The sequence below is a fragment of the Megalops cyprinoides genome, chromosome 3, assembly GCF_013368585.1.
Source record: "Megalops cyprinoides isolate fMegCyp1 chromosome 3, fMegCyp1.pri, whole genome shotgun sequence".
Taxonomy (NCBI): domain Eukaryota; kingdom Metazoa; phylum Chordata; class Actinopteri; order Elopiformes; family Megalopidae; genus Megalops; species Megalops cyprinoides.
In genome coordinates, this window is record NC_050585.1 from 10,333,221 (window position 1) to 10,454,645 (window position 121,425).

Here is a 121,425-nt window from a genome sequence, read left to right on the forward strand (position 1 = left end):
AGGGAAACAGTTTCACTGCATGCTAATGTGACTCCAAACTAATTACTAAAATTTAAATACTGTATGCAGTAACAATATTCTGTGTCCCCTAAATGTCAAAAGACTGAGATGACAAAAATGTGATGGGTTCTGCATTTTCTCCTATTGTAGGTGCCTAGTTTCAAAATGGTCTGTCAGTCAGGGGTAAAAAAGTCTAATCTGTTTAATTGTTACTACCTATATCTACTATACCCATTTGTACTCTTCATATCTCAGTCACTCAGTCAAGGAAAACACAGCACAAACCATAATTCAAACAAGAGGATTATAGTGTGAATATTTCTTGTTTGGACTAGAAACATGAATGAAAGACCACTTCCAAACACTGTTTACCCACTCTTGAAGTATCTAAAATTGAGTTTCTAATTACAGTTGTAAGAGGCAATTCAATTAGTGCGACACCATTCCTCACTCCTTGCTCAATCCCCCAGAACACATTCTTTTAAAGCAAAATCATTTGTCTCTCTCCTCTCTCTGAATTGCTATAAAGGATATTGGTCATTAGAGGAAAAGCCTTTGCGGACACCTGGCCATTGCAACTCCTCTGCATCATCAGCACTGTGAATAGGGAGAGACCCACTGAATATGTTGCCTTGCTCTTCAGGAGAGGATGTCAAAAACAGCCCAGCTAATACACAGATCTCTTCAGCGACAGAGCCCTCCTCGACTCAAGGCCAACAGGGTAAGAGTCTTGAACAGTTGCTTGGTCTGTCCAACTGTGACTACCATGACAACAGGGAAGCTGTGAGATGGAAAAGCAGGCAACTGAATGAGCAAATAATTGAAGAAAACCCATAGATGCACATTCCATCCAGCAAACAGCATTATTGTGACTAAATGAACTAGTATATTGCACCTGTATTGCAATAATTGTTATGGTACACACTTCATCTAATCATATTGGAAAGAATGGAAAAAGACAGTAATTACTTCACGAATGTTTTTGTTTTAAATTAAGATAATGACAGATGGAGAGATCAGCGTTTCACATCACAACATGTACTTAATTTTCATGTCATTTACATGAGACTCCGCTAACAATAATGCACTGTACTTTTTAGGTCTTTACTTTTAAGTCAAACTCCAATGAATCATGACAGTATTTGCCTACGTAATGGCACAGGCTGCAATTAAAATAAATACACAAAACTGGCAGGACCAATTCCTCATTCCCATTAGCAAATGTCTGTGCATTTTTTTCCCTAACAGGAGTGCTTTCAATTTGAAGGCCTGCCTAAAAAAAATACTTTCCGATAGATTTTCTGTAAGTCAGTGAAAGGGTTAAACAGGAAATTGACCAGGATTGAGGGGTGTGGGTGCGTTAAAACAAGGATCATCTCAGAGTGGACACTTGTGAGAGAAAAATAGAGAAAAACCGCACCACTCTCAGGGTGTTACCCCAGCACATCACCAATCTGGATGACCCTTCAAGCTGTTTGCTAAAGGAGACCCACACAGCACAGATCGATGAGATAAAGAGACCAGCTACTGTGTCCGTCATTACATTATGTATTGCCAAACACGCTTATCCAGGCGATTTACAGTACATACCTTAATCCTTTTTTTAAAAGTATTATACATTTCTATAGTATCAATTTCTATCATTTCTATGTAGGATTATATGCTTGTGTAGCTTGACTGCAATGAAGTGATTAAAGTTAAGCAGAGAGCAATGGCAGTGGATTCAAACCTACAAACTTCTGGTTAAAATCCCAGCCCAGTGACTGTTATGCCACACTGATGCCATGTCGTCGGTTCCAGGGGAATTTTCTCCGGGTGGTGGGTAGACCTCAAAGCACATTGTCGCTGGTGTCCCAGGGAGCTCCCTGCAGATGCTCCTGATAAGACCAGCTCAGACCGGAAGCTTCTTATTCTGAGCCTGAGCAGGTGAGGGGGGGGCGGGGGATGTGCGGAAGCGGGAGAGGAGAGGAGGAACAGAAGGTGTCCAGCGGTGCGAGATAGTGGGATTACGGCGGAGCAAGGTCATAGGTGACGCCACTCGCGGAGGAAAAGGGAGGGGGGAGGAGAGCGCAGATGCCATGGAGCAGGTGGCTTTGATGCTGGCAGAGTGACGTCGCACTGCTCGTGTGTCAAACGATGATAAACCTCTTACTAAGGGGGCAGATGCACAAACGGGCACAGACGGGAAATGAGAATTCCTCACATTTTTATAAAATGCAGAACGACACTTTCTCTCAGGCCTCTCTTGGAAGCCATCACCTGCGACAGCGCAAGATTTCTCTCCGCTTTCAAAAAATCCCCCCCCCCACAGACACAGACGGCAGCATTAAAATAGGACAGATGATTAAAGGTACACATGCTCCTTTAACAGACCACTTTTGTGGGACGGTCTGACCAGATCCTAACCTTCTGTGGTCGATTACAGAGAGAACATTACATGGGCGTATAGAACAAAATCCCAATTTAAGTGGGAATGTTAGTCAAAGTAAGTGGTGTGTATAATGGCAGCCATTTAAAGAGCCTTGTCACAAAGGACATTAACTCCTCTTTAAACCTGCCAGGAGCAGCGCTGCTTTAATGAGACGCCCTCCGCGGTAAACGCACATGTACGGTTTTAATGAGGGACACACTTCTCTGCGTGCTCATGCCAGACCGGGATTTGCTGCAGCCATTCAGAGAGGCGCTCTGCATCTGGGTGGCTTTTCAGCGGACACGCTCGGCCGCTTAAAGGAGCTGCTCCCCGGCACGTGGCTGTCAAACCGAAGGCATCCTGGTTTTCGAGACGCGGGTCCAGGTTAAGTCACTCTCTGGCCTCCTTCAGTCGCTGAGACTCGCCTCGGGGGATGATAATTGGATGCCCAAACGATACATCCGTGACCTGAGAGAACGGTCATTTTAATTTGCTTCCTTGTTGTATGAGGTTTGCATACCGCTAAATCCAAGGCCTCAGCACTGGATTTCCTTGAGAGGATTGGTCCTGTGCCATTTCACTCCCGGCATTACAGATCTCCATATCACCCTTTACATGTAAACTGGCAGCCATCCAAACATGAGAAAAGCATGGGTGTTTATAAAAGGAAAATACATTTGGCATTACATATGCTTGACATGTCTAAAGGCATGTCAGGACTCCAAGATTACACCCTAAATGCCAGGTTATTTAACTGCTGGCCACTTTGATTTGAAGGGTCACTTGTGACGCAAAGGAGGGAGATGTGCACCGATACAAATGAGACCTTTAACCGGCTTTAGAATTTAAGACCTCGGCAAACCAGGGGCTACACATCGGGGCTTTACGTAACCCTGACTGCCATGCATTTAAAATTGAACAGGCTCCAAAAGAGGATTTTGGAGAGTGAATGGAAAACAAAGGATTGGAAATGACACGCTGCAAAGCAGCTAATGGCATGCTTTACAAAGAGCAGGTCCCTGAATACCAATGCGCTGGATAATGACAGCGCAAAGCAGAACGGGGGTGTGTGCACTCAGCGTCAATCTCCTTACAGCGACAGGTCTTGATGGGACATTCTTGGCTGGGCATTGAGTGTGTGATGGGACCTTGGCAGGAATGCTGAGGAGATCATCGTGGTGATAACTCTCCTGTACGTGACATGTAGGAGGTGTAAGGCATGTGACGGTGGGGTCAGTGGTGACTTCCTGCTTTAAAAAAAAAGGAAAAAAAGGGAAGAGTTTGTCTTCCTTGCATTGCTATGTTTTTGGCTGTAATCAAACATCTCCACACACAGGGACTGGGGGCGTGGGCGTGGGGAGGATTTGGGCCCTGTGGCTATGGTGGAGAAATCAGTGCTTTAGCACTGCTGAGTAACAGGAGGCACTTGTTGCTGCCTCACACAGTGCCACAAGGGGCTATGCTCTCAGCACAGGCTAGCAAAACATCAGGGGAACAGACGACTGGAGCTTCCCTTCACTCACACTCGGTCACACAATGAATTTTTCTGCATTCATTTCAATGTGCATAAATCAGTGCCAGTAATTAGCACTGCATGATTGCCACAGACTAGAAAGACAGAATCCGTTATTAAAAGTTATTAGATCCATTTGCAGCACTGAGAATACATTCAAAATGCCTGCAGTACAGTGTTGAATTTAATCAAAAAACTTTGAGAAGTGTGCAAAATATAAGCAATTCAGGGAAATATTCTGTTTTATGTAATGCTTTCTGTGCAGGGATTAAATGAATTATATGACTTATTTGAGGTTTAACATGGTACAAATCAGCAGCCTGTGGGATGCTTCAGGGTGTCTCTCTAACACAGCTGAGTGCCGCAGAATGCGCTCTATCTGACTCCCACTCTACCTCACAGCACAGAGAGAGGAGCAGGAATGGCACTGGAGGAGCTGTGATCATTAAGCAGCACACTCCACAGACTCCACACACACTCCTAGACAGCGGCTCATCCTTCCATGCAACACCCATGGCTTTGTCGCGTACAACAGCCCTGCTCCACCATCAGGAGGTGGACCAAAACGACCTATCAAACACGGTGCCAAGCCATCAGCATCTCTGCGGCTTTCCCTGCCGACCAGATGAGAGCAGCCTGAACCCTGCTCCCGCAAGGCAGCCCTTCACAAACTGGCGATATGACGGCACAGTCATTTCAGCGTGCGTTCTCTGAATGGCGTGAAGGTCCTAGCTGATTTCAAACCTGCAGGAGCATCGATGTCGGAATTCAAGAGCATCTAATCAGCATCCAGTGAAAATCACAAGAGATGCAGAATCCCTCTCGTAATCAGTCCTGTGTTAATGACCACTGGGTAAATAAACGAACGTCTGTCACTGTGCAACACAAACACTGGCGCTCAGTTCAACAGTGTAATTCATGTTAAAAACACGCACAGGGACTGTATATATACTGGTATCATCAGTATAACAATGCTGTCGAAGCAAAGATCATTTGTGCTTTATAAGTAATGGGAGTGTTTACATTGCATGTGAGCATATAGAATTTGTGTATATATATATATATATATATATATATATATATATATATATATATATATGATGAACCTATAAAACACATCCACAGATACCACAGATACATACTGAGTACATACATGTCTTATGTACAATGCAGCTATATATATTATATATATATGTATATATATATGCATCATTAACAGTGTATTTTAAAAATGTACAGCTTGCTGTAGCGCCACTCGCTAAAGGGCTGTGATCTTCCCGCTGAGAGATCATTACGTTCCGGGGTCTGGCGGGGTCCCCCGGGAGCAGCCAAAAACCTGCTGTTGCCTGGGCACAGCGGCGTGCACCATGGCGACGGCAGCGAATCGACCTTAACCCCGTCAGTCAATGCAGCTGTCGCCGATGCAGAGAGAGCCAACCAGCCGTCCCACGGCAGCCAGGCATTACCGAGGCACGCGAGGCAAATGCGGCGCGTCCTCACTGACGGTGTGCAGACGGCCAGCTCTCCTTCTGCCTTCTGTCGTGTCTTGTATCAATTCAATGCGCTATGGGAGTCAAGGATCACGACTAACTCATGGTTTAAATCGCACATCATTTAAAGTCAAATAGCTAAAATGTCTGTATTAACATCCATCAAAAGCAAGTCAGATGTTTGCAAAACGTGATCGTTGTGTTATACTATCACAATATCAAAACACCTTCGCTGGTCATACAGTATGTTGGCACCATGGTTGTCCTCGCAGGTGGAGTAATTTATTCAGAACATGTAAATTGTAATGATTAGATAAAGGTTACAACATCAAGCATTGATGTGTTCTAAAACAATAACTAACTGGATATCCTCTCACATAGTCAGAAAAAGAAAAAAATACATACAACTAAGACTTTACAAAAATGTAATACTATTCATGCAGCAAAGTGGACCAGTTTGTTGTCAGATACATCTTTCATCATTTGGAGACTGATCTATCATGTCGTTAGTCCATTTAAATAAATCAGCAAAAAATACATCCATATAAATGCCAACTTTTACGCACAAAAGGGTCCTGTAGAATACAAATTATTTCTAAACAGAGACTGAATATGAAAGAAGCTGCAATCCATTGCTTACTATCTAAATGCTGAGCGAAAGACTGATTGACTTTTTACACCAAATATATAATAAGCATTTGTATATAATTACAGTGTTCTGCATAAAGACAATTATTGTCATCTATAGTGTGTCAAGAGTAGAACAAGGCCTGGATTTAGTCTTACCAAACTGTGCTTAATTTTATTATTCTGAATTAAAGAAAGATTGGACTACAGTCAAATTGAATTTGGATACTTTTTTTTTTTACTAATATTACTGCAGTATATTTACAACCAATCTCAATGAACATAAGCTGAGCTCGGAAAAAAATGCTTGATTACAATTGGAGAGTACAAGACTCAAGCAAATTAAAGGCTTCAAATGAGGTGTGAAGGGACCCAACAAAAGCAGTTACCATAGACAAACACATTAGCCTAAATGACTTGACAATACAGTGTATTCTCTAGCTGTACACACAGGTAGTGCAGGATAGTTAGAGTATATGTAAATGAATGAATACATGAATACATCGATTGTGTGGCCCTACATTCAAATCCCACCCCACAGTGGGGGTGTCACCCCCACTCTCCATTGTCACCTCCAACAGCACAAAAAATTCACATAAGACTTAAGGGCGCAGGTAGGAGGCAGAGGCAGCTAATTGGTGTATTCAAGCTTTGCAGTAGGGATTCAAGATGGTATTCAAAACAGAGGCAATCCCTGGCTGTGCACAGAAAAAAATACAGTCAAGAAAACACCACATCAACACCAATAGTGAGGAATGCTGACGGATTCCTGATTAGTGTTAGTATTTCCTGAATTTTAGTTGGATACAGTGCTCCCTATCAAGGAAAAAAATGAAAGTGCAGCAAATCCCAGATCCATTTCCTTTGGCACCGTGAGTTAAAGACTCTCTGAGGTTAGCTCTCCCATACAACAAATAAGACCAGACAAGGCATTAATCTTTAATTTGCTTAATGTTTGGAAGCGAGGCAGAAAACCTGACACTAAACCGAAAACCATGGGCGTAAAAAACAATTCTGATTGAAATTCATTATCTGTCTTTTTGGAAAGCCCATGACTCTGTTGTTGGCCAACTCTACAGCATGTCAGCAGCCAATTACACTAGAAGAGACCTAACACTGGCACCCCCTCAATACTTCACTCTGAAGCAATTTTGGGGGATTTAAGTACCTCTGTTGAAAATAAATAGCCAGTGTTATGAACAACCAAAACAAGGCTGAGTAATTGAAGATATGAATTAAAGAGGTAAATAAATGCAAAAATAAATCTGGATGATTATGACTACTGCTTGTAACTAAGTTATTAATTATTTGCTTGAGCGATCAAGCAGAGAGCTGTTGTGGAAATACACTAAACGGCATGCAAGCCGACACATTGCTCCATTACCACGTACACAGTGAAGAGACGGGAGCTGTTGTGGTGCTGGACTCTAATCCAAAGGTTGTAGGTCCAATTTCCTGGAGGGGGACTGCTGTCAGAGGCTTTAACAAGCAACTCAACCAGTATTGTGTCAGTAAATACCCAGATATACAATCGTTTTCCATTTAACAAGGTACTCAAAGAGTTTCTTCAGTATATAACAATGTGCACTGCCATTTGCCCTTTCATAAGGTTCTCAACCAGTGTTTCTTCAGTAAATAACTAGCTGTGCTGCCATTAGCCCCTCTAACAAGGTTATCAACCAGTACTGCCTTCAGTAAATGTCTAAATGGTTATTATGAAAAATGTGAGATACCCAACTTGCCAGGGAGTAAGGCATCTAGTAAGTTCAACGGGACAAATAGAAAATGAAAGGGTGGCTTTAGAAATAGAACAATAGAAATAGAAGAAAGTTGACGCTCAGGTGGTAACATGGTGAATTAAATAAACTTCTAGCTCCCTGGTGGGACACTGCCATTATGGCCTTTAGCAGGGTACTCTGGCGGTGCTGCCTTTGTAAATAACCAGCTGCATAAATATATAGAATGTAAAATGTAAGCCATACAACTCGGCCTGGATTATGACGTCTGCTAAGCAATGCAGCACAATGTCAGAGTGTGTACACTGATGGGAAAAGCACGTCGGAGATATGCTAGGGATCCTAGGAGACTCTCGGAAATGTACACAAAAACCAGCGACACATGATGCAAGTTCTCATTGGAGAATCAAAGGCAGCGGCACTGGCAGTGAAGTCCAAGGCTTCACAGTTCTAAAGTAAGCGATGGGTTTTAATGATGTGTTAAATCAATCAAACTCGTAAGGAATTAACAAGGCTTGTAATTAGAGTGCTTGATAATATGTGATTATCACGTCTATTCATGCGTCATAAATTGGTTCCCATCAAGGGTTGTTTAGACAGGTTTAAGATCGTTAACTGCCCTTCAGAGCATTCAGGGTATTCTGCACAGTATTTCACATTCACCATCAATGCAATGCCGCCGCATACCTTAAAATGATGCATTCAACCTACGGCTGAAAGCAGAGGGAGGAAACCTTCCTGGCAATTAAATCAAGCATTGACAGTGCTGAGGGGAAAGGAATGTTCTTGTACTTCTTGTACTTCTGGGTGTGGTTCTGTTGACTAATTAGGAGAGAGGACTGGATGGTACTGAGTCCTGTTAGCATACTGTTTGTAAGTTTTGCCCTCCATTTTCTGAATGAGATGGTAGTCAATATACCAGAATCTTCCTCACTGAGTGGTAAATGTCAGCGTGATGGGGGCAGAGGAAGTTTGTAATTCAAACTGCGGCATGATGCTGAGATGCTGATGCTGTTTACTGGATGGTGATGAGCTGGAGACTACAGTCAAAGCCACGCATCTGTGTCAGCCAATCGGAACATTCTGGGCCTCCGGCAGAGGGGAGAGACCTTCAGCCAAACACACTGCCTAAACTGGTCTGGGGCCTGTGGGGGGATCCACTCCACAACAGATGTTCATCTAAATTCAGCCACAGCTCCAGAGTCAGTGTATTGTTAAGAGAGAAAGTCACCAGCACACAGAACCAGTGGCTGCGGTGGTTAGGTGCGATCATTCGAGCTATAGCCCCGAATATTTTAAGCCTAGCCCTGAATATATTCGCCCTGAAAAAGGAGGTGTTTATAGCAAAACAACAGACAGACTGTGTGACAGAGCGGACCTTGGCTTGCAGCGTCCAAAGGTGTGATAATATTTAATTATTATAAAGGTAGATATAACCTCCCCAATATGATCTCTCTTCAGAAAAAAAAGACAAGCCCCAGGCAAACTTGACTTAGCCCCTGATCTTTTCAATAGCTAGAAACGCCCCTGCACAGAACCATTCCTACAGTTGCTGTTTGTTTTTGTTATATTTTTCTTTCTGGCAGATATATGGGTGGGCAAAACATCATACAAAATAAATCAAATAAAACAATACTTTCTTTAGTTCCCAGATCCTGACCCTGATTTGCATTGGGGTGAGGGTAAAACACAAACCATGACTCCATGCGGAAAAACGCTGCGCCTTCCATCTCTAGCAATTATGCTTCATTTTAGAAGCTGTGACCACAGTCTTGCTGTCTCTGGTCTCCATCATGTAACCTCAGTGCAGAGCTGCAGAAGTGATTTTCATCTGATTTCATGATGTGGTGGCTGATTTAAATAGCTTTTCAAGATGGAGTGCAAGCAGTGTCTCCTAGTGCTCAGTAATAAGGCTCTGTTGGCCCTTCAGCAGGCACTTTATTGCACCGTATTAGAGAATCTAGTTCCATTATGGTGTCATGCTGTGCAAAACATGGTCCATAATGATCAATCTGTATGGGGGTGGCGTCTTCATGTGACTGCAACAATACCGCTCTGCAGGGTCCCTTATTTACTTACTGCAACTGTATATATCCATGTGGAAACTGAACTTTCCTGAAAAAGAGCTGGAACATTTGACAAAAAAATTACATTAATTTAAAACTTTCCATTCTGTCTCTCTGTTTTGTGGGTGCGAAGGTGAATGTGCAACAAAGTTACCTGTCAAAGTAAAAGTTGTTTTAGATTTTTTTTTTTATTATTGTTATATTTTTCTCCCCCAGAAACTCAGACCTTTCCAGTTAATATGTAGCAGTCCCTGTGTATTTAGAAATCAGATGAAGCAGATGAAGCCATTCTCATAGGCTGCAACATTGATCGGTTTTGTTGTATGACAGAGGGCTGTTTTTAAATGGCTGCATCAGTGAATCCCATCCCTGAGACATCTGTGATGGTCACTCAGTGGGAAGCACACGCTGGAATGCCCTCAGACGTACACCCCCAGCCCTGGCCTCAGATATGTGTGCATAAATTAACTTTTTTTAGAAAAAGGCTCTGACTGACGGGAGCATCAAAATCCCTGTTAAAGGTTGTGACATCAGAAAATTATTGACAGCGTGTTTGCCCTCATACATTCATACTGCATAAGTGAAAACAAATGCAGCATTTCCACTGAGTTTTTCTTCCCCCATAACATTTTCACTGCAAGCATTCTGGACATAATGACGCAGGAGCCAGATGAGGCATACAGCTTGAAAACGAAGAGATGACTCTTCTAAAAAACAACTGACGTGCAGGCAATAACTTGGTGGATTAAACAAGTTTCCAGCTCGAAGCACAGGGAGTGGGAGTGTGGAGAACTGGGACTGCGTCAGCTCTGACTGTTGAAAAGAAGTGAAACATCCAGAGGTCACTGATCCCTCAGTCCAAAGCATACAATTCAGAAGGTTTCACAAAAACTCAAGGTAAACTAGTGCATGTCATTGCCATACAAGCATCCAGTGGCTTGCACACAGAACTCAGAGATTAATGCACTCCAATGACAACCATTTTAAAGACACATCAGTCATGTATTTGATCAATGTAGAGTATGACACTTTGAATCACACAGAGACAGACAGAGAAAAAGAGAGATGAGAAGACAGTGACCTATGAATGTAGAGCAAAGCCATTTAAAATTGTGGTATGCGGGCATAGTTGTACTCAGTGGTGGGCCGTCAGGGCCAGCAGGGCCTTCTCTGCTGGCCCTATAAAAAATAAAATCAAGTGTGTGTAAAATGTATTTCTTGAGCATTTAGTTATCAGTTTCATTAGTGTAAAGTCCACAAAATTGCTTATGGTTAGTTTTTTTGAGGTTGAACTGGAATATTCTACATCAAAAAAGTCACTTAAACACCTCACAGTGATTTCAGCTTGCTGGGGCCAGCACTACAGATACTGCTAGCCTTTTGTTGAAAGACCACACATCTGATTTATAACAAGCATTAGTGACAGAATCATCAGCCAATCAAATTTTGATGTTCAAGGACAGGACGCCCTCTGGGCCCAGCAACGTGCCCAGTGCTACCCCCAATTTTCGACATGAATTTCCAACGTATGAACCAATCATATTTGGATTTGTAGCCAATGGGCATATTCTTTCAGATTTTCCCACAGCTCCAGGGTATTCTAGAAGACCCACTCATTCGCTCAGACAAGAGACCTAGCTCAGTACTAACTAGCGATTGATAGCCGACGTCAAAAATGGCAACAGCTGGAGGTGATACTGTCGCGGATTTTTTATCAGTACCCTTTTCAAGACGACTGTTCAATGAAAAGAAGGACATTGTTTAAAAAGGCCGCCCAACCTGCAAAAGCAGGCTATGTTCGCCATTTTCAGGCTAGCAAGTGGGACCGATACGCTTGGCTTACAGGCTGAGTTTGACACAAGAGGCTCTACTGCTGGGAGTGCTTGTTGTTTGGAATTGGAAAGGCTATGAGAATCTTAGCTGTTAAACTGCTGCACAAAAACACCAAAACACAGCAGGTCAGCTTAACCCTTTCGCACTTTCGAACTTATTTTATGCTATACACCGCGTGTTAGTCTACGTTACATGGTTCGTTATGTTTTCTTTAGCGTTATTAAGCTTCTTGTAGTTTTCACCGCCCCATTTGCTATATATTTAAATATTAAATCGCTGTTTCCTCAAAGATAAAATTAGCTAGAATTTTTTCCAATCTAGTGTTCTAATCGCAAATTATATTTTGCCTAAAGCGCAAAAATGGGCAGGGACACCCCGTATTTTTCGTTAGTGTTTTTTTTTTGTGTTGTTGCTTTTTTGGGAGGTACAGAAGGCCCAGTTCTGATAGGCACAGTTCGCCACTGGTTGTACTACTATTCATTCATTCTCTTTATCCAACAGACAGAACATCAGCAGCTGAAGGGTTCCAAAACTGTCATTTTTATTCACTTTGTTTGGGAATTGGATACTGCTCCTTATTCAGTCTTTCCAAAAAGCTTTTTTTGGGCAAAACACCAGGAAATCCGACAATACAATGACATATGTAGTTACATATGGGGCACTTCACACTGGATGTCATTCTTTTAGCCAGACTTGGTAATTACTGAGTGGCTGTAAACTGAAAATGGCAACAAAACTGACAGCAAGACACAACAAAAACAGCACCATTTCAGACCCGCCATTTCAAGATTAAAAACAAAATAATCATCAAAAGCTGAGTAGTTTCTGAGTAGCCATTATCATCAGCTCCCAAACTGTGTGTCTATCATATCAAACAGTGACATGCTAAGAGTCCTACAGCCTTAGTTAGTGCCCAGGTGAAAGTGTGTGGCAAAAACTGTCCCCTGGACAGAGCTCAGGCATCACAGCAATCAGCCTTAGTTGAGCCTGTGTCCAGCTGTGCAGACACTTTCCCCACCCACTCCCTTCCCCCATGCACCAAGCAGTTGCTATGGAAACACTGACTTGATGGGAAGGTGTCTTTTGACCTGTGCTATCAGCCCTATCGGTTCAGACTGACCGTACGGAAAACCCCTCCCCCCCAGGCCTATTACCTTTCTCCAGCAATCTCATTTCAAACTCCACTTCTTTCACCCAGTTTTTTCAGGTTAATTGTTCAGATAAAAATGTGCTCCACGTTGTAGCAAAATGAAGACTTTTAGCTCATTTATCACAGGACAATCCAGGTCTGGAATTCTGGAGAAAAAAAACAGCTTTCTGGTTGCCGAAAGCTTTCTGTCATAACTGGTGCGTGAAATGGTGTTTGCTATGTATCTGAGAGCACTGAAATATGTTTCTTTGAAAAGCAGGATGAGCAACAATGCAGCACTGTAGCGCACACACAGAGGATTCTGGGACATCAGCACTTCAGACGAATGCGCTGACAAATGAGAATGATGATTACAGCTACTGCTGACAATTGGGGCAACTTTTTGAAGAAACTTTTTTCCCTATGTAAATTATATATTTACATATTTACCATATCAAGCTTAGTGCATTTCGGGTTATCCAGTGATCCCTTATTTTGGTCTTGCAGATCAAAAAGATATGATCTGTGTTATCTGTGTAGCATCTGCTATACTACTTTTTAAAAGAAATGCGAAACTATTTCTGAGAATTATTTCTCTAGCACCTTAAGAGCCTAGCTTTTCAGTTCAAATATGTATTTAATTTAAATACAATTAAAGGAGTGAGTTCTGGGACATTCAGCTTATTGGGTCTGGGGATGGTTTAAGCCTTCAGGGATGAGTCATTTGTATGTGACAGAAACCTCAGAAGAAATGAGATTTGGAACCAATAAAACACTATATGGCTCAATATTGGGGGGAAAAAAAGCCTGCTTTGTCATTTCTCATTTTTCAGCAAGTCGTGCATGTTGTAATGCACCACTCTGAATCTAGAGAACAATGTCACCCATCCATTATTTAACAGCAATGATGCTAAATTACATCTGCAGTCTAATTTACCATCTGGTTGTCATAGAAGGGATTTTCTATGGCTCCTAATAAATCAATCTCCGATATGTGTGTCTCTCTATACATACTGACTCACACACACACACACACACATATGCAAATATCAGATTAAAAAGACTGAGTAATGAGTAAACTAATTGCTATGAAAAGCCCAAATAACAAATAAATACATGAATAACACCTACACACAACTATATTCTGAATTACAGGCATAGCAAAGCAAGTGTTTTCAGCACTTTAACCAGAAAAAGTTTGTTTGTTTTCTGTATGATTTTGTGTGATATATGTGGAATATGTGGGCCAGGCAGCAGAGTCCAGATGTCCACATTCTCCTGCTGGAACTGAGATGCTGGTACTGAGCAGGGGAGCAGCTGTGATCCTCTTGCAACCCCCTACCCCAAAAGTGTGCCCTTCCCTGTGGGACAGCCCACCTGCTGTTAACTTCTGGTGCCCGCTCATTTCATGGGACTCCACCATAGCCCTTATAATCAGGCAATACGTTCCAGTTGCACTTTAGAGGGCTCCTAGAACATGAGACATGAAGTCAAGAGTCTCATTCCAAACACCTGTCAATAATGCCTGTTATTGGACAGGCTTTTTCCTGGCAAAACAAATCAGAAATGTAGCCCAGGCCTCTGCAGAATGGGGCAAGAAAAAAGGAACTGTGAGTCCGTGGTTGAATACAGTGTCTTTTCATTAAAATGGAAAACAATGCAACTCTGATTTAAATTCAGAAACAGTGGAAATCTAATGCACGCAACTAGTCAGAAGGGACAGGAGAGAGGGAACTGGGGCTCTGAACAGATGATACTAATACAAGCTGTCAGTGAATAACAAAAACAGCATTGCTGGAAAAGAAGCTACAAATATGCCATCAGTGAAGTGGAAATCAAATGTTTCTCTGAGATAAAACACCCCCTACATACATGTATTTTCTGTTAAAAGTGACTTACAATCAATATATTCACCAGTGACAGACTACACGGACAGCACACCTCCTATTTGTAAAGGGTGGTATAGAGCAGAAACAGTATTGAGCAGATTTTCATCATTTTTTCACACAGAAAACTGACAAAAGTTAAAACAACTTCATAGATATTCCAGTATATAGGGTGGGCATTCAGTCTGTGAGTCTACTCATGCTGTGCAGACTGTTGAGGCTTTAACAGCATTTGAGAAAACTGCACTAGCACCATATACCCATTAGTTTCACACTGTGCTCACAGGCTAAACACAGATTCACTGTTCCTGCAATCCTCAGTTGAGCAACGTTTTCAACCACTCCAGGATTTCCAAACTAAAGAGACTAAAATCCTAGTGTGTTTAACGTAAGTGCATAGGAATGCTTTCAAATCACTGAGCTCTCTTAGATGATCGAGTCGGGCAATACTGACCAGAGGCTACCTGGTTTCCATGCCTCTGTGAAGTAAGCATGTCAGAATGCAATCATTAACAGAAGCAGAGTAATGGCATTGAACAATGCAGTTTCCAAAACCTCATTGCCAGACAACTCAGGAACCTCAAAAGGCACACCAAAGGTCCTCCTTGAGTTAGAACACCTACATTAACTCTACCTGTGCGTGTTGGGAGTCGTTCCTGATACCAGTCTGCAGGGGTCCTTGTGAGTGATGGTGAGTGGACTTTATCTGAGTGGGAGGTAATTATTCCGAGAATGTTCTCTCACAGTGTGCTGTCATGGGGCGCAAGAAGTTAAATGACTTTTAAAATAAGCTGGAGGAGACGTCAGCTGCCGCTAGGAATACAGCGCCGTCCGTGAACTTACATATCATAAATGGCAGGAGTAAACCAAAATACCTGGAGGGGAGATTTTATACAGAGAAAGGGACTTTCTGGAAAATTAATTACACTGTGGGAGAGAAGATATGACAAAGATGATTTTCCAAGAGGAAAGGATTTTTCATGATATTGCACCCAGAACACAGGCTATTTTTTATTCTGTCCGAAAAAGAATTACCCCCATGGGACAAAGTATTCTGATTCACAGTGATGGCAGTGGTACTTTTAGAAATGTTTAATTATAAAGCTATCTATTAATCAGTACAGTGTAACTGACACATTTTCAGTGCAATGCATGTAGAAAGGTCTTTCTCCATGGCTTTTTTGATGAATAAATGTTCCTATCTGTGGGAAAAAAAATAAGTGTCACAAAATTCCGGCAGTGACTGAATAGGATTAAGATGACAAAACAGAACTAATATTAAACAAATGACTAAGAGAATTAATATGATATTTAATATCAGCTTCTTCATAAGTTATTTATGTCAACTTTGTTGAGAGGAATTGTCAAGAGACAGGGCTAGACCCCCACCTTTTTTGGAATTATTAACATTTATTTTGGCTTACTCTCTAATCCATAACTATATGGAAGGTGTGAGAAATAAGCAAAGAACAAACAAAATATCAAACAGATATTAGAACAGAACATTGTGTTTGGGAAAAAATGTCAGATATAAAGCATCACATGTATTAAAAATGAATTCTTGCAATGAACAACTAAATGATTTTAAATTGTCTGGGTTAAAAAAAAGAGAGAAACTTTGACAGGAGTTGATCAGCTGGATAGAAGCAACTGGACTGAGAAGTGACTGACAGATACAGATGGGCTTACAGTCATTGGGGAGCAACTATGTGACTAGTGAAGAGTGATGGGATGTGCAAATTGGACAGACTTAATGGTGCAGTGGTTTGCGTTTCACTTTAATTACTGAATCGCATCTTACTGTGCATCAGCATTGTAAAATGGTGGTACAACCATGACTGAGTCAATGCTATGACCACCCCCCGAATCATTATGAGATACCTCGTAGGTTCCTGGTATTATAGCTTCATAAAAGCCAGGTGTTTAATGAATTAATGCTTGGTATTGTTTTTTCTGTGTGTGCGTGTGCATATGTGCAGGTTTGGGAGTGCAGGTGTTCACTGGAATGTGTGGGACTCTATGTATGGGAGGGTTCTTTCTTCTTTTTTTTTTCCCCCCAAGTTGTTTTCCTTTGGGGGCTTGCCATCTGGACATCAATAAATCTTAATGTGTTGTCTTGTCTTGAAACAAAAAATGCCAACCTTATGTTATGCAGTGTTATAAAAATGTTATGCAACATTGAATGTGCTGCCTTTTTCATTCTTTGCTATCGTCCTTCATTGGTGAAGATGACCATGACAACTTTAGTCGGTGATCGATGTACCAATGTAGATGACCTACAAAAGGATTCTGTCAAGGGAGTTCCTTCCGCATATGACATACATGAGTAGATGTTGTAATGGAGGTTCTGAGAGCGTTGGGTTTGCGTTGGTTGCATTTCTTCTCTACCTCATTCTTCAAAATGTCATATACTGCACTATATATATATATATATATATATATATATATATATGTTTTTCCATTTTTTTTTTGAGTTTATATAAAAGTGCCCGTTAAACAACCCTCCATCCAAGGCTGCGCCCCCAGAACACAATGACCACCAAGCAATCGGCTCCTCTGGGAAATGAATATGAACCTACCCACATTTATGAAACCAACCAACTGTGAACGGGAAGGCAAATTGAACTTGCCCTTCATTTGAGCCACGGGGGTCTACAAAGTAAATATCCACATCAATCCCATTACCCTGCCTGCAAGTCCATTCCTATTTACCCCATCGTTTGCATTCCACTGCCTCCCAGTGAATGTTGACCCATGTATGTATCAGTAAACACCGCAGACCAAACAATGGGCCCCGCGGAGTGGACCGCGGTGACTCATATGAGCGATCCAGGCTTGCAGGGGACGGCACTTTGTGTCCGTGTGTTTTTCTGCAGACCGGAGGAGGCCGTAGATCCTGCGGTGTGGGCAGGAGACTGAGTCGCACTTCCCAGCTGGCACTGAAAACACACACAGTGTTCTGCGGATGGCTCTCTCTCTTCCAAGCAAACACTCCTCCAAACACCACCTAATGCAGAGTTTCAAACAACCCAACATATGTACGCAAGCGTGATTCCTTTTGACCACTGCCAAGTCATGTTTGATTGTGACACAAAAGTCTTTTGACAGTAAATTTGATGAGCCTCTTGATGAGCCTCTGAGCCTCTTATCTCAAAAGATCTTTTGCTTGTATTGCTTTCTGACTTGGATGAATATGTAAACACATGTCCAAATGATGAATATCAGAATAAGGGCTTTACTCAATTATTTCAATATATGATGAAAATGATATTTTAGACTTGAAGATAGATTTGAACACTTACAATAATTAAGAGAATCCATTTATTAGGTGTGTTCACCTTTTTAAAAATGATTTTTCACAACTCTGGTCATAACAAAATAAAAGCCCACTATGCCTACCAAGTCCATTTTTACTCATTTAAAAACTGTCAAGGGGCTGCAATCAACAGAGAGTAGGAATGAAGAATGAAAAAAAGAGGCATAAATTACAACAGAAGCCGTTATCAACAGGTGGTGCACAACAGGTTTCTGTGTTCCCAGTCCAACAAATTATAAGCTTTGAAACTGTTCATGTGAAACGTAGGAAAAATAGTCAGAGCCTATTATTTACTCCTCACTCTCAGAGCAAATCATGGCAAAAACAAAGCTGTACACTGAAATAAAAGACCTAATCACAATAGAACTGTATAAGTGTATAAATGGTAAAAAGAAGGCGGACTGGGTACACAAACAAGTGAAAAAAATGAATTGGACCAGGAGCTTTTACATGGCACCGCCTCTGACGTTACCCTGGGTGTGAACTGTGGAGAGGTGAGAAGAGGGTGACAGGTGGGCTTGGCTCTCGTGTGTACTCGCTCTCGGTGCTGTCTAAGGCTGAGAAAGTGTGTCAGAAGTACCAGCAAGCTGCTGGGAGGGGGGGGGCGCACCACTAACCTGGCTCTGGCTTGCTGGCTCTCACTGGTATGTAGCGCGGGGCAAGAAGCGACTGCAGCCCAGATTGCCGGGCGCTCGCCTGGAGCCCAGGGAGCATGACAGAGACACCCAAGTGCATCGAAAGACCAGCGGATGCACACAGACTCTGCCAGGCCATCTGTGGGAATCAGGGGCAGAGGTGGGCCCTCTCTGTTTGGTTTGCGGCTGGTTTATCAGAGCCCAAGATAAGCCTGAGGGAGTCAGCTCTCATTTTTTCCAGCAGAACCACAACAGTGAGAGTATGTGAGTGGAGGGAAAAACTGCCATCTTTGGCCTTCCAGAATGCCTCTGAGCCAGTGACTATGCGAAAAGCACCAGAACAAGGCTCTCCATCTTAAAAGCTCCACACTGCTGCCACAAGCACCCTCCCCTCTGGACCAAAACTGAATGCTACAACAAACTCCACAACCGAAATAATCAAGAGAGCATGGAGATGTTTCTGCCACATTACCCTGCATTTAGAAAAAACAAACACTCAATGTCATATTGCACATGCACACGTGCAAACATGCAAACAGAAATGGATGGATGGACAAATATAAAGACTGATCACTTCTCCCACCTGTAAAAAGGCACTGGAGTCTTAGAGTTTGGGACAACATTTATAATAACAATTTTAGACATCTGGCACAAACCCAGAGCTCTTATTTGTATTAATCCACTCCATTTCACAGCATGACCTGACTCTGTGAATAAAACACAGTCAGCATTTTGGAGTGTTTTCACAGTAACGTGGGTAAGCTGAGTGAATGAGGGAAAGGCCGGTGTGCTCCTCTGCCACCATTCTGTCACACAGCGAGGGTCATGGAGATAGGAAGATGAGAGGGTTTCGATAAGGTAATAACATCCTTGCTGGCTCATTTAAGGTGTCATGGACTGAGGTGACTGCACAGGTACTCTTTTTACACCCATTTGGTTTCATGCTGTCTTCAGGTGTCTAGCTGTGAAACCTGCCATGCACAGCCCATTTCACTACAGCCTACCATGAGTTCTATGTTACTTTTTTTGCTAGTCAAGGGAATACATTTGCCACTTCCTTGAATCATTTACAGATCTTTTTTTCATATATTATTTCATCCAACATATTGATCTGTCAGAAAATACTGGCTAAAATAAATACATTATGAAAAAAAAAAAATCAATTAATCAAAGCAGGTTATGAAAGGCAACTGACCTTTAATGCAAAAGCGCAAGCAAAACAATCTTCTGCTTGAGTTTTTGCCATCAGTGTTGCTTTGTGAAATTACAAAATTATCCTTTAGCGTGGTGCCAGCAAGTTGGAAGATATTGCTTTTAAATAGGCAATATACTGTGAAGTTTCTCTGAACAATTTTGAAACAGCATTTATTGGCAGAAGATTAATGTCATCATAAATGATATCACCTGTCTCTTAAACCAAAGAACAAAATCAAATAAAATGAAGCTCCGGCATAATTGTATTAAATAAGCACCCTAGAATGAGATTTTGAATCATTAAAAAATGTCAAGGAAAAACAAAAAAATCGGGCGGTAACAAAAGCAGCCCTTGGCAAACGGGCCCATGCGCATTAGCGTCAGAGAGAGATTTCTCAATGAGATGTGTCATTGAGACTTCCCCCATTTCTCCTTACCGAGGTGTTCACAAAAGCAATAACGTCCTCCCACTAAACCACATGGGGAAATTTACAGTGTGTTTAAATGATGCACATCACGCTGAATAATTTGCACACTCTTTATACCGCCCCCACATAACTCTGCTCGCCGGGGCATGGCGGCGTGACTCGAGCTATGGATCGAGGGAATGTGTATCGCCAATATGCACCTCTCCCTGCAGCGCGACACCACAAATCCACTTAAGCCAACTGCATGTAGGTTATCAAACAACAGTCATTGCACAGCCTCGCCATGCTTCTAAACAGCTTCATCAATGCCCATATTGATCTTCAGGCATCTTACTCCAGCGAACCCAATGCTGCTTCAACAGCGTCGGTACAGATCAATGGAGGAGCGTGCTTGTTTGACTCTCCCAGTCAGACATGGGAAGATCTGATTACTGAATCAAGCCAGTTTTACTGCCGAGAAGGCCATTAGAGACAACAGCAGTCATACGAGTCAAAGCCAACAAATTTACTCAAAATCACAGCAAGAGCCTATGAAATTTTAATTTTGCATAAATCGCCATGATCATGATAAAAACACTAACTATAACAACAATACCTACATACTATAGTATTTTCCTACAATAAAACAGACATACATATTAGGGAAATGCCACTGTTCCTCATTTGTAGCTTTGCCTTTCTTTTCTGTCAGTAAAGAGGCCCTTCTGCATGTTTCTGCAGACGAGATTAGATTGACCTTTCTGTGCAAACTCTACAGGTTGGCTGTGGAATCTTATTAGACATCAATAAAAGTAACAAAAATGTCCAGAGGGATGCATGACAAGGATGAAAGATGTGCTCGCTTCACTGTTCAGTATGTGGCATTCCAGTTGTTTTTCAAATGATTCCTTGGGCAAAATTTTAGGATTACAAACATTCAACATGACTCATTTGATAACGTGAAGTTAATTACATTCTCAGCAAAATCAACAGCACAATTGCTATACATATACATAAGTCAGACTCTGTACTGGCAGGGTTTTTTTTGCAAGTGATAGCACTTTACTTGACTTCTTTGGTTGCTCTGGCCTCAGCTCCCCCCCCAAAAAAAAAAAAAAAAAAATCATCTAACATAATTCAGAGGAAGGTGCCTATAAATCCAGACATGACAGGTAGGCTGTGATCAACTGGTATGCCTGCACCTAGGCAGTTTCATGGACTCTCAGGGGCGCTAATGGACTTTTTTTCCAAGACAGACATATAAAAACAGGACACAGTTTCACAGTAAATGTCAAGGCTGCTGCAGCTAATGTTATGAGGAGCAAGAGCCTCTGGGATTATCTATGTGCTGTACCATTCAGAGACACTGTACTTTGGTCTCCTTTGCAAGGAATACCATGGTGGGTATTTAAAATTTCCCATGTTGGAAAATGTCTATGACAGACGTTCATTTCCTTCACTGTCTTTTAAACACAAAACAAGTTTGACATAGGCCTTCATTTGTTAAAATACACAGATAAACTATGCTCCCTTTCTCGGGCTTCACAACACGATGTCTGTAGAGCTGCAATCGATATTTCTGAGTAGAGCTCCCTCCCTTCAGCGCACTGAGGCAATACAGTAGATGATTACTGCACATTCTTTTTCATAAATAATCAAGTGCAGTTGTCTGACACAATGAAGGAAAATATTACACAAGGGGGTGCAAATAACTAACAAAACCCACTTTAACAATGTTCAACTACATAAAAATCATATTTGTGTTTAATAACGTCTTAAATGTCTCAATACAACTTAATGATTCTACTGACAGCCTAGCTGGCAAGTAACAGCAGAACAAAATGTCGGGTTTACAAGCAAAGGTGTGGGTTCACTACAGGATAAGCCATCCTCTAAGAAAGGAGGATCTGAGAGAGTGACAGGCATTCACAGCGTCGTCAGGGTCGCAGCATCACGTACTATTTGCTGGCAGAGCGGAGCAGCCTCGCGTTCGCGGCAGTCGCTCCAGGAGCGGAGAGCAGCGGCTGAGAGATCAGCTTTAATAAGGCTGGAGAGCAGCTCCCCAAGCAGACAGTCTGACTCACCGTGACGCACTCGCGGCCCTGCCACCCTGGCCCCTCTCGCTCTCTGGGCTCCGCAAATCAGCTCCGTGCCTGAGCGAGAGAGGGGTGCGATGCTGCATGAACACCCCGGGCTCTGCCGAGGCACAATTACACCAGTTCCCTGCACCCTCGCAACCATGCACATTCACCCCCTCTGTGTAAACAATGAGTTCAGGGACACAAACAAGCCCCAGGACATAGCGTCTGGGGAAGGGGGGTGACATATGTCATTACATGCTATTAACACCAGCTGAGTACAGAAACCGCTTAATGTGGCCTATTCCATCATTAAGAACTACACCACACACGGGATCAACGGTGACCACAGCACTAAATGGGTCATATGGCATGTGATGAATAGATTTGAATGGGTAGCATGTGCAAGCTGCCCATGCGAGGTGTCTCATCACATGATACAGTAACACACTGCAGAATAATAATGTGTTTCCTATGGGCACGGTCTCATCAATTCATGGAGAGGAACTTTAAGCAGCTCAACCAGAGTGAGCTGAAATATAGAATAAATCTGCTAAAATAAACCCAGGATGAGCACGCAGGCAGGGCTCAGCCTGATGGAATGATGGTGCTGGTGCACGAGGCAACCCTGGCCCCTCTGTGAGACGCTCACCTCGGCCTCCGACACCACCCCCCGCACTCAGAAATAGACCCATAAATAAACATGGAAGCACAACCCAGGTAAAAGCAGCAAACCCTCCCCCAGAGCATGTTAGCCAAAAGGACCCGTGTCCCAGAGCAGTGAACCGCTGCATCCGAGAGTGGAGAACAGACGAACAGAGCGCGGAGGGAGGGCTAGATGATTGGGGGAGGGGGCAGCAGGGAGCTGTGGTGTAGTAGGGTCGGAGACAGCACCTGAAAAATCGCATTAAGTCTTCACACTTAATGCATTCCTGTCTGAAGCTCTGACTGTAAATCAGAGACCGTGGAAAGTAAGCCTTAGACAGGCAGTGAACCGCAGCACTGGCCCTGACTCCTGCCACTCAGGTGCTGGCTGCAGATGTGTCTCACAGGGACGCACAAATCACAGGTGCTCCCACAGCGCCTCCGTCCTGTTCAGACTGGAGGAATGTACATCATTCACACAGCATCTGTTACCACATCACCTCAGAGCTGAACCAGAGCTTTAACCCTCTTTTAACATAATTCCCTCAGTAGTTGTTGTAGTTATTGCTACTGTACTCACATAATATTGCGATGTTTGCTCTCCCTTTTGTAAGACACACACATCACTAAGGGAAATTTGTCTCTTTTTTTTTTTTTTTACTCGTTTCTGAAATTACAAAAAATGTCTCTCTAAAAATCCAGAAACCTAATCCTCTTAATTGGGTGTGTAATTACCTTCCACCTAAAATAACTGCACATTCTGAAATGTTCATGATGTGTGCTGTGGAGCCACATGAAGAACACAGCAATATCACGGCTAATGAGCCCTCACACGACAATTAAGATATCGTTGCCTTACCCAATAATGTGCCATCTTCATCCCAAATTAAGGAGAAGTACAGCGGGGCGGCAGTGTTGCACAGTGGTTAAGGAGCAGGACTCGTAACTGCAAGGTTGCCGGTTCGGTTCCCTGCTGGGTCTTGCTGCTGTACCCTTGAGCAAGGTACTAAACCCACAATTGGGATATTTACCCCCTCAGTAAATATCCTGTATAAATGGATAACACTGTAAAAAACTAACCGATGTAAGGTGCTCTAGATAAGAGTGTCTGCTAAATGCCAATAACACAACGTAACGTACAGTAGACTGATGCCGCACTACTCAGATTACTAAAAGCAAAATTAGCGACAAACAGTACTGGGTGCTGAAACCATAACTGATACTGTATTAGTACCTGAGCTAAACTCATGTTTTGCTAAACAGGAGCAGGACAACTCTGTGGGAGTGGAATGAGTCACAGCAGCCCATAATAACACACTGATCTGAGGGTGATGGAGAGGCTCGTGTCACCAAAGGCATGATAGCCTGTGTGTGGTTCCTCTATTTCGACAGGAGCAGTTTGAAAAGGTCAGCCTGATTGTTTGAATACCTTCACCCTAATTTGCACACTGGCTCACACATTACTAATCATCTCCCAGGAGAAAACTCACCCCCTCCACCTGTTATTGTCCAGCTAGTATAAATACAGAAACCATAAAGAAACTGCCAAATTAAATCATTCAATTTATTTCTAATGAAAAAGACATAAAAACTAAATACCATATAAAACAGCAATAGCAGACCTAAGCACTCTACAGCTGCATATGCCTATATGGGCCAGCTGATATTGTTAAGGAAACATTGATCAATACATAGCTACCTGCAAGTAGCTGACAAACAGAGATTGAGCAGGTAGTTTAAAAATCATAAATGCCTCATTTTAGAGTGTGAGATAATTCAGAAATCAACATTTTAATGTACTCTTGATACAGCATTTTCAGATTTGTTATGAATTAAACATTAAAGGTTTTAATATGGATATTTACAATTAAATAAAGTGCTGTTCCTAATTGAAGTGGTATACTATACAAACAACTACGATGGAAATCACACTACCTCTTTACTTTGCCCTTCTCTGTTTATTAAGGTTATAACATGAGTGATAGTTAATGAGCTTGCACAAATAATGTTCTCTAACAGTATAAGCAGGCCTTAAAAATATGGTGTGAACGCCTATGTCCTAACAGCTATTTTGTTGGTCAAGAAGTGGAATAATTCTTTTGTGTCAGGGGTTAACCTGTTTAGCATTTGGTGACAATGACTTGGTGAATTTATCAGTGATAACAGAGCTGGGAAAATTACATTTTTAATATAATTCATCCTTCTCTCCTCAATCAACTCAGATAAGATGCATTGAGATGTGAATATCTGATAGAATGCTCACTGCACATGAGCTGGGGTGAAGTAGAAAGAAGTTAGCCTAATTAGCCAGTTAGACTGTGGGGAGAGGATCTCTGGTGAGCAGACTGAGATCCAGAATGGGAAGTGAGCCCAGACATGAGGCTTAATGCCCCTACTGGATGCTGTAACTACTTCTGGTTGTTTCAGTACAACAGGGTCAGAGTCAGGACCTTGGTTTCACATCTAATGTTAAAGATGGCTTCTTGTATGGTACAGCATTCCCAACACTTTACCTGTGGTACTGCTTTTCAATTGGTCGAGAGAGAAGAAATAACAACCATGAAGAAGAGGATCAGTGGTAAGCAAGAACATGGGTGTTGAAGCCAATTTGAGCAAACTGGAGAAACTGAGCATGTGAATAACCAGAGAGAAACATGAAAGACAGACAGCAGCCATGGCGACAACACTTGTCATAACACTGAAATTCAATTGATATGAAAAAGGCAGGAGAGAACAACAGAGTGACACAAAGGGGAGAAATGTCATTTTATCTTTTCAAATTAGGATTTCACAACCTTGAAGCCATGTTCTGTGTTGTGCAACAGTGTTGTGAAGGTTGTGCAGTGAAGCCATGGCACGACAGTGACAATGGCACTTGCAGTTTAGAGATGAAAAAGCTTTTGAAAAGACTGACAAAAAGATTATATATCTGAAAGAATTAGCATGTGCAGCCTAATTTCTGCTTGCACAGAATACTGGGGTACATCACAGTCAGTCACATACATGAACAAAATTTTAGTTTAGTTTTTAGTGGCTCAAAAATAGCTATCTAACAATATATAAACTATGACAATATATTGCAGTTTACTTAACAACTAGACAGGCATGCACACCTTTTGAGGGTATTTTCCATGCTTCAAAGGAAAACAAACCCTCTGAATAACACAAAGAGCTGCCCAGCAAGTGTGTCCTGCATGTTGAAATATTCAGCGCAACTGCACTAGAATTGCATGCAACCATAAAAACTACACTAGGAAAGGATGGGGGAGTGAGTGTTGAGAGCAGCAGTAACAGAATCTGAAAGAAAGTTTTACACATTGGTATGAGGGCACTGATGTTGAACACATACTGGTCTAGGGTGGACATGAAGCATAAAAGGACCACTGTTCAATCCAGAACACATCAAACTGGTTCTCAGAGACAGCAAAGTAAAAATGGAGTATGTCTATGGGGGAACAAAAGAGAAAGGAGAGGAGGCACAAAAGCCAGTGAATTGAGTCATTGCTTGCCTGCCAACTGCTCTTGAAAATGTCCTGCCACGCTTCACTGCAGAACACTGAAAACTGGCTCCCTTTTTTTGTGACCTCACTCCAAGTGTAAAATACTCTGTTCCAACTACTTACGGAAGCCCATGGGAATGTGGGACAGTACACAGATAATAATGAGGTAAATGCCGGGATCTGCTCTACACTGGCCTTCAAGGTGGAGCAGCAGCGGCAAAGAGATCCTGCATCACACAACATCAGCGGACACCTCCCCCAGATCCTGACATCCCACGCCCCCAGACCAAACCCCCCCGAACCCCAAGTCTTCAGTGCACCTCAGTGGGCCGTCGCCATCATTACTGCCTCCAGAAAGATTAATCGCTCGTCTCAATTTCATTTGTCTAATTCCACAAAGTACAAGCAATTAAGCATACAGTGCCAATGTGATGAATTCCTTGTCTCCTGCTGCCCGCCCAGCCCTTCAAGCTTACACGGACCTGGAACCAGAGGACTGTTTACTTTCATTTTGGGGGACTGTCTCTGAAGGAGAGTCATGAGGCTGGGGAACAACTCAACTTTAAAACCCCTGAACAGTGATGGAAGACAGTAAATAAATATACCCTGTCCAACCTCTTGACAGTATTATGGAGAGCTCTCCAAAGATGAGAAAATAAATATCCTTAAACACTACATTATCAGATGCAATGGAGCAAAATGGACTGCATGGATCAATTGTAATTAAGGACTGAGAGAGCCCAGACTGTAGCTTCAGCAAATTGCATTTTTTACAGCTTTCTTTATCAGCAGCCAAAAATGAGGTTAACATGCATCGCATCTAATAGAGTCCTAAAGGGAATCAGAGGTGGCAACAGGACCAGTTGTTAAATATCAAGAGGGACCACAGAAATCAATAAGTCAACAAGACAGTAGTGACCTAATTAGTTATCACTGAGTTTCACTTTTTTATTAGAATTACAGTGGGGGTGCTGTGAAGGAAAGGTTTAATGACCCTGGGGTGTCTCTGGGGTCAGTGCTGTTGATTGTTGGATCAGTGTCTGGATTATCCTCTATGAGTGAAGCCACTCTCCTGGGCCTGGGTACTAGGGCCACAAAAAATGAAGCCTAAATCTTGGAAAAGAAAGCAAAATATAGGCCTGTTTTTCCACTTTGAATCATATACAGTATGTTATTATGATAATTCGGGATCAACAGACGTTAGCATTGGTTGGTCACATTATTAGTGCCAATGTTACAGAAAGTACTGGTTTCAACATTCAGCAGTTAGCTGAGATACATATATTTACAGTCATCTTCCATTATCTAGAAATAAAGTGTTTTGTACATTTTGTTTTATCCCTGTTTAGTTCCAAAGTTGTGATTGAGATCAATCTGAAATCTGAAAGGATTGTGAAAATGGGGAGCTATATCTCTCGAATTAAACAGAATACCAAGTACCAAGTTGCTATCATTTCAATATATATTAGGATTGTGGATGAAGAGTTACTGGGATTTGATCATGAGTGCAGCTACTCTTTGCTGATAACAGTCAAAGAAGCATATGAATATGGTATCCTGCTGGTTAGCTCAATACCGTATCAAAATGACACAAAACCTCATCATTTAAATCTTAAATCCCAACTTATCCACACTGGATAACAAACCAAGAGAATAAATTCTTTGTCATAATTAAAGATCTACATGTGTATGCCAAGTTCATGCTAAACACTTCAACTAAATATCATGCCTCCAACACTTAATACACTGTTTCCAACTGCTATTTCAGTGGTTTGACAAGTTTTTAGAGGGTTTTTATTTTTTTTACGAATCCAGTGAAGACACCGGCTCACGCAAAAACCCAAAAACCTTTTCTGCAACTTAACAGTATATCCAGGCAATTCTGCTAAAAATGTATATATTTACATGGCCACGGTGGGTATGGTGATCCTACAGGAGAAATTATTAGCAGATTGGAGCAGCACATTTTCTGGGTAATGAGAAAAAAGGTGTTATCTAATAGTAGGCACACCTATACAACCACATATCTGTTTCCTTTTCAGAAGAAAATCTGTGTAGAGAAATTAAATATTGATGTGGTATTGAGCCTGTTATTCACGCCCTTGTAGGTTTTTTATACTCCTGTGAATGTCATGATGCATTCTAGAGAAAAGAGAGCAAGCAGGTGAGAAACTTTCAAGCAAGCTGCTAGTGGTGTAGCTCTGTCAGGCATTGTATGCAATGTCTCAGAATAGTGGCAAGAAAGTAAATGCAGCCTTATCACCTTGGATTCCTGCAGTCTCTGTCTCGCTGCTGTCTGCTGGTTACCATGGAAATAGAGGCCAGCTTCCATAGACAGCGAAGGAGACCATTATAGCAAAAACACACTGAAAAAAACGAAAGGATTTACTTTTATCAGTGTCTCCATCAAATATGTTTAATCTAAGCAAAGCCATCCACACCCACACCTCAAAGCCAGGTCTGAGCGAGGGAAGACTGTTCTCCACATCTGCTGGAAAATTTCACAACCACCAACAAACTTGCCTGCTAAATGGATTTTTGATCCTACAAAATGAGTTTCATCTCAGGCCACTTTTTTCTGTCAAACCAATATATGAAAGAAAAATCTGTTAGGTTTACCTACTGTAGAAAGCAAAACAAAACATATGTTCAGTTTTCATATGTTCTGGCCAGTATGGAATCATTTCCTCCACAGTCACCTGACCTCAACCCCACTGAACATTTATGGGGGCACTTGAAGACTGAGAAAGCCAAGCAGTCTGTGACATCACCAGAAGCTCTTTGGAATATTGTCAAATCATGCTGGGATAACATGGGTCATCAGGTTTTGCACAAACTTGTGGAGTCCATGCCATCTCGAGTGCATGCTGTCATTAAAGCAAAAGGGGGACATACCAAATACTAAGATATTCTGAAATTCATGTACATTTTTCAAAGATTCAACTTTTTACTCAAACTGTTAAGCTGATATTATCATTTGTAATGAAAAAAATAGTATTACATTTGAAACAAATGCAAAATAGAAGTATTTTGACTAGTGGTCTCAGACCTTTGGACCCCACTGTACCTAACTGAAAAATTTATGGTCTCTACAGACCATAGACCATAGTATATAGTTTTTTGGACATTGAAATATGAAGTATAAATTCACCAAATCCTACTCTTGAGTGTGTACTAGCTCTCAGCTTATTTCTAACCTGAAGTATTTTAAATGATTCACTTTTAACATTTTATGTTGTTCCTTAACTTTAATGCAAATGTAATATTTTATTTTATATTAAAGATTGTGGTTGATGTTATACTGATACTGTATTACAGTAATTCATGTTAATACACTGGTAGTTGTCCTATATATGAGTATTTTCTCCAAGTATATGTATTTCCTTCATCCGCTTCTTATTTATTTATTTTATTTATTTTTTTTCTCAGTGTTTCCAGTAGTTTGATGACCCAGTCTGATGGGGTTTGGTAAATGTCTTTGCTGTCATGATGAAGATGGTTTCATGTCTTGTTCAAGGGCAGGGTCAATGCCACTTTACCTATAAGGTCACATGACCAAGATCTACAAATTTATTAAAGAAAAACGTATTTCTTAAATTTATTTAAGTGTTTCCTGGTTGAAATATGGCACAGCAATACACTGTGGTTTTAATTTCCCTACAGAGTGCAACAGTGCTTGCAGTCTGGGTGAAAAATGTGCGTTAGGTAGGAATAGGGGAATTTGTCACTATAATTGAAAGAAAAAAAGCAGTTTTCTTTGAATTGACTGCTGTTATGAATTACAGTTTAGCTGGCAACAAAAAACAAAGTAATGAAATACTATAACTCACTGAGCAGTCTCCTAAATGACACACTAAAATGACCAGTTGATGCAGTCCCAAACGCCTCATTAGGCAAGAAAAAACTGACAATTAAAATCAGTGAAGTACTCCCACCATTTATTAAACTGTCCTCAGACAGAGGCATTCAGAATATCAAAGCTTTTATCACAAGCATGCGCACATGCATGCACGCACACACTCACAAACTACCCCAACCTATCTATTGTGCAAACACTAACGTCAAAGAAAGGAAGGATTATATTACTTGCGGTATGGGTAGTTCATTCTATGGTTAGAATGTTAGTGTGGAAGAAATGTCCACATTGTCGTCCACAGAAAGAGTCGTCTGTGAACTGGCCAGTATGGAATGCAAAAACTTGGAGGTCTGCTCTGAATCATATGTATGAGCTGTACAGCTGTATCCAGAGGGCTCTGCTTCACCGAGGAGTGAACAAGCTGTATCCGAGTCTGGGTGGTTAATAGTGCCAGGGCTCTGAGTGCTCAGCAGAGAGGCAGCAGGTACCATGCGACTTTTGAATGGGGATTGAACTTGAAACCTTTCAGAGGAGACATTCTCCTGCCCATGTGAAATGAGCACTGTATGGAACAAAGAAAAATAAAATAAATTAAGTAATGCATTAGTATTGTAAGTACTTTATTAATAAAAAGTAAGCACCAATTAATACGTACTGGACTGAAGGTTCTTACAGGAAATCGATCCAATTTGCATAGAGTTTATATAGAACAAAACCTAGAATTTGATTTTCCACCTCACAGTACCCTAAATTATATGAAGGTTGTTCATTTATTTGGATGCTATTTGAGACATTATTTTTTCATCCTCTACTTGAGATGCACTTGAGATCTTTGAATGTGTAATTTACTTAATGTTGATGTTTATGCTCATTATCAAATGTTCTGTGCTTTGTAAATCACTCTGGATCAGAGCCTGGATTCAGTCTGCTAAATGAGTAAAGGTTATATTTCTTTAAAGAGTCAACAGAAAACTTGCATAAAGTTTGCTTCACTACCTTGATAAATTGGCCACATTATATTACATTCTGAATGGTTATTTTTATTTTCTGTATGTATGCATGCTCATTGGTATATGTTGATGTACTTCGGTTTTATCATAATTATAGTGTTCGGAGTACTTGCTTTGGTATCTTTGGTATCTTTAAGCACCCTTCTGTGGTCTAGAAGCAATAAGTATATTTTTTTGAAAGATGACTGTACAAAATAGGAAGAGGCTGCACAACTTCCAACTCTTTCTCTTTATGTATATTTGTGAAATCTCCTTATGTGTGTTTGTAAAATTACTACTGTCCAGACATAAACATTAGCAAACATGGATGTGTAAAACTTACAACTATAACCACAATCAGTCCACCTATCTGGCCATTTCAAACTGTTTAAACACCTTTAATCGTCTATACATCAAAACATTGAACTTGTTTGAGATTTGTCAAAAAAAAAAATGTAACAATACCCGAATCAGCAGAAGAAAAGTGAGGAGGAGCACTTTTCAATGGCTCTGGTGCTCAAGCCAGATTTGATAAGCAGTAACACATAAATTACAATGGCAACTGTTAAAACACGATAGCAAGCTGTTTAATCCCCTCCCTGACGCAGAAACAGCACCATACAATGTCATCCTGCAAAACATTCATTCTTATCTCTTCGCTTCAGTGCACATGAATTCCAAAGCTACATTTGCTTTCCTTGTTAGAAAGCCATATTCCTTTTAAATCCTTGTCAATAGCAAAAGCAGTTAAGTTCCTAAGTCTTCCAAACCTTAAACATGATATTCAAGTGAGTTGTACCTTACTTGTTTTTTTTTTCTTTCTTTCTTTCTTTTTGAACAAATACAGGGAACAATGGCACTGCACCATCTTAATCTGAAATATTTTTGAAATAATATGACTGGTGTCAACAAATGTCCAAGATTTACCTTGCTACTGAAGTAGTCAAATTGTCAAAACTAACACACCAAGAGATGTAATTTTATTCTAAATATCAGTTTAATGAACAGCTGAAAGTTTCATGGCTAAAGTCCTAAGAGCTTATTTACTGGGGAACACAATTTCAGACCCTAAACAAGTCTACTGTGAATGCCAACAACCACCAAACACTATCACTTTGGGCCTAGATTGTGAAGAGAATGTTATTTCAGGCAAGTCAACTGAGAGGAACAGCATACATGATAATCACAATCATGATGAGCTTTGAGATTGTCTTTGCTGTATTATGAATCAGTTTTTTTGTCATATCCACCAATGAGGATCAGATACTTCAAAGTACTCAAAGGACTTCAGCTTTTTCTCATTTTGTTCAATGAAAGTACATTTACTGACTTGAAATTAAAATTAAGCAAACCAGTTAGCCAATATGAAAAGTGTTCAGTCAGCACAGGGCCATAAAATGTATTCTCACTGTAATTACATTACACAACTGCAGCAAAGCAATGTGAGGTCATCACTCAGTAAATTACTTCTATAAACCATGCAAGATGAGAACCAGAATTTTTCCTCTGCTGAATGAACTGCTTTCCACGTTATTTCAGGCTGGTTGCAAGTTCTACTAAGCTGCCTGCTTATGTAAAAAAAGAAGCCCTCTTTCACAGAACCTGACCCGTTTCTCCATTTATCTCCCATTTCCTTGATGGTTTACAGTGACTCAGAGATACGAACCCCTAGCAGTGATACATTTCGGAGGCACGGGCGTCACACAGCGCTTTCTGGCGGCCCTCCTCTTTTCAGCGCGTAAAGCCTCCACGCCGGCTGTGAGTGAGGGATGCGGAACCCGCCGCAGGCGCGCTAATCCAGTGACTCATCCGCAGCACTGGAGCCGTCACTGGAAAGAGCAACGTGAAATAAGCAAAGCCTCCAGGATCCAAGGCCTATAAATCGTGCGTGCTGTAGTTAATTGCGCTAGCTTCCGCTGTTTATGATCTGGCCGGTCGCAGTCTGTGTCCTTCAGATAACTTGTCCTCTCAGGGCTGCGCTGGCAGATACAGGCCACGTTGCAGATCTGTGCTGATGTGAGCTTTCCAAATCGGCGGACTGCCATGCTAACTTAGACGTTTTTCACTCATAACGCAAGTTTTGGGGATAATGCGAATGCATTTTTGTTTCTTCTCAGCTTCATATTTGAAAGCCTGCTCCCATTCTGCTGCTTTCCCAAATCTGCTTTCCTAAAATGACCTCCTCCCCAAGACTGGCATTTTCCACTGCATTCTCCAACTTCATATTCAAGGCTTTGATCTCAAAAAAAAAAAAAAACACTTCTATACCTGTGCCTTTTTGACATTTTACAACTGCTGATCCAGCATGTGAACACCTTCCAGCAATGTTATCTCAAACACCTTTCTCCACACATACACACACGCACACACACACACACACACGCGCACACACACACACACACACACACACACACACACACGAGTGCAAATATTTTTCACAATATAATTTTCACTGCACACCACAAAGCAGACACTGTTCTGAGCACAGGTGCTTCTTCCTGATGTCATCTGAGTAACTCACAGGCATCCCAGTGAGTTGCAGGGTACCAAGAGAGGTACAACAAGGAACCCCTGACCAACCTACCTACTCCTACCTTCAATGGCAAGCAATGAAGTTGTTCCGCTGCTGTAGGTTACTGGTCATGCTGTAGGACATGGGCCAGTTTCAAACCCAAGCCATATAACTCAATGTTTACAATAACATACTGGAACTCTACATGTGTGTATAAGTTAAGAGGATGAGCCACCTCTTTACAGGCAGCAGGTTGCTGCTTTCCTCAGCAAATATGACAAAAAAAAACCCTTGGCTAGATGCAGTTAAAATCAATTTGTGGCACCTTGCCAGATTTCTCCAGAACATACACATTGTAATAAAAAGAGATTGGTTTGATTACATTTCTTAGGAGGTGCTCTTACCCAGAATGACTCATATGCTGTGTGCTTGTTTTATTTATTTATTTTTCAATTTGTATAGTTGGATATTTACTGAGACAATTTACAATAAGCACTGTGCACAAGTGTAGCCTACAACAGTAGTGTTGCCACACAAAGTACTGTCATATCTGGTTTCTGCTGGTCGATGTTTGCATTTTCTAACTAGTTAGTTGCTACGCTAGCTATGTTTCTGTGTGCAAATACAATTTTTACCATCAAAACAGGAGGGGGTTTTAAAATTCTGCTCCCTCATTGGTGTACTGCGGTAGCCAATACTTTAGTAGTGTACAAGGCCTTTACGTAATTTCCATAATTCCATAAGTTCTGTATCTAAAGTAGTCAAACATCATGACACATGGCACTGAAATAATGCCACAGGTGACTCAGGGTCATGATTTGTTATAGTACTCTTCATATTGCCAATCCTAGTCGTGTGCCCATATTTAACATTTTTATAATATAGTTAAGAAGGATCTCTCTAAGAGGCAAGTCAGTTATTTGCATGCTGCACATTAGAATGGAATGTTAAATTTAAAACTGTTCAATCGTTAAACTGTTAAATTAGGTTTGTTACGATATATGCTTAACAAAATGTGCATGTATGATAGCTTTATTGATTTCCCTCTGCTATTTCTAAATTAAATGCATGAGACATTGTTTTTCACACCATGGCGTTCAACGGTTTGTAAATGACCAAAGTCCCAACCCTAATTAAAAGTCATAAAATAGAACTCCTGGGTGCTTCAATTACAATACCGTAACATGACTCTCAGCCAGCAAGACCCAGCCCTCTCATCTCAGGAAGTGTGTCAGCTCATGTAAAAATCAACACAGACCCTCTTTCCATAGACGGCATGCCCCTTATGACTTGCTGCAGCGGTCACAGGTTTACAGTAGCGTCAGTGCAGAAAAGTTAGCCGTGCACTCGGGTGACCTTGATGCTCGTGATGTGAATGCTGTGTGAATGGTGTGCTGGAACAGAGTGTCATGTCTCCAGAATACAGAGGAGGCGCGGGAAGTGCATTGAGCTGCTGAGCACCAACAATACATGCCCCTCTTTGTCTGATGTAGAGATGCAAGGCCACATCACTGCCTGCAGGCCAAACACCCAGCGCATACCTTTGTCTAGCACTACCCACACCAATCAGGCTTTTCAGATGAAAATTTTCATGACTTTTCCTTTTAATTGAATAAAGTGGGAGAACTTTTACCTAAGACTTATTTCAAAAGCAACGAGATATATTAGTATATGACTGTGCAAAGTATATTCAAAGCTTATTGAAAAGCTAATCAAGTACTTCAAACTCACACTATTTCCAATGTCATTAGCTGCATTAAATCAGTCTAGAGAATTTCCAAGCAACAGATTTTGTCCTTGACTGCTTAAGCTCCAAATTATTACTTTTATATGTCTTTTATCAAAGTTTCACTGAAAATTCTAACATGGTATGGAGCATCCTCAATTCTTGTGTCAGAATAAGCACATTAACTATGTTTTGGAAAAGAAATGATTTCCACCCCATCTTAGAATCATAAAGAATGTGGCTTCTTTTTCATCGAGTGGTCTTTCACTCTCATCTGCTTTGTTTTCACCCTGAAACACAAGGGGTGGAAAGGTGTCCAGCAGGACTTTCATAACGTTTATACTTATGTGAGAGGATACAACTACGCATGATGGCTGAAAAGCACACTGGAGCACCAGAAACATCTGGAATAAACAACGACAAATTAATGAGAAAACACAGTTTGAATCTATCCAGTGTGGTAGATGTGGTTATGTGTGTTTTGCAGGTATGATTAAAAACAATATTACTGAAGTATCAGTACGATATACATTTTCTAAAATTTAGTAGTTTTGGGAGTTAAGAGCTTTGAGAGGGACTCTGGCTTTAGCTCTTTATGAATACCACAACATATTATATATATATATTGGTGAAGTAAATTTAACTAGGCTAAGAGCCAGATTAACTAAAGGATTGCGTAGAAAAACATGTGTGAGATTGGCAGGACTAACCAGTCCTAATGGGTGAAGTTCACATTAACAACTGTCTCATGAGGATAGTGTCATTGTGTGCCTTTGCCCTAGATACATGTGCAAGTATTCATATGCATATGTATAACCGGGATAAACGGGGATGGGGATTTTGCAAATTGGTTTCATTAAATTTTCCGTCAAATTTACTAAAGCCTTTAAAAAGAAGGCTTTAATTCTTGTATTTTGGGTATCATCCATGTTGGTATGAGCTGAGCATCGTGAAGAAGCTCAATAACTCTGCAGTTTAGTAGTGACTGCTCTGTATTTTCAATCGTTTCTGCTATCTGTAAATTGCATCACATGATAAACAGACAAATAAGCCATCTGTCAGCAGTTGTTTTAATAAAACCCATTGTTTGTGTTATTGTGTAACCTGGGCCTGATTCCCTCGAATATCAAAAGTTTAAAAAGCTGCCTAATAGTATATAAATGTCCATTAAAAAGCTACATTACAGCACAAGAATTACTGTACAAACCTGTGCTGCTTGTTGTAATGGCTGTTTTGATGGGTTCATTCTTCCAAAACTGATGTCACCAACCAACTTTTTGATATCTATTTCATCTGTGTAAACCACAATCAGTTTGTGCAACTTCTATTAGAAGCATTGTCTATTAGTATGACAAATAACTCAATATCAATAACAAAAAATTTTACTTGCATTAGTGGAATTTTAAACTTCTTAAAGCGTAATGAAATGCAACAAAAACAATCATGGCATGATGTTATGCTGGTAGATAAAATAATCAGCCACAAATCGTGTAAAACAATGGAATGCCCTTACCTTCACATGCTTTGTCGAGTTTCACATTACCAACAGCAAGTAAATTACCTCCCATGTGTTCTGCTAGACTGTTCAAGATATGCTATTTCTTTAGCTGGATTTCCATCTGTGCTTGAGACATGCACCACATTTACAGTAAAATACTTTATTTACCATTGGTTTGCCTCATGCTAACATGTCATTTTAATTTCTTCAACTGTTTAGTTTTTTAATAGAGCCACTACTTTGTGCATGATTGGATTCAAAGTTCTACTCTCATATTTCATATTGCAGTGGTGTCACAGACAACATTCTGATTCTAATTACTATCTGAAAATATGCTATCATAACTTGTAATATATAATGTGCTGCACATTGTGGTTTGTGATGTGTGTGCTAATACCAATGAGAGTAAGGGGTTCCTTTGTATGATTACTTGCATTTCATATGTAGTATAAATAAAATCATCATTAATTTCACATTGATTGCGACCACAATGTACCCTGATGTGATTGTGTGGCGCCTGTAACCTTTTTTGTGGAAATATTTTTATTTGGCGTTTACCAAAACATTCAACGTAACAAAACAGAAAAACTACACAAGGACAGATTCACACAAAAATTAGAGGGGGTTGCGTGATGTCACATGTCACCTTTGAAAATCTGGTTCTAGGATTCCACTCCAAAATAGATCCTATCAACAACAGCGATTTCATCATTTGCTAATGGATAGTGAGTCAATATTTTCATTTAATCTGGACGTGAGAGCAAAAGCAGTAAATGGAACTCAAGTTCAAATAAGCAATATGCAATATTGTCCTCAAAAAACTCAAACTAAAGTAGCAAATATACCAAAAAAGAAAAGCGCAAAAACACAGACACACATACCTGAACAACACACACACACACACACACACACACACACATAGACACACACTGCGAAAGACAACCCAAACAGACACAATGCTCGCAGATCAGAGTAAACGCTCATCTGTGCTGAACATTTTGCCAGTGATTGTGACACTAATGCCGAAAACAAAGAGAGTGTAGCCTGAAAGACTCGTTACGTGTGGAGTGTGATGGGTTTGGAGTGGGGTCCCCATTTGAACATGCCTCGGGGTGCCACACAGAGGGCATAACAACGGTGCTGAGGCCAGAGACCGCAGACAAGGGCTCTGCGAAGTGCTCGCCTTTTAATGAGATCGAAAGCTGCTATTATCCACTTGATTGATGTTTTTTTTTTTCCCACCGCACCTGAAGCTCTCAGCAGTACTGTAAGCCACGGACTAGAAAGGAACATGGGTGATTCTGACCTCAGAAGCATCACTATAAAATGAGCTGAAAGGGGAACATGCAAATAAATCAAAAAGAGGAATGCGCAAACCTACATGTAAGGACAGCAACAACTGTCACGGTACTCCAATTTGAAAAAGCACTACAGCGAAGTAGTTCAGTCTGTGTGAAAATTCAGATACAGTATTATATACTCAACTTTCAATATGCATGAATATGCAATACGTGCACATATTATTACTGCATGTGCATTTGTGCAGTAGCTATTTTCTGACATTTTACATTGATATGTGGTCTTTCACCTGTATTTCTTTCTTGTGCTGCAACTGAAAATAATTTCTGCTTGCAAGGATTTGAAAAATATAACACATTCAATATATTCAGTGTCATATATCAATGCTTATTTTGCTGAAGCTATAGGTCCATGCTTTGAGATTTTTACCCTGTTATCTGCATTTACAGTAAGCCACAAATAAATTGTTCTGTCAGAAGCTATTTGCAGTGCCAAACTGACAAATAAGAAGAGAAAACTACCAAATTAAAATGGAAATACCATCTCTCATGGGCACATTATTTCTCTATCACATTGAAGTGCAGTGCTGCTGCTTCAGAGGAGATGAGAGTCCTTTTCTGTAAGACACACTAAAATGCATGTGTATACACATGAACGGCTGGGTGCCACAGATCCTGTGAATCATTCTGCATACACCAATCGTCCTTTCTTTTGACTCTCACCCAAACTGGATGAGTTATTCAGTATGGGGCAGTTTATCTGCAAATGGCTTTGCAAAATGACAAATTCACCGGTTTCCTTGCTTTTGCATCCCTCAGGATACTATTTTGCTCATTCCCATAACATGCTTAAAAATCTTTTCTTTAATACATATGGTTAAGGATATGGCAGCCTACAACAGCCAGCAAAGCATAGTCCTCAGGGTAATCTTCCTGCCTCAGGCTGTAATCATCGTGTATGGAGTATGACAGAGGGGTCAGCCACTTGGTTTTCTTTCTCGAATTCAACTCGTACAACGTCTCGGTAGCTAGCTAACTTCCGGCTACATTGGGACCTGTTCACCATCCACCAGAGAGGAAGGCAAAAGGTCTTGCAGTTGACAATTCAATTGAATCTGACCTGCTCATCATACCAGTGCTTTGCTATTTGTCTCAGTGGCTAGATAGCTGGCTCAGTCATCGAGCTACCTTGCAGAAACAGCAGGCCATTTTATTCAGTTTTATCTGGTCAATGGTGGCAGGCGTAATGACTGGCAATTTAAAATAAACGCACTATCCCTTTTGTTAGCTTCTCTATATCTTCATCACATTCAATTGATACTTTGCTAGCTTGCTAACTAATTTAGTTTTCATTAGGTTACCTTGGTTTTGTTCAAGTATAATAGAGGTTGTATTATACTAAGGACTGGCCTACCTCACCAATCCTTGTACTAGACGTCTCTATCATCTAATCCCTCTCCTAAATTGATACAATAGCTCTTGCTGGTTGTGGGGGTGCAGGTGCATCTGGCCAAGTGTATTAACTGTGGGATGGGCTGTGCCTTCCATCTGGTCAACCAGAAGGTACCTTTGGCTGGCTTCGTTCAGGCTAACTCATAGGCTTGTAAGGCTACCACCGATTAGCCAACCTGATGAATCTCTCCATAGCTCCAACTAATACACAGCCTCTTGCCTTCTAAGAACACAGTTATTCAGTGCACGCAGTGTATCTCTTGGTTTATCTGGGTACAGCAGACTTGTTGAGCAGCCTCTGAGCTCCAGCCTTGGACAGCACCTGTATGAGTCAGCCAGTCATGACTGCAGTACTTTGTGGAACTCAATTTATTGAACCCTGCTGAGGTTTGGTCTCTGGCTGCATTGTGAGTGCTGCACTACAGTGTGCATTTCAGAGCTTGTTATGATTTGTTCGCTCCTAGATGTAGCATCTGCTGCCACTTGAGTGTGTGGTTCAGGGAACTAGCTTAAATCCTCATAACCCAATCATCTGTTCCTGTACCTTTCCCCATCAAACCCTGACATTTTAACTCAGCCGGTGAATAGTGTGTTGACATCATCTTTCCATCTTACAGTGATGACTGCATTGCACTGTTATGCATCCTAGTATACACCCCAATTAAGAAAGCTTATTCTTTGAATAACCTGATGGTCAGTTGAGGTGCTCCAATGGAATGGTCAGTCAGGGTGCCACTGGAAAAGCAGGCATCAACAGTGGGCATCTCTACACTACATGGGATGGCTGTCCACCAACAGCTTTGGACCGACTGACAGGTGTGAGTATCCCCAACTCAAAAAAAAAAAAAATGAGGAAGATTTGTGTGCAAGTCTTTTACTGGGAGCATGACATACAGCTGTGCATCTCACTGCATAAGCATGTTTTTTCATCCTCAGCAACATCTCAGGGTGTTTTACAATTAATTGGCTCTTTCACCAGGAGAGCAATGTTGCTGAAATAACCTTATGTCTAATTAGTTATTTTCATAAAAGACATGCCATTTCTCATTTTGAGAAAACCTACTACCTTAAGTGACTTTGAATACAAAGCAACAGCAAATTAACCTGTCCACATTCCAAATAAAGCAGAGACTGCATTAATAATTACAATGAACATTTTACTAAGTCTAAAAGGAAATGAAAAAAAAGCAGAAACAACAAATTAATCCCTGACTTTAGGCTGCCACTGGAACATATTCCACAGAGTTAAAATGTCAAAATTATTCAACATAGTCTTGTTTAATACCATTACTGGACAATAAAACAAACTACCAGTTATGGTCGTGTCATCCATACAAATATTCCCTTTAAACTGTGTAAAGTAAAATGGACTCATCTTTTATTCATGTGCCTAGGCATTCAAGTCTGTCATCACAAACTGAAAGAACATGCCATTTTCAATGGGAACACTTTGAATATATAAAAGTGCAATAACTCAAATCAACGTATTCAGTCAAGTGGTAGTTGATTGACTATACCTCTGTTAAGAAGTCCTACAGCTTTAAAATAAAAGGGAAAACTGCACATTTGCAGTATATATATTGGCGAATGAAAGGAAATTAGTCTTTGAAAATTAAACTACCGTAAAAAGAGTTGACAGCATTTTAAAGTTTCAGAAATGTGCACATTTTATTAAGCTTATCAAACACTTTCAGCAAGAGCATGTCTAAAATAAATGGCTTAAGCTATTGTCATGGGAGCCACTGATGTGCACAATTCAACATCAGGAGAGATTGGAGCATTTATTTCCCCAGACACTGATGGACAGAGGAGAAAAAGAAAAAAAAAACCCCAAACTCAATAAATCTACAGGGAGCATTATCAAAAGTGAAGCAACAAGAAACAGAAAGAGGCATGAAATGTAGGCACTGAGAAGAACATGACCGTGCCCTCCAGCTGTTGCGATAAAATGATTGGATGAAAATATTTCCCGAACACAGCCATCAAAGTTAAATATGTCTAACATCATCTGAACAACATCATCAGAATCTCTACAGAACATTGGCTGTGTGCCTTATGCATGTGTTCCTTACAGTGAAAAATCTATGTACTGTATGTGCTTCTTTTAGAGGGAATTTGAATTCTACAGTTTGAATGCCAAGGCGAGTTATAATATAGGAACACCATCATTTACAAATTTGGGTTGAAAGATTGTTCAGTATGATGTTCTTGCCATTTTGTTATTTGAGGGAAGTATTCTCTGAGCACTGGTTTCTTTTTTTTAAATAAAGCATTTTAATTAAGGGTAGGCTGCATTAAAATACAGACTTGATGCTGCATGGCTGATTAATAATCATGTCTCAGCTTTAACAATTTCAACAGCAATAAAGACACAAGAGGAAAAGAGAAAAAAAATCATTAGTTGCATAATCAGTGTGCTGAATCCTCTTGAATATAAAAATTACTTAAGCAGTGTGGTACTATGTGAAAAGGCATGCATACATACATAAAAGAAGAAAGAAGAAAAACATCTAAAAGATTTCAGGATCTTCACCACATTTGAAAAGGTGATGAAGATGTAGTGCTTCTTTCTCTGAACTGACTAAACAATTCAGTTTAAAACAATTACTTTCAACTGTACATACTTTGAATATTTCTTATGTTTTTTGTTACATTAAATGTCACTGAATTTGGCAGATACTGAAATTAATGAGAAATGTAATTGCAACAATATGCTGCTCAAAATGACAGACAAAGGACATTATATTTAGAATGGTCCCAGGCCTTAGAGTTTATGTTGTATCCTAGGAAGAATATTTGAGGAGTACACAACTCCAATAGCTGTAAAGACATACATAGACAGGAAGTAATCAAACACAAAGTAAGACTTCAGACTGAATGGATTATGTTTAAGGCTTGTGCAATATACAGTGACAAATCAATTTGTCTCTTAAAGCTAAAGGTGTTGTCTTTGTAATGGGTACATGAATTGTACTAAACTCTGTCTTACTGTCCAGATTGTCTAATGTGATGTAAAGAACACTACATCATACATGAGACATATGAGGGAAATAAGCTCCAAGGTAAGATTTTTGAAACATTTTTTGAGTGAATCTATTGCCACTGTACATACTTCATGGCAGATCCTGCTTCCATAGTCTTGCAATCAGAGTGCTAGATGCTCAAACTGCATATTCTTAAGCAAGTTACTTATTACTATTACTACTAATAATAGTTACTATTATTATCATTACTTATTACTATTACTTATTATATACTATATATATATATATATATATATATATATATATATATATACACACACACACACACACACACACGCACACACCAGGGTCCAAAATTATTGGGACACCTGGGCATTTCGTGGTTAAGTGTGGATGTGTCCATGTAGCTATTAGTTTTATCACTTGAACCTAATTTATGGTGTGGCGAAAACAGTTACATGTTTTGGCAGCTATTAACATTTTCAAAACATCTCTTTATGTGGTTGGCACACGATTGCCTGATGACCACCCTTATTTCCAACATTTTAATAATATGTATGACATTAATTCTGCCAAACAAACTGACAATTCCATGACATTAACTTGATTTTAAAAGGTACCTACATACTTATTGAGTGCAGACAAGTGAACAAAAATGACCATCACTTCAATTAGGCCTGATTGAACATTGCCCTGCCCCCTAATTGAACACTCATACTGAAGCCTATATAAACCTAACAAGGTTGGAACATGGTCACAGAAGATGAAGCTGAAATTGACATTGACATAAATATGACTTTCCCAATGTCTGATGGAATATGCAGCAAAAATATTGTGGGTTTTCAGAAAAAAAGTGAGTGTCCCAATAATTTTGGACCCCAGTGTTATTATCATTTAAATTAATTCATTTCACTACAGCTGTTTGCCAAGTAAGATGCAACTGTGATGGAAAATACTATCTGCAATGTAAATATGAATGTAACGCACTCCCAGGGTCCAAACCTGTCCTTTCATCATCCCCTACGCCTGGAGTAAGTGTCACAAAAACACAGTGAGAAGTATGGAAAGAGACTTCCGCGCAGCGAGCTCGACACATCAAAGAATAAAAGAGACCAACAGGGTGCGAGGCGCACAGGCGAAGCGAGATAGCCAGAGTCAGCACACAGCGACCCAGGCTGTGAGAGGTGCTGCTGCCAGCGCGGCGGCAGACACAGCAGCATCAAAGGAGGCGGCTTGCGTAATATGCAACTTTTAAGCACCAGGCAGAGCTTTGTAGCACTTTAATCTTTACCAGAAGGTTGAAACCGGGGGTTACTCTGCCTCCCTGGAACTCCTACATGTCCCCCTGTGATTCTAGTTAAAAGCAGAAGAGGAATATGCTGAGAGTTCTGTTGTCAAAGTTCAGGGAGCACGCTGACAGAAAATAAAATAACAACACCAAGGGACATGTCGCAAAAGTACACCCCAAATAAACACCATCTGATCACTTGTGCACTTTGGCCAATACTGCATGTATGCAAGTAAACACAAATTGCTAAAAGGAGCCAAAGACAGTAAGACATTTATCAGGTTAGGTCACATTTTTATAAGATTCTGTCTGACACCCTTCCTAAACAAAGAATGCCCCCCCTCCACTTTGATTAACCATTTATGCTTCCATGAAGTTTTTGTTTAGATGTTCAATTGACATGTGTATTTAATTTACGCAAATTAGCTATTAATGTGCTCTTGGCTGGGGCATCTTCCATGTAACCTGGGGGCCAAATCCAGCCTTAGGACTTGGTCAGATACTTGGTACATAGCTAAAATGTAGCTTGTGCTTAGCTCTGTGTGCCATCTACCGTTTGGTGCGCCATGGTTTTCATTCAACCTCAAAGGTCACAACACATTTCTGCTTATGCATGTCAATTAGCTCACAGCATATGATGGGCCTCCCCATTAGCTGATAACATCTGAGACCAAGTCCCTTTTTGACATCCTTCCACCAGTCCTTATCCCAACACCACAGATGAAACAAATTGAGTTTTAATGATACTATTACAATGCACAGTAAATCAGCTTATGACATGTGCAAAATCCCCAGCATATGTTTGAGTATAAGTTTAACAGCATTTCACAATAACCGACTATTACTCTACTAAATCACATATTCAGCAATTCTGACTGTAAATCATATGTATTTTCATGCATGACTTGTGTTTTGCCCACACAAAGCTAAAAATAGCTGATCTGTTCTTACTAGTAACATGAAATGTGTGAAAATAGTATGAGCACTCTACATGCTTAAGGGATTAATTCACACCCACAAAGTGTTTAGACAGAATCAGCCCCTTGATAACAGAAACAATGACAGATAATCACAAATTCAGAAATGCCCACACTTACTTAGTTGAAAACAAGTATAACCAATCAGCAAATCAGGATCATCCATCAAAATTAACATTTACATGAATTACAAAATACTAATCAACAGCATGATGGAGGTGCTCAGCTTTGCATGGAATGAAATAACTTTCTGGTAATGTGGCATCTCTAAATGCATTTCAGATGCAATGGGCAATAAATACATGCATACATAAATAAAATGCTTGCCAATCAGTGATAGCCATTTGGCTAGGGAGGTACTGCTGGACTGGACTTATTGGCTAGATTGCAGCCTGAGTGTGTGTGTGTGTAAAATATATTTATGCAATGTGTGTGTAAGTCTTTTCATTTAGTCTTCATTTAGCCTTTTCATTTAGCTTACTGCAATTTATTTACAGCTTTACTATTACTACATTTACAACAAATGTGTAGAAAGAACGTTCAAATACCTTTATTAGCCGCTGGTTTTTGGAACAGAATAAAAAGAACAACACAGTAATCTTTGATACTGTGATTGATAAATTTTGATAAAGAAATCAGGTTTAATGGCTTGCATATATATTATAACATCATATTTCCTGCACTTGCTACAATAGGTATGGGAATAATTTGAACTGATTGCTAGCCAACAAAACAAATTTAGTATATTTAGTCAACTAGCTAAATGAATTGATGTTTAGGTTACTAAGACTAGTTAACTGAGGTAGCTAACTGAATAACCTTGGCACTGACAGCCAGCTAGTCAGTTTGCAAAACAGATGGCTGGTACACCCATCCACAAAAGCCATCTATAAGTTAGCTACATGCTTTTTAACCTGACGTAGAGTAACTAAACTTTGCATTCAATCACAAAGTTTCATGACAGCCAAATAATCTTCCTAGGTTAATTTTCTAAAGACAGGGAACTCGTTAGTCAATGAGCTCTGTAGCTCCCACCCCAGTTACAAGCTCGCAATAGCTAGCTGGCTAGCCAGTGAAGCAATCTCCCATCCAGCAGGCCAAAATACATGTCACAATTAGTTCTTTATATATAGTACTTTTTAATTATTGTCTTTTAGCGGTGGCACACCGTCTGAATTCATTGTTTAGCCATTCTGCTCAGCCGTTGCTACCTCTACCACCAGTGTTACTGAGTTCCATTCCACTCTTACCTTGACAAGACGATAACCCATCAAACACATTGCATAAAACATAAGCAGGCAATTTAGTAGAGACCATGTAAACAGTAAAACCCTTTCCAGTCAAGAGATGCCTTGACACATGGCACCAGCTGGGCAGGCTAGGACTGACAGACGTGTTTTTAATGGATACCTGGGAAAACAGAGAACATGCAGTACCAAGAGGCAAAAGAGAGTCAGACCTACACCACGTTCTGCAACCTGTGTAAATGTGGGCCTTAGTTTGAGAGGAATGAGGCCTCAGAGTTAGGGAAAAACAATTAAAGGGCTACTCTGGGCTCAGTGACTTCTTCTGAGGGGGAGGTCAAGTGCTGGTGTGAAATAAATCAGTGCAACAAGGTCTACCAGCAGTCTTCACTTCCCATCAGTGTAACATGGGCAGAGCTCTGGGCACACACTTTGGCAACCCACAGAGTCACACTAGGTGAATCTAGACCACCAAGAGCTTGCACTCAAAACCTATCAGCCTCATTATCGACATGCATGTGCGTGCACAATAAGACAATGACTCATCAGAAAGAAAACATAATTTATAGATAATCCCATAACAGAATGTGCATTCTGAAAATAAGAATGACCTTGTGTGCACCTCCAAAATAATAACAAGGTGCATAGATAACACCGGTTGTTTTGAATTAAAGAAGAGATGATTTCTTGCATGCATGTAACTACTTTTTAAAATGCAGATGAAGCGATAGCAAAGAAAAAAATGCTATGACAGTTTAGTGTCTGAGGTTAAAACTTCATCTCAGATCCAAATGTTTGAACGTTTGCCATAAACAAGCAGTAATTGAATTACGTAAAAATGACAACAGTTGCTGTTATTTTTTTATGTTCATTGGAGCTGTCGAAATGCCAAAGTAAATGTCATGCTCCGTAAATATTATTTCAATTGTAATAAACAACAAAAACTTAGTATGGTAGCAATCGCACTATGTTGCCGAGACTGAATCTGTTGCACAATTGAGACAATTCTCTGTTTTAAACAGCATTTAGGTTCTGAATCACAATAATTGTTTCAATAAGTAAAGGCTTCAGAATTTCCATGGACTAACACAGATTGCAGTACCCATATATCAGTTCTAAAACTTCATATTAAAGTGAAGCAACTTACAAGATATCAGTTTAATTATTCCATTGCATTACATAATACTAAACCATGCAATATTAGTAATTTGTAACCTGTTTGTAATTTGCCACCTGTTATGTGTTATGTATTTCAGACATGGCATTTTTCATACCAGTGCCTGAGTCAAATTGGTATTTCTTCAAAAATAGCCAGCATTAATTGACTGGTGGCTTCATCTTGAAAATCATTAGCAAGACACTGTGTTCCACAGGGAACCAAGCAGTCAGTCCGAAAAAAAGGCATAGTACAAAGCTTGCCATTACTGACTCACCTCAGATCCTCAACTGCCCCTCACCCCCCCACACTTACTGCCATCAATACAATTTCAGTGCAGCTCTGGTGGTGAGAGTGCTGATAAAGTACATGATGAAATTAATATTGCCATCTACGCGGTAATGTAATTTTTATTAAGGGAACCCGCTCATGAAAAAAAGTGGATCCTGAGGTAAGATCCTGACACCTGTCTCTAAGCAACCAGACCTCTCACATCCCACTCAGTGTTGCTGAACATGACCAGGAATAATTTGAAAAGCATTGGGGTGGGTGTGGCACACTCATCACTGTCAAAACATAATGAATGTCGGGAACCTATCTGAGAGGCACAAAAATGTGTTAGTCAACATCTAAAAGCGAAGAACCTTTTCAGGGACACTGTGTTATGCTCACAACTGTGGACTACACACAACATTCCCCTGCAGAGATGTTGGTCTGCTTTCAGAAGAGAAACACTTGTGGTGCTCTTTTACTTTACCAATACCATTTGAGATTCAAAGCAACCTTTCCCCCAGCATAGCTCCAATAGCTCCAGTGGCTTCTTTCGCTCTGGCGCGCGCACACACACACACACACACACACACACACATACACATTTGACCTGACTTTTTTTTTCCTGTTTACGAATACTACTCATTAGCTCAAACTTTTTGTGAGTTGTGGCCCATGTCTTCACTTGCAGGTCTCACTCTCCATCAAACTGAAAGAATGACCTGTGATGGATTCAGGTACTCTTTCAATGCGTGGGACTCGCTCATAGATCGTGATAAAGAGAGCTCAACACTCCACTCCTATCATCCCTGCTGATAAAGCCCACTCGCTCTGCACATCACCAGTGTCATTGCTCAAGGTGACAGATATGCTGAAGATGTCACTATTCTTTGCAACTGTCAGCTTCACTAATGACTGACTTCAAAACACCGTGCCAGGCAGACGATATGTGCCTATACTCAGAAAACCAGACGAATCTCAGAAACAGTCTAATATTTATTTAGTCTGCCTCAGAAAGCAATAAAAGAGCTGTTGAAACACATTACCCCATCCAATGACTTTCACTGTATGCCAGATATTATTATTAAGACAAAGGGTGGTTAAATGCATCCATTCATGGCATCATGTTTGGAATTAATTACTCTTTATAATTTATCAAAGATTAAACCTGCCGCCTTATCTGAAAACTGTTAGGGTAAACTACATACACAATTCAGATTAGGACCCAAAGGAAAAAAAAAAATCAGTGATCACTCCAGGCCACATGTGGCAAATAAGAAGGAGCAAATATCTGTTTGTTAAGCACAGAAAGCAACAACTTCATCTTCAGGAAAGAGACAGTGTTCCTTTTCTGGACATACTGTTCTGAGAGCGCTGCTGCAGGTGCTTTGCTGTGGCTTAACAGGACATGTTACCTCTAGTCTCAACGGTTTCAGATCACAGTAAATCCTGTTTGTTTGTTTTTTTTTTGTTCATATTTTAATGTACTTTTACGTTTTATTGGCAGCCTGTCACAAACTCACAGAGAACTAGGGATTGATGAACTCCGGAGAGAACTGGTTTTTACTAATTTACCAAACTGGTAATATCTAATTCAAGGCATGTCACTTAACGCAGCCTTTTTCCTGACAGCCTGTGAACGCTTTATCATTCCCATTCCCTGCAGGGCACACCTTGAAGCACTCGGATTATTATCAGATCTTCTGCCGAAATAACTGAACACGTAAACTAAGAAATGATGATGAGAGTCCCTCATGCAAATGCAAACCACTAAATGTCACGGTGACTGGGAAAGCGTCATGCTTCCTTCCAGGGATATGTTTAGTCTGGTGGCTTTGTGTCTGCCAGTATATCACCGCAGCAAAGCACATGAAAGGCTGAGGGCATGAGGTTAAACACCCCGCTTCTCATCTGCATTCCATGCGTTCAGATCATTAAGGAGCCAATCACACAGGCTTGCCAGCTTCTTCTTGGTCCTCTCAGTGGCCCCGGAGCTTTCTGGAAAAATCACTGACTTGCAAGTTTACTGCACAGCTATTTTACGAATCCCCTGATGTTTTCAGTTATATACTGCATGACCTGCCTATAAACTACTCTATGCGAGTGATCAATAGCCACGTGTGTGATCTTTTCAATGGTGTGAAACGTTTGGCTGTTTGTGTAATGATGGATTCCAAGAATTTGGCGCCTGACTACATGGTACAAGCTTGGACCGTGAATATATTGTCTAAACCACAGTTGTTTCCGATGTTAATAAAAGAAGCAACATTCACTGACAGGCAACTGAGAATAAATCAATATCCTACGATGCAATATACTCTATACGGTAGCCTACATTTAATATTTCATTACTGCTTCTCACTGCTACCCTGGCCATCCCTGGCTGGCACCCCACTAGCACATGCTCAATAGGAAGGCCATAGCTTTAAACAAACCACAAACCAAAAACAGTTTGCTCAAAAAGGCTAGAAGATTTCTGAACTTCCAAATCTGCCCCCCCATGGTAGAAGATTCACAGAAGCTCACCAACACCTTTCAACCACTTCTTGATTTGAACATTTGACTTTACATGGCATTACCGTTAAACAGCTGATAGCAGACAGCAGTGGTGAGCATGCACAGTTGTAGTATAACAACATGTGTTGCATTCTTCTTTTATGGCCACACTAATTTTAGGTTTAATATGTGACACCATGGTTGATGGTGCCAACATTAAAACACAGAAATTCTGCTACCAGAAGTGAGGAGGTATTTAATTTTACGTATGTGCTTTTAAAGGGTACATGGGGTACCTCTGAAAGGAAAAGAAAAAAACAGAGGGAAAGTGTGATTGGAGGTACAAAGCATTGCTGCAGCAAATCTGATTCATCCACCCAAAACCTTTCCCTGGGTTTTACTTCCTTATTGATAGATCCAAAGCAACAACGGAAGGATACAGCTTTCAGAAGTTTTCAGAAAAATAACCAAGACCTTTTCGGTTGTCCTTTAATTTGCACAGCCAGAAATGGAATATCCATGCCCTTCTGCTCCAGCACTTTTAGAGCACTTTATTCGAAGGCGCTTGACCCGGGAGCTGTTCACCAAGTACGTTTGCAATCTAAATCCGTCCCATGATTTGTGCCTGCTACTGGAATTAAGTGCAAAACTAAGACCATTTTCGATCACAGCAGGTCTTCAACATGCAAACCGAGGCAAGCTAAACCTTTGGTTTCTCTATGAGTGACGTGAGTAACATGAGTTAGCCAGGTCCAGGTATTTCTTTTCCTTCACTTCTTTTAAGAAGAAAAGCGACTGAAGTCTGTTTACATATTCATAATGGCTCATAAATTTATCATGGCCGGAGATTAGCAATTAAAATCTGTAGCAGCACATCGTTCCCGCTCAAGTCCCCGGAACATCTCCAGCCAGTCCTCATCCCATATGCAGAGGTTGTCTCGAGCTAATCAGCGGAGACAGGAGTGTTATTAATTACGCCTGCAAACCCCATATTAAAAAATGGCAGTGGTTACTCATCAAGTGTTTACAGTTGTTTTTTTTGTTTTTTTTCTCTCTCATCCGCTGCACATTCGTATTCAGAGCAGGGCATTTCCTCTTCTACACTTGCAGCAGTGTGAATGACAGATCGTGGAGTCATTACCACATCTCAGCGAGAGCACCGGAGCTTATGTATGCTTCACATGGTATTGAATGGACGACACAAACACGCAACAAAGGCTGATCTCTTCCCTTTTGGAGTATATAGGTGTATCACACACATTGAGCTATACACATTGATACTGTGGTATACTGTATGAGGAAATGCTGAACTGAAGGATTCGTTGCTTACTGACCACAATGTATAAATGAATGCAGGAACCACTGTGTTCTTCTGTAAGTCTGATAACAGTAAAGCTGTGCATCACACAAAATCCCTGCACTACCATCTGCATACTCTTTTATTATTGCTGTGGTGCTTCCTCACTTTTCTTATACATTTGATATTAATTGCTTCCTTAGCCAAACTGTTTACTCTAATTGCCATGTTTAATATTTCAGCAAATGATAAATAATGGCTGACAGTATTGCTTTTGCCACAGATACAATAAATATTTGAATACAGTGTTTTAGGTTGTTGTATACTGGGAAAAGCACAAGTGTGAGATAACGCAGCTAGTGAACTTTTTGGATCAATTACACAGTGCGTAACAGAACAGAACTCAGCTTAAAAAATAAATGTGTTTTGGATCTGGATCTTGCTCCAGTGTGTGCTGGGTGGTATGCCCTTGTTCGCAGAGATGGTTTGCCAGTTTACGTGTGTGACCTGTCAGTTGCTAGCTGGTAAAAAATACTTTTTAGAACATTTGTAATTTGTGTTGTGCAAATATATATACAAAATGAAATAGGGGAAAAATTGCATCTGCACCTCCAGATGCTCCTAAGTGATCTTAAAAACAACAAATTCAAGACATTCTGAAAGAGCTGTCTCTTAGTGAGGCTAGAAATAACCCATTTTGCTAACATTAACAAACCTTTTTAGATCACATAAGGTTCAAAATCTTTTCATTGTCTCCATATTGTAAGTCTTACATTTTAGCCTCTAACTGACATATACCGCTATACCGCTAGTTGACTGATGAAAATGTGATGGAAAAAAATATTAACTCACAAAAACACACCAGCATTCCCTGATTTAAGCAACAGCTTAGACTGAATCCAGCAGTAATATTTAAAGTAAAGCAAGAAGGTTGCTCAGGAACTAGTCTGCAGCCTTTCAGTTAATTCAATTGTATTTATGTCAGTAATTTCCTGAGTGGCTGTTGTGCAATTAAGTGTAATTAACTACAGGAACACAGAGTTCAGAACACAAATCAGAATTGATTCTTGCGAGGGAGGCTCCAGGTCATTTGCTGGTACAAGACGGCTAAATGCTGATGACAACATAAAGACAGAGTGGTGACAAAGCCTCCAGAAAATACTCTGTAGATACAGTTCATTTAGCATAAAGGATTTAACATGGAGCTATTTCATGTCACTTACACACATCAGAAGTACCTTGGCTTCTTTGGCTCTAAACCCAAGGAGAAAGAAAATAATACCATGTGACACAGTTCATATACAGTGGATATAAAAAGTCTACACACCCTTATGAAATTGCAGGTTTTTGAAATGTAAAGACAGAAATAACAACATACATGTCAGACTCTTTCCATCTTTAATGTGACCTTCCAACAAACAAAAATCCAAATAGTTAGTTATTAGAAACATTTTAAATAAAAAAAACCCTACAACACCCTGATTGCATACGTCTGCACACCCTTTCATAATGGGGGCTCTAGCTGTGTTCAATCAGCCTTATTTCCCATCTGTATGTTACAGTGTCAAAGGGCAGCAAATCTTTGACAACTGCTTCAGAGCTAGCAAGATTAGGTTTCATGAGTAATTGATAATAGCAGCAGAAGAAAATTGAGACAGGCTATTCCAAACATTTAGCATTTCAGAACCATTTCAGCTGAGTGAATTATTACTACTTCTCGCAGGTGTTAACATATATCTTGGAGGACAGTAGTTCTCTATCCCATATATGATGCTGAACAGCGACTGCATAACTACTCTATTCAAAAAAGATAAAAAGATAAAACTTTGAAATGTCAAGGTAAACTGGTTAGATGAAGCGAGGGAGGGGAGGGGGAGGACAGAATGACTGTTAATGTAGATTGCATACGGGGGAGCGAGGAGTGATTCACAGAGGCCCCACAACAGCAATTCACCCCCCTCTATCAGGAAATCAATGGAAAACTGAAAGCAGCTTAATGCCTTCCAATTTTTTTCTCTCCTAAATTATGACGGCTGATGTGCGGTCGTGGCCTTCTCAATGTCAGGGAGAAGAATCCAAACAACCCCAACACAATAATGAAGGCTAAAGCATGCAAGGGCTCTGGGCTGTGTCAATCCACACGCTTCGCGAGTGAAAAGCGCTGCAAATGTATGAGGGTGTTACGATTTAATACAAGAAGAAACAAAAGAGTTCTGCCTCTGCATTCTGCCACAAATAACAGAGATGGTTACATAACCTGCATTTGCTCATACCTTACAGAAGGTTTCAGGGAAAGCTGTAGTTAGGAGGTGGGGTGGGTGGGCAAACCTGGTTCTGTGGAGGCTGTCCTGTCCAGAGCACTGTCATTCTACCTAAATGACTGATTCCATCTCATTTCACTAATTACAGCTGGTGATCCACAGTACCTGTCTAACTATCCCCCATAACTATCAGAACTAGCCGGCTCTTTACAGACAGCTGAGGAACCTCCTGTGACCCTCCGGGACCGAGAGTGACCGATCTGGATGACAGTGCTGAGCAGCAAAGGGAAAACTGCATTTCCTCTTCCAGTATCTCCTAGCTGAGATGAGTTTGCAAAGGTGCATTTTAGAAGATCAAATCCAAAGACAAGATTTGAAATGATTTACTATGCGCTCACAGCTGCACATACACTATAAATAAGACAATGGGGGTATACAGACAGGCCCACTAATTAAATAAACATACTGCTTAAAGTCTGAAACATGTCTGTTCACAGTCAACTCCACAGTATGTGTCACCCACAGACCACCTCACAAGTTCTCCCCTCCCCATCGTCTAATGCCAATTAGATGCAACACGGGCACGTGATTTGATTTACAGTCTGTGGAAATGAAGATTGAATATTGATTCTTTTTGAAATCACTGTCGAAATCTCGACTCTCACGGAGACGTTCCCAATGGAGCCATACTCTGTCTCGTGTCCTCATGTCACAAGAAGGGATCAAGCTCTGTCAGTCATTATCTCCAGAGGACGGCTACTTTCAGCTGTCTGTAATTAGGAGAAGATGAAGCCTGTGACGGCAGCCAAATGGTATGATGAAAAATAACTCACTTTCCTCATTTCGTATGATCTTCTTGCGGTCATATATTTGGTGCAATATTTGTGCAATATTCATCTTGTTAAACTATTCAAACAAAAATGCTACTGGTACACTGCTTTACTATAATGCAACTAATTGTCACTAGAATCCCATTTTAATGTTTTAAACAGGAAGTTGTGTAATAAGATTACCGTACTTATAGCTGACTACAGTATAGTGGAATATAAAAGTCTAATAAAACTTCTACATTATCAGTTAAATATGCAAAACACATATTGCTAAATATACTGAATATACCCAGAACACTTAATTGATAGAAAAACTCATGAAGGGTACAGAAAACCTGATGAGTTGATGCTGATGAGTTGATGAATTAACACACTGCAGTCTGAATTAGCATCTTCAAAGACACAAGCATTAAATCACATCCAAAACATTTCTATCACATTTTCTGCACGTCCAAAAGCAAATGAAAAAATATCTATTAGAATGGGAAATAGCTTTCACTAATCCTCACACATTTTTGAAGGAAAAATGCAGACTGAAAACGAATGAGTGATCAGGGAAACCTTGTGCCTGAAGAGGCCAAACCCCATTACACTGTGATTAATAGCTGTCTACGACGGCAATGTGTTATAAATCAAGAGGGATGAATAGTGCAAACCTATTACATTTCCCTTTGGGAACTGTAGGCTGCACCTCACAAGGAGTGCACCTGCTGAGTTTTACACCATGAAAAAACTACTGCTTCTATTCAACTTATGAAAAACTGCAGTTGCGAATCTCTGAGCTGCTGCCCTTATTTGCAAACCTTTATCCAAGGCAGTGATAGTGGAACAATGATGAATGAACTGCCATTATCTCCAGCGTTATGCAGATCTTTCAAAAGTGCTGTTCTCAGGCATGGTTTGACTAACAATGGAACAAGCAAAATAAGCATATTAAAGTGAAGTTCAATTGCAAAAAATAAACAAGCAACAAAAAAGGCAAAGTTTCGAAAAGTATAATCCATGCAACGTAATGCTACAGAGGCACCCGCCCCTTCGTACCTGGGAAGAACTGAAGCCAAGTGCACGAAAATAACCATTCTTGAGGTTCCCATTAAATTAACAAGGCTTCAGGCCCTGAGCGAGAAAGAGAAAAAAACCCTCTCCCTTTAAACAAGCCATGTCAAGAGACTACTTGAGGAGAGTCGTTATCTAAAGCCAAGCCGAACAAATTGGGGAGAGGCAACCTGCTTCACGCACCGTCATTGTGCAAATGAGGACTAATTGGGTTTATGTGTGGCAGCAAGTGACCTGCCTCCTCCGAGCCCAGAGCAGAGGGGACACAAAGTGCAGACATTTGCAGACGCGTCACACCAGGTCTGTGTTCTTGGATCAATGCAGTGCAGATTCACTGATCTGTAAGTGCTGTCCTTTTGAGTAAAACCCACTTTATTGGCCTATCCAAACCCCAGTGAACATCAGTGAATCTGCATTACTGATGGGTAGGGTTGATCTCACTGGCTCATGTCACTGACTTTCACAAAAGGCACCGACAGAGAGCCTTCCAGTCAACCAAGCATGCAGGCAGGACTGCTGCAAGCAGACCAAGAACGTCACGTTGAACCAAGCAACAGGAATTCAGAAGGTGCTTTTAGACAAACTGACTATTCAGCTGGTTCACACGGCCTTTAGTGTTCAGTACATATATATATATATATATACACACACACACACACACACACACACACACACACACACACACACACACATACACACATACACACACACACACACACACACACACACATCTCAGCATGAAGCTGCTATCATGAGAGTACAGACACCCTGCATTATGTCTTGCTGCTCTGACTTTACAGCCTCTTAATGTTTCTTAATGGCCCCTCCTCCTTACTCCTCTAGATAACACACCACAAATTTACAGCCCAGGCCCAACAGTAGTCTAGTAGGGGACAAGGTGACGTGGGGTACTCACTCAGCGAGGGCCGGCTGTAGTCCGTGTCGTAGTCCTCGGTGGTGGCCATGACCCCGCTCCTCTCGCTGCCCAGGCTGGACCGACTCTCGGACAGGAAGCCACCCAGGGGCTTACTGCTCAAGCTGGTGGGCGTCTGCACCAGACCTCCACTGGACACTGCAGTCAGAAAAGGCTGTTATCTGTCACTGCACACATTGGCGATTACAATAATGAGCAGAAATCTGTTACAATACTCATTCTCACCCGGCTGGTGCAATTTTTCACATAAAATAACAGCAGACTCTACTTTGACACACACAATTAATGACCATCACATTGAAAGATGTCAGATGAGTTAAAACAAGACATTGTATGGTGTTCAGTTCAACATCTGGCTGTATGTATACTAAAGGTGTCAATAAGCATACATAATGGATGTCTGTTACCGATTATGGTGGTAAAGGCTTCCCTTGGTGCTGACTAACTCAGACATCTAAGAGTAATGGCATCCTCGGTGAAACAAGAATGTGACAAAATGAGCCAGCTCACTGTAGGATTTGTTATAACCCTAGAAGAGAGGGAAAAAGCCAAAAAGGGGTTCTCTTAGTTTCGCTCTCTTAATGACTCCCCGGGGGAGGAGAGAGTTCTCACCTGAGTCATCACGCTGCTTGCACTCGGGGACACTCCGTGAGCTGGGGGCGAAGGCCTTGCTCTCCAGGCTGGACTCGCTCAGCTCTGACTCACTTTCGCTGTCGCTGGAGACCACTACACAGAAACACATGGCAGAGCAGGCCATCAACACGGGCAGAAAGCATCACACCAGATTCAACCACTCTCATTCTCACTTGAGCTCAAGCAACGGCACTTATAGGGCACAAGGTTGATTAAGATGCAGCCAATCTGGAAGTTGGACAGCTGCAGGTTGACTGGATATCATATGTACATGGTAGCTAATGGAGAAACCACACCAGATAAGAATGTTACACACTCATTTTAAAGCTGAAGTGTAGACATAACAGTTGTGAAATCTTTGAAGAATTTTGAAATCTGTATCCAACTGTACAAGACTGGACCACTCTTGGAAAGGATTGAAAGTGTCTACCATTTCAGCTAATCTTCTTAGCAAGTCAACATGACAGGGCTTACAAAGGCGAACGCTCTGTAATTGGACTTGAGCAGGACTGAAAGCCAAATCAAAACCCCCTTCACCAGACTCAGAGTATGACCAAAGCCCACATCGATGAGCCAGTGAATAAGTACAGTGAATTTCTCTATGAAACTGTAGCATGTGGCTGACGTTCTGACTAAAAATAAACACAGCAATGTGTATTATTTACCAAGCTGTGACTGCTTCTGCGGATGTATTAAAAAAAAAAGCAAAACAAATGACAGAGCTATCAGTGTAGTCATCAGCTGTGGGCGGACCCTGATGTGTGGTAGTTTGTCATACAAAATCTCACCTCATGACACCGACTGCAATAGTTCCGAAAAACAGCTCTGCGCTCCTGTGGGCAGGAGGAGGACAGGGCGCGAGCGGAGCATTGAGATGTGCCTTAAATGAGATGGCTCGGCACCTTGTCATCGGAGGAGCGCCCGCTCACGCTCATCGGTGGAGCGGGGCCAAGCCGAAAATTAATATTTTATCCGAGAGAGAGAAAAAACGGGGACCGGCGCAAGCTCGACTTCCAATTTTCCACTCCCATCTGCCATGCCGGCAGTCAGACCGGATTGGCTGGCAGCGCTGTGCGTCTGATCTGCGCCGACCCCTCTCTCCCCACGCTCAGTCATTCTCCCCGTTCCCCAAAATACCACCCACTTCTCTGGTCTTCCGGTGTGACTCCCGATCTGTCCTGATGAACGCAGCCCAGAGAGCACTACCTCCGGCCTCATGGGTGACTCATGGATTTCACTCCCGGAAGGCAACTGCTGCTCTGCGGCCTGCCAATCGGCAACACCGAAATGACTTTGTCATTTACTTTGGGGTCGTGTACATGCGTACATGCGTGCACACATAAGTCCAAAACAGTCAAAAGAATAATTTGTAAATGTGACAACCACAGCCACCACAAACTAAATATTTTAAACAGGAAGAAAACTCAATTCAAACATGCCCTTTTATACGGTCTTTAGAACAGTTAACATTAGAATACAGTAGTTATATAATAATAGTTACTGTTACCAATAATAATAATAGTTACTAATACTGTTACTGTAATTGGTTTACACTTTTGTACAGTTGCAGTAAAAATTAAAGTGCATGAAAACTGCACCTTTCTGGTCTGACTAAAACACAGCCTTTCATGACAACAGCACAGGCACATGTGGATGCATTTGATCCAACACAGCATCCAACCCCATTTATGTTGCCAGAATAAAAAGGAACTGCACCACACAGGCATATAAAATTGATGAACGGCATAAACAGATTTGAAATTGCTGGTCCCCAGACTAAATTATCAGGGGTCAGCACTGACGTCAGACAATAGGACTGGAAGCAGCATGCGATGGGCTTGGCAGAAAGAGCACGAATATGAGAAATTCAATTGAGGAAAGAACTCGCAGCTGCTGAAAGATAATGGCACTCATCGAACCGTAATTATGCCACGGTGCAGCGTCTACTCTGCCTCGGATTTTCCCCATCTGTCCTCGCAGGCAGGGGTTGCTGTGTGATGACAACCAATTCCACGTCTGGCAGAATTTTAACAAATCAGGAACTCGACCAAACTGCAAGCCTCGCTCCCCATACAGTGCCGGAAAAGTCAAACATCCCGCAAGCCTGGATCTGTCACGTAGAAGAGGCTGGTAAACTCTGCTGGGCTAGAACCCCGCTGGTAGGCTCCTTGGAAGCCAGGCTGGTGTGGAGCAATGCATACACCCTCCCCTAATATATCTTGCATTCTATGTTCAAGATGTTTGCTGAATATGTCAGACCATTGCTGAAAAGGGTTTCTGAGGATGTGGACATTTACAAAGATATTTCTATACTCTTTGGCAATACATTTCTGGACTATTTACTTCCACACATCCCTTGGACATGTTCTTCTTGGACAGGTCAACACACAAAGGAGAAAGCCCATACAACATCTGATGCATATGATTTAGAAATTTTAGTACACTATGTTTATGTTCTTGCTACTGTAATTCAGAAGTGGAACAATTAATTTATTGTTGCAATATAAATATTACAGTGGTACGGTAGAACCATCCGCACTAAGTCATAATACTTTTGTCTCATTTTAAATATCAACTGTTAACTGATTTTTCTTGCTGGTAATCTGATGGGAGGGAGGGAGATGTTTTGTCTTGTTTGTACTGCACGTCTGAACAGTATTGCTTTTACTCTTCCCACCGGCATGTTGCTGAATGTGTGTAAATATCATTCTATGATGAAACGTACACACCAGAATCACAGTGGAAAAAGACTGTGGTGATCCAGCCACTTCTCCCCAAAGATGGGGTGGCAGCGTGACATGGCAGTTGCAAAGAACTTGCAATCCAAAAGTTTAAAACTCACTTTTGAGATGGGGCACTGTTGTTGTAAGGCAGGGAACCTAACCTAGAAAATGTCCAGCTGTACAGATAAGCAATATGAAAAAAGTAAGTTATGTTCATCTCCCCTGGATGAGGGCCACTGCTGAGCAAATAAACAAAGAAATAACTTTGTTTCTATGGCACAAAGTTCGATTTGGAGCAGTGTCCATGAGATAAAGACCTGGCTACATCCAAAACAGGTCTTAGCCAGGACCTGTGGACTGGAGTCTTATTTTAGCTCCAGAGGAGAGAGGATTGTCCACACAGTGTCATCCCTGCCATCACGTTACAGCCAACTGGAAGCCAGGCGTCGTGGCGCGGCGCGCGACTGGGCAAAAATCAAACGGCTCTGGCGTTGTCATCAGCCCTCGGAGACGCGGCCCGAGTTCCTGCCTCGTCTCATCCGGCCTGCCGGCGTTTTCGGAATTCGAAGGTAGAGCGGTGAGGTGACAACTGAGGCAAGAGGACGGCCTGCCAGCACCTGCTGCCCGGCACTCTTTATCGCGCTGCCGCAGTGATTCATCACCGCTGCCCGCTCTGCTATTAATGTCACACTGTCGGGCCCTGATCAAGCTCCCGAGAACAAGGACAGACAAGCTCCTGGGTCTACAGGCTCGTCACATTCCTCTCCACAACACAGCGCACTGCACATTCAATGCACAACAATGTGTTATATAACTCTACTGAAGTGGTTACCGTTTTTACTACACCACTACACCTACAGCTGGCATCACAGTACAGTACTGTTTGGCACAGAGCCCTATTACCTGACAGCAAAGAGCTTACATTTAACAAGTAAATTTTTAAGTTCGGTATGTTGCTTATGGGTCCGGCAGCAGTGCCCAACTGGGAATCAAACCTGCAACCCTCTGGTTACAGGACAAGTTTCTTGACCACAGCACCGCAAAACCCCTGTCTGTGACTGAATCACAGAATTAACATGGATCATCTGAAATAAATCTTCACGTGGAGGGTGCCAGATTGAATCCTGACGCATGACACTGCTTGACTTTATTGCCCTCATTATGGAGGGAGCACGATGATGTATTGTGACTGTGAGGTCTGGGAGCTTCGGTATATCATGAGTAATGAGCTGTGATCTTCCGAAACGACAGACGCCACCATTCAGAAATACGGCCTTGAATCCAGCCCATGCACTAAGCAGGCACGTAAATGGCCACCATTCATACACAGCACTTGCAGCATTGCTCATTGCCAAAATAAAGCCAGGGGAAATGATTGGCTGGGCTTATCAAGCATTCATTTATTGGTTTAGTAAGGGCCATTTAATTTGGTGTGTAGATGATAGAAATTAAACACTTCCTCTGGCATTCATTTAATAGAAAATAAATAAATAAAATAATAAATAACAAACCTCATCCCCCCCAGAAAACTTCAAATTAGTCTCAACTTACAATTTGAAATACAAATTGATAAAATGCATAAATGATAACTGTAAGGCAAACTATGGATCCTTTTTCAGAGAATGGCCCTCAGTGGCCTTTAATCTTTAATGCAGAGTGGCTGTTCACTATGCAGCAGCCTGCTGACAGTTTCCATGACTGACGTGTGGTCTTGACACCAAGAACATTTCCTTTATGCCAAGGTTTTAGATGGGCTCTTTCTGACTCTGCGTCTCACACTCCTATTGAACACAGTAAACATAATGACAGAAGGAACAAAGACAATAAAAGAAAGAAAAACGTCTTGAGCGGCGAGGCACAAGGCCGTGGCGGTTTTTGTGATTTTTTTTCCCCCCTCACATTCAAATGTCAGCAGCTGTTTTTGGTACACAGTTAAAGGTCTCGGGCAACTGTTTGTACTTTTCAGTCACAGAGCAGGAGGCAATGAAACTATGGAATGTCAGAGCAGCTGAGAACAGGTGAGCACAGCCAGGGCGGCATGCACAGCCAGGTGGGTCAGAGGTGACAAAAACACTGGTGACGGTGAATATTTTTACTCATCAGTGCAGGGGTCATATTTCAGTGTACACTCTAATGTCTCATCATAGGGCTAGGACCAATGCAAGGTCTAGGTTATTTTGTGAACCAACATCTATCTTATCAGTCCAGTGCCAGATGTGGGTATTCATGAAAAATCATTAAAACTGGTAACCACCACACACAATTGACAGCAACAAATTCCACTAGTTGCTGTCTCATGTTTTAAATTGGTTTTGGCCATTTAATAAGTCAAACCATGCCATGATATTCCTGGCCCATGTATGTTAGATCATTGTATCAAATTAAAAAGCTGGACTCAAATACTGTCAGCAATTTAAAAATGTCTATCTGATTCGCAACACCCAGTTTGAGCAAAAAGAAACTGTAGCAAATGGCTATGGCTTTCTCTTCTATAGTCCATATTTGGCGGCCAGGTTGGAAAGGCTGAGGGGAAACGCTAACAGAAAGTAATGATCCTGAACATATCCTCTTATCCCAGCCAAGGGGGTGTAATGCATTATCGAGCAAAATGACCACAGAGGATTCACTTTTAATCGCTTTAGTGAGAAAATCAAATCTCTCATTTCGTTTGTTCGACTGAAGTATTGATCATTTGTAAAGAATCAACCTCTGCATAATTTGACACGGTCGTACTTATATTTTTTTTGGTAAGAGGAAAAATAAACATTGGTGATGGAGTAAGGAATGGTAAGCAGGGTTGCCTCCAATGAAATATCCACTAATACTACATTGAATGACAAACAAAGATTGAAACTCAATGTCAGGGAATCAGTGACAGATTACATTGCATCCAATACGTTCCACACTGGCTTTTCTTTTCAGCACACAGGGCAATTCTTGGAGGCTGCTGACTGGCTCAGTCATTAATGCTTTTGTCATGACTGCAGGCTGAGCCTGAAACCGCATGAAACCAGCCATGTCGTCTGCGAATAATTACCAGGAACCTACAGCAGAAAAACAAAATGAGCTCTGTTCTGGTAGACTGGCGAGGGCTTCCTTGTCTCATCACTCTCAGACACCCTGCGATACATCGGGTGCCTACAAGTTGCTTGAATGACCACAGTGGAATACTGCCTATCCTCCAATTGTCACCCACTTCACAGTGGTACACTGTAAGAGTTATAATGTCAAAATTAGCCATTGGTTGCATGTGAGTGTATTGTGCAGGATCACTTCAGACAAGCCTAATGTACAGCTGGAAAAAAAGCATGAAAAACTGCAATCCCCAAAAAAGAGAATTAGAAGCAATGTTTTGCTGCCAAACACTGACATTAAGTGGTCAAATGTCACATTCGCGATGATGAATAATCATGAAGTAAAATAACTAAAATGTAAAATGACTAAAATGACTGCCTAATTTACAGAAAATCCTCAAAAATCTCTGTAAATGCAGTGGACACAAATATATGAGCTTACAGTGTACTAAAATTAAAAAATATCAGTATATGTGTTCAGAATATATTTAAATTAATATACATATATATTATTTATAATATATAATATTATATATGATGTGCATATATATTATGCACTACAAAAACCTCTTTGTGTTCATTAACACTTCAACTGGCCACAGGATAAATTCCTACAAATTCTTTACAGCCATTACTAAGGTGTAAAGTCTCCTATCAACCTATCTTGTTTCTCTGTTTGGCTGGCCTGACACTTGATTTTCAAATCAATGTTTGTGCACATTGCAAATAGAGCAGGCCATGCTGAGGGCAAGTAGTGAAGACATCTCTATCACCACCCCAACTTCAGGAAATATTTAGTCAAATAAACATTTAAACACTGCTTTCCCCTTGTGGAGGCTGCAGATGGTGTTTGCATTGAAATATAGTTTTTCATCAGATTCTCCTTTATTACTCCCAAATAGGTGAGACAATTTAAACCCCCTCTGGGACTTCATTCAATGGCTTCCATCAGCACAGATTTGTAGTCCAGTCCATCTTACCGTGGATTCTGCAGTCTAAGGTCTGTGGGGACCTTTTACTGCAGATTCTTATTCTTTTTTAAAAACCCGGGCCACCCCGGGATGACAGACTAAGACAGGAAGACTGACTCAGAGCAGCCACTGCTAGCCCCCAAACTGACTTCTCCCTCATTCAAAGCTCTGCATGTTTTATTCCTTACAAATGTGCCCCAAGTCTTCCAGTAAAACAGGACATTCAGCTCTTAATTTAACCTGTGCATGGCCAAGGCTTCCCAGCCCACAGTGATGCCTGGTTACTAAAGAAACAGAATATACATACGTATATATATGTATATATATATATATATATATATATATATATATATAAATACAGGATGTGCTATTGTGTCAATATGTCTCTATTCCAATTGGTATTTATTTCTATGAAAGATGCTAACCAGTCCTTTTCTAAACTTACCAACTCTTTCTCTTTCTCTCTCTTGCTCTCTCCTTCTCTAATGTCAGCTATAGATTGAGACATATTTGACATCCAATTTTACAGTTCTTGCTGACAAATCAGTTTAAATGACAGATGTGAGACGTCTAACCACAGGTGAAGAGCACACGCTGCAAGGTAATGATAAACTTAATCCTAGGTGAAACTGAGATGTCATTGCATTTACAACTCACATACCCATATACTGCTGGTAACAACAGACTTCCTGCAACACCATTAATCCTGTGTTTGATAAGTGCCCCATTTAAGATGCTTTTTACTTGATCTAATGGTTATTGCCTCCTTGAGTACAACTAATGCTTGTGGTGTCTGTGGGATAGAGCATGCTGTAGCATCTACATTCAATGGTAATTACAATGGTTTCAATGAGCCCAGGAGACAGGGAGCCAATCAAGTCTGAATAACTAAATACGTACCGTCTGGACAGTGTTACACTGTTTCATTAATGATGAAGATCAATGATATTTTAATGGCTTATACCGCTGTTATGGCCTGGCTTTTTGAAACATAATGAACTGTACTCTTTGAGGTACAATATCACTGAAGGAAAGGCTGATAGGGCAGGGCAAGGCTCCTCTATTCATCCATGGTGCACAGTGCCAGTGAGTCAGCAGAGGCCCCCATGAAAACTTTAGTAATGCTGATTCAGAGCTTCAGTGTAATAGTATATCAAAACCAAAGATGTAAACAGATATTTCTGTCAAGAATCACCATCTAAAGAAGCACCCACAAATTGAGAGTGCACAGCACCAGATACACAGCCTGAGACAAGAAATACATGAAAAAATATAAACACCAACTTCTTGGATACCTCTAAAAGTGGCTATTCGATATATAAAACTGCATGAAGAAGTTTATTCTTCACTTCAGCACACTACAAATCATGGGGGAACTTGAACAATATGCTTTGTCCTTGCTTCATTAGGTTTGTCCCTCTCACTTGTCCTGAATGGGTGGTTGCGCAGGGTCATCTCTATTTGCAATAGGAGTCTAATAAGATTTAAAAAACTGTAGAAGCACATGGATATGGGAAAACTACATATGGGTGCATATGTAAATGCGTGTACTTGATTACACAACCTGAGCAATTAATGCAGATTATCTGTATAAAACGACCTGACTACAATATGACCTGCACATTACCTTATGAGGTAATAATGATGGCAGTCAAAAAGCACTGTACGCAGACAAAGGATCCCTTGGCCCCTCCCACCTGTGAGCCTCCTATTGGCCCTTGCAATCTCATCAGTTCTGCATATTATTTTTACAAATCTGTGATGACTGCCAAATACCAAATTTCATGCAATATTAATGAATCTCAATTTAAGAATTTACATAAATTCATCCCCGATTAACCCAGGAACATTAATTCAAGAGACTATCAAATGAGTTTAAACCAAATCCTCTTGGACAGTAGAATGCCTGACAGGGTAAGCCTACAAAATTCACTCTGAAATATAGTCTCACATTGATTTAGTGAGCTCAGTGGGAGTCTGGGAAGGGTTTTACTTTGATTTACACACAGAAGGTATTCATCTTTCAAAAACAAAATGACTGCATCTTCACAACAGCAATGTTCTACCCAACTGGATTAAGATGTTAATGTTGGCTATTATTCACAATACAGGAAAACAAAACCCCACACCCTTATGCACAGCTCATAAAATAAGTGATTTTATCACAAGTGAATCCTGGACCTGCCAAAGATGAAACTTTTGTTGAAACAGTGTTGTAAGCTTCCACATAATAAATAAATGTAAAATAAACAGTGAATGCTCAAAATGGATTCTCATCAAGAACTTTACTTTACTAGAGTCTCTTTATATTCCACTTACAAAATGCAGGACAACTTGTGTACTGTAATAAACCGTCACAATTATCCACTTAATGTTGAGCAACACAAACATACTTGTCATGTTAAACACTACTTCAACAGGCACATGTGTTCATCTTAACTCGTGTGTGTGTGACCCTGACATTGAAGGACTCTGGTAAAGTAGTGCCACTTTCAAACCGTGAGCTTTTTTGTAGGTTAACCATTAGTTCAAGCAAAATACATTAAAAAAAGTCATTCACAGGAAATCACTGAGGAGTATGACATATTTCCTTTCCTTTATCTAAAGAGCAATGCAAGGGCAAGGTAATTTGCTGTGCATGCATTCTTTAGAGGACATCAATTCTATCACCCTAATACCGCTCAAGCAGTGCACATATAACAGGATGACTGCTACCTCTTATACAAAACAGATGCTGTCCTTTTTCAAAGTAAATGCCATATAAAATATTGATTGAAGTAGTGTCAAACCTATGTTATGATAGAATGGTTGAAGACACAATATTTTTCATTGCAAGTTTGACCACGAAAAAATGTACCATAGCATTTACATTTTGTTTCTGCTGTGAACGTGGAAATAGGTGGAATACAAACAAGGAATTCAAAGAATGAGCCAAAAGGCTTAACCTGTTTATTTATAAGCTCTGGAAACCTGATTTCCAGAGTTCAATAGAGCAGTTTGCTGTCATTTTACAGTTTGCTTGTCATATTCCCTTGTCTGTTTGACCATCTGCCATGTCCTACTCCTTGGAGACTTAGTTAAGGCAAGTGAAATAATTGAAGACCTTTATCTCTTAATTCCAGTGTAAAAAAAGTCCTTTAGAAGTCCTAAAGTACTAAATGTTTTTTTTTTTTTTCTAATTACTTGTATATAGTTATAGTTATAGTTATATCTAGTTGTGTTACTGTAAAGGGCAAAATGCTTTGGATATGCCAGTAAAAGTATGCCACTTGTGAATATTACAAAACAGGCATGACAGCAGTGTTTTGAATAGAAGTGCATTGCACCAAATGTGTCAATCAGCAATCTGGTTTTTCTCCAAAAAAGTATAATATAATGAGAGAGTATGATGTAGTGTAATACACCTTCTATGTGTATAGAAGGTATCTTCTGTGTCAGGAGGCTTGTCTGAAGCCCTTGTCTGTTAGAGGTGCAGTAACAAAAGCCATGAATACAGAACTCTGAAAGTGGTCAAAATTATCTATGATTTGAGGAACTGGCCCATAAAAATGGCATCTTGAATGAGTAGAAAAATGTGGTGTTGCTTGCTACATTGATTTTAGGAGTCAAATCAAAGCATTGTGTGCAAAGAATGTATAAATTTGAACAAGACCACTGAGATACAGAACCGCTCTAGTGCCAGTATATCTACAATAAGGTTGCTCTGCATGCCTTCCAGCCCAGTGTTTTTCCACAGTGCCAGATCCCAGCAGAGAGGATATCAGTTTTACTCCATACCAGGAGCACCTGCTGGCATTGAGCCTAGGTGCAGATTGTTCAGCAGTGGCCCGCCTCTTTGGAATCATCCGCTCACCTAAGCACGGTGCACACAGGTCACAGCTGCCGAAGACGACCCCATCTGATTTCTACACAGTCATGACAGCACTCCCTTTGGCTAGTTATGATTCCCATGTGCCTGTGTTGGACAGTTACAGATCAGGCTTCGATGGTGCAGCCCAGTTCCCTGGAAATGAGTTTCCAAAAAATAAAATAGAAAGGAGAGCAAATGCTAAGACAGTAAAAAGACAGACAGCGAATGCTTCTTTGGGATACATGTGTTGGGCAATGCAGTAATTCAGTAGCAATGATAGTGTGCTACTACGTGCATAAGAAGCAAGAGGGGCTGCCTAAAGCCACGGGATGGTGGAACCATGAAGACAGGAAGCGTTCGAGCCGTTTAAGACACACAAAAAAAACATTTAGTTACGAAAGTGTTAAAGTGAAAGGGAAAAGTGTTTCTGATCTAACATTTCATCAAATTACAGACAAGCGCTGGCAATCGGTCACACCAGGTGCACTATTTAGAGTGTGGTAAGCAGTGCTCTCAGCAAATTCATGCTCTGTCAAATGAACTTAAAATAACTGCATTTGCTGGAATTGAAAACACCTGGCACGCAAACAGGAACAACTCAATACATTTACAAGACTGCGATAATTGCCAATTCATACATGTTCAACGATCATCACTGGAAGATAGTGTGCCAGTCTTGACATCACATGCCCTGGGAACCTTTATGGTGATCCAAAGATACAAGTGTTCAGCCAAGAGGCAGTAAGCCAGGTCGATAAGTACATGTGCAGAGACTGTTGTCTGCTCTCCGCTGAAACACTTATCATACACAGCAGATGGTTAAGCTTTATTCATGTCATCCTAAATTTATTTTACATAAATCTTTCTTTTGTGAATTTATTTTTGCAAGGCTCAGCAAATTGGTTCCAGCTGCTCCATATTGGAGGGGCCATATAGGAAAGGATGATATTAAATTGGGCTTTATTATATGGGAAGATCTGGGCAGGGTGCCGCCATGTCACTGTAGGGATTTTACTACCCTTTCTGTGCTGAACTGTTTTAAGCTGGCAGCAGCTGTGAAAGCACTGCTGACAGAATAACAACATTTTGGAGGCTGGGTTAGAGGCTAAATCTCGGTTTGGGGGCCAATCGATAAGGTCCACAAAATGAAATACAGACATTAAACGCACTTATTGCACTCTCAGCAAGGTGCAAATATTGCCAGCGCCCAAATGGCACGGCGTATTAGTTTTATTGTCAGGCTAGAGTCTCACCACATTAATGTAAAACACAAACTGAACAGCCATTGTTAAGTGGCTGTGAGTACTTTGCTGGTCTTTCTGCCCTCCAGTGGCACAATATCATTACTATCACTCACAGCAGAGGGAGCCACACAGCCAGTGATTGAGTGAGAAACCTCACCTTGCTTGAAACAACGAACACAGGCTTCACAATTCAAAATCCAGACTTTTCACTGCATAATAATCAATATAATGTAAAAGCAAGCTTTCACTGCTGAAGTGAACTTTTAAGTATAGCAGTGCAGAATAGCTTGCAGTTGGCTGCAGTTATTGACAGCAACAGGATCAATGAAATTCAGCGTAATTTTCCCCCTCAAGTCAAAATGTCAGGGATGATGGGAACCTACAGCTTCAATTGTGCCCCTGAGAGTGATTCTAACAACGATGCAATACAATATGCCACCTTTGACACGAGCAGAGCTAACACAGGGCTCATATGGTTCCTACAGGCATCCTGTGGCTTTCTAACAAAGGCATTTATACATGCAATATTTTGTAGATAAGATAAGATAAGACAGAACTTTATTGATCCCACAGCAGGGAAATTCACATGTCACAACAGCATTAAGACAGAGGTAGAAAGGCAAAGTGGCAAAGTGCAATAAGTTAAAATACAAAAGAAAATATATATATACATATACATATATATATATATATATATATATAAGAACATAAGAGATCATGAACTGTCTTTCTCAAATTCATTCGAGAGGGAATGATGGTAATGAACATGACAAAGAGGGAGTTATAAACCACTTGTCTTCTGCTCTCCTAATTACTTCCTGTACGCTCTCTAGATTTTCCAATGTTTTCAATGTACTTTTTGGCATTGGCCTGTCAAACGAAACATCTTTTAATTACATAACTATTCAATGAAAAATTGCCGCTTTGCAGTTAAAAATTCACAGGCACATGAAAACACCTTCTTACCTTCAAATGAGAGGGCTGCTTTGAGCTGAGATACCATATACTACGCTAATATTGAGCCTTTTAGTGGTGGCTTGCAAAGAAGCCATTCCGTTCAATTATTTGTTCCTGAAACTGATGTTCCAGGTCAAGGTTTTTTTTGGACTGAATTCATGTTTAATCAGTCTTCAAAAGTTAAAGCTTTAAGGCTTTAATATCAATCAACCACTTTTGCAAGCCCAAGATGGCAAACATAAATTTGATCAGCAGTGATTGCACCATCTGCTGCTTAGCAGCCATACTTTTCATAAGTTTTTCATTAATTTTCCTCAGTGATATATATTCGTAAGAATACTTGTATTTATGCCTTTCTTTAAAGTCAAGGATCTCAAGCCACTTTAGAATGACTGTTTTATGTAGACTGTTTTAAAACAGTAATATGAGAGTTTATATCTCCAGGGAAAAACATGTGCATACAGTATTTACTTGATAGGAATTTCTCTGAGGTGTTGTGTGGTCTGCAATGCTTCTGTATCATCAATAGAAAGTCAAAGATGGTACCAATTACTGCACCAAAGGAATGGAAAAAATGTTAGTGCGGTACAAGTTTCCAAATTCTGAATATATTATTTAAATCATAAGCTTTTCTACATTTTAAACTTGTCTTTATCTTCATTTTAAAACCATCTTCCCCTTTAGCAATCCATATCAATTTAAATAACAGAACACCAGAAAGTTTCAGAGCTGCCACTGAACTGTTAAAATAAATTCTACTTTTCTTATGTGTTGTGCAAATGAAAGCATGCCCTTGGAATTGCTTACAAGTCCACTCTAATGAGCAGGCCAGTATCGCTGTGTTATCTCCCCAGCTGAGTCAAACTCAAAAATGGTCAACCTGTTGCCTATTTGGCATTCCCTGGCACATTATACATGCAGAGATACGGGGTAACAGCACCCTTTTGCCCTGAAAACTAGGAACCTTTCCACTTAACATGTATGTTAAGCCGCTTCACACGTCAGAATGAACTCATGCAGATACAAACTTAGAAATGCCTGCAATTTTGTTATAGTACAAACAATAGGGGTGCAACGGATCACAAAACTCACGGTTCAGATCATATCACGGTTTTTGAGACATGGATCGGATCATTTTTCAGATCACCAAAAAAAAAAAAAGGGGGAGACAAATATAACTTTGCTTTCCATTTATTACTTAAAGAACTTAAAGAACGCTGAAAGCAAGGAACTTTTGCCCATGGTCTTAAATGAAAACAACATTCAAGACGTCCAATTTAAATGAAATCTTGAAATAAAATATTCAAAACTCAATTGTTAAATTAAAGTGCAATATGAGCGCCGAACCGTGGTGGGGGAGGGGATTTGTATGGATCATGGATCAATTATGGTCCTTTACACCACAAACAAACAATATAGCAATATATGATTTTGCACAGTGAGCTGACATACAGTAATTACAGGTGTGGTAAAGTGTATTTTTGAGACAATCCTTGCATCTATTCGTGGACATTGCTAAAAGGAACCTGTTTTATGGTGGTATCCTTTCTAAAACTTCCAGTGCTCATAATGCATGCATTTGTCTTCCAGCTCCACTAATCAGTGCTCACCTCAATGACTGAAAAATATACTGCACTGTGTGGATAAATCTGTCAAATGTAGGCAAGTGAATCATTGCTGTGGATCAAACTTCTATTTGCCACTGACAGCCTTCATTGTCCAGTAACCAAATTACAAATTAAGAGAACCTTTGCACATTCACCTTGGGCTGGCAAGAAACACCGTTTCAGCACCTAACAAGCTGAAATTGATTACTGGGGGAAATATTTGCTTGTTAAGCAGAGATTTGATAAAAAAAAAAAAAAAAAAACTCTCAAACGGAGACATTTTTTGCATAGTCAAAAGGAATAACAATGAACTTCCTTTCCCTAGCTGTTCTGATGGAACTCTTTCTACCTTGTGAATCAGCCAATTAAGATAAGAAACCAACGTAATAGAATATTTTGAGCATCAAGGCAAGCGTCACACATTTGTTCATACTGCCTCTGCCAATTTCGTTAAATGCCATTGGAAATAAGAAAAATAAAAGCACCAAATTGACTGAACACTGAATCTGAGAACACAAAAACACTAAAAAAGCTACAAAATGAATAAATGCCCGTCACATTTCACAAATCACACAGCACCACTGAGCAATAGTGCAAACACGTCACAGGAACCTTTTATTCTGGGGGAAGAACTACAAAAATAGGCAATTGTTGAATTTGGATTGTTTATAGGTGGTGGAACAGTGTTACTGACCTTTGCTGCGCGCCCAGCTGTAGGTTCGACCTGCTGACACACTCATCCCTGTTTGGAGCCCTCCTCGTTCAGCCGCCCGCATGCCGGGCCCCAGGGCACCCTCTGCCTCCTTCATGGGACGCACATACTTGGGGAGGGCCTTGTAAAACCAGGCCCCAGAACGCTTCCACACCTGGCAGAGACAGAGGACATTCAGAAATCAGAAGTAAAATACATTTGCCAGCGAGAGCAGTACAGTACACTGCATGCTTCTGCAGGGAAGAAGGATTTTCCACTGTGGATTGTACTTTTCCATACCTTCACAGTGTGTTTCCTGACAGTGGTACAGAGCTTTAGGATCAATTTTAAACACTCCCCAGATGGAGTTAATAGACTTTTAGATAACGACTTGTAACATATTCAACATGGCATTAGCAGTAGTTAGTAGTACTGTCATGCCATAATGAACTTCAAACACACCAGTAGGAAAAATGCACTTGGAAATGCAACTTGAAATGTGTTATTTGAGGACAACACCAAAAATATCTTACAAAAAAACCTCACAAAATAAAGAAGAGCTTTCAAAGAGCTGTCCAAGACATGCATTTACCTCTGTTGAGATCGATGCCAAGAGGAATAGAAGACTTTTAGAATGCTTGGTGAAACACCAAAACGATTCTGTCTCACAGAAATTAAAAAAATGGCAACTGAAGCAAATCATTATACACCAGACTGATTGGGCAGACAGGAGTTCACAAGTAATTTCTCCATCTACAATACATGAAGACCTCACATGTCAAAATGAAGGACACCTATCAATGTGGTCCAAATAGCATCCTTGGCAAATTACCTGTGGGTCAATGTCTCTCGCACAGTATGCTTCACGCATGGGTGGCTTCGCAAGGGAAGAATTAGCCCTACCAAGAAATTCAAAGCTGCCACTAGCGCCTTGAGAAGAACAAGGCCTGGCAATTAAGCCCAAAGCACCCTGAAGGATCGGTTGAGAAATCACGTGAAATGAGTTTCTGTTTTCCATCTGGCAGAAGCCAACAGAAGCTTAAAGAAACCTTGTGTCTGATGACAAACATGCAAGAACGCCTGAAATGCTGTTCATTTCCAGGTAAGGATGCATTTTCATATGCAAATGCTCACCCTGTATGCTATGCACATATTGGCTGTGATTACATACTCATCAAAACATGAACTTTGAGATAATTAAAGATCACATCCGGAGAATCTCAGGAATAAATACTGTGAGTGAATCATCACTGCAGCTAAACAACATCTCCAAATTCAGACATTTCAAAGTGGTACTACATGATTTATTGCTTATCCAGTTCTACAAAGCAATATGGATAACTGTGGCACATTGAAATAAAAAACAAAAACAATTACATTCAACCAACTTCATTAATGTGTTTATCTTAGTGTTTCCAGTGACTTGGGCCCAGATTTAATCTAACCAATATAACCAGGCTGAAGTAATATTGTTAAACAAGTACTATGTTCAATAACCACATTGCAATTGCACTGAATTATAGGCTTAGAGCAAAATTTGATAAAGTGAAGAAGTATAAATACAGTGGCAGGGAACAACATCATTCCTGGGCTTGCTGACAACATTTTGGACCTTTTATGTTCTTTTATCTTGAAAACTTGCTTATGCACCCTCTAATCTTTTATTTATCATAATTACCATAAATAATTTCTGTTTTGTGTTTGAAAGCCTGGAAGATGCCCTGGTCTCAAGACAATGATGGAATTACACACAGAGGACAAACCAAGCACTGCACTTTGTGAATTTGCAAAATTACGAGTGCATTACGAGAGGAGAACAGCATGGCATTAACCCCTTACTGCATTATTTTGCTACCACATGCATCATCTCATTGTTTTCCCTTTTCCTTATTGATCATAATGTTGGGTACTGTTGTTCCTGCGACTTTTACTCAATAAACTTCTAGTCCTTCCCTTTAAGCAAGCTGAGACCTCCAGAGACATCTTCAAAGCTCCACACTACTCTGCATTAAATGGTACAAATGAGCAATTCATACACACTTGAAAAGTGAAGGTGAGGTGAGCACAAGTCAGATGTTTGAATTGCATGCTCTCCTGGCTTGTGTCTCTGTATCTTTGTGTGTATTTTGCCTTTGGTCAGGTTTTTTCAAGGTGACTCATTGTTAGAATAATTTCCCATCAAATGTGTCAATGAGGCTGACAAATAAACCAGCTTCCCCTTGATGCATATTTATGATTGTAATATAAGCAGAATTTTTTTTTCAAATTTACAGGGCGTCTAACTTTTTAAAACGGACTTCTTTAAAATCTGTGGTGGTCAGATCTAGCCCAATCTGCTCTTGATGACAGCAACATTTTACTGAAAACCAATATACCATTGCTAGAGGTGAATATCATCAGAAAGTGATTCCATCTTTAGAGATAACAATTTTAAACATTTATAGACCATATCTTTAATTGAATGCTAGTGAATTTTTGAGATATAGCAGAGACACCTACATGTATTGTAGGTTTGATTCAACATACATTCTGCCTTGCAAGAAAACGTGAAATGAAAAATAAATCCATACAGAGGTTTCATTGCATCAAACCTTGATCCACTGTTCCATCCATGTAATAAACTAGACTGCCAAAGTATAGGCAACTGTAAAAGGATATTCTACACTGAGAATCAATTCCAAAGTTTGCGCTGAGACCACTGCGTCAACTTTTTTACAAAACCAGTGGAGCTTGTCATAGGCTATGCATAACAGTGCCAGATTCAAGGATAGTGCTTTTTTTTCCTTGAATCCCACACAGTTTATAATTACTGGGTGATGGCAAACTGAAAAACACAGTGATGTCATCAGTGCTCTGTGTCAGAAGACTGGGCTTTTTCATCACTTCAAGGTCATGGGAAAAATGCTTTTGTTTGTTCATTAATTCATTCATTATACTTTTTAAATGAGAAGGATGACAGACTATTCTAAGTGAACATGAAAACACAAACTCTAAAGGCAATTGTTATCTACTTGAAGATATGTACGAAACATGCAGACATCAACTGTATTGAGTTACTGCCCCCCTTGACACTTTTCACTTTTGTAATTTAGTACATGACTCTGTTTGATGTCTAATTTACCCTTTTCATATTCCAGCAGGACACTGAATGAAAATGAATGAGGTTTACGCAGTATCCAATACATAGAAGCACTGTTGTTGCACACAGTTACCTGTTCACATGTAAAGATAATTTTGAGCATACAGTCCTTATATCTTTTGAGTATATGTATTTCTATATTAAGAACATTTCAAACCTTTGATGGCTGATTTGATCACTGCATGTAAGGTTCATGTGTGTTCTATACAGTGTAAACCGCTAAACTGTCAAAATGGATCCACTGAAGGAAAATCATTTTCTAGGATGTGACAGACAGGGAAATACAGTCCTGGCCAGACAGGCATCCTGCTGACATTATAACGCTGAACTCTTGCTGGACTTGCATCACCCCTCATGGTGACTCCCCTGTGACAAAAGCCGTGTGACTGACGGACAGCCGGCTCTGAAATGTCAGGGCTGACACCAGCTGCTCCAGAGCTGGCCGGTTGCCATCTGCTGGCTGGCTGGCCATTGAGCTGCACAGTGACATCTTTGCTTTTCGGGATCCATGACCCACTGTTCTGGAACAAGGGCACAGGGCACTCTAAATCCATGCTCAGATGATGCCCCATTCGTTCCTTTGCACATTGCTATGCGATGTGGTATACCTGAGATTCCATGACCCTCTGTGTGATCTGCAACATGGCCTCACCTGATGCAATGATCACATTCTGAGCTTTGGAACTAAGCTAGTTCTCATGCGGATTCAGGCTTACAAAGTCGATATACAACATTTGGTGAGGGGAGGGTGATAGGGCAAAGAAGGTCAATCATTAAATCTGTCAAATCTTGTTCTTTAAACCTGGGCATTTGTCCATACCATAAGTCAAACAGTTCTTCATGCCAAAAGAGGGCTGAGATATTCTTTGGCATACTGCCTAGACTGAGTAATAATGGTAGTGTTGAGGGTTTGCATCTCGCACTAAGTTACAGTACAAGGAGAAGGTCACATGGGCACTTGCTAATGATGCTATTGACCAAGTCTTTCAAAAGCACAGGAAAAGTCAGTGTTCCATACCAATAACTTCATGTGCTGCAGGCATGCGTTATCTGCATGAAATATTCATTAAAAATTGTGCTGTTAACACGGGAATCTTCATTTAATATCATGAGCAGGATGTAGGCAGTAAGTAATAAATCATGAATATGTACACAGTCAGTGTAATAAGTCATGGAAATATACATGTATACACTCAGGCACACACGCGCGCGCGCGCACACGCACGCACGCACACGCACACACACACACACACACACACACACACACACACACACACACACACACAACAACTACAGTTTCACATGAATAGAATGGGATGGTCCTGGTACGCAACAGTTCATGTGGACAGCAGTGTAAATGAAAGTTGGTTAACAGATGAGCTAAAACTCACAGAATCGTGGTGACACAGGACCACTTTGAAGAGACTCACAAGGGAACTCATTTAGTGTTCACAGAAATTCTTGAGTCTCTCTCCCTCACAAACAGTACTGGAAACAAACCACACATTCTAAGTGTAGATGACACCGGCAGACACCACTTTTGTCTATTCACAACCCTAATTAGTCACCTATATGGCTGTCTACGAAGCCTATGAAGGTGATGATTGCAACATGACCACAAATGAACCAATCCCTGAGAAAACAGAGGTGTGATTGGAAAATGATCCCAAAATATATTTCAAAAGACACTCAGTACATTTATATTTGTTTTATATTAATTTGTAGCTGGGAAACCCATGGCAGAACTAAAAGCCTTTGCAATAAGCAAACCCCATATGTTGGAAAAATGTGTCAATATAGCTGATCTATATATCATGCCACATATATCTTTCTCAGATATGAAATATTTGCTCTGGTCTGCTCTTGACATTTTTTCCACAAACTAATAATTTCACTTGCGGATATGAAATGGGTGTAAGATGGGTATGATACAGCGTGTCACAATCACAGACATGAAAACGAGAGAGTAATCCCATCACAGGCTACATTAAACGAAAACTACGTGAAATAACATGTCTTACCCATAATGCAACTCTGTAGCCAGTAAAGAAAATGCTAACGTTTGCCACTTTCTGGAATATCAGATGAATCCAAAATAAAAAAAAAAAATCATAAGGGGATTAAGAGGAAATTACATGGAGAACAGGACTTGAACATAAAAATGGGTGAGTAATCCCCTCAACCTTCAAGGATTGGACTGGCTATCTAGTTGATGGGAAAGGTGAAATGAGCTTAGTGGTTTCCATTGCATCTTTCACATATGACAAAAGATAGTTGAATAAATAAATAAAGTAAATAAATAAACAAGCAAACAAACACTTGGGCCGAACCATGCAACTGTACGGGCAGACCTGAAATACTAGGGGACGAGAGCCATGCGGTCCAAATGATCCATCGACAACCTGATTCCAAACAGGGGACACAATGGCAGCAACAGTGCAAGCTTCTTTGTTAGGAAGATGCAGAAGGCTGTAACTGTGTGTGCCCGTTAAGTCTTACAAATAATATACCAACATAATAAACAGTAATCCCCTTAGTAACCCGATGTGCAAAACGCATCTTTTTTTTTTATCAGCCATCTAATGCACAGCATAAGGTGAAGAAATGTCATGCCGTATGTTATCAGTTGGAAAACCTGGTCCTCTTGCCATCATAGGGATTGGTTTTATTTGCCAATATCGCTGCATTACCTTCACCAAGCTTACATGCATGTCCTCGCAAGGGAAATGGAAGATTCTCTCTGTCATATCGCTCAGCACAAACTTACTAAAGAGCTTAGTAAAACATTGGCATTTCTTTGCAGTTGTGAATCACACATAAAAAGTGTAATACTACAGTAGTGAATAGATCAATAGTCTTTCCTATTGTATTTCCAACTTTTCCCCAACAATCTGTTGGTATAATTGTTTTTCAGTATGTACCGTCTCAGCTGGTAACTATAATGTGATTGCTTCAGCTCAGCTATCTACCTAGAGACAGACTTTTCTTCTTGGCTATTTCACTGTTTCTTTTAATATTGTGCTGAAGCACACACAGACAAGCAGGGTGCCAACAGCATTTTGTATCCCTGTAATTTTCTTATTGTTTTCAGAGCCAGAAAAAACAAATCATTTCACCTCTCAAAAGGAAGTTATTTATTTGGGACCTTTTCAATGTTACTCCTTATTTTATAAAGGCCAAACATTTTAAGACAAACTGCTGGAGCTGACTAATTCAGTCAACTGATGTATGGCTTTCTGTCATATCTTGCCCAACCAGCTCATTAGTGTTTCTCTATGTTGCATGTTGTGCTAAACCATCAATCATCTGGGCTGACAACAGATAGAAGACAGGGGAAATATTGATTAGTCCCCCTTTACCCCAGCTCCCCAGTTCTATGTATAGAATGTCCTTCGTTTTTACTATGTCATATTTCGTTTTCATACATGCGGTGCTGCATACTGAGAACCAAATAGCTTACTTCAACTGAAAATGAATGCTAAATCTGGCCTAAATACAGACAATCTCACATTGCCAAGGCAGAGGTTATGGTTGGAGTCTCACCCCCATCCTGCCTTTTCTTAGAATTAACATAGCAGGCCGATGTAGAACAGTTTTAAAACACCCATCATAGTGTCGCAGTGAAATAAAAGACAATACACAAAGAAGGACCTTGGCTGGAGGATGAGGAAATTTAAATGCACAATGCTTTAAATCTCCAAAAGTACTTCACTATAGGAAGTAACTGTACAGAACAAGTTATCACTGTGGAGAAATTGGCATTCCACTTTAATGTATGCAGATAGGTAGGCTCGGCAACTGTAGATCTCCTATAAATATGGTGCATGAGTAAAAATATTTTGGATGACTTTCTTCCCCTTCTCTTACAAAAACAACAAATTCTGAAATATGTCAGAAAGAAAACTGCCTCCTTAGAAAGAGATGTAAATCTCACAGGCTTTTGCCAGAAAAAAATATTTGGTGATAATGCTTGTTCACTGTTCCAAAAGGAAATACTAGGTCCTTCATTAAATAAAGCTACTTCATATACCATATACATAAGATGCACACAGAAAGATATATACAGCAAAAGAGGAACTGAAAGTGAAATCAGTGGATGGTTTGAATAAAATAATTTAAAAAAACGTGTATTATTTCACAGCACTTGAATCTTTTCAGGCATGTATGTAAAGAAATGAAACTATCACACATAAATGAAAGTGTATAAGATAACATTGTTTAAACAATGTAATGAATGGATACATTGCACAAAAAGAAAGCACACTTTATAATGAATAATGAGCCATTATGTTAGTTAATTATTTTCATTTAAACAAGCCAACATCGTTTCAAGTAGTTCATAATTCAGATGCTGGTCATTAGAATGGTTTGCTCATTTTCATTGTCTTATTGTGTTATTCTGTACTAGGTTGCTCTCTTTGGGATATATTGCACAGTAAGGGATTCATTGTCATGTCACTGATTCCAACTGTTGACTTTACTGACCAAGATGGGACAGTAAATTTATTATAGCAAGAACTAACAATGATTTTTTTGCTTTCAAATATCTGACTGTACATTGATTTAATTTAGGGACACTCCTGTTAAAATACATCAACTCTGTGTCACTGTGCCTTCAGTTAAAGGATCAGAGACCTTTACAGAGAAAAAGAACCAATTCAGACAGGCAGAATGATTTGCTTCCAGCAATGCAGAGTTTTAGTGATCTAGTGATGTCGCCAGAGCAATGAGAATATACTGCACTTTTCCTGCACACAAGGAATGATCACTTTATACATATCGATACATATCAATAAAGTTAAAGTTATATATAATATTTATATATTTATATATTAATATATTTTTGACCAATGTTTCCCTTTAATGTTCATTATGTCAAATCAACATCAGCTAAAATAAGGTTATCTAGCCAGATTCTCAAAGTCTTCACTTCAGATCACACCCTGTGCATACATGCACAGGACTTTTAGACAGGCATCAGTCCAGACTTGCCTTCAGACACATGCTAAGGACACGAGTGACTGAGTTTCATTACACTGACCTCCTTGCATACCCTTATTTATCACAAGAAACAGAATACAATTTGGAAACCCATCACCCTTCGAGAGCCCCCCCCCCAACCACGGTAGCAGTCATTACCGTGGCAGAACTGGTCTCTGCTGGCATTGATATCACAAGGAGAGCAGCGATGCCATCACGGGGAAAGAGAGAGGGGTCCTCTAGGGAATCAAGGTGTCACTTCAAGGGCAATAAAAGAGGAAAGAGGAAAAGGGGAGCATCTTCTCTCTCTGTCGCTTCCAATAGAACCGACGTTCATTATCGGTGATGCCGGGCCAAAGGCCTTTCATCTTTAACAAGCTGAAACACGATGTGCCCCAGCAGCACCCCAGAGCCCCCCCAAACACCATCCACCTCCCCAATCCCCAAACTCTAGCCCACTGTATGGTCAGGTCTTTTTTTCAGCAGACAACTGATGTCTCTGACATAACACTGTGTAAAACAGTTCTCATAGTAAATTGCACCTTGCCTTCCCTTGTTCTTTAAATGACTATATAGAGTTCTGCCAGGGCTGGTTCATCCATGCGCATACAGAATGACATATCCATTTTACTCGAAGACAACGCACACAGCAAAACTGCCTTGTGCTGGCAAATCAAAATGGAAAATGCAATTCTTGCCCTGAAATTGAGAATTAAGCTATATTGATTTGGGTACTGCCGTCACATTAGGCTGTAGCTGTAAGTGTGGCCCTGTGAAAGAGGCAAAATAGCACCCAACGCAGGAAGCTGCACAACAGCACATTATTGAATTTGGTTTACATGCTTAAGCTTCTACAGAGGTAAATGGAATGTGGCGGAGGGGTAAAATTCACCTTATTCCCCAGCAACCTGCATCCACTCTGCAAGGGGCACACCGATATAAACGTCTTTATGACTTGTGTCAAAATACAGCCTCACTGGCAGATGGCTACTGGGGTTGAAACTGAAGGCAATGGATTCTTCATTCACCCCCGACACACTGCATTGCTCCTGTTTAGCCATCAGAGAGCACCGCAGCTGCTTATGAATGCCTTTAACAGTGACATATTATGCAGCATGCTTTATGAACGTAACACAAAGTTTACATAAACAGTGTAAGATTGTGAAATCCTTGACCAACAGTGGCTGTGGGAAGCCATATTCCAATCCTAGTGCAATGTAACGCTCGCAATGTCTTAACAAAAGTAACATTCGTGCGTTTTTTGGTACCTTGATGTCTCGCTGTGTTAAACAAATTCCATTGCAGTCTGGTAGCAAATAGAGGTCTTTAATTTAAGGCTTTTTTGTTTGTTTCTGTATCCTTATTGTTTCTTTCTCAGAGGAAATCAACCTATACTTCACCAAGTCCTATCCAACAGCATTTCTTCTCAATTACCATGTTGAAAAGAAAATCACAGGTATGTTTAACAACATCAACTGAAATCATGTATAAAATGATTTACTAAAAATACTGAATTAAAAATGTGAAAGTGGAGTATAACATGGTTGTACTCCTTATCAAAGGCACAGAAAAACCTGTAATTGGCCCTTTTTGTCCTCACCAGCTGACAGCTCAAAATGTTATTCACTATCTATTTTCATATTAATGAATGGCTGATACTATAAGATGTATAATTACAGAGGACTGAATATTTGAAATTGAGATCGTAAAATTATTCTGCTCTGAATGATGCAAGACAATTCCGAAGTCAGCAATCCCACAAAAAAGCAGAAATCTTTATGTCATGTGGCCAAAAGTGGGTTATCGAACTTTAAATACCTAGTAAATCCACCTTATGGATTGCCAGTCATCCTTATACAGTAAGTTTATGCATTGGTAATATACCCCCATTGCCATTCCCACTTAAAGTCATCAAGGGGACTATCACAGAAACCAGTATTTAAAGCAAGTCATCAATTGTGGTATTATCAGGTTTTTAGTATTTTTCAGTTTATTTTTCAGTTTATTCCCCTGATTTGGACCCAGTTAGTGCTTCACATTTAGCAGCAACTGAGGGAAAAGAGGGATACTGATATCATTTCTATCATGTCACATACAGAATGTGGAGTTTCCTCTGCTAAGACAAAAAGTAAGTTTCACTGCAATGAGATTTTAGCAATATACACCACTGACAGTAAATAAAGGTAAATGTTTACTTAATGAATGCACAATGCTTTATTCTCTAACAGTAACTTAATGGAAAGCCATTAGTGCCTCAGATAAAACCATATAGAGTCTGCCTGGGTATTTGGAAACGAGTTCACAAAACCAAGGTAATGGATTTTCTGTTCATAAGAATACAAAATGAATAAAAATAAGGACAAGAAAATCCATCGCACGTTACAGCTCAGACAGACTCAAGATGCTGTGCTGTTTATTCCTGCTGAGACAGATGTAGCCTAATCCATTCCAGCAGATTTTCCCTTCTTGGTAAATAAAGTAGACTTGAGTCTTTGCAGCAAAGATAAAGTTCTTCTGAGGGGACAGATTTGTCCATAAAAAATGAATGAACGAACATACTGAAGCCCAGGTTCCATGAGACTGAATACGCCTGTACCTGGGTGTGGTCCCCTTTTTTCATTGAATAACCCCAGCCTGTGTTGATTGAGCCAGTGAGATGACATTTGTTTTTGTGAGGTGGTGAAAATTTGTATGATTGCTTTTCCTTGCCTTACAAATGTCCTTGCATGTCATTCAACACTGACCACAAATGGCTTATCACGAGCCACTATGAATGTTTGTTTGCCAACATATTGTGGACTCACCTCACTTGTTTCAGAAAATAAACATGTACAAATACCCCTTCTGCAAAGGAAAACAAATATATTTGATGAACAATCAAAATGTCTACCTGAACTACCTGAATAAGAACTATAATAATGGTTTCATATTCATACAAGTGTTTGATCAATGATAAAGGACAGTGGTGCATTTTTAAAGCCAATCAATGAAACTTAAAAAAGGAACTGTGCTTCATGTTGTGTCCTATTCCTATTCGCCATGAAGAAGGAAACACCATATGACTGATACTTGGTAAACAAGAGCAAATTATCACTGAGCTGTGTAGATTTTAGATGGCTGATATTACATTCCACATAAATATCAATAAAAACACTACTGAATAGTATGTCACGGCATGGGCTACCCTGCCACCAACTGATGCCTACTCAAAACAAAGACAGGGAATACCTAGCTAGCATGAGCTATGAAAAAGTCTAGGGGACCCAAACTACGCTACCTAGGGCCGCCCATAACTTACCCTGCAGTGTGCAAAGAATGTGAACTTCACCCTATATCAGTGTGACCTGGATGTTGGATGCACCTACCGAAGGCCACAAGACCATCTTAGCTTCCTCCTGAAGCAGCGTGCTCCAGTCTGGTATCTCTGTTCACGTTTATTTCAGGTGTCCCAAAGTAATGATAACAAAAACTAATCATAAACAACAGTCAAAACATCTCTTGAGCACGCAGCCTTTCGCAGGATTGAGCGGGACAAGTCATCTGCCGCCACCCAAACCCTTCCTCTTTTTTCCTGCTCTCCTCATCCAGGTAACTTCCCATCAATTTAAAAGACACTATCCACGCCTCTCAATCAGCTGGCCCCCTGCAGCCTTCAACGTCAGTATGTAAAAGGCTGTCCATAATCAGCTCCCTAACAATAACCGTAGACTGAAAATTAGTTATGTCTCTTAAAATGTGTCTCTGACAGTCCGGTCAAAAGATGCTTTTTAAAACCAACGCAAAATGTAAACACCTTTCAAGAAATCTAAAACATCTTCATCTAAAAGTGTTGCTTTAGAAAATTGCTGGCATTCTTCTGTCCAAAAACCACTTTGTCGTTGATTGGATCTCTAAACAAGCATTGCCATGAATGCAATGATGGCTCCAGGTTATGTTAATGTTTTAATGGACTCCAGTAAAATCCATTAAATTCATGCCTGCTCATTTTTTGGAAATGTCACAGTCTGGATATGATACATGCAGGTGACATTTTTTTAATTTGGCAATGCAGTGTGGTGGAACATCTTGCTTTTATTACCTTTTGTAATAATCAGTCATTGACACTCAATCCTTTCAGAGGATGCGCCATTCAAAAAGGCTAAACCTTCGGCATTGAAATAGCCACGCATGACTCTTTAATGTACATCAATGTACAGGAATGCACAGCATGCACCCATGAATCCCATACTATGTCACTCAGACATCAACATTTAAAAATGTAATCTATCTTCCCTTTAAATTTATGTTTATAATAATTCCTGCTATCTACTGTACAAGAGGCCACTGTAAAAACTGGCTAAATGAATATGTAAACAATTACAGTTTCACCAGGTGTTGTGTGAAGTGAGTTGTAAACCATTACCATTACATCAGTTGTTTTTGTGATGGTAATTACTATCGCAGTTTAACCTAGGTCCGCCCGGCACCATCCCCTTTCCACACACTTGTTTTCCTTTCACACCAAAGATTTGGGTTGGGGCTATTGAAATGCAAATTTAGCCGAACAATTTCCTTTTCGGAGTTTTAATTAGCGCAACGATAACACAGCTCATTTGCATCTATGGGGCAGTGTTTCATGAAATTAGTTTTGTGGACGGCCTGCACGGCCGCTGGAGACTGCCTTCAGCACAAGGTCCAGTCAGCCCGGGGACCGAGAGCCAGAACTATTAGCGTCACCCGGCTGACCGTAGAGGATGAGGTGGGTCTGAGGCAGAGGGAGAGGCCCTCAGGTTATACCAAGCCTACTGACAGGCGGCACATTGGGAGCCATTTTGGAGATATTTTGGAGACAGAAATGTTTATGCCGTCTTCTCCTCTCCTCCATCCTCCTGCCACCTCCTCAAAGTGTGGTACACTAATATCTGTTCCCTGACTTTCCGTGTTGCACTTCTGTGCAATTTTAACTCCCAGCACTGGAGCATAAGTTATATAATTTGATTTACGCAGCTCTAACATGTGAAAAAGTGAAAGGGGTGGATTTTCCCAATATATAGTTGGAATCAGTGTACCAGTTTCTTCAAGTTAAAACTTCAAGGAAATGCTTTGCAGGGTAGCAATTTGAATCCATGTCTTGCTTAAAATCAATAACAGTTAAAGTAAGGCACTGAAAAAGGCAAGTTAGTGGCACAATAGCTTCATGGACTAATATGCGCCATGATATGATGATATGAAGAAGCAACCCTATGATGCCTGGTGTACAGTTTAATATTTCCTCTCTTCAAACCCCTTAAAGCATCAGTCTTTAGCTCCAGAAAGCCCCAATCCTAAAATCTTAAGGGTAATTCCTAAAGCAAATCTGAAAAAGCTGCCTTGATTAATGGAGCCTGTTAAAGCCCTCTATGAGAAAGGAGCAGCGGAGTCTCTTTAGAGATCTGTGCACAAATGACGATGATCACAGGACACTCGTGAACCTGCTCGTATATCTGCACACAATCAGGTTTTTTCCATGAATGCTAATTGGAGTCCTCAAGACGGGTCACGCGCTTCGCATTCGGAACAACCGAGAGGCTAATTATTGTATTAACTTCACAGCTCCATTAATATGCAGGGTGAGTAAACAGAGGCACGGGGCCGCCGCTGTTCCACTGAGAACAGTACATCCCATGGCAGACAGATTTAAGCCAGCAGGGTCCATGCAGTCCCTTTCCACAAGAAAACAAATGAGTGTCACTGGGTCGTTCCACCGCAGCATTTCCTAAATTTCGGCTTTCCTTCCCTGGCCTGCCAGTGCCACACCATTAACCTGACCAAATCTATTTCTGAATGCTCTGGTATCCTACATCTATATTTTATTGTCTTTTATTGTTTATGAATTTGTCTTTTCCTATGACTGTATCTCCCCTTATGAATAAATCAGTTTAAGTGTAGCTTTTTTCAGGTTCAAAAATAATGATAAAAAACTCTCTCCAACAGTGGCAACAGATAATCACATGTTATTTGTGTGTGACTTCTGTGATTCCACACAAGGGCGGTTAAAAAAAGAAAAAGAAAAATGTATTTCAGCGACATAACATATTGAACCTGCAGAGCAGTTTTTTTTTTCTTCTCCGGCAGACGATGCAGTGCCATTCAATCTTCTCCTCATAGATTTCATCATGGACACATTTCACCCTGCATCTGTCCTTTACCCTCACAGCCACTGAATTTGCATTAGCGCTGACGCAATTCGCAGGGCCATAACTCTTCCTGAACTACTGCCTCCGCTGAAAGAGATGGGCCTGGCTGCCCGCATTAAAGTCTCTGCATCATAGTGGTCTGAGTTACAAAGCAACACAAATTCCTATTTCGGCAAGGATATTGCAAGGCTAAATCCTTGCCTAGCGGATACAGCTTCCCCTATCTGTTTTGCAGCTCTTTTATTAAAATGCTGCAGTGCTAAATCTTGTTGATCAGTTTAGAATTACAATGTCAATGCAAAATGCAGAATTATAAATTACTCTGTACTTCTACTAAAGGCAGCCAAAAGGACGAAATGCAGGGCCTTACATTTAACAAAACGAACAGGTTTACATCCATCCCAGCCTTGTCTATAGCAATGCTTGCCCAAACAAAAAACTCATTACAGGACAGCTCAGACAGGGCATGCAATTCAACCATTTATAATCAACACTACGAACTTGCAATCAATCAAACACCACGTGTTCATTCAAATACAGTCCTCAAACAACTATCACCCAAACAATGGCCTTCAAGGCAGAGAGATTTTATGCAAACATACCCAAAAAGTGTTTGCTTATGGAGCTTAAGGAAATGTTTCTGCACTAATAAATGAAAAATACATCTATTAATAAACAGTAGCACTTTTCTAACAAGCATGTATGAATCAGACACCTATGTAGTATCTATTATTATACAAGCTGTGAATTAGCTGCTTCTACAATGGCCTGTTCCATCCACTGCCTTGACTTCAACACCCACACTTGGTTCCTGTAAACACCCCTGATCAGCATCTGCCCAGGCCTACTGAGGAATGAATAATGAAACCTGGAACTGCATCTTCATTAGCAGGCTCTGGAGGGGAATACTGAAATCCCTCTGACGGAAGTTACCGATGAGTCTTTAAGCGCAGTTAACAGATATTTACAGTTTTAAAATAAATTCTGTGCTGAGGCAGTATAACACAATTCCTACATCTCAATGATGTTCACCATTACAATTTATGACCATAATAAAAGCAAGCATAAATCAAGGCCTTACAAGCAGGCTACAGTCTGCAGAAATCTACAGTCACAAACCTCAGTAAGATCTGACATTTCCAAAGCAAATACCACTGTGCTCAGGTTATATGAAGAGGCCAGGACTCACTGCAGGACACAAAACAAAATTGTTTTTCCTACTTTATCTGGTGGCCTAAAGCATAGGGCTTGATTACTTTTAAGATGTTATATGCACAAATGCTTGCTTTATCACAAAATATATAACGTTTTTTCTAAAATAACAACTTAACAACTGGAAAGTTTCATTAACACCACTGTCTAGACCTTTAATGTTGGTCACTAATGTAATTACTATGAATACAAAATCCCAGTTCACTGTACTGCATTGTCAAGGGGGCGGGGGGGGGTGGGGGGGGGGGGGTCTTCAATACAGTTTTGCAACTGGATGTCTACTTACATTGGACACGTCATTCTTAAATTGTGAACTAAACTTGGAAAGCACTGCTTTGGAAGCAAGAATGTGAAAATGCATTGCTATGTAAGAAGCATCTAGAGAAACATTTAAAGTATGTATAAATCAGATCCAACCTGCTACCAACTGTTACTAACAGCTCAAGTATGGCCGCTACCCTTCTGATAGGCAGTTCCTGCCCTGGGGTACTGCAGTCTCTCCTTTCTACCTGAGCTCATTACTTCAGTTAAAGTAATTGCTTACAGTACACAGGACACAATCTCACCTGTTGTAAGTTGCTTATTGAGAGATTCCAAAGCATGCATGGATATGGAATTTCTCCATTCAGGAGCTGTACGTTTTGCATTGCAAATGTGTGAAAACAGACTTGCTGACTCCCGAAAGCCAGCTGCTTCTTCAAAAAGTTTAAAAATCAGATCACTTTGCTCAAATTGAAAACAGCCATCTTATCCAGCGACCTACCCTTTGTTGATGTGACAGACATGTTTGCATTAGCTACTGAAGCTGAGGATTTTATAATGAATGTTTAAACTGATATTTAAGCTTTCCAGCATGAAAATCCCAGCCTCATTTAGAGATGACAAACTAAAAAAAACATAATAAAGCACCCACACAATGCAAATCACCTTGTCCAGCTTGTGTGAGCTTTAGTCCAAGATCAGAGCAAACCAGAATATGTGCAAAACCACCAAAATGAAAGGTAAACTCCACATTAATCACCAGACAAATGTCAAACACATTTACATAATATTCTTTCCTGCCAATACGCCTCTATGCCTTGCAGCGGTATGCGCTACCTACATAGAGTACGCAAATGTGACCAAAGAAAACTGGTATTTTTAGGATGGAACATGCCGGAATAATCACCTCATGGCCCCAATTTGAACAGGCTGATGATTCAGTACATTTGGCTAATTAATAAAAGCGTTTTTTTCATCATCCACCTCTCTGTAGCAGCTTACACAGGAAACGGGTCTTTAGAGCAACTTGTGGATTAAATTCATTCCATTTCACAGGATATCATACAAATGAGAGCTTGCTAATTACACTGATTAGTCCCAGAGTTATAAGCAGAGGAAACACATCCCTTCCCAAGAGAAAAGGAGTGCCTTAGCACAAATGATACAAAGATGAAATGTTATTAATGAACTATTTAACCAATAGTTTCCCACACAAATTGGAGCAAAATCACTACAATTTTGCACACGAGTATCAAAAATGGCTAGCAACAAAATTACAAAATTTTACACAGCAACTGCAGATGATTCTAAATGACAATCATTTAGACTAACTCTCTTTGTTCAAAGTTCAAAGTACAACAATCGACCAGACAGCATAGTAACTGAACAGCATAGTAACTGTGATGTTCTAACTTCTAATAAACTAAAAAAAGTAAGCCTTAGGTAAAAAAAAAATTATATATATATACATTAGGTACACAGAAATATATATATATATATATATATATATATATATATATATATACTATATGGATGAAAGTATTTGGCCACACTTGTTTTTCAGGGTTTGGGCTAGGCCCCTTATCTCCAGTGAAGGGCAATCTTAATGCATCAGCATACCAAGACATTTTGGACAATGCTATGCTTCCAACTTTGTGGCAACAGTTTGGGGAAGGCCCTTTTCTATTCCAACATGACTGTGCCCCAGAGCACAAAGCAAGGACTATAAAGACATGGTTTGAAGAATTCGGTGTGGAAGAACTGGACTGGCCCGCACAGAGTCCTGACCTCAACCCCATCGAGCACATTTGGGATGAACTGGAACGGAGATTGCGAGCCAGGCCTTCTCGTCCAACATCAGTGTCTGACCTCATACATGCTCTACAGAATGAATGGGCACAAATTCCCACAGAAACACTCCAATTTTTTTGTGGAAAGCCTTCCAAGAAGAGTGGAAGCTGTTATAGCTGCAAAAGGGGGACCAACACCATATTAAAGTATATGTATTTCAATACAATGTCATTACAATGTAATGATCAGGTGTCCGAATACTTTTGTCCATATAGTGTATGTGTGTGTGTGTGTGTGCATGTGTGTGTGTGTGTGTGTGTGTGTGTGTGTGTGTGTGTGTGTGTGTGCAAATGCCACTAATGTAATGACTCTGCATGACTTAATGACTTAGTCATCCCTACTGAAGGCTTAATAAAATGAAAAATAAAACAAACAATTATGGACAATGCTTCATGGAAATTCAATACTAAGGAGGAGAGAAATTCATAAACAGCCTGGATCTGACCTTTGAAACAGCACCTGAGCAGCATCAGAGAGGGGCAGGGTTAAGTACAGGGCACAAGGGGCATGGACTCCACTCATGGTGACAACACCTCCTCACAGAGGTGCTTCCGGTGACAGAGACCGACAGGCAAGGAAGTGGAGCTGGCCATGTGCTTAGATGAGCACTGAATACGAGAGATAAACGCAGGCCGCCTTGTGTGGGTGTATGAGTTAATCAGATAGGCACCGCTCAGGGAGCGCTGGTTGCATACTCTCTCATGCCTCATGGACGGCTACACAATAGTTATGTCTGTAGGCTCCAAAGAGGAGAGATAAGACATTCAGGGGCTCAGCTACCAGTCAAAGCCACAAAACGTGCTCAGCAAACAGAGTTTCACAAAAACAAACTCCTATTTCATCTACATTCCAAAGAACGCCCTGTGCTTCAAACACAGAGCAAATTCACTGTTTCCTTTGTAATTGAAACATTCATACATACTAAAAAAAAGGAATGGTGTGATGGACTTCTGCGGCTAAATTCTGCGGCTGCAAGTCCAATATCTTTAAGTTCAGTGTGAGAAAATTGAGAAGTACTTACTACTTCCAGCTGAAATAGGCAGATACAGAATTTCATAAAACATACTTACTGATACATATGCAAACCACTATCATACAGTACCAGGCATATTTCAATTTGTATCGCACAGTGGCAATATCATGAAAATTAATTTAACTGGAGTTAGTTTAAATTCCTACTAATTTTAAAAGTGTAATACTCAAATAGTTAATGAATCCATACCTATATGTCCTGGTGGTACAAGGCATACTGTTTAATCTCTCCAGGCACATAACTGTTGCACAAAAGCATGCATTCCACTGCATAAAAACGTGACTCTGTTAGGCTTGGACACGTAGATTTTTTTTGGTGGGGGGTGTTGCTTATTGTTGTCTTAACTCTATTCCTTTTTTACATTTTATCACTATTGCTTTTTTCTACTAATTTCACACATTTACAAAAAGAGGACCCGTTATAAAATCACATTATTTCTCAGGATAAGATCAACCACCACCACCCACCCATAAGCAAAGAGAAAAAGGTGTTGTGCTGAAGCGAAAACAGCACTACATCCTGGCAGGAGTGAGCAGGAATCCAGCACCGGAACATAGGTCTCAATTCAATTAAATCCAACTGCAAAGTGCTTTGAGTAAAGGATTTAGGCAGCACACAACAGCGCCAAACTCATACAGCTGATATGAAAGAAAACAAGTAGCATGCATTTGGGGTCTGTCGCTCAAAGTCAAAGACAGAGCACTGGGGGTAGAGTAGATGAAGAACAGGGCAGAGTCTCCAACTTAAAAGCCATGTTATTTTCCTCCATCTCACATGGGAAGCCAACCAGCACCTGCTCAGAGGAGGCCCTTTTACTCTACAGACAGGAGACCCAAAACAGGATTTCTCACCAGGTTTAACATCTCCATCTCTAAGCAGTAAACCGCGGTAAGCTATCGATGGGGCAGGATACAAGTGGGCGGATGCAAAGACAGCTACGCGAGGAAATGGAAGAGCCGTCTGTTCAGCGACACCGCCCCCCACTCCCGGCATGTGTGATGTCTATAGCGGCACTTTGTTGTGCCAAGCGCTCCCAGCTTACAAGCCTTCTAAAAATACGTCTGAAAGCTCCCACATGTTGCTGGGAAGACGACCGTGACGCGGCAGTCATTTCCTCCCGGCATTAACGTTTTGACATTTTTTTTTCTTCAGGTAACTTTAACATCGCAGTCACCCGGGTTTCGCAGCACTTTCAGAGTCTGAGAGGGAGACGCATGTGCCGTCCATCGGTTCTACCATAGGCAGGTTCTGCTCTCACCCCTCAGCCTGTTAACCTCCAGGTCACGCTCAGCAAAGCACAGGGCAGAAACTCTCCACCCTGCACACAATGAGTCTGTGTGTAACCTAACCTAAACCGCCTCTGGCGCAAATTCGCTGATAACAAGTTGCGTTTATATGTTCGCTGACAGTGATTGAGGCTTTTGCACCGAGGGCACTAACGGGCATGGGAGCCTTTGGCTTCAATAGCACGGAATGAGCCGATAACATCAATGCGGTCGGTAATTGCGGGGCTCCGTTTGATGGATCTTCCTTCCTGTCTGCTTAATGAAGGCATCACAGGAGACGGGGCCGATGGCGAGGGGGGACTGAGCGGGAGAGATAGCGAGGGCTTCAGGAAATGAACGCGATAACCTATAACGGCGGCAGCGGCAGCGTCAGCGCCGCGGGGCGAGATGAGAGAGATGCAAGCGGAGGGCAGGGCATCCAGCTGAGAGCCCCCTGTCCTCTCTCCCCACCGCGTCCGCGTCACGCAGGTGACTTCGGACCTGCCTCACCATCATCCTGCACCAACAGCGTGGGGGGGAGAGCAGCGTGATGTTTTTTCTTTTCATTTTATTTCTGGTGTTGTGAACCAATGACGCTGATCTTTCAGGTTACATTTTAACTTCTGTTTAGGTCAGCTTAGTCCTCTTATTGACCAAAATGCAAGGCGGATTGGTACATGATGTTTTTCTTTGGTTACCACGTGAACTAAGGATGGTTTTTTTATCTCCTCAAAAGGCCTTATATCATGGTAAGATGTCACATCAGGACATCTTTTCTTTACAGACCAGCAAGGCTCAAAAAGGGTTTGTATTTCCCTATGTTTAACAACACCTCTAGGTAATTTGTTCTGAGATTTTTATCACTTTGCTGCTCCACATTTTCCATCCCATTTCAAGTTGTATCTGTCATAATTTTATACTGCTTTTCTGTAATGCACTCTGATGATTTCTTTGCTCAAATCTGATCCCTTTGAGGGCATTCATTTGTATGTCTGAATCTGAATAAAATAAGATAGACATCAACAGACATAGGAATCAACAGCCTTGAAATTAGACCTCTAAAAATCTGAGATGCTCTACCTTCCTGTGAAATCTCACTCTCCCCAGTATTTCAGCCTTTCCTTGGAGAACACCTTGAGGGCTCTCACACTTACCAATACAACTAATTCAAGTATCCTTCAAGTCCCTTTAAGGTTGAATCCCTTTAAATTCAAGGACACACAAAAACCTTAAAGTATCTTCTATCTCAGTTGTTCCAGACCAGCAAGTAAAGTTCTTAGCATGCTGGCTAACTACTTCCCTAATTGAGTTTATGCACAGCTGACTAAAATCAATATAATTTTAGTAAATATACATGTGCTTATCTGACATAAAAGTGTGCATTACACATGTTTATTTTTTATAATGTTCTTGGTCCGACCTAGCTATTTAGCTTACAACCAGAAATCCCAATGCTGTTTGGGAAGGAAAAGTGGCATGAAAGGTCTACGTGAATTTTTTTCATTCTAACAGATTTCCATTCAACAATTACAAACAAGAACAGAAAGAAAGTAAACACTCTGGTCAACAGTCATGTTTGGCTCACCAACATTGGCTTGGTTTAACAGTGGCTCAACCAGGTGGCTACAACACAGATTCTAATGGCCTGACGAGTATAAAGACAGATCAGGGCTGTTGGGCCAGTGGTTAAACCCTGATTGCCTAAATCTATCAACAACAACAAAATTTCAAGGAGTCAAAACTTTTTGAAGAACCCGAAAGTCCTCAATATTTCTTGAGGACTTTCAATAATTTTCAACTAGTATGGGAACACTGTTTCTCATAGTAGATTTTCTCTCCTGGACTACTGCAGCTCGCTCCTGGCCAGCATTCCTTCCAATGCTGTACAGACACCCCACATTACCAAAACGTTGTTGCTCAGCTGGTCTTCTCGCTATCCAGTTTCTCTATAGCCACCCGTTATCTCATTTCTCATGCTCCTGACAAAGCTCCATGTTTCTCTTCAGTTGGCTGTCTAGTAGTTCCACTACTCCTCTCTTGCCCCTCAGTGGTGGAGTAAACTGCCCACACCACTTCAAGCTGCCGAGTCAATCTCTGCTGTCTGGCCACAGCTGAAGACACACCTTTCTAGACTATACTCAGGCCCTCCAAGCAACACTTTTGTCTTAATCTATCACATATTTAATTCAGCCCATAAATCTGAGTTGTTAAGGCCTCAGCGTAGTAACAATAGGAAGTTATAATGATAAACTATAGTTTTGAACTTACTGTATTGAAATGTACACTGTACCTACATACAGTCCTCTGTGGAATGGTGTTAAATACTGGCCTGCTCAATGTGTCACAATGGTAATTATTCTGCTTTGTAAATCACTGATAAGAGCATCTGCCATAAAAAGAAACAGCAAATATAGCGGTAATCAACAACCAAAACAAACACATTATCTCTATTAACTGAATTCAAGTTACAGAATAAAGAAACACCTAAAAGCTGCTACCCAATAAATTACCAAAATTAATTAATTAAATTGCCCACCACTGGTCTTTAGTGATCAGAGGTGAGGCCAATTTGTCAAAGCGACTGAATCATGTAAGATTTGTTAATACAGGAACAAGGAAGCCTGAAGCATGTTAAAAAGGCCAGCCTTGACACGCACATTTCAGAGAGGTGCAAAGAATATAAAAACCTCAAACTCCAAATGCTCATTTTTCCCCACTCTGCACATCTTTGGTTCCGTGAACTTTTCACAGCCTGACAGCGGCAGCCTCTAGCTATACGGCACCAGCAGCGAAAACCAGCATAATTTTATTATTTATTAAAAAGAACAATCCATGAGAGCAGCCTTCATCAAATATCGTAGAGAGTATGGCATTTAATCAGAACTGATGTCTTTATTTGCTTCATTACTGGGATGATTTGAAACATCTGCCAGCATGCACAAGTGCTATCACTGGGCAGAGACAAACAGCCAGCATAGCCAACTACACCAGCTATGACATAGTATCTTTGAGGAAAAACACACTCATGCCTCCTCACCTCCTTATATACCCACAATTCACAGCTGTCTCAGGATTACATGCCAGGTGTGAAGAAGGAATCAAGTCCACTAAGTGCAAACACAGGGTACTCTGATGTAGGAGCCACAGGTCCTTTCCTTTAGAAACAATTCAGTCCACATAAAAGTCTGCAGTTATTTACTGTGTTTTTTCAAAATAAGGCTTCAAAATTTTGTATGTATTTTACATGCATTTACCACTTTAACAAGACGTAAATCCTTGAAACTTTTTAATTTATTTACGGCGCCTGGAGAGAAGGGCCTATGGGAGATTTCTGTGCTATGTATCACTTTTCTGGAAGAGTGCCCTCTACGTCCCAGCATGCCTTGCTTCTGAATTATTCATTAATTCAAATTCGTCTCAGCGTCTGTATATTTGCACGCTCCTGAACAGCAAAGGATCCCAATCCAAAAGCAAACAAAAAGGCAATGAAATCTCAATTGAAGCAAACTGGCTGATATCTGTCAGGAAGGGTTTTTCTCTTTCACAAATTCCAGTGCAGCAAATATCAGTTTCATACAAAAATACCATGTAAATGGTTTCTCACTAAGGAATTTTCTTACTGTGGAATTTATGCGAATGTAGTACACATAATTTATCTGAGTTAATTAAGATAATTATTTAGGTAATCTTTAACGAATGTGTTAGTTCCACCATGTATGACCATTTTAAAATGTATAACGAGATGAAAATGTATGTGCATGTGAGTTGTTGAAGAACAGTGTGAAGATACATAATTTATCAACGTTTGTTTGCAGTTCCATCTTGTGGAATGTTCCAAGTTTCAAGTTTCTGCAAATTTCCTCCAATGTAAACTTAGTATATTTCTGTTCAGCACAGAAGACAGCACAGAACTTTCTTTTCTCCAGGATCCATATGATGCCTATGGACTGGCTCACAAACAGCTAAATTGCTGTAATTGTCCTTTTTTGTAATTCACTTCATAATGGTCACACTTAATTTGAATGGCGTGTATTGAAATTTGTGAACTGATATGCACAATGCTTAGTTTTGCAGTTAACACAGCACTTGATCTGCCAGTACACTGATTTTCCTTAACAGATTAGTTTACAGCGGCCAAAGCTCACACTCCCTAATGGGGAAGAATGACTTTCAGGGTATGTGCCATGGCACAAAGATAAATGCCTCATATCTAACTAGATGAAAAGCAAGAGCTTTTGGAGGCTTCTGGGACTCTGGAGTTTAGGTTCCGCGTGCCAAAGCGCCTCAACCATTCTAAATCTGCACCTGTACAAAACGGCCTTCAGCAGCAGTTGAAAGAAGACCTCCAGACAGACTGAATGTGCCTGCTGAAAAACAGCTTTGCGCAAACTGTTTGATTCCGGTGACGACGTGGTGATAAGGATGCCTCGGGTGCACTGCTGCCCAAACGCCACCGGGGACAGAGAAGACCGCAATTCAGATCTGCGGCTTTGCAAGGCGCCCCGCATGGCTGGCACAGGGCATCCGCATGCATTGGGATGTCTTAATAAAGTCGTCGTGTGTGTCACGCGGTGCTATGAATCACAGGAAAGGCAGGCGGGGGGGGGGGGGGTTGGCAACTCCCCTGCCGTGAGGGCCCATCTGCTACACGGGAGCAATTTTACCCAATCAAAGAAGGCTGGCTTGTGTGGTTCGGCATGTCTGAGCGACGGCACTCTTTCAGCTTCACATCAGTTTTGATGACCCTCAGCCTCAAAATCACAAAACAAGAGCTCTTTATCTGAGCACCTGGAGGAGCACACTTTGTCTGCCCTCTGGTGCCACGGAAAGCCATTACTGATTCCTAACTTACTGTACATGGAGCCAAGATGACTCAAGGGCTCCAGATGTCCACACTTTTATCTCTCGATCTGGGCCTAGAAATACAATTATCACCACGAAAACACATAATGAACAACAGCCGTTGGCTGTACATGTGATAAACTGCCTCCACACAAATTGGCTACAATGAAGGACGGCAATGAAGAGCAGAATGTATATTAATGAGAGGAAAAGGGATTAATCTGAGCAATTAAGGATGTGTGACTTCAGGTCATTCTGTCATAGAATGAGCAACAAATAAAACAGTCCAAAGACAATGCCTGGGCTGTATGTTTCTTTGAGATAATGGGAATCAGTCATACCCAAGGATTCAGAAGTCATCACAGCAATGAAACAATTGTAATTTTTACTGCCTCGAGTAACTACTTGGGATCGAGAAATCTGACAGAAATTCATTAGCTTGACTGCAATTTGTAAAGCAACACAATTAAGAAACAATTTGTCCAGGCATGTGTTTACTTCAACAAAGATGCAACACCCTGCACCACAGCCTCACTACAGATTTGACATGGATTTTGAACAGATTGCAATGATTGCTACATCCACCTGAATGTTACCTGTTCATATGGTCAACCTCACAAACTGAATGTATTTTGTTAAGGAGTTCATTACAAACTTAAAGTAAAATCAGTCTGTGAAAATCAAATTATACACCAATACAGCCAAAGCATTATGACCTCCTGCCTAATATGCTGTTGGTCCTCCGTGTACCGCCAAAACAGCGCCGATCCGCTGAGGCATGTAATCTACAAGACCCCTGAAGGTGTCCTGTTGTATCTGGCACCAAAACATTAGCAGCAGATCCTTCAAGTCCCGTAAGTTGCGAGGTGGAGCCACCGTGGATCAGACTTGTCAGTCCAGCACATTCCACAGATGCTCATTCGAATTAAGATCTGGAGAATTTGGAGGCCAGGGCAACACCTTGAACACTTAAACCATTCCCGAACAATGTGTGCAGTGTGGCAGGGCACATTACCCTGCTGAAAGATGCCACTGCCATCAGGGAATACCATTGCCATGAAGGGGTGTGCCTGGTCTGCAACGATGCTTAGGTGGGTGGCATGTGTCAAATTGACGTCCACATGAATGGCCCGACCCAGGGTTTACCAGCAGGACATTGCCCAGAGCATCACACTCCCTCCACCGGCTTGTCGTCTTCCCACGTTGCATCCTGATGCCATCAGTTCCCCAGGTAAACAGCGCACATGTACACGACCATCCAAAGAAACGGGACTCATCGGACCAGGCGACCTTCTTGCACTGCTCCAAGGTCCAGTTCCAATGCTCGCGTGCCCATTGTAGGCGCTTTCAATGGTGGACAGGGGGCATCATGTGCACTCTGAACGGTTTGCAGCTAGGCAGCCCCATACACAGCGGAATGCGATGCACTGTGTGTTGTGACACATTGCTCCCGTAACCATCATTAAAATCTTCTGTGAAGATTCCGTAAAAAATTCTGTGACTTGTGCCACAGTAGACCTTCTGTAGGTTCAGACCAGACGGAATAGCCTTTGTTGCCCTCGCGCATCGATGAGCCTTGAACGCCCAACACCCTGTCGCCGGTTTGTGGTTTGTCCCTCCTCGGACCACTGTCGGTAGGTACTCACCACTGCTGACCGGGAGCACCCCACAAGCCTTGCCGTTTCAGAGATGCTCTGACCCAGTCATCTGGCCATAACAATTTGGCCCTTGTCAAAGTCGCTCACATCTTTACTCCTGCCCATTTCTCCTGCATCCAACATGTTGACTATGAGAACTGATTGTTCGCTTACCACCTAATCTACCCAGACCTTGACATGTGCCCTTGTTCTGAGATAATCAACGTTATTCAGTTCACCTGTGAGTGGTCATAATGTTTTGGCTCATCGGTATACACTATAGAGCAAAAATGCATATCAAATCATACCTTTGAGGTGAAATCATCTTGGACAATACATCTCAGGCTGTGAGATGTATTTTTTTTGGGAGTATCAGGCACACTGCAAGTAAATGGCCCGTACAACCAAAAGCTTTCCCTGGGTTCATTTTCTCACAGAACAACCCCAGGACGCTGCTCACCTCTCTCTGCTCGCTGCAGATTTTGCACAGCCACTGTGCTCTTCTCTGACTGCACACAGTCTCGATTCCACACTTCGTGCACACTTTCTGACAGGGAGAAAGAAACAGAAATCCCACTATAATTAACGTAGATTAAGGGCATCCAAACTGCTTTTAAGGCCTGCAGAGCCTGTAGAGCTTATTCTAGGGAGTGCTCTGACAAATTCATGCCTTGCATAGCTGTAAGGGTATTCACTGCTAAAGTGTCAATTATTCAAATACAAGATGTAGAAAATGTTTTTAGAATCTAGTCACAGCAAAAGCCTTCATGCCACAACTCAAATTTAGTACACAGTGCAGTGAATGATGACACCAGATTTGAGTGTCTTTTTTCAATCATAATTCCTCTTCTGTATCATCCCATATTGAATTATTATTGTCTTACACTTACTATTGTTGGTGTGAATCAAATGCAAAATAACAAGAGTGCTCTGGGGCTAAAAACCCTTGTTTTTCTTTTTGTAAACCCCACTGTAGTATAAGACATGAATATTAATTTAAGATGTCTAGATGTAATATCCTTCACAACAAATCCTCCATATTAAAAAATCTATTTTGTAAAGGTTATGCAGTTATATTTGATTTGGTTTATAATTACCATTGATTTCTGCTAATTATAAACAACCATTTATCATCCCTACAATACCAACATGTCTGTCATTCCAAACACACACATATACATATTATATATATATATATATATATATATATATATACATATATATATATATATATATATATATACATATATATATGGCAAAAAAATTTGGAAGAAAGGTTGAAAAGGCAAGGAATTGAGATTATGTACTGAGCATCAGGCATAAAAAAACTGAATCCAGTTTAACAATTAACATGCAGAATATAATGGACCTGCATGAGCCCTGGACTAATGTTAAACATGCATGGACAGCAAAATGTTCTCCAGACCTTTTGCAGCAGCATGCCAAAAAACTGTCAAGCTATCGTTAATTTCAAGAGGGATCTTGAGATATCAAACAAATGATTTGGTTTTTGTATACATGATCACATACGGTTTCATGATAAATTTGCTATGATCAAGCCATTATATTTCAAATGATTTTATTCCAACTTAATGAATCCTTTACGAGTAAAATGAGCCAGGTACACTTACTGCTCTCCGGATAGCATTACCAATGGCGTGGAGCAGTGAACTAGCATTTAAGACAAGGCAATCTACATCCATCAGGAAAAGTTAAATCAGCAAACTCATCTTTGACAATCCATCTAAGTACCCTGATAATTGTACTTTTGGAAAAAAAATAAAGAAAGAAAGAGGAGGAAGAGCCGTTAAGTCACGATTCATAAAGCGAAAGGGGAAAGAAAGCCTGAGAAATGGGGTCCATAATTATGCCTTTACGGAAGCGGTCTGTATTTTTAGTCTGAGGAAGCACTCGCATGCATGTGGGGGCCGCGCACCCGTGAACTCCTCCTCCGCCATCTCCCATAAGGGTCTCCCGCTAAGTGGTTTCCAGCTACACAGCTTCGTCTTCACTTCCAAATCAGGGAGACATCTGACCATGGTAATCCGTTTCAATGAGAAGCTACAGAGGAGCTAGTCTTAAATGGATAGCCTATCACTTTTCTCCTCTATGTGACAAAGGGAAAATCTGGGACAGAATGTAAAGCCCATCTTGGATAAGAAAAGGAATAAAAAATAAAAAATACCAATTTGACACATTGGTACATTGGAAAAAGTGTTTTAGCAAAGCAATGCCGTCATTAAAGGAACAAGCAGCACAAAAAATTATGTAGAAAATTATGTATCTGCTGTGAGCTTTCGTCCGGAATATTTGCATCCCGTTAGGCTAGGATCCAAATATCCCAGAATGTTTCCTACTACTAAACTTAGGTGTGATTTTCCGTAAATCAGTGACATCTTACATGATTAAAACACTACATTAACTGTATTTCCTGTGAGTTACTCGCTATATAGTTTTGACACTACAGACACACTGTAACTATTTTTTGCTTGCTGGTACTGTTACAGTAGGTTAACGAAGGAAAAGTGGGACAAAAATGTCAAAAGGACAAAAAAATACTAGTAAGGAGAAAAGGGCTCAAAGTTTGTCACATCTGAATATTAAATATTTAGCAAGTCAGTGACACCTGCTACAACAACTCCCATTTGTACATTTTGTTCTTGCTTTTAAGTGGAATTGTGCAGAGGCAGGCATCAGTATCTGATGAAAATCAGCCATATCTGCATCAGCAGGTGGCTAAGTAATAAGCAACTGAAATAAGTAAATGACAATGTAGAAGCATTGACATTTCTATATTTATTAATTTATTTACTTATTTATTTATTCATTTTGAAAGCACCTACCAGCTCACCATTTTAGTGCACACTTTCCGTTGGATTGAAGCTGATTACTTTAAAAAGATCTTGTTTCACTGCATGAGAGTACCACAGTTCATTAGCTCATGTGGAAGCAAGAAGGTGGCATTTCTGTAAACACTGATGGTAACCGACAACCGACACTAAAGGTAAATGGAATAAGAGCACTGCACAATGTTCAGATGCATGAGATATGGAGCAACACACACTATTTTTTGCATTTTAAAAGCGGATCTCAGATGCCCCTGAAGGTCACACTTTTCACAGTTTCTGAGTTTCCTTCCATCAGTGGAGTACGTGGCACTGAAGCATGGTCTCTCAGATTCAAACATGAGGTCACCATATGTCTCACGCCTCCCTCTCATCATATGGAATAGCAAAGGGAAGCCAGTGATTCACCTCCAGCCATCTGGGCTCTGTACCCTCCCTGGCCTTGGCCAGGTAATCGCTTTATTTCAATGTGGACTGTGAGGACTGACGGCAAATGTCCTTAATATTCCAAACATCCCAAGGCATCACAGTGGCCACGATCGGAAGCCAGTCAAGTCAGTCCTGTCTTCGGTGATACACTGCCCTCTGCTGGCCCATATAGTGCTCTACATGAGAGGGACATTGTGTAGTGTGCCCTTTTTATTTTGGCCTTTTAATGATTTAAAACCACACAGAAAATCAGCTCTCCTTGTGCCTCAAAAGAACGGTTCATATGCTTTTGAAAGGATGTTCCTTCTAACATCTGTGACCTCAAGTAATGAAGATTGGCATGACTCTTGAAACACTGGATGTAAACCAAATGCATTATATATTGTTATCAATTTAAGCTATTAAATGTTTGACTGATTTATTGCTGTCCTTGAACACGATTCATTAAACAACCACCAATAGCATTTTAAAAAATGAGTCATCACCAGTTATATTCCTTTGGCCTCTTTAATGAAACAATGCAACTTCTTGTTTACACTAACAGTTTTGCCAAGAGAGACCTTTGCTGCAACCATATGGTGAAGTATGGTTACTGCAGGACTTTAAATTGTTCAGTCTGAGCTAGCGAAAATGACTTTCCATTTAGTAATTAATTTAATACAGTTAATTTAATTGTTTGATATGCAGTGGAGCCTTTCTAATAATTCTGCTCACACAAACTAGCACAAGCATTAAGATATTATTGTTACAGCTCACAGTAGACAAATGTTCATAATGTGTTGTGTAACAGTGATAAACGTAATTACACCAAATATGACTTCTATAACACAGAACTTGAAATTACTGATGAAATCAAGCATTGTTACTGAAATGCTTTATAAATATCAAACTAATGATCCTATTAAATACAGTAATCTTTCAACTTTCAAGATTGTACAAGCTCCAACATTAAAAATCCCATGTCAAAGAAAACATAACAAATAAAACTGAAATTTAAGACCCATTTAAGCCCCAGTTTAGTCAGAAGATGACTGAATTTTCAGTATTAAGTTTTACAAATGACATTAGTGACAAAAGACTTTGTGTTTAATTAATAACTTCCTGTTAGGTAAGAGGTGGTGCACATTTTCCAGCAAAATCTTCCAAAATGTAAGGACCAAAAGGTCTCTGTCCTTGTGCTGTGTCCCATCAGCTGTGTTGGAGCAGGGAGAGATCTAAAACATGCAGGACAAGGGGTCCTCCAGGAGAGGTTTGGGAAACGCTGCTGTAAAAAATTGCTGTGTGAACTAGCAATGGAACTTCAGTTTGACTTTTTTTTGTTGTTGGATGACTATTTCATCTGTATCTTGTCCTAACCCTGTTGCGCAGCTAGTCTTATGCCTGTCCCCACTGAGTGTTGCTGGTAAGCAGCCTAGCAGCCCAGAGGGCTGTACACTGATTTTTTGTTCATTTCATTGTTTATTTTGTTTTGCTACCAAATAAAGTTCCCCTGGTTACATCACACTACATTTTGTTGAACACAGCTTACTATCTTGTTGCATTATTTTACTGCAAAACTGACATTACAACTACTTACGTTTTAATAGATTATTCCTTGTTAAATGGCACTTAAATATGCAACAAACAGCTGGTTAGTGCACATAGACTATTTCCTTCAAGGAGTTTCATTGAGTCTTTCCTGAGTTTTCAAAAATAACTTAATGACAGGCACTCAAAAATGCATGCAAAATAAGAGCATACAATTTTAGAGAATTATTTGCATGATTAACATTTACAAATATGGTCAATGAAGGCTGTCAGCCTGAGACCAGAGCAGGCTATCAATTTTTTTTCATGCCCCAGTACCTGCTACATATTTGATTTTATTATTTTCTTTGTGCCTGAAGCATTTGATCCTTTCCGTGTTTTGTAATGTTAATTGTCAATCACATCTTACAGGTTAACTGAACTGACAAGTACACATCTGCATTTATCGTTATTATGAGCCAAGGAATAGCACCCAGCTGATGACTATTTAGAACAGAAAAGAGAGCAAACTTGCACACTGAAGAAGGCTTTACAGGCCAAACATTGTTTTGTTTGGTTTATGTTTGTTGGAATAAATCAATTAATGAATTAAAGAAATCTTTCATTCTTTTTTGAATGCAACCCAATCATTAATTCTACTGATTGTTATGGTTACGCACCAAAATGGTTCGAGAGCAGTGGTACATAAATCACTGTGACAATCTTTATGAGTAAAACACTCTCAGGCCCAGATTCAGAGCTGCACTGCAATTTATTCTGAGCACCTAATCTAAGAGTGACTTTTTTCCTGGAATATTTAGTACACTGCAAAAAACAGCCCTTCAAAAATAAGAAATAAAATAATTAATACAAGGTGTTTTTTGCTAGTAATAAGTGAAAAAATCTGCCAATGGAACTAGTGGAAATACACTTGCCAAGATTTCTTGAAAGGGATCTTAAAATTAACTAATTTCTATCCATTTTTAACTGGTATTAGGAAGCGTTTTTGTGTCATGCAGTTTAAAAACCTTCTGACTTGTCAAAAAGGCTTGCTTAATTTGATATACCACTCAAAGTAAGATGTTTTCAAGACAGTTTCACCAAACAAGATATTCAAGATGCACCGTCTAAAAACAAGTCCTTGTAGCTCAAGGAAACTTTGCTTGTTTGGTGACTGTGTCTTATATTAAGTGTAAAGAGATATTTTGACTTGAAAAGAGACAAATATGCTTGGTGAGATTTGGATTTTTTGCAGTGTACACAAAATAATGAGTTTGGTAGTCACAATCATGAACCAAAAGTGTATGGAAAAATGAATATTCAAGTAGTAGTAATTCAGTTTTTTTTAATTATCTTTTTTATACCAATCACACTGGAGTTAAGATTCATTCTGAACCTTAATTATTTCTCTCTTGTTTATCTGTCTCTTGACCTTATGGAATTCTCTCTTTCTTAGCATTTGCATCCTTTATAATCACACACAGAAACTTGCACAGGTTGATTGACTTTCCTACCTGCTTCTAAATATAGAGCTGGCCAGACTGCAGAGTACTTTACGTAAGATAAGCAATTATGAACACTCGTGACTCTGCTGAAAAGCACAGGAGCTGTGTAAGAGCCAGGTTGCTTAGTGGACTGGAACATAATCTCTTTCTGTACCTTGAAGGGGCTAATGGGCAAATGTACCCTCTGGACAGGACGACAACCTATCACAGGGCCTTCATAGCCCACTCCACCTCTTTTAATCCTGACTGCGAGAAGAGAGGAAATGGGTACCATTCTTTAAGTCCAGAAGTGTGCGGTCTGCCACCCTAGATGACTGGATATTTAACTGATAGCCTTTGGGGTGAGTGTTTACACTTTAACCACAAGGCCACTGGTTAGAAGCGGTGCTCTCTGATGCATGACGTCACCTTAAAAGTAAACAGGATGCTTGCCAGCTTCTGCACTGTGGAAAAAAAAAAGGCTGTTTCCCTGCCAGAAATCCAGCTGCACAATCACCGGCAGACTATCAGTTCCCCTGCTGGTGCTGTTGCTGCCCTTATTGCATTTACCCTCAGAGTCCCAGGGAAACGGTTGCCTCCTGCGCTTTAATTTCCTTTGACTTGATTTCATTAAATCTAAGTACCAGGGAGCTCTCCTGTACCACAGATGAGCAGGGGCAGACAGAGAGCCACTGGCTAAGAAAATTAACGTCTGCTTGACACTGCAGAGTGACAAATGGAACAGGCTACAGGACACCGGTCTTAGCTTTGTAACACTTCGGTGAGGTCCTCAGAATCTAGTGGGGCCTGCTATGTCAGTAAGAAAGGTTCACTGCAATGAAATCAAATCCTAAAATAGTGGCAAATCCTCAAAAAAAAGACATGATGTAAAATGAGAGGACACATAGGTTGTACGCACACACTAACATTCTGAAGAACCCACAGGGAACATGCATTGCACCCAACCTAACTGTGGGGAGGTGTATAAACTTGTCACAGACACCCAGAAGCTGGGTTTTGATGAAGTTAGAGCAGACAAAAGAACCAGGAACTGGATGGCTGACCATAGATTGATCTAGGTTTGGATCCCAGGTGGGACCCAGCTATTGTGCCCATCAGGAAACAGACAGATGTCATTCTTATATCTACTCATCACACAATCTCTCCTCTCAGTATGTGCATTTACTTACTCAGATCACCGTCAATATTGTCAAATGTAATATAAAAGACAGGAGTCCTTTCTATTAGAGAGAAAAAAAAAAACAATCAAATTTTGTGGGCAGAAAAGGGAGTGAAGAAGGATAACGTATCCCATAATATTGGCACTGAAAACATCAGTGACCCAAATCAAAAAGTTGTCTTTCTGCCAGTGTTATTTGAACTGTGAAATGAGACTGTGTTTAGTTAAATAAATAATGCAATTATCCTGTCAATACAGCTGAGCAAATGTGTACATTTTGCTAAAAGCTTTTACACCAACCAGCGAGAGAAAGTGCTCAAAGGAATCTGAAATCAGCAGTTGGCTCAAGTTATACCAAAATGGTATGTTCAAGGACCCAGTGCACTGAAATGTAGTCTCATGTGAGAAGGCCAAGGAATTCATCTAACCAACTTTTGGATAGGGCCTTGGACCTCAAAACTTGTCCTCCCTCCAGTTGTGGCAGTGGCTTATAAATAAAACCACAAAATGACATAAACGATATTTCACAAATCCCAACCAAAAGTGAGAGATTACTGTACTTAACCTGAATTGCTTCAGTGCATTTCAGCTGTATAAATGGGTAGCAATACAACCCTGCATAAGGGTGTCTGGTGAGGTGACACAGTAATGTAAAGCTCCACCCTGCTCCACCCTGACGGGCACATTGTGCAGGGTTTTCCAGCAAAGCCCTCAGAACAAGGAAGGAAAACTATATTCATTCAGTCAGAAAGCCCTATCTTGTTATATCACTTGGTTCAGTGTCAGTCTGAAACAAAAGCCCGCAGACACTGCGGCTTTCCAGGAATAAGGTGGAGTTACAGGAGCGTGTGATGAATTGAATGGAGGTCACAGAGTGTCAGGGGTGTGGGAGGGGAGAAGCATACCTTACGGCAATCCTGGCAGAACACAGAGGGTGTTCCCAGCAGGCCTAAGAGCTCTCCGCACAGCAGACACTGGGACAGGCCGTTCCCCACTGCACTCTTCCTCATGTTCTCCAGACGCTCCACCAGCCTCCTGACAAACACAGTGAGAAGCACCCTTCAGCAGCCAATGCCAAGTGACAGCACAAAGTGTGAACTGCGGTCGCTCAGAACCTTCACCAACAAAGCGAGCGATAATGCATACCAAAACACAACTCTCACACAATGTACACTCATCCATACACCGCTCAGAGAGGAAACGATGCTCACTCTCTCAGCTATACTGCACTCACAGAGGAAACTATTCTGATGCACATTCACATAGGACAAAATCGACTGATGTACACATATCTACATCATGAATTTATGCATTAGTATTGTGTAGTGCATGTGTATAGTGTAAGATCTATGAAGAAAACATTTCTGGATAAATTACTGGCTAAATTCCACATATTAATAACCTGCTTTAAAAAAATATCTTTTCAATTTCTTGATTTCAAGAAAATCTGGTTGCTAAGGACATTTGATGAGAGAACATGCCAGTGCCACCAAATCAAAGCTAATTTTTGGCAAAATGTGTAAAATATTTAAAATGTACACATGTTCATTATACATGAACTTCATTTACTGTGCTGGTTATTAGACCACACAGTCTAATTCTGCAATACAGACTCTTTTGTATGAAAATCGTTCTTTACTGGCTATATAAACTGTTTTCATTTCTGCATAGTGTTCTCTTTACTCATTTCATCCAAGAGGGCATCCCTCCAAAGGGTGTAGTATCCAGCCTGGGTCCCTTCCACAATGGCTGGGAGGATTATTTACGATCGCGCCACATGCAGTAATTTCTAAATGCTACGGTTGATGATAGGAAATTACATCATGGCAGGGGGGTTGTCACGGAATCCTGTGCATCAGCTGCGCTATGCACCAGCTGAGCTCACAGTGACTTGATTGAAACTGAGGCCATTTAAATTGCTTCTGAATCTCAGCCATCTCATAAACTGTCAGGGCTAAGAAGCCAGCAGGCACAGTGGCACCGGGCTGGACTGTGCCACAGCTGAATACCGAGAGGAACCCCTTTGACTCGGGGCCCCATCCTCGTCATACCCGATCCTGCGCTGCTCCGTCTGGTCCAGCTGCTCCGCCCTGCGGACGACGCCCAGGATGATGTCCAGCTCCCGCTCGTCCAGCGCCTGGCTCCGCCTCTGCCGGTCCGTGCGGAACGTGTGCACAGACCAGCCCGTCTGCAGCCTGCGACACACGGGGCGACAGCCAAGCCGAAAAAGCTCAAGCCGTAACGTTCACGGCTGCTGTAGGCAGCAAACGGTCACACTGGGGTTTCACCCTGAGGCGCCTCCGAGTTTGCCTCACTGAGGTCGGATCGCCCTCGGATCAGTACTAGAGCAGTCCTATAGCAGAGCTCACATCCAAACAGATTCCAAACACACTTGGGAATAGTACAGTGTTTCTAAAGCTTTACTGACTCCTGCACTTATTACACACAGGCACAGGTCTACGCCTTTCTTATGGAGCATAATCAGTGATAAAATAAAGGTATACAAGCCATCGCCACTTCCTGGCTTGAACTATGTAATTAATCAATCAACTGTCAATCCTATTAATCATTACTAAATTACTAAATTAGTGAGCTGCTACACAGACAACATGACAAACATTTAAAAACTTAGTCAAAAATGCATACTAATGCTAACTATAGACCCCTTTCTCGCGCGTTGTTGGGTACAATATTTTTAATTGCCTTTTTTGAAGAGGGAATCCAACTTTTAAATATACAGTCAATTTATATGAGCCCGATTAGATTATCAGAAGACATTAGCAGTTTTGATTGAAGGGATGTGTAGTATTGTGAATAAAGGGGTGCAAAGGGAGCATTTCATTTAAAAGAACATTGGTTAACACCAATCCATTTGTGTTTGCTAAACAAACACTGCAAATTATAATTTCTTACTGCAACTGAGGGTTACAAAACTACAAACCTCACACATGGAGAAAAGAAAGAAGACCAAAGAACTGTCTGAGGACTTGAGAAGCAAAATTGTGAGGAAGCATGGGCAATCTCAAGGCTACAAGTCCATCTCCAAAGACCTGAATGTTCCTGTGTCTACCGTGCGCAGTGTCATTAATAGGTTTAAAGCCCATGGCACTGTGGCTAACCTCCCTAGATGTGGACGGAAAAGAAAAATTGACGAGAGATTTCAACGAAAGATTGTGCGGATGGTGGATAAAGAACCTCGACTAACATCCAGACAAGTTCAAGCTGTCCTGCAGTCCGAGGGTACAACAGTGTCAACCCGTACTATCCGTCGGTGTCTGAATGAAAAGGGACTCTATGGTAGGATACCCAGGAAGACTCCACTTCTGACCCAGAGACATAAAAAAGCCAGGCTGGAGTTTGCTAAAACTTACCTGAGAAAGCCAAAAACATTTTGGAAGAATGTTCTCTGGTCAGATGAGACAAAAGTAGAGCTTTTTGGGAAAAGGCATCAACATAGAGTTTACAGGAAAAAAAACGAGGCCTTCAAAGAAAAGAACACGGTCCCCACAGTCAAACATGGCAGAGGTTCCCTGATGTTTTGGGGTTGCTTTGCTGCCTCTGGCACTGGACTGCTTGACCGTGTGCATGGCATTATGAAGTCTGAAGACTACCAACAAATTTTGCAGCGTAATGTAGGGCCCAGTGTGAGAAAGCTGGGTCTCCCTCAGAGGTCATGGGTCTTCCAGCAGGACAATGACCCAAAGCACACTTCAAAAAGCACTAGAAAATGGTTTGAGGGAAAGCACTGGAGACTTCTAAAGTGGCCAGCAATGAGTCCAGACCTGAATCCCATAGAACACTTGTGGAGAGATCTGAAAATGGCAGTTTGGAGAAGGCACCCTTCAAATCTCAGGGAGCTGGAGCAGTTTGCCAAAGAAGAATGGTCTAAAATTCCAGCAGAGCATTGTAAGAAACTCATTGATGGATACCGGAAGCGGTTGTTCGCAGTTTATTCACTGAAATGATCAGATACATTAGCTGAATGTAAGGGGAGCCTGTACTTACTTTGCTCGAAGTGCTAGCTGTCTGTCATTGGGGCAGACCCACTGTTCAGCTGCATTTCCAAACATGGCTTCTGTCATCCCTGAAGATGCCCAGGGCTTCTGTAAGGCCTGTAGACATCAGCAACATTACTCCCAAACCATGACCTTAAATGTATAAATAGTGTAATAAAACAATCATTATTCTTTCATTCGCAAAGTTCAATGATTGGTTTATTGTCCATTTATTTCCATTTCATTTTACTGCTTGTGCTACTGGCCATTTATCATTCAGGTAGTAAATAAAAGTGAATTATAAACTGCAAGACCGATCACTATTTTACCAGCTGCAATAAATTGCATGCATGCCTTTGACGCTTTGTTATGCTTTGCTGATTTGTAAAAGACTAGAGGAAAAAAGTTGCACCAGTGCCAAATTAGTTTATTGTTTATGAATTTGATGAAACTTACAAAATTACTGTTTATAATGAATAGATTTACAATATGGCCATAAATGCCATATGGAAAAAGCAACTACTTTAATGAAAGCAAAATCATGTTTACTAATATATTAGACGAGTACTAAAAAGATACTTAGCTTACATTTCTCTAGAATGAACAAGACACAGAACCAGTTTTAATCTTAGTTCTTCCGTAACACATTTAGCCAAATATTTCTTTGACCAATTTCCTTCACAACATTTTTCCATTCATGCCAGTGACTGCCAAACTGAATGTGGTGTATATCTAACCATTGCTGAAGAAATGACTTCTCTACTCACAATTGAGGACAAAGCTCTGAGCCATCATATTTTACACATACATGTAAGAGTGTTCCCATGGTGAATAATTTCAGGCCAAGCCCTTATCAAATCAATACCCAAGGTATAACCAATACCCTTGGGTATTGATTTGATAATAAGGGCTTGTCTCATTTTCATGTGACCAAAGGTTCATATTTGACTGCTATCCATGATAATGTCACAGTAAAAGCAGTTGTTTTTGCGTAGACGTAAGACAGAACAGACATCCATGTAGGAACTCTGGGGACTCTAGATATATGTCAAATTGATGCATCAAATATAATTCATTTAGGACTGAATGAAGTGATCACAACAACAGAAACTAAACGATCGTCAGGGCAAAGTTTCTTTCCGTGCACTCACGTCGACATTGTCACTCTGCCCCTCCTTCTGTAAGCGGGAGGAAATGACTAGCTCAGTCTCTGAATCATGCTTCCAGAGAGGGCACTGTCAGGCCCTGCACCGCTGCAGAGGGGAAAATCGATCGCACTGTCTGTCAGATCAAGCCAGCTTTGCTCCAGCTCCTTTCCTGGCCTTGTAGCCCAGGCGGACAGCAAGGGCTAATTAACAATAAACCTGAGTGTTTCCTCTGGCCAAAAGCTGAAAAACAATGCCGGTTTCCCGGTGACAGCTTGGATACTGCCCGACGCCTTGGGCCACAGACCGCTGTGCAGCCCAAGCCGTTTGTTTCTCAGTCCCAGACAAAGCCCAGATCTGCACTGAACAAATACCACCTCTTAAACTGGCAGTGGCAGCAACAGATGCCGCATGGGGGAAAAAACTGGTTCCATTTTCATGGAGAACAATATCAAAAGGGGACGATAAAAAGAAAAAGAAACATTCTTACTTGTTCTGCTTGTATTTGTCTTTTGATGATCTGATAAAACCAAATGAAGGACGACATCTGCTGTGCACTGACACAGCACTGGGATATATGGTGTAGAAACAGAACCTCCATTATAACAAACATCATAGATCAAAGGGGAAATTAAAGTGAAAGCCCACATCCAAATGTCCCCATCACTCTGGTTTATATACAATAATGTGTTTAGACTGAATATACCCTGGTAGAAGTACCCCACTCAAACAGCTGCCTCTTCCCCACTTCACTCAGACATCAACAATGAGTCATCCATTTCGCTGTTCTCTGGCTACCGTTGCATTCAGTCGTCAAACCTGACCTGCCCCAGTACATATACAACTTTCCATTCTTCAGCATTTCACAGTTGCACAGTATTCTTGGAGGATGCACTTCTTACTCAAAAAAGCAAGCCGAGAGACAGAAAAAGAAATGTATGAATATATAGAGATAAATTAATAAAGACTGTTTGTTTAATGATATCCAAAACCATCATGGCATAAAAAGTCATTTTGCTGTGCTCAAATCTACAAGCTCTGTGAAACTGCCAAAATAAGTGAAATAATAAACATAATAATAATACATTTTAATCCAAAAAATATACATGCTATTATGACCATATGTGAGTGTATGTTTTTGTAAGTTCAATTCCACACATACTTTGCTTTAGACATTGGCCGCATATTGTTGCAGCTAGTCCTTCATCTTTGTTACCTGCGTATATACAAAATCTCCATGTCACGTCTCACACACTCTACTCTAACAGCAATGCACTTAACCCTGATTTGAGAATTTATACCAGCTATTGATAAACGTTGTATAAGACACGACAGAAACCTAAAGCTTACTTAAATTTGTTGATAAAAGCTAAGGACGAAGTGCAATGGTTTATATTGAATCATGTCCCCATGTTATCAGGCTGATCTCCTCAGTGAGTCATGTTAGAGCTTAAAGGTCAAGTTGGCTCCCCTGTGACTACACTATACATCATCCAATTTCCATTCTTTATTTACTGCACTTTTAGATTTATTTGTCTCCTATTAATAAATTGGGTCCATAAAGCCAAATGGATGTAATGACTGCCATATCACCACAAGGCAAAACACGTAATCTGTTCATTTACAGCCAGGCAATTAACTCTATTTACATTTCCAACCAGCCTGACGTCCTTTACTCAGCTCTCACATTGTGGGTTCAAGCACAGCTGACTCCATTAGCTGCCCCTTAACCAAACACAGAAGATTCATTAAACTGTGTCCTGCCACACAGGTGCAACTCTTTATTAAGTTCACCATAAATAACATTTATTTGGCCTGACATGATGAACAAAATACCACTGTTACTAAAAGAAGTGAAATGTGTTGACCACTTTAACCACTTTCACTTGTTAACTACAGGAAAATGAAATATTTAGACTGTACTTGCTACTGCTTCATTCTGAACAAAATCACAAATGAACAATCATAAAAAATAATTAGGTATAAAGGAGATGAGAAAAGGAGTATGAACATCCAAGCTAGTGGTAATGTTGTAATATGATGCTGTCCCGTAACTATAAATCAGTGCAAACTTTCTGTCACCTGCCCAGAGGAGGGTGACTTGTTTGCATTTTTTATACATATCTCAATACAGTTCCCTCCATTAATCCTGACAATTCAATTCCACAGAAACACTGACAAACAGACAATCAATTTTTCAAATCAAATAACATTTTCTCTGTTCTTGACTCACATTTTCACTGGCAGTGCACCAAACAGACAGTTTCAAAGATTCAATTTCAAACTCCCTTCAGAACTGAGTTGGCAAGTTTTCTCCAGAGGAGAGAGACTCACTCAGACAAGACAGACATTTTAAACTTGCTGTTATATGCTGTTCTTGCTGTTATATAACTTGATGTTATATGGCATGTCACAAACAGAAGAAATGTCCAGGGAAACGATGTAGCCACGTGCAGAGAGTCCCACTGCCAAAGCCATCATGCCACACAATGCCAGATTCATTCAACTCTCAAATCAAAGACCAGCACTGGTTGCCATTACATACAGTAACAGAGCTGCAGCACTGGCCAATCAACATGTCTCTGCAAAGCATGTGATGCATCTTGGCTCCAGTTCATGTTACACTGTACAGGTTTAAGCCACACAAAAGCCAGTGTATACTAGGCAAACAGACTATAAGAGACAAGAAAGCATTTACCTTGTATTCCTCCCGTCTGCGAGGAGCAATATGAAAGTGATGTTTCTGTGGGCCAAGTTTTGAAACAACTGGAAAAAGGAAAACCAAATGAACAAAAGAGGGACTTGCTCGGTCAGAGCTTTCTGTTTGTAGTTCACTGACTGCCTGACAAGCTGGTCACGTGACAAGAAAACAATTCCCCCTGAAACATCCTGTTCCTCAACAGGCAGCTGTGAGTGACTTGGAATTAAGGTGGCGAAGACAAAGCAGGATCATATGGTAAATGCAGGGACTACACGCTGATACGATTACTATTGACTATTATCTTTGTTGCAATGCAGAGGCTAATTTGTGCGCATCCCATTTTAATGGATTTTGTTGTCACTGTTGAGGCAAATTTCAGGAATAATTAGTACAAATGTACTAAACCACCTGAATTTCCTTGTGGCCAACAGGTGGTTCTAACAGGAAAAACTATGTGACAATATAAATAAAATTTAAGATAAGTGGCATTTTGGTCCATTCTATAAATCTATCCACATTAATCGCAGGAAAAATATTTTGAGGTGAATATAATGAATTGAACTAGGAAGGATAAAGTAACATCATAATTATGTTGTTACAGGCACAAATGAACAATTCAAATATTCTTAATTTTCTTTCAGAGATTTCTCTTTTGATTCTGTTGCTTTTACTGCAATGACTGTCAACAAATAATGTATGAATGGATTAAAAAGCCCTAGTGCAGGGTTCTGTTTTATCTGATTAACGTGTGAGGCCTATGGAATATTCTTGCGGGTACTCTATTCATTACTTCAAACTTAGACTTTCACTAAGGTGTGCTTGTTGCACCGGTGGAGAAAGCAGAAAGCTAAATTAAGCCTTCTAATGTTGGTTAAAACAGTGACGCTTGTCTTGTTTTGCACAGGCTCCCCTTCCTGCACAAAGTGCTCTCTGGAAGAATGACCCCAAAGTGGGCCTTTTTCATTCTTTACAGCTCACGGCACAACGGACACACGTCACTGAATGATGCACTAAGCAACACCAACGCAGCCATTCTCTAATCTAAATAACCTGAATGTGTACCACACTTTATGTACACTTTATGTCAACCCATGTGTTTACCACATATTTAAGTAACTTCTGTAGCAAGAGTATAATAGAAGAACCAAAGTACCATGCTTAAAACTGTAGTATGATTAACTGTAAGGGCTGTATGTAATGCAAACCTGCTCCAGTGTTAGTGTTCATAATTACAGTATTAATAGATAACTCAGCAACATTGGAATGGTGTCAAATATTGGAGAGGATAAACTGAAAACTAAAGGAAGAAAGCGTCTGCAGTTTCTGAGGAAAAGATAAAAATATTGCAGCATCGAGGAAGACATGTACTGTGAATGTATTCATTTTTTACAGACCTAAACTAGTTGAAATGATTCCAAGCTGAAACACTTAAGAACAATGTATGTGCATATGAGGTGTCTTACACCTGCTCTTACAAAAAAACAGTTAACAGTTTAATTTCAAAAACTGTTTCAAATCAAGTGCTGTCAAAACTTTTAACTGCTCAGCAATCACTGCTCCTACCTTTGCAGGTTTAATGGTGCAGAGATGGTGAGAGAGCCTCCTGTTCAGGAGCTGCACTCTTAGTCCCACAGCTGCTCCAGGAGCTCCTTTACAAGTAACTGGCACGGAGCTTTCAGGTCAGTTCTGGAAAAGGGTCTGAAAAAACACCCCAGAATGTTTAGCTCCACAGCGCCGCAGCGTCCAGCTCCAAGACAGCACACAAGGGATGCCCGCGGCTCCCTCTGCCTATCGCTTTCTTTTGAGGCCAGCTTAAAGAGAGCTTCCTTTCCCCTGAGCAAACAGCCAAGCAGCCATTTAATCGGTCCTCCCACCATCCCTCCCTCCCCCTCTCCTTACCTTGGTTCTGTGGATAAGCGAATGGCTGAGGTCATCTGCTGTCGACTTTCCCCCCCCAGAATCTGCAATAACCACGTGCTTTCCCTCTCCCTCTACTCTCCCTCTCTCTCTGTGCAAAGCCTCACTCAGCGTCGGTCTGGTTACAGAGCCTGGGGTAAAACAAAAGGTCTGCTTCACCAGCAGTACACTTCTTTCCTGCTCTCCAACACTTGTGAGATAGAGTGTCACGATTCAGTACTGTAAAACCAGTGAAGTTGAAACCGCGGCACTCTTTACCTGTACTTGATGACATTTACAAAATTTGTGGCCCGTTGTTTTACAATAGACTGGGTGACTCATTTTGCATGATATTTTTAGCCAGTGGTGTTCATTTATGTGACTAGGTCATCCCCCCTGTGGCCATTCTGGCTCATGAGTATAGTTCTCCTCAAGTAATTTCACCCAGCAGCACTGTTGCCAACTATATATATATATATATAACTATTTTATGATTACCATTCAATGGTTCTTACACACAAATACTGAAAATAATCAGAAATAAAAACCATACTATTTACCATATAAATAAACCAGATAAAGCTTGCACTACTTTTGTATTCTATGTAATTACTTATTACTTATTTAGACTAGTTTATGATTTGAGGATTCAATGAAATAATTCAATCGGACATCAAATGTTTAAAGGTGAGGTCATTCCTCAATTCATTCCTCCATTCATTCATTCCTTGCTACCTGTTTCATGCAGCTAGGGATGGTAAAAGTAATCCTTAAGGATCCAGCATTGTAGAAATGTTACTTACCTTGAAGGACACCAACGCGTGAAAATCATTGGCTTAATCACAGGGTATTCTAGAATCATACACAGACAAAGCCATACAGGTATTTTTGTAAAATAACTGCCCACCTTATGATGATCTACAAGAAGCACCCAATTGTGTGTAAAGGAAAATTTTGCAACCTGCGTGCAAATACTACAGTGCCAAAAATATTAATGTTTGTTCACAAACTTTTCATCCTGTGTTTTATTTATAAAGTTCTCTGCCAACATGGCAGCAAGTCAGTTTATTGTTTGAGGCTGTGATATTTATCTGTCTGTCTCTTGTCAGCATTTGGTGTTTGTTATACAAGTTTGAGTCCAATGCATGGACTTTGCCTGGGCTTTGTCTGAAACAAACTGCTGGAGGCAAATGGAAAATTACATTTTGAAGCTTGGAGGCTTCGACCTAGCACATGCACACTCCCTGATCTGAGCCCTGAGCTGGAATATCAACTCTGGTGCTTTCTGGAGCCAGCATACTTAGCCCCACAGATTGCATCTGTTTCAACACAGGATCTAAGGCGGATAGCTGCTTTTTTCCATACCCACAATTTAATTGTCAGTTTGCCTCAAAATTTGTGTTCTATGGGTTCTCATATTGGGATATTTCAGGCCTGAAGCTGTGTGATTAATACAAACATGCCATTGTGCCCCACGCAGTTCCTTATCGACTGCTCAAAATCAACACAACTAACTCCTGCAACCCAGGGTGAACACTCCTGTGAATTTGCCATGTTTTCAAAATCTATTAAATAAGAACTCTTAAATTCTCTTTATAAATAACACTGATTTCAAAAGGGACTCGTTACACAAAAGCTCTAAACTTTAATGTCTCGTTGCAGTGTTACTTCATGTTGTTGACAGCATCCAGAAATGTTCAAACTAGTCCAGATACAGAGGCTATACAATGAGGTGTTTAACCATCCTGTCCAATTTCAAAAATAAATCTGGTCGTGGATTTATGCATTTGAAGCCTTGTTTCAAAAATAAGGTATGATCAAGGCTGATATTATGGTTTTACTGGAGATATAGCTGGCATTTTATTCTAAAACTAAACTCCACACGCATGCTTTAAAATCAGAAACTATTTCTAAGCAACTTGAATGACTTGCATTAAAAGCTGAATTTACAAAAGCCTTTCAGATTGTGATTGATGTTGCAGATCCTCATCTGCCTTGAAAGAGTCTCTTCACTTCTCTTTCTAATATATAAGCAGTCTCAATTACAATGAGATATCTCTTATCAAGGATCATTAGCTGAGATAGGCTAAACCTGGCATCAGACAAATTTAAAGTTCCCGTTACTCTGAATTTCACTGAACTCATTTATTCACTTGCACATCCTCCGTTAGCGTCTAGAGAAATCTTCACGGCTTGATGTCAACAACTGCACAACTATAAACATGCTATGATTGGCATTTCATGATGTGAATGACTACTGTCATGGCTGAGGTAAGAAATGCTAAGATTTCAAAGGTAAAATCACATTTATTGCTCAACTGCTGTTTATTTTCATTTACCATTGTAAATTATACATGTGACTATGTGGGCTGCTTTTTTGCCTGGAGTCTTTTGGAAAAGTGATTTTAAACCCCAGTGAGACCATTTCCTGGTTGAATAAATAATAATAATCCAAGTCCAGCTGCATGACAACTAATAAACAATCTAGCAACACATCTATGAGAAATCATTCATTAAGAAAGCAATCAGCCCTCCTTGATCAATATGACAAGAGAGGTATTATGCATATTCTTTTCACAGGTCTCTTGGCAACTTCAGACAATGCATCTAATCTGGAAGTAGTGTTTACCAAACAGCCTGATATTTAATAATCAAATATCCAAGGAGCTTACATGACATCACACCTCCTTGGAAAAAAAGAGGTAGCCATACACAGTTTTTAATATGCTTACAGTAACCACAGCTAAAGCAGACACAAACTACCAAAATTTCAAGTGTACAGCTAGCTTCTCTCATGCCTTTAAGGGCACACAATGTTATTATGCGTTTAATTATTGTCCAGCATAGTGTTTCATCTCAATTCGGTTACGCCAGCAATGTGTCAAAAGTAAACTAATTTGAAATTTTCACAAAATCATCGTCGTTGGCGAGCAGGATATAGCGAAGCCTGCTGGCACTAAGTTGGGTTTTGAAATATAACAATACATGATTATTGCAAATACACTCACCTCTCGGTTTTCCTTTCAAAGAGGCGGTACGGTACCTTTTTATCAAGTAAACTCTTTCTGTTGCGCGACCGCAAAGTTGGTAGACAGATCATGTGTAAACTAAAGTGGCGCGTACACAGTCCTGGGCCTCTAGAAAGCGAAGCCACTTTTCTTAATTCAGTTTGATGACCACTATTGACTTGCCTTGTAATTTGCTTTGCCAGATTTCACAATTCAGCGCAAGTCACGCGACGTTGCGTTTAAACTGCTTAATTCGAATAACCTTATTAGCATATTTGATTGAATAGCGCGCAACTGCGTAGTTCCGGAAACAAAGCAAGCACAACAACCATTGACGAATGGCATTTAACCTATAAGACAGGATGACACTCACGCCTTCAGTTGTGATTTGAATTCCAATGACACTTGATATTAACGCAATGTTTGTCTTAACAGTTCACTGTAGAAATTGGTACACAAAATGAGAGTGAATATACAATGATTATAACCCGAGAAAATAATAGGGGGTTTCCACTCTTTAGTCACTGAAATGAATTTCCCCATGTACAAAGTAGTACATCATTCACACCATGGTGATGATAGCAAACTTATGTCTCATTGTTCTTTTTATTGTTGTTTTATTTATATCTGGGCGGTCTTCATTACACACCCAATAAAATATCATGATTAACACAATTCAAAGGGGGAATAATGCCAATATTTGGATGAAACTATTATTACACCATTTTGATGTCTGTGTGCTCACAGCACTTTGTGTTGACTTCAAATACCTAAATGTGAAACCTTTGAAACGTGTAATTGCCATCTGACCAGCTTCTGTTGCTTTCTGAAGGAAGGCCTGTTGTTACTACGCAGTGTAGCAACTGTGATGTGGCAAAAGTTGGCTAGGATTATGGACTTCCAAGTAGTATTGCTGCCACTAGAACACGTGGAATACAGTACTTGATACATCCTGTTCAGCTCTAAAGCAACGTGAAAAGATAAAAAGGGAAGAGGCGATGGAAAAGACATTCAAGGAAATTAGCATCTTATAAGCAGCCAAGACTGCTTGGGGTTGGGGAGAGGGGGGATTGGGTATCACAGACACACCTGTTCATGCAATATACCTTTCCAGAATTGAGTTTGTTCTGTACACCTGCTGTTAATCAAGACAGCCAGTGACCTGAGCTGCCTGTTGCTGCGATTCAAATCCAGGGGAATCGACGAATCCTGTGAAAATGTCAGGGTCCCCGTACCTAAGGTAACCAGCTCAGGCAACCATAGAATTCATTATTGACTGAAAATAGAATTAGCCACGCACAGATGGCCAAGAACACAAAGCAGCCCTGATAGGCCCTCTTCCTCTCCAAGCCAGTGGCCGTGTAATTTAAACCTGTCAATGGCCTGGATTCAAGGCAATAAGAGCCCTACCCCACTGCCCAGCCTTAGAGAGACATGAGAGACATAAGAGAGCTTTATTGTCATTGTTCAGGACAACAAAATTACAGCTGTCCTGAACAATGACAATAAAGCGCTAACAGTAGCTAAAGTAGCTAAAACAGACCGGCTTGACTGTTCTTTTTGTGTGGATATCTAAAGTCAAAATTCTCATGAAATAAAAGGATCTTCGCATGAACAAAAAGTGTGTGTGGCGATGAGTACCAGGAGGAGAGACCTAGTTACTTAAAAGTTTCAACACCGCTTACTTTATGGAAATGTAAGGTTTTACACTTCATATATTCCTGAACAGTTTAAATCAAGTTTTTCACCACAGCCAACAATTGTTTTCTTTTTAAGTTTATTCAGCAAAGCAAAGGCCTATTTTACAAACAGCACAGAAACAGTGGGATTGTCATCATACGAACTGATCAGCTGTTATTAACATTTACAATCATGCAACAAGACAAGTGAAAGAACTGCTATGGCAGCGCTCTCGCGCCCTCCAGCAAGACAGGGTAACGGGCTGAGGTTCTCTTCACAGACCCGTGAACTACAGTACAAAGGAACATAGCGGAACACCAGCAAACTCTCACCCATCCTCATTCAGACACCATGTGCACAAAGGCTTAAATCAAACTGGAAGGAGAGGGGCAGATCAATATGATCCGCACTAAAAACATCATCCCAGGAGTCGATTATCACACACTCATTCAGTATGATACAGTCCAAACAGTCCTCTAAGCAATCTGAACCAAGGTTGTCACCTGCTGCCTGTTTCACTGAATATATGAAAACTACATTTGAATTTTGTATTGGTGAGTCGAGACTTGAAACCAGCCACAGCTGATTAGTTTTGAAACATTATACCATGTTACTTATTTGTTTAACAGATGTGATAATTTTATCCTTTACCAATATGTATAGATTGATATTTATTTTAGCAATTCAGGTCAAATATTTTCTTCAAGGGAAAAGCAACTGAGCTTCCCCAGGAACTGTACTTGTACCTCTGATTACAACTCCAATCCTTAACAGCTATGCCACACCAGTGCCCCATTCATTACACACCATGATCAATTGATTGTTGACTTTACAATGGTGC

General features: G+C 40.6%; 1 protein-coding gene across 1 annotated transcript; it reads right to left on the reverse strand.

The window, feature by feature from the left end:
- Positions 1-54,163: 54,163 nt before the first annotated feature.
- LOC118774118 (rab effector Noc2-like) lies at positions 54,164-113,608 on the reverse strand. The gene is made up of 9 exons (XM_036523275.1): positions 113,533-113,608; positions 110,165-110,271; positions 108,211-108,354; positions 107,065-107,194; positions 99,175-99,261; positions 72,343-72,514; positions 57,202-57,315; positions 56,572-56,727; positions 54,164-54,180 (listed from the first exon to the last, which is right to left on the reverse strand). The coding sequence occupies exons 2-9, from the start codon at positions 110,239-110,241 to the stop codon at positions 54,164-54,166; spliced, it is 897 nt and encodes a 298-aa protein (XP_036379168.1). The 5' UTR covers positions 110,242-110,271; positions 113,533-113,608.
- Between the last annotated feature and the right edge of the window lie 7,817 nt (positions 113,609-121,425).

Bases quoted from the DNA above. Each gene is read 5' to 3' on its own strand.
- LOC118774118 (XM_036523275.1), bottom strand. From the start codon at position 110,241: ATGACAGAAGCCATGTTTGGAAATGCAGCTGAACAGTGGGTCTGCCCC. The intron at 107,195-108,210 runs GTATGACGAGGA...TGTGTTTGTCAG, and splicing joins ACGGAGCAGCGCAGGATCGG to GAGGCTGGTGGAGCGTCTGG. The intron at 56,728-57,201 runs GTGAGAACTCTC...TTCTGACTGCAG, and splicing joins CAAGCAGCGTGATGACTCAG to TGTCCAGTGGAGGTCTGGTG.